Below are 144,179 nucleotides of genomic sequence, written 5' to 3' on the forward strand. Positions count from 1 at the left end.
TTAATCTATATTTCCCCTTTCTTTTTATTATTTCATTGTTTTGTTAGTATCTATTCCCTTTAGGTTGTAACCTCAAGACACTCACAAAAATATAACCCTTGATCCTGAATTATAATGTTATGCAAGACGCAAGGGGTTTTCATTTCATAATATACACAGTTTTAACAGTTTTATCAACAGTTATAACAGTTTAATTGGGGATATGGGCTGTATACTCAAACAGAAAAAGTATTAATATTGGAACTTAAATCAAAAACAGAAAAAAATGACTGTAATGTAATGTATGATGCCCTACAAGAGTGTAATGATTATTTTACCCATGTTGTTATGACAATATATTTGCTCAATAAAAACTTTTATTGGAAGAAAAAAAAATAGTGACACTCTGGTATAGAACCCCATTCCGTGCTGGCTAAGATATTTCCTCTACAAACTGATCGTTGTTGGCGCTACGGCCTACGCTTAGGCACCCCAGGGCCGGGACAAGGGGTGGGCAGGAGGGGCGGCTGCCCTGGGCACTGTGGTTTCATATAAGGTACGGGGGCACCACAAGGAGATTGGGGGGAGGGAATTTGTGTTGAGAAGGGAAATTTGGGGGTGACAGGAGGTAAGAATTGTACTAGGAAGGGAAATGCTTTTTTGGTAGGTGTGCTAGGAGTGGTGATTTGTGTTGAGAGAAGGGATGGGGAAGAGGATTTGTGCTGGGAGGGGGATTTAGGGGGGGGGGGTTGTGCTATAAAAGTTAATATGGTAGGGGGGGTGATTTGTGCTAGGAGTGGACATTTCTAGGGGGAGGGGGATTTGTGCTAGTAGGGATGTTTGGGGGCATTATTTTTTGCTAGGAGGGGAAATGTATGCTAGGATGGAGGATAGGGTGAGGGGAGTTTGTGCTGGGAGTAGGGATTTGAAGTGGGGGGAGAGGATTTGTGCTCAGTGGGGAAATTTGAGGGGTAGAGGATGATCTGTGCTATTAAGGGGGAATTTTTTTGATTTTTTTGGGGAGGGGGGAGGGATTGTGCTGGGAGCATACACGGGATGAAAGGATTTTAACTGGGGGGGATTTGTGCTGGGAGGGGGAATGTCAGCAGGGGGGTGGATTTGTACTGGTGGGAGGGGGAATTTTTGCTCAGGGGGTAAGCATGCAGATAAGTTTTCCACTTTTTTTTGGGGGGGGGGGATTTTTGCTGACATATAATGCTTGTACATCTTGGGTAGGGGGGGCCTTATCAAGGAAACGTTATCATAAATCCCTTCTCAAACATCTCCTTAATGCTGCACGGGTCAGCATCCCCCCTCTTTGGAAGCAACAGTCTGCGCCAACGGTGGCCCAATGGCTCGCAAGAGTGAATGACATTGAGCAAATGGAAGATCTGGCCTCTGCTTTGCGAGATAAGTCAGAGGAACACAAGTCCAGATGGTTCTACTGGAATCTCTTTCGCTTCTCTGACGAGTTCCACCAATATATGCTAGGATCCACCGTCTAGGATCTCTATCGCCTGTTCAGTGCTATGGATCTTGGCTCCCTGGGGGTGATTCCCCCTGCCACCCCCCCACTTTGCTTTTCTCTCTCTCTCTCTCTCTCTCTCTCTCTCTCTCTCTCTTCTTCCCCCTTTTCTCTTTCTCTCCCATTTCCATCTCTCCTGTTCAACTAAAAAATAAAAAGTGATGGGCACAGAAGCTTATATTTACTCTGTATTAGAGTTCAGCTAGTGGAGTGAGCCTGATTGAGTGGCTCCCTTCACTCACATGCAATTGTTTTGTATAGTTGTTGTGCTAGATGCGTTTGTCACAGTCTATATGCAATGCAAAGTTGTCTTTTTGTTTGTATCTGTGTCACATCTTTAAATAAAGAATTAAAAAAAAAAATCGAAAAATCACTGCTCATTTAAAAATGACGTTTTTTACAAACTTTTTTTTTATTGATACATGTCCCCCAGGGCAGGATCTGGACCCTTATAACCATTGTATGCCCAATTACTTACATATAAGTCTTCAAAATGGGCACTTTTGATTTTTGACATTCGGGTCCCATTGACTTTAATAGGGTTCGTTATTTGGGTCTGAACTTTCGCTGTGTTCGGAAGTTCTGGTGCGAACCGTACAGGGGTCTGTTCGGCCCATCCGTATTGGCCAGTCGGCACAATCAGGCCAATTACTTTTCTATATTGCAGGTAAGCATTTCAACTTGGTCACAGGACTGCTCTCACCTAGCTTAATGGATAATGAGGCATAACCATACTGATGAGGCCATCACTCATATTCCTGTTTCCTACATTCAGCCAGTTCCTGGTGTTAGATTGACAGCACATTGGCTTAAAGTGTTGATCATCTCTTTTCAAGTTTGGGTTCTGCTGTGCAGGAAATTAAGGAAGCAACATAAAGACCAATGTAAGTAGTTATACTGTCAAAGATGGTGTGCGCGGTGGTGCCCGGGCACACGTGCGCGTCAGTGCAGGTCCGCCTATGGGCATTGGAATGCGTGTGCCTGGTGGTGCTGGTGTGCGCGCCGGTGTCCAGGGGCGTGCTCAGGCGTGTGCGGGTGCGCGGGCGCCTGTGCGTAATGGCGCGCACATGTGCGCGGCGTTTTGCGCCAATCAGCCTATCTAGGCTTGTTGCAATCTCTGCTCAGTGCTGCCTGATCAACAGCTCCTGTGCTAAAGTTCCGATACTCTCTCTGTGTTCCCGTATTCCTGAGTTCTGATCTGTTACGACCCGGCTTGCCTATTGGACCTTCCTGACTGTTGCCTGAATCTGACCCTGGCTTGTTTGACCCCGCTTCTGCCTGCTCCTCTTGTACCTCTGCTGCCTGCCCGTTGCCAACCTCTGCCTGTGTGTGATCAGTCTAAACAGCTCCTGCTCAGCATCTGTTTCCGGTGTTCCTGATTACTACCTGCTGTTTGGAGGACCACTTCTCTTCCGGCATCCGGATCCCTGCACCAGGCTCTCATACCACTCCGCACTCGTGGGCTCCCTGTCTACTCTATCAGGGTTCCCGAGTCGGATACGTAAGGGAGCCTACCCTCTGCCCAAGAGGACTCACCGGTCTGGTAAGTGAGAGACCTGACAGTATCAGGCAGCCATGAACGAGTCCGGGCAGGGGGCCTCCCCCATGGATGAACTTTGTAGGCATCTAGCGGGCCTCACCCAAGCAGTCAAAAGCCTACAAGAAGGCTACACCAGATTAGAGGGACAGGTCCAGGCTCTCTCAGCATCTCCTCAGGGAACAGCATTTGCCGGACTTCCCGCAGCACCCTCGGTAGTAATGCTCCCTCCCTAGCCCAGGGTACCCACACCCGAAAACTTCTCTGGTGAACGTTGCAAATACCGGCATTCCGCAACGCTTGTGAGCTCTATTTTGCTTTACAACCCCACACGTTTTCCCTGGATGCCACAAAAGTGGGTTTTGTTATATCACTACTAACCGGCGAGCCTCAAACTTGGGCTCACCGTCTACTGGAGCAAAAATCCAGATCCCTGGATACCCTGGATGACTTCTTCCTAGCGATGTCTCAGTTATATGAGGACTCCCAACTAACGGCCACTGCTGAGGCCGCCCTGCACTCCCTGCAGCAAGGTCGCAGAGCGGCCGAAGATTACACTGTAGAAGTTAGACGTTGGAGCTCTGATACAGATTGGAACGACGCTGCCCTGCGTCACCAATTCTGGATGGGGTTATCCGACTCCCTCAAAGATGAACTGGCACGTGTTGGGATACCCCAGACTCTGGATGAGCTCATTAACTTGTCTATCCAGATTGACCGCCGCCTGAGAGAGAGACGTTCAGAAAGGTCCACTAGCCACCCTCGTCCTACTTGGATGCTGCCCAGGGTTCCCAGTACACCCAACCAATTTCCTCCTGCTTCTTCTGCTCCGGTCACAGAACCTCCAGAACCCATGCAGCTTGGTCTGCTCCATCCATCCCATACCCCGGAAGAAAAGATGCGCAGACGTACCCACAATTTATGTCTGTACTGCGGAGAACAAGGACATTTTGTGAGGGCTTGCCCCAACAAGAGACGTAAGTGCCTGCCGTCCTCTTCTTTATGTGCACCTGTCTTGCCCAGATCTGGTAATCTTTTGACACTCTCTGTTATGTTGCAGCTTCCTGGAAGGAACATCCCGGTGCTGGTTATCATTGATTCTGGAGCATGCAGTGGCTTCATAGACCAGACCTTGGTTAATAACCATGGCATTCCTCTCCAACCCAAGGCCCAGGGACTTGCAGTATTTCTAGCAGACGGCTCCACCCTCAGCTCCGGTCCTGTTACCCAGGAGACCGTTCCTTTACTGGCCACCATAGGCCCGGAACACCAGGAACTCTTACGCTTGGATGTCATCTCCTCTCCTCTCTTTCCAATCATTTCATTCCTGCAGTATCCTTGAAACCTTGGATTTCTTTTCAGCAAACAACAAGCTACTACAGGATACCATGGCCAAGGCCCAAGAATACTACAAGAGGATGTTTGACAGGAAGAGGCATGAAGAGCTTGTTTTGAAACCAGGCAACCCAGTAAGGTTGTCCACTGCTAATCTGAATTTAGCCTGTCCGTCCAAAAAACTAGGCCCTAAGTTCTTGGGTCCCTTCTTGGTAAGGAGGAAAATTAACAATGTGGCCTACGAACTTGACCTGCCTAACTCTCTGAAGGTACACCCAGTCTTCCACATGTCTCTCTTGAAACCGGTTACTCCCAATTCGTTTGTTGGCCGTAGTGTCGGTCCACCCAAGCCTATTCTAGTTAACAGCGAGGAGGAGTATGAAGTGGAAGCAATTTTAGATTGCAGAAGAAGACGCAATCAAACCCAATACCTCATTAAGTGGAAACGATATGAGCCTGAAGACAACTCGTGGGAGCCAGAAAGCAACTTGCATGCCAACGAACTCTTGCAAGCATTCAGGGATTCGCATGCCTCCAAGTTGGCCCTTGAGGAGGGGGCACTGTCAGAGAGGTTACCTGGTTGGGCGCCGGTGCGCGCCGGGTCGCGTTGGTGCGCGCGTTCCTGTGTGTGCTGGGGCGCGTGCTTCTGGGGGCACTGGTGTGTCTGATCCGGCTGGCCATGGTGTGCGTATAGGCGCGTGCACGTGCGCGGCGTTTGGCTCCAATCAGCCTATTTAGGCTTGCTGCAATCTCTGCTCAGTGCTGCCTGATCAACAGCTCCTGTGCCAAAGTTCCGTTACTCTCTCTGTGTTCCCGTATTCCTGAGTTCTGATCTGTTACGACCCGGCTTGCCTATTGGACCTTCCTGCCTGCTGCCTGAACCTGACCCCGGCTTGTTTGACCCTGCTTCTGCCTGCTCCTCTTGTACCTCTGCTGCCTGCCCGTTGCTGACCTCTGCCTGTGTGTGACCAATCTAAACAGCTCCTGCTCAGCATCTGTTTCCGGTGTTCCTGATTACTACCTGCTGTTCGGAGGACCACTTCTCTTCCGGCATCCGGATCCCTGCACCAAGCTCTCATACCACTCTGCACTCGTGGGCTCCCTGTCTACTCTATCAGGGGTCCCGAGTCGGATACGTAAGGGAGCCTACCCTCTGCCCAAGCGGACTCATCGGTCTGGTAAGTGAGAGACCTGACATATACAAATACATTTAATGTTTATTTAGGAAATACATACAGTCAGGTCCATAAATATTGGGACATCGACACAATTCTAATCTTTTTGGCTCTATACACCACCACAATGGATTTAAAATGAAACGAACAAGATGTGCTTTAACTGCAGACATTCAGCTTTAATTTAAGGGTATTTACATCCAAATCAGGTGAACGGTGTAGGAATTACAATAGTTTGTATATGTGCCTCCCACTTTTTAAGGGACCAAAAGTAATGGGACAATTGGCTGCTCAGCTGTTCCATAGCCAGGTGTGTGTTATTCCCTCATTATCCTATTTACAAGTTGCAGATAAAAGGTCCAGAGTTAATTTCAAGTGTGCTATTTGCATTTGGAATCTGTTGCTGTCAACTCTCAATATGAGATCCAAAGAGCTGTCACTATCAGTGAAGCAAACCATCATTAGGCTGAAAAAACAAAACAAACCCATCAGAGAGATAGCAAAAACATTAGATGTGTGAGGCTATCTGGCACCTTGGAATTACAGATAAAAGAGGTCAGTAGCGATCTTTCCGATGACAACCCATAAGGTTGTGATAGTTTGCGCAAAAGCCACCTAAGTTGAGGCATGGAGCCCAGCAAGCAATCGGGAGCTACCTCCGCATTCGCACTCCACAGTAGGTTATTCGGGTGTATCGGGGCTAGCCATATTTTTTAAATTTCTGTTTGTTGTATGACCTGTGGGTGAACCATGAGGCATCTGCTCGTAGCTGGGTTGCCTGGTAGTATTTGATAAGGTTGGAAAACGCGTGGCCCCCTTCACCACGTGCCGTCATCAGCACCGACCTAGGTATTTTGACGTATTGATCTTATATCCAGAGGGAGCTCGATAACAGTCTAGTTCTGCATGTGGGATCGGAAGGGATATGTGGGGTTGGGTCAGTGTGAGAATGATGTCATTGGCGAAAAGGGAGATTTTGAACTCTTTGCCCCTGACCAATATGCCCCGTATGTCTGGGTTGTCATGAATAGAGGTGGCTAGGGGTTATACGCAAACTGCAAATATCAGGGGTGAAAGTGGGCACCCCTGTCTTGTTCCGTTTGCCGCTGTGAAAGAGATGGAGAGAGCAAAGGGGGTCCTAACTTGAGAGGACGGGTTGGAGCAGAGATGTTTGTTCGCCTGCATGAAGGGCCCCCGGAATCCTATGTGGCGTAATGTGGCGAACAGGAAGGGCCACCCTAAACGGTCAAAGGCCTTTTCAGCATCCAGGCTGAGTAGCAAGGCTGCCAAATTCTCCCTGTTCGCCACGTCTACTAGATCTATCACCTTTCTGGTGTTGTCGCCCGCTTGTCTAAGTGGGACAAAGGAAGTGCTGCATGTCCGGTGGAATGGGGGTGTCCTGGAGGAAGGCGTTGAATAGTTTGCGCAGATGGGGGAGCAGTAGAGGGAGAAAGGTTTTCTAGTATTCATAGGGAAATCCGTCCAGACCTGGGGCTTTGTGAGATGGTAGGGATTTAATAGTCAGTTCTATTTCCTTGTCGGTAATCTGAGCGTTGAGTGACAATAGGAGGTTTGTAGGTGGGGGATTCTGCTTTGTTCCAAATATTGTCGCATGTGTTGGGAAAGGTCAGGAGAGGGGGGGTTACTGGGGATGTCCGGATTGTTATAGAGATCTTTGTAGAAATCTGCGAAGGTATGGTAGGCAATCTCTGTGGGGTTGGATAAAAGTAGGCCCGATTTGTTCTTAATTTGGTGTGGTGGTCTGCATGTGGAATTTTCGTGTAGCTTCTTAGCTAGGAGGGAGTGTGCTTTGTTCCCTTTGTCGTAAAACAATTGTTTTAGTCTGGTCAGCACTTTTTCAACGCGGCCTAGGTCTAGGGCACTGAGGGTTGCACGTAGGTTATTTATCTTTTTAAGGAGGGATATTGTGGGGGTGAGTTGGAGTTTACATTCAAGCATACGGAGTTCCCGTCCTGCTTGCACTTTCGTTGTCATTGCATATTTTTTCATTGCTGAGGACAGTGCCATGCACTTACCTTGGAGGGCTGCCTTGTGAGCTTCCCAGAGTGTGGGGAGAGAAACTTCTGGGGTGTTATTCTCCATGAAATAATGTTTGAGGGTGGTGTTTAATTCTACCCTAGGTGGTGTTGGAGAAGGAATGTATTTAGTTTCCAGCTATATGGTCTATGGTTGGGAGCACCTAGTTCTAAAGTGAGCAGGATAGGGGCATGATCTGACCAAGAGATAGGAAGTATCTGAGCTGTGCGTGTTATTCTGAGTGTGGTGCTATTAACAAAGAAGTAGTCAAAGCGGGAGTGTGTGCGATGGGGGGCTGAGTAAAAAGTATACTGCCGATCGCTTGGATGGAGAGCCCTCCAGGCTTTAAAGAGAGCATAACAGCTAGAGATTTGTCAGAATATCTTCGAGTCCCTAGAGGGCCCGAGTTGGGGATGCCCGGGGGCTCACCACATGGCCATTCACAGTTGCTGATTGAGTTAGGTTAAAGTCCCCCCCCATCACAAGAATCCTGTGATTTGATCGGAAAATGCGGGCGTATACCCTGGACAGAAAGCTGTGTTGTTTAGTGTTTGGGGCATATAAGGCACAAAAAGTGACCTCTTGTGTTTACCAGAGTCCCTGTAGTATGATAAAGTGACCATGAGGGTCGCAGTGCTGTGCCAAGCAGGTGAAGGGGGACCCGCGCTTAATAATTATGGCCACCCCAGCTTTTTTATGGGTACCCAATGAGAGGAAGATCTGGGGGTAGTATTTGGAGGCGAATGCAAAGGAGCCCCCTTTGTCAAAATTGGTCTCTTGGACCTGTATAACATCCGCTCCTGACTGTCTGAACTCCCTTAGTGCCAGATGCCTTTTTTTATTGGAGTTGAGGCCGTGTACATTTAGTGATAGGATCTTAGCCATGGTGTTGGGTATAGGCAAGGGGATGTGTGCTTACCTGATGCAGATGTGGAGGTTCTTGAGGCCAAGGACAGGGAGCGGGCACTCTTCGGAAAGAGACCAAGGTACTCTTTGCAGGCTAGATGATGACTAGAGAGGAGGGAGAAAAGGAGAGGCTGAAAAGAAAGGAATGCAGTTAGTGCAAGATAGATAGTGGGGGGGGAAAAGGAGCAAACATTAAACCTTGAGAGGCCAACGGGCCTAAGTTAAGACAGTTTCCCAGGTGCCTCCCCAATGCCATACCCAGTGGATGGGCCAAGAGGGGGCACAGGGGAGCCCTTAACTGGTCAAAGATAACAAGTGAATTTTGAATAGCTCTAAGCTTTAAACCGGGGGGGGGGGGGGGGGGGGGTTGGTAGGTATGTGAGAGAGAACCTTCACTCTCGTGTCTCATCCGAGACATGCCCTTGGAATAAACTGGGAGTTAACGCTGGGGCACTTTTGGGGACTATAGGCTGAAAAAAATATCAGTTAAAATTGTCCAGGGCAGATTCATCTGCAGAGTCTATGTGTCTGGGTCTTGTGGTGATTTGGAGTTGCAGTTAATGCGTCTCAGCTGCTTTTGTGCTTGGCGGATCTGCAGGGATTGTCCGGGTTTTGGGGACAGTTAGAGGGGGGTACTTTCTGACAGACTGTGGGTGGTGTTGGTGGCGTGGCCACTAAGTCCCAATCCGGTAGTTGGGTGTTTGTATCCCCAAAATATCACAGAAGGTGTGTAAGTCTTCTAGGTATCTTAAAATGGCAGATTTGCCTTGGTGTTTTGCAGTGAGACTGAAGGGGAACCCCCATCTGTAAGGAATGGTTTCTTCTTGCAATGTGTGCAGTAAAGGTTGGAGAAGTCTGCATTTTTGCAGGGTGATCCAGGATAGGTCGGGAAATAATTGTATCTAGATTCCGTCAAAAGTCACTTTGCATGCCAGGCGGGCCTGCCTCACTGAGGCATTTTTACTCCCACTGACCACCAATGCTGGGACATTCTTACTCCCACTTACCACCAATGCCATGGCAATACTACTCTCACTGACTACCAATGCTTAAACATTTCAATTCCCACTAATTTCCCATGATGGGGCAATCCTACCAATCTCCAATGCTAGAGCATTCCTACTGCTACTGGCCACTAATACTGGGGCATTCCTGCTTCCATTGACCACCATTTCTATGTCATTACTACTTCCATTGACCTGCAATGCTGGGGTGTTATTACTTTCACTTACCACCAGTATTAGGCCATTCTTGCTCCCACTGAGGACAAGTGCTGAACATTTCTACTCCCATTGACCAGCAATGCTAGGGCATTCCTACACACTGACTATGGATGATAATGCATTCCTACTCCCTAACCACCAATGCTGGGGCATCCCTATCAATGCCCCAGCAAACATATTCAAAACGGGAACAAACAAATTAGCTGAAGATGAGTTAAGCTTAAACATTGAAATTATTGCATAAACCTGTGATAGTTTTTTTTTTTATATATTTACCAGTCCTCTTAACACATCTTTTAAATTAACTTCCATTCAACAAGGATCTCAGAGAAAGAAACAATTGCTATATATAGCTTAGTGTTTCCATATCTGCGATTATAAGAAGTAAAAAATCTTTTTCTTAATGCATTTTCTGTCACAGTTGGGAGAACAAGAATTACTTTACATTAAAGCATACAGTACTGTGGATCAGCTGCTATTTTATACATTGTAGTTTAAATAATTGTCAAAGCTGTGTTATTATACATGGTGTTTTATGTGAAGTTCATACAGAAGCAAAGTGAATTTTGTCCTGAGGGCACAGCATTTTGTCAAGTTGAATGCCAAGTAGGTGAAGCGCTGTGATATTGAGGCACCCAGCGTTCAATGTTTTAGATGTTAATCCGAATGTATGGATCCCCTAGGGTAGCTGTGAAAAGACAAATTGGATTCCACTCACAATAAGACTGTTTGTAAAGGTGTGCACTCTGCTCTTTTAAACAAGCCTCTGCTATGTATGTCACTGCCATACCACAGCAGTTGAACTTCAAGGAAGTATATAATGGTTTAGATGTTTTTTTTTTAATTGTTTGCCTTTGTGATTAAAGAATGTTTGATTGTTAAAAAAAGGTAAAAAATAATGTAGCAAAGTCCAGGGCTTCTCTAGGCCTAATGGTGACCCCCAGAGTCAGGAACAGCGGGTTACGAGGCATGGTGGGTGCAATGTCATGTGGATTGATGGGCACCAGACACTTCTCGAATGCAAAGAGATTTATTGCCTCTTAAACAGAACTGTGAGAGAGAGGGTTAGGGCCAGGACACCCTTAAGTAGATGCAATGTTAATTGGAAGACTCTATAGACAGACAGCCATGCATGGAAAGGTATCCAGCCAGACACCACATCTGCATGAGTTGGAACGCTGTCTCCTATGGCAACAGTCTTGTAACAGTTTCTAACAAAGGTTGCAATGAACTCTTTCACTTGTTCTACAATCTCCTATTGTAGAACTTCACTCCACGGAGCTCTCAGTCTTTCACTAGACTTACTGATACACTGCCACTAGATGCCCTGAGCTCTTCTAATCTAGCACTCAGTATCTTCCTCAAGCATCACCCCCCGCTTCGACCATGACAGCTTCCCCGGCTGGTGGAACCGTTACTTCTGGTTGGACTACAAGCCCGCAGTCCCAACCCTGCACTACTTCTGGATAGGCTCTCAGATAGCCTAGCAGCCCGATGTCCCAGGGATAGGCCTTAGGTTTCTTGCCTAGCAGCCCAGGGCAATACAACACATGTCCACCCAGGCAGCCGTCCAGATGGCACAGAACCCTTATCACCTGACTCCACCCAAATAAATAGGCTCTCCAAGCAGGCCAAGGGACCCAAGAAAATCTCTGCCCATTGGCTGAGACACCCCATTCATTCCTAATCTGTCCTTGCAATGCCCTTGTCTTATCTAATGTCACCAGATACCCGGCCATCTAGTGATAGAAGAGTGACAGAAGAGAGAAGTGAAACAATTCTAGAATTAGGGTGAAATCAATTGACCACCTATCAATTGGCCAAGGCAACTAACACTTGGCAAATAAATTTAATAGCAACCCTGCCTAAACATCAGGGTGCTACATCCTCCCCCTGCCTAGAAAAACTACATCTCGGAGTTGCAGAAAAATAATTTGAACTCTCAAGCCTGAGAGCGAATGTCCTGGCAAAAAAAAACTGGGATGGGTGGGGAAATAAGAAACAGCATATCAGTACTGCATCTATGCAATATGGTGTTAGTGCAATGTTCGAACAATAAAAAGTTAAAAAATACAAAAAAACAGGGCCCGTGCCCCCCTCCATGACTTTTCCATGAAAATCAACAATGCAACTATCAGTCCCTCCCCTCACGCCAGGATACTGGGTGTAATCCTCGACTCTGACTTGTCATTTCAGCCTCAAGTCTACTCGTTGTCAAAAGTTTGTAGAATTCACCTCCGTAACATCTCTAAAATTCACCCATTTTTAACAAATTAAACCACCAAGCTCCTCATTCACTCCCTTGTAATCTCTCGACTTGACTATTGCAACTCCCTTCTCATTGGCCTGTCTCTCCATAGGCTATCCCCTCTTCAGTCTATCATGAATGCTGCTGCCAGGCTTATACACCTTACCAACTGCTCAGTGTTTGCCAACCCTCTCCTCCAATCCCTATAGTTGCTCCCAATCACCCAGCAAATTAAATTCAAAATACTAACCACAACATACAAAGCCATTCACAACTCTGCCCCGAGCTACATCACCAATCTTGTCTCCAAATATCACCCAAATCGTCCTCTCCGCTCTTCTCAAGACCTCCTACTCTCAAGCTCTCTTGTCTCCTCCTCCCATGCTCATCTCCAGGATTTCTCCAGAGCCTCTCCCATCCTCTGGAACTCGCTACCTCAACCTTGCCGGCTATCCCCTACTCTTGCTACTTTCAGGCGATCCCTGAAAACTCATCTCTTCAGGAAAGCCTATCACGTCTCCAACTAATCTTTTACCACTTCCATCAGCTCATTCCCCACAGTTACAACCTTTTGTACCACCTGCCCCACCCTATTAGATTGTAAACTCTTCTGAGAAGGGCCCTCTTAATCCTCTTGTATTTTATTGTATTATAATTGTATTGTCTCCCTTTTTATATTGTAAAGCGCTAAGTAAACTGTTGGCGCTATATAAATCCTGTATAATAATAATAATCCTTTGCTACTTTTCTGAAAGATGCACAATATTTACAGAGCCCAGTATCACAAGCTGTAATGTATACATGGAACTGAATGAGTCTAAGCAGTGATTCCTCCTCCTCACTGCCTCTTTCTCCTATACACCTCTGTTGAAAGTTTCAGTCAGAGACAGCATGTCAAACATAAGATAAAATCATCTGTGTTGTCTCTTAAGATAACCCATAATGCTGTGGGAATCCTGAGTTATGTATGAAATCTGGAAAAAAATTAAATGTGAGTATCCCCCCTTCCCCATATATACAAGATATAATGCTTGGTTGATTTAGAGGTCTCCATTAGAGATCATTATTTACAGGGCTTTTTTTTCTCAGAGAATAGGTGCAGGAACGGCCCCCTTCTGAGTCATTTCTTATCTCCACCCACTACCCACCTCTGAGCACCGTTCCTTGGTTTCATCCCCTATCCACCTCTCAGTACTGCCCCTTTTAGAGAGTACAGAGCCAAGTATAATTGTGTGGTGCTAAGTATTTGTATAAAATTTGTTAATGATAGCAAGAAAAGTAGTAAAATAGATTCCCCACAGCCAGCAGCAATAGACTCCCACAGCAACAATAGATCCACTCAGAGACAATAGACCCCACTAGCAATAATGGACCCCCACAACAAAATACCACCCAGCAGCAACAACAGATCTCCCAGCAGCCAGCATCAATAGACTATCCAGCAGCCAGCAACAATAGACACCCCCCCCCATCAATAGTAGATCTCTTCCAGCAATAATTGACCCACAAGCAACAATAGACTGCCACTCAAAAATAGATCCGCTCCAGCAACAATAGACTCATCAGCCCACCCCAGCACCCCTTCCCATTACATACATTCAGTGCTGGAGGTGCCCTGATTATTTACCTTACTGCATGGTTCTGTATGGTTTCTCTCCGCCGATTCTGGTACAGATGATCAGTCCCCCCTCTGGTCCTGCATTGTACTATATTACATCGAGGGTTGGCCCACATTCCAGCAAAGCAAAGAAGACTGAAGCACCGGCTGCCACGGGATTGCGAAAAAAAAAGTAAGTATTTCTTTCTTATGCCCCCCTTTGACTACAACATAAATGCATATATATTCTGAATATACACCTGGGAGAGGTGGGAGCACCCACATTACTTTTTTTTAAGCGAAAAGTTCAACTTTGAATGTTTATTAGTGAAAACAAAGATATAACTGTAGTGCTTACCCCTGAAGGAGCCACTCATATGTGACAACCCTTCTGAAAATGCCACGCTCTCTCACACCAAGGCTAAAGAAAGGACACATGCAACTGATAACATGTATTGAGATGGGTTTCTAAGAGTTAAATGATGTTTAGATAATGTGCATATTTGATCTTTCCATTGCATGACTGCTGAGGTGCAATAAGCCCAGGTCCCATACCATAACTTACCATGACAACTTATAACGCCTTACCCCTTCTTCCCATCCAATAAAGACCACATACAACCAATAATGTTGGAAAGGGCAAGACCACAGCCTTTATTAACTCAAACATAACATTAACAATTTAACCGTGCCAGTCACAGTTGCACTGTGAGCACACAATTCCAAATGTAAGAGGGAGATGAAGGAGGGGCCTGTCCTTACCATAAGTGCCGGACCGGCCGTTTATCTCCCAATTACCATCAAGGGCATGACTAATCATCCATGTTTGCTGGCAAGGTCACCAAAACCGCCACCCGCCACTCAGTAAGCTACTGACGGGCGCCCCACCACAGCCAGCACTTGTTCCACACCCCTCACCCCTCTGAAGTCCCAGATTAAAGATGTCCAAACCAATCTCATTGAGATGGACGCCATCCCTCCGCAGCAAGTCAGTGTTGTCCCCTTCTAGATCTCTGTGACGGACCACAACCCCCCCGATCCGACGGACGAACTTGGACAACTGTGCATTCACTTTCTGGCGAAAGTTCTCCAAGCAGGGGCCAGGGACATCTCGCGCCCATATTGAGCGAGGAACAATTTCAGACCAGACGAAAGTCATACTGGTGAATAATGCGAAACACTGAGCAATATCACTTTTAATTGCCAAAATGAGATCCACAGACCACGTGTAGCCAACATCGTTCCCACCAGCATGAACAACCAGGATAATGTGACCTGACACATGGGCTCAGAGCTGCCAACATTCCGTCAAGACCTGATACCAACGCAACTCGCGCAGCCCAAGCCAGCGAACTCTTGCCACGTTGGATGAGAAGCCCAGGTTTCTGCCGTAGTTACGGATCTCCGCACGGGGAGCGGCCCAGAAGACAAATGAATCACCCAGTATCCATATCTGAGCCGGTGGGGGGGACCTGAAAAATTAACACAAGAGATGTGGGCGGACATACAGTGAAAAACGAGATGACTCCCATCTCCCCAGTCGCTGAAGTTCTGTATCAGAAAACCCCAAACCAGAAGCGGCGGTTGCAGCGCCTATTCGAAATGAATTGGTAGAGAAATCACCCGCAGGTAAGCCTAATGCCGCGTACACACGGTCGGACTTTTCGTCTACAAAAGTCCAACGGACGCCGACGGACTAAAGCTGGCTGGTAATCCGTTCGTGTGTGGGCTTCTCCGGACTTTCAGCAGACTTTTTCAGCCTCAAATCCGACGGACTTTAGATTTGAAACATGCTTCAAATCTTTACGTCGTAACTACGACGGACCCGAAATCCGCTCGTCTGTGTGCTAGTCCGACGGACAAAAACCCATGCTAGGGCAGCTATTGGCTACTGGCTATGAACTTCCTTATTTTAGTCCGGTGTACGTCATCACGTACGAATCCGTCGGACTTTTGTGTGGTCGTGTGTAGGCAAGTCCGTTCGTTAGAAAGTCTGCTGCAAGTCCGCCGAAAGTCCGCCGGAAGTCTGTCGGACAGGCTGTCGGACTTTTGTAGACGAAAAGTCCGACCGTGTGTACGCGGCATAAGGCCTCGAGGCAAAGGCGAAAAACCCTTAAAAATTGGAACCGGCTCAGCGAGGAGGAGTCAGCGTGAACAAAAAACGTGGGGGACAGGGGGCGCGCAGAAACAAACGGGAAGGCCAGTGACACCGGGCAAAATGGGCCGCCGCAGTGGTGCATCACCACTCGGCGGCCCCTACCGAAGCTGTCGGTCTTGGATGTGCGCAACAAAACCATGCCGCTACGCTCCGTCAAAGAAACGTCGCCCGACTGAATACCCCCCGGGGACGACCTGGATTTAGCAACTAATTCACCGATGCGAAAAGCCCCAAAAAACGCCCACGAAAAAGCCACCCGGAAAAAAAGGGTCTCAAACTCAGATGAGCATACCTCCGGCAACAAGGACAAAATTCCCGAGAGGATCTGAAGGGATAAATGGAGGAGAAGATTTGGATGCCGCACACTGGATGTAGTCAAAAAACTTCACTTTATTGAAAAAATGGGATCATCAAAACAACAACACTGTCATGCAGAAAGTACAGGTAAGCTGACGCGTTTCGCACTCAGGACTGAGTGCTTACTCAGTAAGCACTCAGTCCTGAGCGCGAAACGCGTCAGTTTACCTGTACTTTCTGCATGACAGTCTTGTTGTTTTGATGATCCCATTTTTTCAATAAAGTGAAGTTTTTTGACTACATCCAGTGTGCAGCATCCAAATCTTCTCCTCCATTCAAGCCTGCTTTGCCTAGCATTCAGCCAGCACCTGGAGCTCTTCTGCTCTGAAACTTCTACTTACACCTGGGTCAGTGTCAGCCTGAGCGGTGGAAACACTTTCTTTGAGGATCTGAAGGGATATCGGGCGCCTGGAATCGGGAAGATATGTGATACGTTTCCAACCCCGCAATACCCGCCGAACCGGGAAAGCTTTAGTGACATCCTCCCACCCAAGGAGTTGGAACCAGAAGGACAGGGCCGACATGGCAGAAGAAACGGTCGAACCCGAGACACCCTTTTCCTGTAATTGGACAAGGTAGGCGAATAGAGCCAAACGTCTATCATCTGAGGAAGAAATGGAAAACTCACCGCCCGACGCTTGGGACCACTCGTGCCAGACCCGACAATACCACGCCCACGTCCGTAGAGAAAGTGATGACCGAAGAAGCTCTAGCAAGCCCCGGAAACGAGGTTCCATAAGTGGGCCGGACAGGGGAGGCCCTCCAGCGAAGCCGACGGAGCCCGGGAACGAAAACGAAGAAACTGTTGGCGGGAAAGAGCATCGGCAATATCGTTAGAAACTCCCGGAACATGTTTTGCCTTAATATAAATGTTAAAATGCAAACATTTCAGGACTAAAAAACGCAACAGCGAAACGACTGGAGGGGAACTGGCCGATTGTTTGTTCACTACCTGCACTATGTTCATATTATCCGACCAGAAGACTACCTGATGATTGTGCAACTGCTTACCCCAGAGCTCCACAGCTACGATGATCGGAAAAAGCTCCAAAAGGGTGAGGTTGCGCAACTAGTCCATGCAGGCCCATGAGGCCAGCCAACATTCCGCAGACCACTCCCCGCGAAAGAAAGCGCCGAAACCACAGGAGCCTGCAGCATCAGTGTATAACTCCAGCTGTGAGTTCGGTACCTCCTCCCGCAACCAACAAGACTATCCGTTGTAAGACTGCAAAAAGGTTAACCAAATCCCCAAGTCGGCCCGCATAGGCTTGGTGATCCGGACGTAGTGGTGAGGGGCTGTAACGCCCTTCGTGGCCCAGGACAGGCGCCTGCAAAAGGCTCTCCCCATGCGTATGACCCTACAGGCAAATACCAGGTGACCCAGCAACGATTGTAGCTGTTTCAACTGCAGTTTCTTTGCCCCTTTAGCCAACCGAACCAAGGAGAGAAGCCTGGTCAGCTTATCACTCGGCAGCCGAAAGACCATAGCCACTGTATCAATCTCAATCCCCAGAAAAGCCAATACCATTACAGGACCCTCGGTTTTGTCAGCGGACAGTGGGACGGCGAAAAGCCGGCAAGTATCCTGAAAAACCGAGAGAAGGCGTTGACACTGCCCACTGCCCGCAGGACCCACGATAAGAAAATCATCCAAGTAGTGCAGAAGGGACTGAAACCCAGCCTCCTGGATGACTACCCACTCAAGGAAGCTGCTAAATAACTCAAAGAAATAGCACGAAATAGCACAACCCATGGGCAGGCACATGTCGAAGAAATAGCTTCCTTGTAAGTAGCAACCCAGGAGATGGAAACAGTCTGGGTGGACCGGAAGAAGGCGAAAAGTGGACTCAATATCCGCCAAATATTTTGCCAAAAGAGCGGACCGCCCTGCTGTCCTAACGAGGTGAATTGCCTTATCAAAAGACGCGTAGTGAACCCTGGATTCCTCCCGATCAATGCCGTCGTTGACCGAGGAGCCAGAAGGGTAGGATAAGTGATGAATGAGACGGAATTTACCACTCGCCTTTTTTGGAACTACACCGAGTGGGGACACCCGCAGGTTGCGAAAAGGGGGAAGATCAAAGGGACCTGCCATGCGCCCCAGTTCCAACTCCTTCTGTAGCTTCTCGGCCACGACGGACTCGAATTCCGCAGCCGATTTTAAATTTGGAGACATAGTCGGGGCGTCCGACGGGGAAAAGGGGATCCAGAAACCGCGATCCAGGCCATCCTTTAGGATCAGGGCCTCCCTATGAAGGGGGTACCGGTCTAGCCAGGGAAGCATCTCTAAGATGTTCACCGGCGTCCTCCGGCTTAGGAAGGTCAGTCTTGGCTCCTGCTCTGAGAAGCGGCTGTCTACCCTTCCTAAAACACTGGCTGGCAGGGTGTGCACCCCCACAGCTGGAGCACTCGTGCCTGAAGCGACAGGCGGAGTACCACTTACAGTGGCTTTCATTGAAAAGCCAGCAGATACCCTTTTTTGAAGCGGCAGACGCTCCGGATTGAGGAGCGCCGACCGCGGACTGAAAGGACGATGGCCTGTGGGGGCACATAAGCAACAACCACAGGCTACCATCCTGACAGTCGAAGCGAAGCTCTTTCCGTGCCACCATTTTTTGGCGAAACTGGGTGTCATACTGGAACCAACACTGACCCCCATAAACTTTGTACGCCCCCCCAAATGAGATCTAAATAAAAGAACAACGAAATCGCCAACTCCGGGAAACGCTCGCAAAGCACTTCCGTGTAGGCGCAGAACCCCTGCAGCCAGTTCCCGAAAGTCCTAGGAAGCTGTTTAGGTTTTCGCCCTGCGCCGATACATCCACCCGACGAGATTTATCGATCGTCTCCCTATCCGGCGGCACGAGGGCGAGGAAATCAATGAATTCGCGTTGCCAAATCTTTTCCTTCGTCTCCTCCGGTAGGTGGATACCCATGGGCGCGACCGCCCACAAGGCACCACCAGGAGGGGGGGTGGGATTGGGCGCCACGCCCGAAACACCCATACTGGAAAGAACCGACTTGACGACCGACGCTATGCGGTCTTCAGGGCCCGATACGGAATCATCAGCTGACCTACCCCAAATCAGTTCACAGTGATACTCACTGATTCGCGTAGGCATCACCGATGATGGGCGACCAACCGGGGAATCGGTGTCCGAAACGACTCTGGAAGGCTGTAAACTGAGGCGGCCAGCACCGTGAAGACCAACGGGGCTGTGTTCCACAGGACCGTCCCGACCTACGGAGAGATCCAGGGGCAGGGGTCCCACCACTGACCCAGAAGGGCCGAGGGCAGCGGCTGAGCAAGTACAGGAACATCTAGTGGTTCTGGCTGGCTGACCCGGGGCGGGAGCTGCCGCCAGCCCGGGTCTGGAGCCAGATTCTCCTGCCCTGCCGGGCGCGGGGAGACGGGAACGGGTAACTGCTGCAGACGTCCGACCAGATCCTCCGGCCTGGCCAGGCACATAGGAGGTGGCAAGCCCCAGCGATGGGATGGAGGTCAAGGACAAGCGATTATCCTCCGCCCGGCTGGGCGCGGGAGGACGGCGGTGGGCACGGAGTGGAGGAGGAGGGGTGTCCGCGAGTGCCGACAGACCCTCACCTGCCCTTACAGGCGCAGAGGGGGCATACCCTGCCCGGGATGTGACGTTGGAGGGACAAGCCGGGGGATGGAACTGGTCCCCCACCCGTCCGGGCGCAGGGGGGGTCCTAGTCTGGGAGCCGACAGTGGAGGATGGCCCAGGGGCTGGCTGAGCCCCCGCCCAGGAGGGCGCAGGGGGAGACTGCACCTGCCTAGGAAAATTAGATGGGCTGCCTGGGAAACAATTACCCCCCGCCCATCCGGGGCGCTAAGGGGTGCTGTTCACATTGGCACTGTGGGGACAAACAAAAAGCCAAATCCGAAACTCTCGCCCAGCCTGGCGCAGGAAGTAAAATGGTCACCAGGGGGAGCCGATCCTGCTCCAGGCCCCCGTTAAATCCATCATCTGTGGGATTGGACGCAGCGGCCGTGACGGAAGCGACAGGCACGGGCGAACGGGTCCGACTCCTGCCTCTCGCTCTCCTGGAAGAAAGCCGGGCAGAGGAACGGAGCGATCGCTCACCCGCCGCCCCCTCCCGCTGGCCGCGGGGGCGGAAGCAGGTACCGCACGAAGCCGAGCCAGGGAGCGCTCCGGCTCCAGCCCGGCCTCGTGCTAAACTCTGGGCAGGAGGGGAGGAGAGGGGGGCCACCGAGCGGGGGCTACGCGAGTGCGGGCACTGGGGGGGAGGCCGCGAAGCAGCCCTGAAGCTAGGAGAGGGGGACCGCCGGGGGGGAAGCCAGGAGCGGGCGGCCAAACCCCGCTTACCCGCCGGGGAAGCCCTGGACACCACCCGAGCAGGGAAGGCGGGGAGGGAGGAGGGGGCAGTAAGGGGCCTGAGGAAGGACTGGGGCTGAGACGGGAAGGCGGGCGGGCACGTCTGCGGGCCCTGTGCCCAACAATCTCCGAGGGGGGATCAGGGGAAGGGGCAGGGGAAGGCACTCCAGGGAACAGGAGGGCAAAGAGCCAGTCAGCCTGACCCTGGAGAGCCAGCTCACGGACCTTAGCCAGGAGGCGATCCGTGTCCATGGTTGGAGCCGCAGGGTCAGGTCCGAGCTCTTCCATGCTTCCATCCGAAAAGGCCCAGAATCCCCTGGGTTGCCAAGTTCTTGAGCTCAACCCCTGTCCCGTCCTGCACCAATCCCAAGTGACCCCAATAGTCACCTTAACTCCTCCCTGGCCATGCCCCCATCAGTCAGGCCTCTCTTTCCTGAGGGGTTCAAGAGGCCTTCATTATTAAAAATATTGTTCGTTTTTTCTTTAAGGCTTACATTGGTGGTATAGCGCTACCCTGGCAGGACCGGCTTATACTAACTGGGTCTTTACCTCTACAGCACAGAGGCAGCCAGGCACACAGTAACAGTCCATTCCCCCCCGGCTCATTGATCAGTCTAGGAGTTTGTCTTTTCTGTGTTTTATTGCTTAGAGGAACTGGGGAGGGGATTTGGGGTGGTGTGGACAGTGGCGTATCTAAGGAATGGCAGTCATGGCAAGTGCCATGGGCGCCATGGGGGGAAGGGGCGGCAAAAAGCCGCCCCCTGCATGAAAAAAAAACCCCACCTGTCCTCCCAGACTAATATAGCCCCTGGCACCGCGGCCAGCCTGCAGGATCGCGGCGCTGGTGTTCTATCAGATGGCTGTCGGACTCGGTTTAGGCTGAGGGAGGCACTGTCAGCAGGGAGGGGTGGGGCAGGGAGCTCCACTGACGCTCTGACCCTGCCCTGCTCCGCCCCATGTACTCTGTATGTGCTCGGAGCACTGACATCGCCTCTCCTGGACCACGAATATTCCGGCCCCCTACCACCGTAAGCCCCGCCCCTACCGCCGTAAGCCCCACTCCTATCGCGGAAAGCTCCGCCTCCGGACCTCTGAGAGGTGAGCCCGGCTGGTCAGGTAGGTCTTTCTACCTATAGACTCAGTGTTACTAAACCCTCCCTGACAGTGCTCTTTATCCCCCTGTATAGCTGTGCATTGCTGAAAGCTTAAATTTTAAAACTGGCTACTTGGTCATCTGCTGTAGTCACATTCGCAGTCTGGTCATCTTCTGTAGTCACATTCGCAGTCTCTGGTCATCTGCTGTAGTTGCATTTGAAGTCTCTGGTCATCTCTTGTAGTCGCATTCGCAGTCTCTTGTCATCTCCTGTAGTATGTCGCATTCGCAGGCTGGTCATCTACTGTAGTCACATTCGCAATCTGGTCATCTGCTGTAGTCACATTCGCAATCTGGTCATCTGCTGTAGTCACATTCGCAATCTGGTCATCTGCTGTAGTCACATTCTCAATCTGGTCATCTGCTGTAGTCACATTCGCAATCTGGTCATCTGCTGTAGTCACATTCGCAATCTGGTCATCTGCTGTAGTCGCATTCGCATTCTGGTCATCTCCTGTAGTATGTCGCATTCGCAGTCTGGTCATCTGCTGTAGTGGCATTCGCAGTCTGGTCATCTCTTGTAGTCGCATTTGCAGTCTGGTCATCTCTTGTAGTCGCATTTGCAGTCTGGTCATCTCCTGTAGTATGTCACATTCGCAGTCTGGTCATCTCCTGTAGTATGTCACATTCGCAGTCTGGTCATCTCCTGTAGTATGTCGCATTCGCAGTCTGGCCATCTGCTGTAGTGGCATTTGCAGTCTGGTCATCTCCTGTAGTATGTCGCATTAGCAGTCTGGTCATCTCCTGTAGTATGTCACATTCGCAGTCTGGTCATCTCCTGTAGTATGTCGCATTTGCAGTCTGGTCATCTCCTGTAGTATGTCACATTCGCAGTCTGGCCATCTCCTGTATTCGCAGTCTGGTCATCTGCTGTAGTCGCATTCACAGTCTCTGGTCATCTCCTGTAGTCACATTCGCAGTCTATTTAAAAGTAGTACCTGCTGTTGCACAAATCACTTTATTACATATTTCTGATATTTATGGCTATGCATATTAATTTAATCCATATCGAGCACCATATTTGATTGGCTGCTTCTGCTTGGCATATACACACAATCAAATAGTGCTCAATATGGATTAAATAAATATATAATAATATAAGATATAATAAAGTTTAAGAAAGTGATTTGTGCAACAAGCTCCTTAAACAGTCCACATCCAGTGAAAGTTCATGCAGTGCAAACTTTTAAGTACATGAACTTTCACTGAATGTAGAATGTTTAATGACCAGGGGCGAACTGATCCATTGGGCAGTTTATGTAGTACTAATCCATAATTTGTTAATAGAAAGGTTAAAGAGCTTGACTTGTAGTTTTGTTAGCTGTTTTTTTTTTTTGACAGGGGACGCAGTTTCAGTGCTTGCCATAGGCGCCATTTTCACTAGATACGCCTCTGGATGTGGAATACTTCAAAACACTTGCACACAATTCTACAGAGGACAACTCTCTAAACAGCAGCACAGTTTATTTTCACTCACAGCTGGGAACCATGAGATATTTTGCTGACCAGGTGCAGCAGGACTGAAACAGTCTATAGATTTATGGCTGGGGACCTTAAAGTAGCTTGCAGAATTGATATGGCTAGACTGGACTGTAGGCAAGTGCAGTCCATTTTCTCCACCGCAGGTGGCGCTGGTGCAGCAGATGGGGAGGAAGTCCAGAGGAACCTAGCTCCTCTATTGTTTCCTTGGTCATTGGGAGGCAGCCATCTGATTGGATGCTGGCACCCAATGTGACTTTGGTGGCCATCTTGGGTCAGGCAGAGCCTGAGGAAGAAGGTTTACCTTCAAAACACGTTAGTCAGCAGGGATCCCTACATGGTCTCCCCTGTGATCTGGAGAGTACAGGTCCCAGGACTATATAACCACGGGATGGAAGCCCGTTTAAACGTATTTATTTTCACATGCTTGTGAGTAGTTTTTATCTTTTTTATACATAATAAAATTACTTGGGACAATGCACAAGGCTGGTGCACTCTCTCTTCCTTTATCTTTATAGCACAATAAGGACATCCCTGGCCCTAGAGAACAGCAAAGCCAGGAAACATTATCCATTATGGAGTGGACCAGTATTTATCATTGGACTAGCCACTATACTCTCGTTTTTCTGCTGTGTACCGAGAGTCTATTTAAGAACCTGACTCCTGGATTTGGCGTGGATTTTTGTGACTGGCAGTGTAGGGGCCAGGGATAGTGCTTCATGTCAGGGAAAGGATCCAGAGAAGTAGGAAAGCACAGGGATAAACCATCCTTCCTGGAAGCCTCCTCATTTGGGTACAGACCAGCCAGGCCGCATTGCACTCCTCAAGACTGACACTGTTGGCACCTCTGAGACTTCAATCTACTGCCTCCTCACTGTTACAACTTGTGAATGTTCCCAGATGGGTTGCCTTCCCTTCGGGTCTGTAGTGTATTGCTGGACTACAATACATTCTTGTTGCTGCACTTGAACTCTGTATGTTTTCTGCCCGCAGCATCGAGCTGCACCTACCCACAGGAACAGTCTGTAGCACCATCTAGTAGTGTGCTAGAGTTGATAGGTAAATTTAAGCAGGCCTAGCTGGTTGCTAGGCCTGTTTGTTTTCATTCTGGGCTGGGAGTGGCTCAAGGTAGGGCTGGGTGAACTTACAGGTGGTGTCATCAGCACCTATTTTTTTCAGAAGCCTCTAGTGCTTTCTGGAAGGAGAGGTGTGAGGGGAGGTGGAGCCACCTGGGGTGTTTAAGGAGCCCTGACTAATTCCCAATATGGATTGGCAGGGGGCAGGCCTCCTTAAATACCCAGGGTCAGCCCAGCTGGGGAGGAGTTGTCGGGTGGAAGAGCTGGAGCGAGAGAGTGCGGAGGCTATCAGGGCCCTTGAGGGAGCTTCCCAGTCTGGGGGGTGACCTTGGGCCTGGGTTCAGGAGCAGTCGGGACCACATTCAGGAACACATGAGTAGGTCCTGGACCGGAAGCACAAGAGAGAGCAAGGAAAGGACAGCGAGAGAGACCACTGCTAAGAGACTCCAGGGCGGACAACTGGTCGCAGCCAGGATGGCTGGTGAGTGAGGCACAGTCAAAAAGACTGGGGAGGCACTGGGAGTTTTCAGTCTGAGATGGGTGCAGAACCAGAAGAGTGGACTGTGGTGGAAGGAGGAATAGAAAGAGGCAGCTGCAGCCAGGAGGGCTGGCGGAGCCTGAAGAGGGTGAACTGGGATCAGTAGCTAAAGTTAGGGCAGCTAGCACAAGGACTTTTTTTGTCAGGCCTAACCAACAAACAATGCTAGCTATTCCTGGGGAACCAAGTGATGTGCTGGAGGTGACTAGGAGTAACAGTCTGCAGCAAGTAATGAGCTGGTGGAGTGAGGAGTATGAGCTTCAAGCAAGTGATGTGCAGGAGGAAGCTGAAAGAGTATGTACAGGGAGTGTACATAGTTGTCCCAAAATCAAGTGCTGTTTTCATTGATCTATGCTGGGTATCCCATATCTCCTATCCTCATCCAAGTTATACCCCTCAATAAAACAAAAAAAAACAAAGTTCACTGACTGCTTTATGTCTCGGAGTGCCTGAGAGTGAATGCAGGGCTGGGCAGGTGACAGACAAACCACTATTCTTAGCAGCCCCTACAGGGGTACTGCTACACGTTTATAGGTTTACGGCTGAAGTAGCTTGCAGAACAAATATGGCTAGACTGGAACAGCCTATAAGTTCACTGCTGGGGACCACGAAGTAGCTTGCAAAACAGATATGGCTAGACTGGAACAATCTATAGGTTCATGGCTAGGGACCATGAAGTAGCTTGCAGAACAGAATGAAGCTCTACTCACAGACTCCTGAACAGGATCAGTCTATAGGTTCAGCCTCTTGTAAGGAGGTCAGCATGCAGTCCAAGGGGTGCCAGGGGCAAGCAGCCCCTCCTCCCTTCAGCTCAGTCATCCATTCCCTCTGCAGGGAGAAAGACAATTTGTCAGCTTTCCCAGTCAGCAACTGGGCATACCTCCCCAGATATCGGCTGGGCCCTGCTCAATATTCAGGCTGATCATTAGCATTCCCCCTTCCTAAACTCCAGAAATGTCTTCTGGAGGCAGGGGGGAGCAATCAAACTCCCAGCCTGCACAGCCCTGAGGAAACATCGGTATAGAAAGAAGAGAAATTATGGAATTGAAGAAAATCAGAGGGAAAGAAGGCAGAGGGGACAGCAGAGGAGAAGAAACAACAGGGAAGAGAGCAGGGAAGGAGTTGAGAGAAGATAAGGGGGAGGTGCATAGAGAAAAGAAAATGAGAGGTAAGGAGTGGAGTGTTGGAGTGAAGTAGCGTAGAGAAGAGAGGGAAGAAGAAGAAAATACCAGTTGAGCTTTTGCCCCCCCCCCCCCCCCCCAAAAAAAAAATATAGCACCAGCCTCCACTGGAGCAGAGGTCAGAAGAGAAGAGTGAAGTGGACAACAATGGAAGAGTGAAAGAAGAGGAAAAGTAAGAGGATAGAGGAGAGCAGAGTCCAGAAGAGAGAAGAACAAAACAGGATATAAGAGGGAAAATTTTGGACAGCAGAAAGGACATGTGGGAGAAAAGGACAGAAGAGTGGAAGTAGATGATACAAGAGCAGAGGGTAGAGGACAAAAGAGAGGATATAGGAAATATGAGAGAACAGAAAAGAGGAGACAAGAGAACGGAAGACATGAGAGAAGAGGTCAGACAAGAGGAGAGATAAGGACAGAAGAGAGGCGATAGGAGAGAACACAAGAAAGGAGAGAAGAGAACAGAAGACAGGAGAGAGTAGGACAGAAGAGATAATATAGACAAGAAAAGAACATAAGAGATAAGATAGGAGAGAAGAGGACAGTAGAAAAAATATAGAGAGTAGAGAACAGAAGAGAAGAGGACAGAAGAAAGGAGGAAAGAGGAAAGAAGAGGTAAGATAGGAGAGAAGAGAACAAAGGAGAAGAGGACGGAAGTTAGGAGATAGGAAAGAGGACAGACAACAGAAGGCAGAGGATAAAAGAAAGGAGGGTAGAGAACGGAAGACAGGAGAACAGATAACAGAAGAGCACAGAAAAGGGGAAAGCAGAGGAGAGAGAGGACAGCATTTCTGGTTAGCACTGGTGGCTTGTCCATTGTTTGTTCTAATACTGCTAAAAACGCAAGCTATCATTTCTAGAAGCTGCTGAGCTTAACAGGGTATTTAACTACTGTGTGGTACACTAAAATTACCATAACAGTGTCCCTTTCCTGGTTTTAATCATCATTCGTCATTTAACGGATGGAGTCATTTGTATCTGAGAGAAAACTAGTGACATTCAACTTTTCACAAGGAGGGGACAACAGGAAGACAAATTGGTTTGTTGTGGTATCAGTGCAGGGAGATTCTCTACCCCATTACGGCAGCCAGGAGACAGATGAAAATAGGTTGAAATTCCCATCTTTACTCTCTGATCGTTATCTCAGGCTACAGTGTCATTATTTCTGCGCACTGAACTTTTGTGGGACTGCGGAGGCTTCATAAACTGCCCTCATTGTCCCTCTTTAATTTCTTTCTATAAACACAACAATAAACCTAAATACATTTATAACCAGCTGATCCGTTATGTATTATCTAGCCTACCCCTGTTACTCATTTCATCAACGCTCTAATGTTGGAAGGCAGTGCTTAGACCCAGATTTTAAAGATTTCTTCACATAAATATTTCTACCAAGAATTGCCCCTGTTTAAAGTGAAACTCATCAATCCCCTCCATACTGCATTTCATTGCAGATTCTTGGGAGAAAAGCAAGGTGCACCAAAAACTAAGTGCAGCAGAAGATGCAACGGATTGTATATTTAATTAAAATCAGCCAAATGGCCACTCACACTTACAGTGCCTTGAAAAAGTATTCATGCCCCTTGAAATTTTACACATTTTGTCATGTTACAACCAAAAAATCGTAAATGTATTTTATTGGAATTTTATGTGATAGACCAACACAAAGTGGAAGGAAAATGATAAATGGTTTTAAATTTGTTTACAAATAATGATCTGAAAAATGTGGCGTGCATTTATATTCAGCCCCCTTTACTGTGATATCCCTAAATAAAATCCAGTGGAACCAATGGCCTTCAGAAGTCATCTATTTAGTAAATAGAGTTCACCTGTGTGTAATGTAATCTCAGTATAAATATAGCTGTTCTGTGAAGCTAGAGAACATTAGTGAACAAACTGCATTATGAAGGCCAAGGAACACACTAGACAGGTCAGGGATAAAGTTCTGGAGAAGTTTAAAGCAGGGTTGGGTTATAAAAAAATAGGCCAAGCTTTGAACATCTCACAGAGCACTGTTCAATCCATCATCCAAAAATGGAAAGAGTATGGCACAACTGCAAACCTACCAAGACATGGCCGTCCATCTAAACTGACAGGTCGGGTAAAGAGAGCATTAATCAGAGAAGCAGCCAAAAGGCCCATGGTAACTCTGGAGGAGCTGCAGAGATCCACAGCTCAGGTGGGAGAATCTGTCCACAGGACAACTATTAGTCGTGCACTCCACAAATCTGGAAGAGTGGAAAGAAGAAATCTATTGTTGAAATAAAGCCATAAGAAGTCCTGTTTGCAGTTTGTGAGAAGCCATGTGGGGGACACAGCAAACATGTGGAAAAAGGTGCTCTGGTCAGATGAGACCAAAATTGAACTTTTTGGCCTAAAAGCAAAACGCTATGTGTGGTGGAAAACTACTACCGCGTGCACACGATCGGAATTTCGGCCCGCAAAAAAACGATGAGAGTTTTTCATCGGAAAATGCGACCATGTGTATGTCCAATCGGACTATTGCTGGCTGCAATCCAGCCAGCAAAAGATTGAGAGCATGCTCTCAATTTTTCGGTCGGAAAAAGTTCCTATCCGAAAATGCGATCGTCTGTGGCAATTCCGACGTGCAAAATTCCTATGCATGCACAGAAACAATTCGACGCATGCTCGGAAGCATTGAACTTCATTTTCTCGGCTCGTCGTAGTGTTGTACGTCACCGCATTCTTGACGGTCCTAAGTTCAGTGAACTTTTGCGTGACCATGTATATGCAAGGCAAACTTGAGCGGAATCCCGTCAGAAAAGCTGTCATACCTTTTTCCGACGAGAAGTCCGATCGTGTGTATGCGGCATAACACTGCACATAACCCTGAATACACCATCCCCACTGTGAAACATGGTGGTGGCAGCATCATGTTGTGTGGATGCTTTTCCTCAGCAGGGACAGGGAAGCTAGTCAGAGTTGATGGGAAGATGGATGGAGCCAAATACAAGCCAAACGTAGAAGAAAACCTGTAATGCCGCGTACACACGGTCGGACTTTCCGTCAGAAAAAGTCTGACGGAATCTTTTCAGCGGACTTTCCAATAGTTTTTTTCTAAAATTCTGATGGACCTAGAAATAGAACATGTTTCAAATCTTTCCAACGGAATCAGTTCCTATCTGGAAAACCGCTCTTCTGTATGCTGTTCCGACGGACCAAAAATGACGCATGCTCTGAAGCAAGTACGAGACGGAAGCTATTGGCTACTCGCTATTGAACTTCCTTTTTCTAGTCTTGTTGTACGTGTTGTACGTCACCGCGTTCTAGATGGTCGGACTTTGGTGTGACCGTGTGTAGGCAAGACAGTTTCAGCAGAACTCGGTCCTGTGTACGCGGCATTAGAGTCTGCAAAAGACTGGGGTGGAGGTTCACCTTCCAGCAGGACAATGACCCTAAACAAACAGCCAGAGCTACAATGGAATGGTTTAGATGAAAGCATATTCATGTGTTAGAATAGCCCAAAGTCCAGACCTAAATCCAATTGAGAATCTGTGGCAAGACTTGAAAATTGCTGTTCACAGAAGCTCTCCATCCAATCTGACAGAGCTTGAACTATTTTGCAAAGAAGAATGGGCAAAAATATCACTCTCTAGATGTACAAAATTGGTAGAGACATCCCCAAAAAGACTTGCAGCTGTATTTGCAGCAAAATGTGGTTCTATATTGACAAGGGGGCTGAATACAAATGCACGCCACACTTTTCACATATTTATTTGTAAAAAAATCTTTTGAAAAACATTTATCACTTTGCTTCCACTTCACAATTATGTGCCACTTTGTGTTGGTCTATCACATAAAGGTGTCCGTTCAAACACCACCAAATGAAAAAGCTCTATTTGTGGGAAAAAAAGGACATCAATTTTGTTTGGATACAACGTCGCACGACCGCGCAATTTTCAGTTAAAGTGACGCAGTACCGAATCGCAAAAAGTGCTCTGGTCAGGAAGGGGGTAAAATCCTCCGGGGCTGAAGTGGTTAACTGACCCCATCTGACCCCATACAGCAAAAGTGGCAGTTAGAGGGTTGGGAAGAATGACAAGCCAAAATTAGAGGCCTTGGGGAAAAAAACATTTAACATTGACAGGTGTGCTTACAATGGTAATCTTCTATTTTTGTATGTAAAACCTTTATTCCAAAGGGAACACTGTAACTGCTTAAAAGGTGTTACACCAGGTAAAAATAAAGGGAAAGGACTAAAAATAGAAAACGAATGCAGCCATCACATATGGGCATTGGTTAGCTGCACTATATTACATTTTTATTTTTGGGTTTAATACTACTTTAAAATCAACATGGACATCCAGGGATTAGTAGCAGCAGCAAAGTATCCCATCTCAGGAACACAACGTGCAAAAATCCACCCAGCAACTAGTGTGGCATCCTCTCAATGTGGGTTCACATTCTATTTCACAATTTGCTTCAAGATGCTCACATGCTACCTACTGTAAATCCATTTTTTTTGCACATTTGTGGAGTGCTGGTTCCATGATACACATCCTAGTGATTTCTTTTAATTTACAGAGGATTGTGCTGTTAAAGTGTTACTAAACCCAGGACCCTGCATTCACTGTAGCTGGTCTCTCACAATACACAGAACATGGAAATATAATTATTTTAGTTAATATAAACTGCTAAATACCTTTTCTCATCAGCAGTATATAGAAGTCTTGTGATTTTTATCGGTGTCTAATTAAAAATTGTAGGAGTTTTCATTCTACTCTGACTGTCCTATAAGGCTGCAGGATCCCCGACCCTCTGTCTGGACAGTGCAGAGGGTTAGGACAAACTATTTAAGGTGCTTACAATGGTCAGCTTTTATTCACACAGTAAACATTTTCCCAAAAAAGTAAATAAACTGTTATCATAACTGCCTAAAAAGTGTCAGCTTTAGCTGGGCTTTAGTTTGTGAGTCACTAAAATCCATCTAAATCTGCTAGTGCATCTACAATGGTACTTGTATATGGTGGCTAGGCTGTTCCTCCATTGATACAGTGGAGGAGTGAGTGTAGCCACCCTAACAGGAAGTATGTTACTGGCAAGTTGACCAGGTGAAAAAAAGTAAAAAAATCCTAAATAAGAAAAATGACACCATATCAAAGCACCGGAAAGTTGCAATATATTTAACCTATTTCCGTCCGCGCTATAGCTGAATGACGGCTACAGCGCAGACCTACTTTGCGGGGAGGGAATCAATAGACGTCCTCCCGTGCTCGAGCGGCCTGCGCGTCCCCTGCAGGGCGCGCGCGGTGCGCACTATGATCAGCGAGTCTCTGAGACTCAGCTGATCACAGATCGGAGTAAGGGGTCGATCCCGACCCCTTACCACATGATCAGCTGTCAGCCAATGACAGCTGATCATGTGATATAAACAGAGCCGGTAATCGGCTATTTAAAAATAGCCGATCACCGGCGGCTGTGAGAGGGACATCAGTACCGATCCTGGAGAGGCTCTGCAGAGTCATCTGTGCCCACCTGTGCATCCTGCCAGTGCCACCTACCAGTGCACAACCAGTGCACAACAGTGCCGCCTACCAGTGCCCACCAGTGCCACCTACCAGTGCCCACAGTGTCACCTATCAGTGCCCACAGTACCACCTTTCAGTGCCCACAGTGCCACCTATAAATGTCACCAATTAGTGCCTTATCACCAGTGCTGCCCATCAGTGCCACCTACCACTGCCCATCAGTGCCACCTACCAGTGCCCATCAGTGCCATCTATCAGTGCCATCTATCAGTGCCCTTCAGTGCCCATTAGTGCCACCCATCAGTGACACCCATCAGTGCCACCTATCAGGGTCCATCAGTACCGCCTCATCAGTGCCGTCTTATCAGTGTCTCCTTATCTGTGCCTATCAGTGCAGCCCATCAGTGCCCATCATTGCTCATCAGTGCAGCTTATCAGTGCCCATCAGTGAAGCCTCATCAGCGAATATCAATGAAGGAGAAAAATTACCTGTTTGCAAAATTTTATAACTAACTATGAAACTTTTTTTTTTCAAAAATTTCTCTCTTTTTTTGCTTATTTAGCAAAAAAATAAAAACCCAAGAGGTGATTAAATACCACCAAAAAAAGCTATCTTTGTGTGAAAAAAAATGATAAAAACTTCATTTGAGTACAGTGTTGCATGACCGCGCAATTGTCATTCTAAAGCCTCGTACACACGATTGGATTTTCTGATGGGAAATATGTGATGACAGGCTGTTGGCGGAAAATTTGACCGTTTGTACGCTCCTTCGGACAATTGTTGTCGGATTTTCCGTGGACAAATGTTGGATGGCAGGTTTTAAAATTTTCTGCGGACAACTGTCTGTTGTCGGATTTTCCGAGTGTGTGTACACAAGTCCGTCAGACAAAAGTCCAAAGTACAAACATGCATGCTCGGAAGCAAGGATGAGCCAGAAGCGGTCGGTCTTGTAAACTAGCGTTCGTAATGGAGAATTAACATTCATGACGTGGCAGATTATGAAGTCTTGATATGCAGCACACATTCTCTTGTTCTTTAATGGGATAGTAATGAAGCTGCTTTGCTGGTGATACTGATGGAGTTATTGCAAACAAATTTTCAAAGGCTTTTTTTTTCTAGTGATAGGATATCAAGAATAATATTATTATGGGTTTTTTGGATGGGAGTTTTGGGCAAGTTACCACATCACCATTATCCCGTAGGTTTTAAGATCAAAGATACAACTATGTTGGTGTCCCTTGTCAATTTTAAATTGTATTTTTTAAATGTAACTGCCTACTCCCAAACTGTCATTTGAAGTAAAACACATAGCCAAGTATTATTCTCTCCAATTTTTTTTATTGTGCATTAAAAGAAAACAAATGAAATTAGACATGCTATCTGCCAATAGAACTTAACCAAAAAGTACATTCTATGCAGCCAAAAATATAGAAAATATAACAAATTAAATCATTATAATTTAACCTAAAAAAAATGTGTGTACGAGGCTAAAGTGTGACAACGCTGAAAGATAAAAATTGGTCTGGGCAGGAGGGGGGGTTTAAGTGGCCAGTAAGCAAGTGGTTAATTTCTGTTCTTGAGTTTAGATACACTTTAATCATTACTAATGTGTTTTCCTGTTACATTGCTAATGGATTTTCTTGTAATACAATTGTGTCTTATTATGTGTAATGATTCTCAAACACATTAAACCCATTCATCAAATATAACTTCATGTCCTGGACGTGAAATTATTTTCTTAGAGGCAAACTTACATTGTGGTTTGGGATCAGTATATCTCCATGACTATGGTATTAACCATGGCTTGTTACCTGCTATACCAATAACCCCACCCCTTTCATTTAATGACCACACCACACATAACTGGAGTAAATTAGCCATGACAGCCGTTTTATTACCAAATATAAATACCAATAATTAACATGTCAATAACCTTTCAAAACATAACATACAGCTTTATTAAAGATAATGGAGCCCAAGGTCCCAATAAGCATAAAAACCAGAACCGTACCTGCTAGTCACTTCTCAGGCCTCCAGTCACAAAACCACTGACTCGGAGACAACTAGCAGGTACCCATACCAACTGGGAGCCGTACCTCAGACGGGTCCCTACACCATACCTTTTAAGTGCCCATATGACCTCAAAGGACCTTGCACCCCACCACCACCGCTCAAACCTGACACCTTAGGTTTTGACGGACCTCCACACCCTCAGGGCCCACCGGATACCCTCCTCTAGACCCAGTCACCACATGTCAAAACCAACAGCATTCAAATGAACACCGTCCCCACGCAAATATCGCCAGGGTTCCACTTCCAACTCATGATGACGTACTGCTAAACCCCCATTACTCATAAGAAAGGGTGCCACCTCCCAATTAACCTTTACCCTCGCCTAGTTAATGCCCGTAACTGACCTAGCCCACCTCCACTGTGAACGGGCCACCATGTCAGACATACTATTAACAAGTCCGCGTACTCTGCTCGGAGCCGAAGGAAGTCAAATTTAACTTCCCGTATCAGCTCCCTCATGGGCCGTGACCCCAAATCATTCTCCCCAGCATGAACACTAACACATCTAGGGCTCTGTCGAGCCAATCATAACGCTCAAACTCTGGAACAACTCTGCTTCCTAAAAGGAATGCCCAGTTGACATCCGTCAGGCCGGACATCAGTTCTCCTCGCTCCCCAATGGACATATGAGTGGGCCATTATCCAGACAAAACACCACACACATAGAAGCGGGAACACCAAAACCAGCCCCCCCAAAACAGAGGAGACAGACATGACATCATACAAGCACAAACCCCAAATTGACTAGCATAAATCATAACAAATGAGGACGTACATACAGGCGGTATCGCTGAGATTCCCCCTACCAATACGCCACAATGCCCCCTCACTCAACCCCCAACTCGCTGCCTCCGATGCGGCCCCAATAAGAAAGGAATGATAAGTAAAAGCAGACTGACAAAGTCCCCAGACCACCAAACATCTCCCAAACACCGCCTTGAACCGATACCGAGACAGCACAGAACCATCTGCATGCAATAAAAAAGGGTGGGCTGCGACCCAGGCAAAACCCATAAAATTCGTAAAACAACCAGCACCGGACAAGCCAGAGACCAGTTAACACTGAACAACTCCACCCACACACCACGCCCTGCTTGATCGGTCTTGAAACTTCTTATCCAAAAAGCCCACTGATTCATGACAACATTGCACGTCAGTCGACTGCAAGCCATAGTCCCCCTTCTGGATGAACAAACCAATTCCCCAATCCGCAGTGCCCCAAAAAATGCCAAAGAAAAATGCCATCCGGATGCCTCCTAATCCAACAAACCCACATCTGAAAGCACCCAAAACAATGAACCCGACAACTCAAAGGACACCGGACAACAGCCATCCACCGGCCGATGCCCCCCTGCGGTAGCCCTTAACTGCCTGCCATATTAAAAAATCTTTTGTGCAATCCCTACAACCCTACAATTTGAATAAAATTGACAACCCCGCCAGTGTAATATTCAAAGCTGACACTGACACTCCTTCCGTTTATGAACTACAACACCAAAAACCCCTCATAATTTTTTCCTGTCGCACCACCCAAGCCACGGACCAGGCCGAACTAAGGAATTAGTGCAACCCGAGGCATGAACAGCATATACAAAAGCATTGCAATGTAAACAAGCCAACACCAAATGCCGAAACAAACGCACCACCGGTGTAGACAAAGCTGACCCGCTATTAATTGCCTGCACACCTGCCATATTATTACAATTAAAACGTATCTTCTTATTGCAAAATTGAGAACCCCAAAGCTCCACTGCAAGCCCAATCGGAAACAGTTCAAAAAGTGCTAGTTACTGGTAAACCCACCCTTCCACCATTCCAACGGCCGAGGGCCCGCACTACACTGCCCCCAAATACGCCCCATAGCCCACCGATCCCGCGGCATCAGTGAACAGCTCCCAATCAAAACTGGACATAGCTTCAGACATCCCCACCGACCTGCCTTTATAGAAATCCAAAATGATTCCCAAACCAACAAGTCCCGCTTTGTTCCCGGATCAATGTGATGTCCAGGCACCTGCACCCCCGCAGTAGCCGCCACCAGCCTGTGATTAAAAACCCTACCCATCGGCATGATCCGACATGCCAAGTTTAGCTTCCCCAGAAGCGTATGAAGTGGGCACAAGGTCAACTTGCCAGCCACCCTCACTGAAACCCCGCCGCCCGCAAGTCCGTCAGCTTGTCTTCTGGGAGGTGGCATTCCATGGCCAAAGTGTCAACCAAAATACCCAGAAAACTCAGAACCGTAGCTGGACCTTCCGTTTTGTCTACCGCCAGCGGAATGTCAAATCCCTCTGCCATGTGCTGAACCATAGCCAACAAAAACCCTACACAGATTATAAGCGGCTGGTACAATACACTAAAATTATCCAAATCGTGGATGACAGGCGGAAGCTCAGACACCTCCCTGACCACCCACTCAAAGAATGAACTAAAAGTTGCGAACAGGGAACATGAAATGGAGCACCCCATGGGCAAACATTGATCAATGAAATAGGAACCCATACCACTTACAACCCAACAAGTGAAAACTGTCAGGATGCACAGGAAATAAGCGAAAAGCAGATTCAATATTCGTTTTGCCAATAAAGCCCCCCGACCATAGACACGACCCAACGCACCACCGCGTCAAAAGCGTGTATGAACGGAACACAAAACTGGGATCTATGAACTCATTCACCTAACCCCCTCTGGGATCCGACCAATGATGGATCAAACCTAAACTTGTTGATTTACTTTTTGGGAACTACCCCCCAAAGGAGAAACCACTGAATTATCTAGCAGCGAACCCATCATGCGGCCCAGTTCTACCTCTTTGCTAGCTTTGCCGACACCACCTCTGGGCGAGCCAACGCCGACCTCAAATTGTTCACAGCTCGGTGGGGGGTGGGGAAGCCTACACAGGATACGAAAGCCCTCGGTGAGTCCCAAGGCTAGCAGGTACGCCGCCTCCCGGTTTGGATACCTACCTAGAAACAGGCGCATCTTTGCAGTGCTCATCGGAGTCATCCCTTTTTTCCCGAACTTCCCCAAGTCTGCCCTTACCCCTTCGTGTGCCTCTATTAAGAGAGTGAGATCCCTCGCAGCCCTCGCACTCGTGTGTAAATTTGCAAGACGTTCCAAACTTGCAAGTCCCTTTATTAAACGCCCAGCAACCCCTTTCTCTTGTTGGCCGACTGTCCAGAGGAAGAAGATCCGCTGACCCCTGATGGCAAAACAAAGTCCCCAGCCCACACCAAGGTCATGAGCCGCATCCAAATACTAATGTCTTTGTGATCCCCTAATGCCCTGCACTGCCGGAAGTGCTCAACGTACCTGAGCCAATTGGTAAACGACTGGGGAATGAGCCTGTATTGACTCTTCTCCTCCTCCTCCCTCTTTTTATCATCCAACTTATCTCTATCCAGTCTAAATTTTTTAGTGGGAGAAGGAAAAAATTTTGACCTACTCACCCTTCCAAGTTTTTCCCTGAACCTTCTGCTTGAGGTGTGCTCCCAGCGCCCCCTCGAAACAAACGTACGCCTCACATTTAGCAGAGTTCGCCAAACGAAACTGATCTACCCCTTTATCTAGCACCTTACCTTGTCTGCCGTCCTTCGCGCCCTTGCCCCTTGTTGCAGGTACCTGTCCTGCCACTGGGAACCCAGGCTGCCGTAGGTAACCCAACACCTGGTAGAGGATCCAGCCTCTCCACAACGTCCCTCAATCCTGCCAATAACTGCACCAGTCCCTGCATTCCCAAAATCCCCTGACAACACAAACACCATGCCATCCCCCCAGCATCCAGTCCCCCAGAAACAGGCACACACACAGACACAGAGAGTCGGCCTAGAGGTCGCTTACCAAGCTGCTGCGGAATAGGACCTCCACCAGCCATCACTGCACTCTCCACTGCTGCAGGCACCACCACCGGCTCGTCCTCGCTCTCCTCTTCTAGCTCCCCAGCTGACAGGGGAGCATCCGCATGAACTGCTGTTCTGGCCCAGCCCGTCGCTCTCAGCATCTGCTCAGCACCATCTTGGCCGCCCCTGACGTCAGCTGCCGCCATCCACCATAAGGGCCCAGGCCGCTCACATCATTGACACACCGCACCCGCGCCCTGTCCGAGCAGGACACTCTTCTCGCGCCTCTCATTGTCCCCCCTGTGCCTGTGCACCGCCATCAGCCACGTTATTCTCGAGTCTCCGCCCCATCCTCGTCACTCCCGGAACAGGGACACCGGCCGCACCTGGTAACAGGCTGGTTCCTGAGTCTGCTGCACTCCCCGCCGAGCTGCCTGAGTGGCCCCCAGGGCCGTGACTGACTACCGCATGTCCGTCTGAACCCCCACTGAGGGAGGGGTCTGCCCCAGCCATCACCGCCCCATCCCGCGAGTCTCACTGAAGAATGGATTCCTCCTGGGCCGCACCGCCACCGCCTGTGACCGGCGCTTTGGTGTGGGGACCGGAGGGTCCCTGGAGGCAACTCCGTGGGGGTGTGTTGCGTTTGTTAAAATATGATTTTTTTATATTAATCAGACATAACATTACATAATAGTGGTTGGTCATAGAGATACTTTCAGGTCTTGGATTGAGTAGATTTCTCAAACAAATGCTGTTGCATACAATGGGTACATAGATACCATTGTTGTATTACAGTTTGAATAGGCTATTGTCTCTATAGCTACCATAAACAAGTAAGAGACTTACTTGTTTGATATTCTTTCAGCTCTCAAATTGAAAGAATGACTGTTATTCGGTTGTTAAGGAAACAAATTTGTAACCATTAACTTTTGATAACAAACTTGTACAAATAAAAAGGATGAGTAGACTGGGACACACACACACATCATCATGCTGTAAGATCAGAAGCCACTCATGATAGAAGAAAAGTGCCTGATTTCCAGAAGAATCGTTGCCAATGGAGATCACGAACACACAGTAACAGAAGATAAGTAACCTTTAAGTGTATTTGTACTGTTATAGACCATAGGCTGTTCATTTGCTAGGCATTTTTCTTGTTATAGATATCTGTCAGTCTTGTATTGTATTCCTAATATTGTAATCGTTTTGTATGTACAGCATCTTTGTATAGTAAAAGCACATTTACACACTGCAGAAGTCTCAGCTTCCTTGCTTATACCACAAAGTAACCTTGCTAGATGGACGCAAGCAAAACAGGGGGCTTCTAAGGCGGCGTTGTATTCTGGGAGAGCTGCATGACTGCAGTGCTCCAGAGGCCTAGGCCTCCGAGCACATGTCCCAGCCGGGGGGTGCAGGGTATAGTACCCCCTGCCCGGCTCCCACGAGCAATCCCCCGACCTGAGCCTGCAGCCAGGCTGTGCCATGCACAGCTGCTGCAGCCTGGATTAGTGACATCAGGGGGCTCCAATTCCCCCATAACGTCAGGGGCAAATGACAGAGCCTTACTTGTTTGAAGCTGATTCACCGGCTCTTCCCCTACAACTGAAACACCACCCCCTTTCCTTCCCAGCTCACTTCCCCCAAAGCTCTACCCATATCTCCTAAACCATTTAGCAAAGCCCTAACAAAACCTATCCATGTACTCCCCCATCTTACCATTACTCCCAGTCTACAAGCCCCGTTAATCCCTGTCATGCCAGCCCTTCGTTTATTGCTTTGGGGCGTGCTATGGGCTTCTCTTCCTCTTCATTCATCTAACCCTACCCAGCTGAAAGTAATTACTTAGCTGTCTTTGGAAAGTCATTTATGCTGTCTGTTTTAATGTACAGTTTAAATTTGTAATTGTTGTAACTGAAGGGCCAGGGGGCTATCTATTTTCATAAGATTATTCACTGTACTTAAGATTTCAAAACTTTTGTTTGATAACTTTAATAATTTGATAATAGCCAATAAAACTATTTCCAAACACCTCCGTCATGGGTTAAAGCAGCCCTCAAAATTTCCACTCGCCTGCTCACATTTGGCCAGTGGAAATAAGCTGAGGGCGAGTGTTAGGGCTAATAGACAATATATGGCTCAGGTGGGAATGCAGGCCAGTTTGGCTCGTGTGGGGGAGGGGTCCACTTGGCTCGGGCAGGGAGTGGGCAGTCTGGCTCAGGCAGAGAGGATCAGGTTACACACAAACAGATGAGCAGTGAATAATCTGATGCCTGCCAATATTAGATCGAAGGTCCCTCACCAAGTAGGTCCCCTCTGTTCTCTCCCCAGCTACAGAATTATTATGAAGTCCTCTTTGTGTCCCCCCCCAGCAGTAGATTTATTATGGGGTCCTCTCTGTCCCCTTTCCAGTTATAAACTTAATATAGGAACCCTCTGTTCTCTCAGCTATAGACTTAATGTTGGGTCCCCTCTGCCCCCCCCCCCAATCGTGGACCTAATATGAGTTCCCCATTGTCCCTCCCCCCCAATTCTAGACATAATATAGGGTCCCCTCTGTCTTCCACCACCTATAGACTTAATATAGGGTCCCATCTGTACTGACCCAGCTATGGACTTAATATGGTGTGCCCTCTGTCCTCCCCTCCCAGTTATAGCTCTGTTATGGGGTTCTCTCTCTCTCCCCCCCAATTCTAGACCTACTATGGGGTCTCCTTCACCCAGCCATATACCTATTATTGAGTTCCAATCTGTGGACCAATTATGGGGCCCCCCTTTGTAGAAATAACATGGGGTCCCACTTTGGCACTATGAGGAGCTCTGCCACATGGCCTCATTGTTTTCATTTGCTGCTGGACACACAAGTCTGGTGGCTGATATCCTGAAGATCTGACATTTCAGAAATCCTAGTGCACCTCTCAACCCTGCACTCGGTACATAGCGCACCTCTCAACCCTGCACTCGGTACATAGTGCACCTCTCAACCCTGCACTCGGTACATAGTGCACCTCTCAATCCTGCACTCTGTACTTAGCACATATTTACCTAACAAGGCAGTAATGATATGTACAGGGCTTATGGTAGCCAATATTATTTTATCTTTATTTTATTTACCACAGTCAGACAAATTAAATATGCTTTATGTTAATATTGTTAAAGTTGTTGTTGTTAATATTTATTTTGTAACTTAATTCTGCATAAAACATTTAACAGTGTAATGAATATCTCTTAGGGCTCTTTCACACGGGACGGATCCATGATGATCCGCCCCGTGAACATCCGTTTGCTCAGCAGGGATCACTCCGCCGATCCCCGCTGAGCAGGCAGATGACAGGTCCATCGCTGCACACTGTGCAGCGACGGACCTGTCAGAGCGCCGCTCTCCCCTATGGGGGATCGGATGACGACGGACCATAGAGTCCGTCGTCACCTGATCCGAAAATGGATGAAAAAGTAGGTTTTTCCTCCGTTACACTTTTTCGGATCGGAGCGGGTCGGATGTCAGCGGACATGTCACTGCTGACATCCGACGCTCCATAGAGGTCTATGGAGGGTCCGTTCAGGTCCGCCTAAAAAACTGACAGGCGGACCTGAACGGATCGTTCATCTGAAAGAGGCCTTAAACGTGCACTGTTCAGGATATAGTCACAAGTTATGCAGCCATTGACGTCACCGGAGGTGACAGCATGCCACTGGAGGGATCTGTTTTATGAGTAAGTCTGTCATAATGTGCTAGCATGTGGTGCATACTAACACATTATGCCATTAACCTGTAGGGGAGGGTGGACCCTTTTTTTAAAGTCTTCTCTACCACTTTAAAGTAGATCTAAACTCTAATTGTATGACATTCATCTTCCAAAAGCACTATTCATCATACATTATTTTTTACATTTTCTTTTATTGTTTTAGGAAAGAACTATAAAAATCAGCAAAGAAAAGTACATATATAAGCATTTGTCTGTGAACAGAGTACAAACAATTTACAATGTAATTTATAATAAATAAAGGTGGCTGAAGGGAGCACAAATATGGAATGAGTAATTTGTAACAGCAGTGATCTCTAGCAGTCTTATGTAGTTTGTCTCCGGTTGTCTGTTAGCTTTCTGTAGCATTATATTCACTGAATATTATGTGGGTCCCTTCGGTGATCTCCGGGGCTGCACCCTTATATCAAGCATGTTGTCCACCACTGGTCTACATGCACTACTTCAAGAGTTGGCTGCACACAGTTGTGATAGTGACAATGTCTACGCATGGCTGCTTATAGTCTCCAGTATGGGTGTCTCTGACAGGGTGACATAATTAGAAGACAGATATCACGCCATAACAGTAAGTGTCTATTAGCCCTAACACCTCTCAAGTCCCATTCTTCAGATCGATAACCCGTCTATTAACCTCATTTAAATCTGGAACTCTTATCTTAAGAGGCGACTTCAATGTCCCTCTGGACCCTCTTATTGACACCTCTACTGGAACCTCCCACCTACCATTCTGTGCCCTGCGACAAATTAAACTCTCCCTCCAAGAACTCTCCCTTCATGACACGTGGAGAACCCTTCACTCCCCCGACAAAGATTTTACATACTTTTCGGCCCCACACAACAAATATTCTCATCTGGACTACTTCTTCCTCAGCCAATAGGACCTACCTTTCCTATCCAAATCAATAATTGAACCAATGAACACCTCAGACCATCACCCAGTCACTCTTAACCTAACTTTCCCAGAACATAGCCACACCTCAAAAATTTGGAGACTTGACTCCAACTTACTGACTGATAAAGAAAGAATCCATAAACTCAGCATCATTATCACCAATTACTTCCAAAACAATGACACCCCTGACACTTCAACCCTCACTCAATGGGAAGCACATAAATGCGTGATATGTGGTGGACTCATATCTCTAGCTTCTGCACTAAAACGTGAAAAACAGAAACATATGTATGACCTACTAGAGAAATACAAACACTGGAAAGGGCACATAAACCTGACTTAGCCCAACACACCCACCTCAAACTTACTGAGACCCGCAAACTCCTTCTTGAGGAACTCGGACAAAAGATGAGGAGAAAATACACCCTGTCTCAGAAGCTCTTCTATGAGTACAGCAACAAAAGTAGCCACCTACTAGCACAAGCTCTACGCGCTAAAAAAACTAAAGCAACAGTCCACCAACTAAAGACCTCATCGGGAAACACGTTAAAAAGTAGTCTAGACATAGCACAAGAATTTGAACACTTCTACGCAGACCTTTACAACCTCTCCGCCTCTGGGACACAGATGCCCACACCTACACCCAGGTCGTCCCTTATACAGAACTTCCTAGAGAAACACTGCCCTAAATCACTCACTTTAGACACCACAGACAAATTTGACCTTCCAATAACAACAAAAGAATGAGACTTAGCGCCCAAACACCTGAAACCAGGGAAAAGTCCTGCTGTTTACTAGAAAACTTTATCAGGTATACTATCTACCCCCTTTCTCAAAGCATTCAATTTGCTCTCTACAGATAACACACTCACACCAAGTATGTTAGAAGCACACATCTCTGTGATCCCCAAACAATGAAAAGACCCCACCCACACAGCAAGTTATAGACCAATATCCCTACCTGTAGACATCAAAATGGACAACACAATTAAAGCAATAAACCTACATAATTTCTTGACCTCCTCCAATCAAGCAGGCTTTTTCTTTTCCCTAGACGCGGAGAAAGCGTTTGACAGGGTGACCTTGGACTACATGGAAGCAGTTCTCAGAACCATGGGCCTGGGTAACCGCCCTATTAAGCTTTATAATGGCTCTCTACTCTAACCCAATGGGGACGGTGCCAGTTAATGGACTCCTGTCAAACTCTTTCTACATCCATAATGGAACAAGGCAGGGTTGCCGCCTTTCACCCCTTACTATTCGTACCCACCTTAGAATCATTCCTACATAGCCTCAGACACAACCCAGACATTAGAGGCATGCATACCCCCACAAAGAGTACAAACATGCTGCTTTTGCGGATGACATCCTCCTCTTTCTTACAGAACCGCATATTTTACTTCTGAACCTCCTATCAGAATTTCAGCAATTTAGGCTAATCTCCAATCTCAAGATAAACTTTTCCAAATCCTACGCCCTGAATATATCTCTCCCAAATCAAATCGTCACTCATTGTCAAGGATACTTCCCCTTTCAATGGAAAGAGGATGCAATAACCTATCTAGGCATCCAACTCCCTAGATCTCTTAAAAACATATACCACAAAACTTATTTACCCATTCTACATAATCTTACCAATGATCTCAACCATCATAAAAATTAATGCTCTGCCTCGCCTCCTCTACATCTTACAAGCAGCCCCAAGCCATATCCCTCTAGCTTTTTTCCGAACCTACAAAAGCCTATGTGCTAGATTCTTATGGGGTAACCGAAGAGCGAGAATTAGCTATTCACATCTCTCTTTACCTAAGCAAAAAGGAGGGATAGGCCTGCCAGACCTAAGAAACTATTATCGGGCCTGTCATTTGTCCAGAATCCTGGACTGGAATATCCATGACAAACTCAAAGATTGGGTCAACCTCGAGGCCTCCTTCACCCTACCCCCTACACTCACTACCCTGGATGCTCCCAAAACACATTCCGACTGAAATCCGCACCCACCCCCTAATTGGCCCAACCCTTAGATGCTTCTATGAAACCTGCAAATTAATTTCCTTATCTTCCACTCCAGGCCCGCTTACCTCTCTTCGCCTCAACCCTGACTTTCCCCCTGGAATGCATGGCAACTTCCTAAAAGATACCTGGTCACACAGAAGTATACTAGCACATCACTTTTTTGCACAAGGTAAACCTTTACCATGCGAAAACCTCCCATCCAATGGGGAAGGCCCTTCTACCCCCTTACAGACTTACACCTTACTCTCGCACTATACCCGCACCCTAGATAGGAAGTTAAAGGTCTCCAGACCCCTTTCACCTTTTGAAACCTTATGTATAACACAATCACCCCAACGCCACTTAATCTCCACAATGCATTCTCTCTTATTCTCAAATGTTCCTTCCAATACAGGATGAGCTTGCACAACCTGGGAAAACGACCTCTCCTAATCTCTCTCACCGGAAGACTGGGAACTAATCTATCTGAACATAGACAAGGGATCTGTAAATGTATCCACACAAGAGAACAGATATAAAATTCAAGCCCTATGGTACCGCACCCCAACCCTTATCCACAAATTCTTGGATACATGTTGGAGATGTCAAATCGAAAAAGGGTCTCCCCTGCATATATGGTGGAGCTGTCCTACCATTCAAGCTTTTTGGTCTAAGGGGCACCGCCTAATCACAAAGATAACCACATACAAGCTTGATTTCTCCCCGGCACAATTCCTCCTACATCATTCCACTCTGTCACACAGAAACAATTTTAAGTCCCTAGCAATGCACATGATAAATGCTGCAAAGCAATGCATACCAGTCCACTGGGTACCACACATATCCCTTCAATCAAAGAATGGTTTGCTAGAATTGCCAAGGTAGCAGAAATGGAACGTCTCATTAGCATTGAACATGACACACCCTCTAAATTTTCAACTAAATGAGACTGTTGGACCCACTTCCAGACAACAGACTCCGCCCTAATACTTCAACCTATAACACCCCAGGATCAGCCCCAAAACTGAAAACAAATGTTAAATATACAATCTTCTCCTAACAAATCCAAGTTTTAAACACTCAGCAACCTATTTACCATCCCAAGCGAAGGGAGAGAGAGATGGACACCCACCCCCTCCGTATCTTTTGCCCACTCCTCTATAACCATTTCACCCTTCACCACCCCCTCTTCTCGCTAACCCCCCCACCCCCCCCCATTCTGTTTCTCTTTGTCTCTTTCCCCTCATTTCTCTTCTCTAACAACCACCCCCCCACCCCAGCCCTCTTATCCCCCCCCCCCTTTGGAGCCCAGCCTTGCTCTTCGTCACACAGAAACTCACCACCCTACTGAGACTTATACTAACTACATTAAACAAACCCCCAAGAAGACACTCCAACTCAGCTAGACAAAAATACGCTCTACCCGACAACTTCTTGGCCATAACCAACGACTTATCCCATAAGCTTAATACATACGCCCAGACAATTTGGACAATATCCACCAAGTAGCCTCTCAAACAACATACCTTAACCTAATAAGGACCTAAAATAATTTACATGACACATATATGGGACCACCTTGGCCCCTCTTGATATCCCACTCCGATGTTTTTACTTCAACATTTAGGACTCCTGGAAGTTCCTGACATATTTGAAATAAGCTCCACCCTATGCATCTCACCACTAGATCACATTGTTCTAGAGTTACAAATGTTAAAGTAACATGTTACATACCGTGTAGGTTTAGGAGATATTTCGAGCACCTACAGGTAAGCCTTAATCTAGGCTTACCTGTAGGTAAAAGTGGTTGTAACGGGTTTACAACCACTTTAAAGACATACATTAATGCAGCTCCGTTTTTATTAATTTATTATTATTATTTATAATGGGCACTATATGCGTACTTTAAATAAATAGGGACAATTGTAGACACGCACCCACACTCACTCAGGTTGAACTGGATGGACTGGTGTCTTTATTCAACCTTACTAACTATGTAACTATGTAACTATGATAACGACCCCAAACAGGGCCATCTTAAGAGCATTATAGGCCCCCGGGCAATACAGTGCACTGGGGCCCTGTCTACACAATCACGCACGAGAATAAAAATGCAAATTATCAATAAGGCTATATTTATTGGTACTTCCAACAAAATCAGTGTTTAAACATTAACACAACGTTTGGACAATATAACTTTTGATGGGCACAGTGGCTTTGTTTGATGGGCACAATGGCTGCGTTTGATGGGCACAGTGGCTGCGTTTGATGGGCACAGTGGCAGCTTTGATGGGCATAGTGGCTGTGTTTGATGGGCACAGTGGCAGCTTTTGAGGGGCACAGACAGTGGCTGTGTTTGATGCACAACTTGAACTTACTTAAGTAGACAGTGTTAGACTTACTTGAGGCTGCCAGCCTGGTGCAGTACAGTGTGTCACTCACAGCAGCAAGGCAGCGCCAGCTATCAGTCAGGGCCGTCTTTCCACTGTGCTCCCTCTCCATGCTGTCTGAAGAACATGGCAGAGGTGGGCGGAGCTTGTTCACTAGCCGCTAGGGGCGGCTGCGACGCGCTATGAATGCTGGGGCGGCCGCGACCTCTGACTGACGTCACTGGTTGCTATCTAGACACCGGGCGGCCGGCGATTCTATCAAGTGAGCAATCAGTGCAGTCAGTCAACTTAACCACTTCAGCCTCGGAAGGATTTACCCCCTTCCTGACCAGAGCACTTTTTACAATTTGGCACTGCGTCGCTTTAACTGCTAATTGCGCGGTAATGCAATGCTGTACCCAAACAAAATTTGCGTCCTTTTCTTCCCACAAATAGAGCTTTCTTTTGATGGTATTTGATCACCTCTGCCGTTTTTATTTTTTGCGCTATAAACGGAAAAAGACCGAAAATTTTGAAAAAAAAACGATATTTTCTACTTTTTGTTATAAAAAAAGTCCAATAAACTCAATTTTAGTCATACATTTAGGCCAAAATGTATTCGGCCACATGTCTTTGGTAAAAAAAAGTCAATAAGCGTATATTTATTGGTTTGCGCAAAAGTTATAGCGTCTACAAACTAGGGTACATTTTCTGGAATTTACACAGCTTTTAGTTTATGACTGCCTATGTCATTTCTTGAGGTACTAAAATGGCAGGGCAGTACAAAACCCCCCCAAATGACCCCATTTTGGAAAGTAGACACCCCAAGGAAATTGCTGAGAGGCATGTTGAGCCCATTGAATATTTATTTTTTTTGTCCCAAGTGATTGAATAATGACAAAAAAAAAATTTTACAAAAAGTTGTCACTAAATGATATATTGCTCACACAGGCCATGGGCATATGTGGAATTGCACCCCAAAATACATTCAGCTGCTTCTCCTGAGTACGGGATACCACATGTGTGGGACTTTTTGGGAGCCTAGCGGCGTACAGGGCCCTGAAAACCAATCACTGCCTTCAGGATTTCTAAGGGCGTACATTTTTGATTTCACTCCTCACTACCTATTACAGTTTTGAAGGCCATAAAATGCCCAGATGGCACAACCCCCCCCCCCCAAATGACCCCATTTTGGAAAGTAGACACCCCAAGCTATTTGCTGAGAGGCATGTTGAGTCCATGGAATATTTTATTTTTTGACACAAGTTGCGGGAAAGTGACAATTTTTTTTTTTTTAGCACAAAGTTGTCACTAAATGATATATTGCTCACACAGGCCATAGGCATATGTGGAATTGCACCCCAAAATACATTTAGCTGCTTCTCCTGAGTATGGGGATACCACATGTGTGGGACTTTTTGGGAGCCTAGCCGCGTACGGGGCCCCGAAAACCAAGCACCGCCTTCAGGATTTCTAAGGGCATACATTTTTGATTTCACTCCTCACTACCTATCACAGTTTTGAAGGCCATAAAATGCCAAGATGGCACAAAACCCCCCCAAATGACCCCATTTTGGAAAGTAGACACCCCAAGCTATTTGCTGAGAGGCATGTTGAGTCCATGGAATATTTTATTTTTTGACACAAGTTGCGGGAAAGTGACACATTTTTTTTTTTTTGCACAAAGTTGTCACTAAATGATATATTGCTCACACAGGCCATGGGCATATGTGGAATTGCACCCCAAAATACATTCTGCTAATTCTCCTGAGTACGGGGATACCACATGTGTGGGACTTTTTGGGAGCCTAGCGGCGTACAGGGCCCTGAAAACCAATCACTGCCTTCAGGATTTCTAAGGGCGTACATTTTTGATTTCACTCCTCACTACCTATTACAGTTTTGAAGGCACTTTTTGTTTACATGAAAAAATTATTTTTTTTTTGCAATAAAATTACTTTGAACCCCCAAACATTATATATTTTTTTAAAGCAAATGCCCTACAGATTAAAATGGTGGGTGTTTCATTTTTTTTTCACACAGTATTTGCGCAGCGATTTTTCAAACGCATTTTTGGGGGAAAAAACACACTTTTTTACATTTTAATGCACTAAAACACACTATATTGCCCAAATGTTTGATGTAATAAAAAAGATGATCGTAGGCCGAGTACATGGATACCAAACATGACATGCTTTAAAATTGCGCACAAACATGCAGTGGCGACAAACTAAATACATTTTTAAAAGCCTTTAAAAGCCTTTACAGGTTACTACTTTAGATTTACAGAGGAGGTCTACTGCTAAAATTACTGCCCTCGATCTGACCTTCACGGTGATAGCTCACATGCATGGTGCAATTGCTGTTTACATTTGACGCCAGACCGATGCTTGCGTTCGCCTTTGCGCGAGAGCAGGGGGGGACAGGGGTGCTTTTTTTCTTTTTTTTTTTTTTTTTTTTCTTTATTATTTTTTTGATTTTTTATCTTATTTTTAAACTGTTCCTTTCATTTTTATTTATTTTTTTATCATTTTTATTGTTATTTTAGGGAATGTAAATATCCCCTATGATAGCAATAGGTAGTGACAGGTACTCTTTTTTGAAAAAATTGGGGTCTATTAGACCCTAGATCTCTCCTCTGCCCTCAAAGCATCTGACCACACCAAGATTGGTGTGATAAAATGCTTTCCCAATTTCCCAATGGCGCTGTTTACATCTGGCTAAATCTAAGTCATGAAATGCTCGTAGCCTCCGGTTTCTTGGCCATAGAGATGTTTGGAGCCACTCTGGTCTCTGATCAGCTCTATGGTCAGCTGGCCGAATCACCGGTTGCATTCTCAGGTTCCCTGTTGGGACAGGAGAGCCAGAGAAAAACATGGAAGACGGTGGGGGTGGGGGCATTCCCTCCCACTGCTTGTAAAAGCAGTCTAGAGGCTAATTAGCCGCTAGGATTGCTTTTACATGAAAGCCGACCGCTGACTGAAAAGAATGATACCAAGATGATACCTAAACCTGCAGGCATCATTCTGGTATAACCACTCAAAGTCCAGCAACATACCAGTACGTTGCTGGTCCTTGTTGGGCATATATTGTAAACTTTTTTTTCATGCAGCCTGTGGGCTGAACGAAAAAAAGATATTGATCGGTGGGTATGCCCACCATTAGAATACCTCCCTTCATCCACCCACTTCTAATGATGGGCATACATGCACCGTATATATATGCCGAAGCATGGGGGCATCCTCCCGCAAAAGTTAGGAGCAAATCGCTCCTCCGCCCACTGCTGCCCCCACGCTTCGGCATATATGCTGAAGTATGTAACTGTGGTGGTATAATTACCTCCGACAGCGCTGGAGTCACGGCTTTATGTATCATGGGAGCAAACGCTGTTGCTGTCAAGATAAATAAATCCGCCCTGCAACTGAATGGCGTACCTGCTAAGCAAATGATGGTTAACAAAAAAACAAAGTAACATTACAGTATAACAGTAATACTTACCATACCTGCAAAGCAAATACAAAAAAAAACATAGTAAAAAATAAAACATTTAACGTAACCTGTGCCTACCTAAAATATATATATGCCGAAGCATGGGGGCATCCTCCCGCAAAAGGCAGGAGCAAATTGCTCCTCCACCCACTGCTGCCCCCAAGCTTCGGCATATATGCTGAAGTATGTAATTGTGGTGGTGAAATCACCTCCGACAGCGCTGGAGTCACGGCTTTATATATCGTGGGAGCAAACGCTGTTGCTGTCAAGATAAATGAATCCGCTCTGCAGCTGAATGGCGTACCTGAAAACAAAAAAGTGGTTAACAATAAAAAAACAAAGTATAAAAAAATTGCATACCTATAAAGCAAACATGATAAAAACATAACAATAAAACATTGCAGTATAGAATGCAGAACAATAGAGAGAGAATAGAGAGAGAACAATAAAACAACAACTATTTTTGTTTTTTTTATTTTATTTTTTTTTGTATTTTTATTTTTTTTATTTATTTATTTTTCTTTTTTTTACACTTTTTTTTTAACTGGTACCAGGTTTGGGTCTCTCAAAATGCGATGGCATATTGGGAGACCCTGTGAAAGTGTGTCCTAGTCTGTGCAGTGCTGTACCCTACGCTAATACTCAACTAGTGTATGGTAGCGTTCAAAACATTCACCAATGCATAGACCAGGATTGTCAGGACAGGAGGGACAACAATACCGGGTGTCACGCCTAAATCCGCGCTTGCTGCAGACACGACATCTTTTTTGGGGGGCTCGTTGGGTAGGGGTACTCTGGAGGACATAAGGAAAATGCCTCTCATGCAGCCGGCTTACTGCATTTGGTTGGGGAAGGTGAGGTGGAGCACTGTCTGGATACAGAAGGGCTCTGATGATCTCTTCCTGGAATTTAAGGAAGGATCCAGTCCGTCCTGAAGCTCTGTATAGCACATGAGCATTCAGCAAAGCCAATTGAAATAAACAGACACTTTTTTGTACCAGCGTCTGGCCTTACGGGCAACTAGGTACGGCGCCAACAACTGGTTGTTGAGGTCCACCCCTCGCATATTTTGGTTATATTCGTGGACACAGAGGGGTTTCTCCACAACACCAGTCGCCGTAGTAATTTGGGTCGTCGTGTCTGCATGAAGGGAGGTAAGAACGAAAACATTCTTATTTTCCCTCCACTTCATAGTGGGCAAATTATTACACTGCAAGCAGGCTCTCTCCCCCAGCCTAAGACGGGAATCTACAAGCCGCTGGGGAAAGCCCCGGCGATTAGGTCGCACGGTGCCACATGCTCCAATCTGTTGATCAAAAAGGTGACTAAAAAGTGGCACGCTTGTGTAATAATTGTCCACGTACAAGTGGTACCCCTTTCCGAATAAGGGTGACACCAAGTCCCACACTATCTTGCCAGCGCTTCCTATGTAGTTAGAGCAGTTTGTCGGCTCTACGTGACTATCTTTGCCCTCGTAAACCATAAATCTACATGTATAGCCTGTGGCCCTGTCACAGAGCTTATACATCTTGACCCCGTATCTGGCACGCTTGCTGGGAAGGTACTGTTTGAATGACAAGCGGCCAGAAAATTTAATCAGGGGCTCATCAACGCAGACAACTTGACGGGGAGTAAACAAGTCTGCAAAACGCTGGTTGAAGTGGTCTACGAGGGGCCCAATTTTGTAGAGCCGATCGTATCCAGGGTCTCCACGAGGACGACAGAGTTCATTGTCGTTGAAGTGCATGAACCGCAAAATCTGCTTGTATCGTGCCCTGGTCATGGAGGCAGAGAACACAGGCATATGGTGAATTGGGTCAGTGGACCAATATGACCGCAACTCACTCTTTTTAGTTATGCCCATGAGGAGGGAAAGGCCCAGAAAGGTATTAAATTCGGAAACCGTAATTGGTCTCCAATCTCTGGCAAGGGAGGACTGGGGAATAGTGGCGATTTGTTGACCAGCGTACAAATTGCTTTGGTCCACAATAGATCTATAGAGATCTTCGGTGAAAAACAGCGAATAAAAATCCAGTGGCGTAAAGTCAACTGTTTCCACCTGAATTCCAGGTTGGCCAGTGAAAGGGGGAAGTACGGGTGCTGCAGAAGTGGTGGGTTCCCAATTCAGATTGGCGAATGCAGCAGGAAGGGCACTATGGGCACGACGGGCCTGTGTTCGTCTTCTTGGTGGCACTACTTGTGCTTGCCACCTCGCCAGCTTGAACTGCACTTATGGGACTCACCAGGTCACCAAGTGTTACTGCAGTGCTGGATGTACGACCAGGGTGTACTAGGCCGCTGGTGCTTGCCAGTTCACCAGAAGGAATAGCGGCACTAGTACTTCTCTGCTCCATACGAGAGCCCTGCGGTTTTTGCACTTCAAGGACAGAAGAAGTTTGGGGTCTGGTACGCCTGACCTTAGCAGGGACCACAACTCCGTCGTCAGAGCTATCTGTCATGGAGCTGCTGTCCTCTACAGGATCGTATTCTGAGCCTGTATCTGACAGATGAGTGACTTCCTCTTCACTATCTGTCATGCTCAGAAACGTGTAGGCCTCTTCACTAGTGTACCTTTAATTTGCCATTTTGGGCTCTAAATTTAGGGGTACACTAGTGAGACTCACAGGCAAAAAAGCTCCTGACTGTTAGCGACTGATTCAAAACGCTACCAAAAAACTGTTAGCGATCGCAGGGATCAGGCCTGACTCTGCGAACGCTGCAGTTATGTGTGCTTAGTGTTTTGTAAGTGTCAGTGATCAATCGATACTGCACTTGGGTGGGCTGGGCTGGGCTGGGCCGAGGAGCAAAACGCAGGTGCTAGCAGGTATCTGGGCTGATCCCGCTAACACTGCGTTTATGGGAACCCTAAACTGCTGGGGAGCATAGATCAGATATCGATCCGTTCAGATACTATAGCACTAAGGGAGGTGTATGCTGCGTGCGTGGGTTTTAGCGGTACTGGCGCTAACCTGACGCTGCCTGGGGCGATGCAGACCTTATCTGATCCTAAAAACGTAACTTATATCACCGCCGGGCAATTAGGGGGTTAAACCTTTATAAGGTAATAAACGGCGGGTGCCCTAAAACTATAATAAACTATAATAAACTATAAAAAACTATAAAAAACAAACTAACTAACCAGCGTCACCCGTAACACTTATACAGTGATCGCTGGTGAAAGGGTTAACTAGGGGGCAATCAGGGGGTTAAAACCTTTAGTAGGTAGTATATGGGGGTCCCTGTCGCTATAAAACACTGACAGCGAACCTATATACTTACCTCCCTAACTAGCGTCACCTGTGTCACTAATACAGCGATCAGAAAAATGATCGCTTAGCGACACTGGCGACGGGGGGTGATCAAGGGGTTAACTTTTATTAGGTGGGGTTAGGGGGGTACCCTGGACCTAAAGGGGGTACCCCAGACCCAAAGGGGGCTAACCTAACTGCCCTAACACTTATAACTGTCACAAACTGACACCAATGCAAAAAAAAAAAAAACTGCTATTGGTGTCAGTGTGACAGGGGGTACAGGGGGGTGATCGGGGGGTGATCGGGGGGTGAAGGGGGGTGAAAAGTGTGCCTGGCATGTTCTACTGGAAGTGTAGTGTTGGTGCACTTACTTGGATGTCTTCTCTCCTCAGCGCCAGAACAAAAAGACCGGCTCGAGGAGGGATGACATCACTTCCTCTCCCTCTGTTTACATTACAGAGGGAGAGGAAGCATTTTCATTCGCCGGGAGTGATCGGGAGAGGGTGGCCAACAATGGATGGCCTTCCCCTCACCTCTCATCGCCCGCGAACTCGAGCCGACCGCCTCTGGCACCGGGGGGGGGGGTCCAATCGGACCACCCACCCGCGGAGGCAGATCACGTATGGGTACGTGATTCTGCCTGCCCGTGCCACTCTGCTGACGTATATCAGCGTGAGGCGGTCGGCAAGTGGTTAAGCAGCAGATTGCAGCGCTGAGGAACGGCCCTGGATGGGGCCCTCCAGGCAAGTGGGGCCCCCCGGGCAACCAGCGTGCCCAGTGGAAAAAACTGCCCTGACCCCAAACACACCTCCAAGATGACCACTGCCTTGCTAAAGAAGCTGAGGGTAATGGTGATGGACTGGCCAAGAATGTCTCCAAACCTAAACCCTATTGAGCATTTGTGGGGCATCCTCAAACAGAAGGTGGAGGAGCGCACGGTCTCTAACATCCACCAGCTCCGTGATGTTATCATGGAGGAGTGGAAGAGGACTCCAGTGGCAACCTGTGAAGCTGTTAGGTACCTGGTAGTTGAGCCTGACTGGTAGAAGGAGACCTCTCTTAAACGCTGGTTCAGGAGCCACTGGTAGTGGGAACAGTGGTCTCTTGAGCACAGTGGGTAGGAGGGCCTGATGCAGGTTCCTGCGGTAGCAAACACTGGAACTGGAAAGACGTCCCTCCGGGATGGCTGAGCTGCGGATGCAGGTAGGCTGAAGCGGATCAGTAGGCAGACAGGTGGATGATATGGCAGCAGCAGAACCTGGAGCTTGGCAGAGCAGGCTGGAAGCAGCGTCACAGGACACAGGCAAAGCAGAGTCAGACAGTCCGTTTGGCAGGAGATCAGGCAAGTATATGGCAGGAGGGATAATCAAAGAATAGTCAGGCAGGCAGGAGTTCGGCAACAGGTCACAAGATATGAGCGAGGTCAGGCAGGCCGGGTCGGATTGGAGACAGGAGAATGGTCAGACGGAGCCGGGTCACTAGCAATACAACAACAGGCAGGATACAGGAACTCAGGTGCAGAGCTGCAGACGAACAGCACCTGATGGAAGCATCTGACAGTCTTTTAAAGGGGCCTTGGCGCCAAACAGCGCTAGCGCGAATGGGTGTGCGCGCGCACGCGCGAACGGGAGCGCGCGGGAGCGCTCCGGCGCCCCCTCGTGGAGATTTCAGCACAACTGCCCTGGGAAGGCCCCTCGTGCACCTGCGCGCACGCATGTTCGCCCGACGGCCACTGATATGTCCCTGACAGAAGCTTTGGTGAACTCCATGCCCAAGAGGGTTAAGGCAGTGCTGGAAAATAATGGTGGCCACACAAAATATTGACACTTTGGGCCCAATTTGGACATTTTCACTTAGGGGTGTACTCGGTTTTGTTGCCAGCAGTTTAGACATTAATGGCTGTGTGTTGAGTTATTCTGAGGGGACAGCAAATTGACACTGTTATACAAGCTGTACACTCTCTACTTTACATTGCAGCAAAGTGTCATTTCTTCAGTGTTGTCACATGAAAAGATATAATAAAATATTTTTAAAAATGTGAGGGATGTACTCACTTTTGTGAGACAATGTACATACACTAGGGCCAATTTAGACAGTAGCCAATTAACCTACCAGTATGTCTTTGGAATGTGTCTAGTGTGACGGACCACCTGGCATCTAGCCTGGGTGCCTCTGCCAAGATACAGCTTCCTCCATTCTGGAGCAAGGAACAAGGTATTATAGCTGAGAATTTTACCCAAGAACTAGACGACATAAGCTTAGGTGCAAACTGGAACTAAGTTTATTTTAAATTCACCCAGAATAAATACCACACATAATCAGATAAGAGCTTGTTCACATTATCGTAAACAATGCAAACTTTAAACAGTAATATCAGTACATCTAACCGCACAGCTAATGAATAGTTAACATAAACATAAACAGTAAACTAATCAACAGCTAGCGACTAGCATCTGTCAGAGAGTTCCCTTGGGCAGATGCGCTGTTGGTGGGCATCGCGGCGCGTCGGCGCGCGTCGGCGGGCGCGCGCGCCCGGTGTTTGGCGCCAACCTGCCTATTTAGGCCATCTGCACAGGGGGCTCGGTGCTGTCCGATCTTCAGCTTCCTGTGTTCCTGCTTCCTGCTTCCTGCTTCCTGTTTCCTGTTGTTTCCGATCTCCTGACCACCGGCCTGTCTCTGTTCCTCCTTGTTTGCTGCCTGCCACTGATCCTGGACCGTCCTGACTACGAATCTGCCTGCTCCTCTGTACTGCGTTGCCCGCCTGCTGCCGACCTCTGCCTGTGACCCGACCAACCCGCTCCACTCCTGCTCTGCACCCACTGCCTGTGCTCCAGTTGACTGGTGATCTCCATAACCATCTTAACCGGGATCTTCCTGCAGCTACCCGCCAGGCTCTCATACCACTCTGTGCTCCCGTGCCTCCTGTCCATACTACCAGGGGCCGGTAACCAGATACGTAAGGGAGGCCTCCCCCTGCTACATCGGGCTCACCTGTCTGCTACGTACAAGTCTGACAGTATCTAACAGTGATCCAATCAAACAGTAATCTAATTAACAGCTAACAGTGATCTAATTAACCGTAAGCCAATCAACAGCCAAGCACCCAGACAATGATTTGATTAATCAGGGAGTCCACCACAGACAGTCTGGCAACAAGCCCACCCCTGAATACACAAAGTACATTACACATGCTGTATTTCAGGTACTTGTGTAATCTGTCCAATAGAAAAGTAATCAAAAGAAAAAGTGAAATTAATTTTCTTCATAGATTTCTTGAGGGAGATTGTTGATAAATATTTCTGTCCAGAGTGGAGGAGCTCCTCCACCCCAGTCTGCAGGAGGGCCACCATGTTTCCTTTGATCATGAATCTGTACAAGAATAATATTACATCTTTCCTCCCCCTCCGGAAGGAGTTTTTTAATGTCTTTATTCAGAGAGTTAATCCAAGCCTCACTCTCAGCGTTCCTCAAGTTGTCCATCATTAGAGAATGATCTGCCTTCTCCATGGGATCAGAGGTTTAACTGAGCTTTTTTCCATGCTCTGACTGGGAGAAGCAGAAAAAATCCCTGGTCTCCTCCATGGGCTATAATCAGTGGGTGGATAGAAGGCTAGCCTTTAGTCTCCTCCAAAAGCCCCTGTCCTGGTTGAATCTGGCACAGGAGGAAACTGGAGTACCCGGAGGAAACCCACGCAGGGAGAACATGCAAACTCCAGGCAGGTAGTGTTTTGGTTGGGATTCAAACTGATGCTTCTAGTGCTGTCAGGCAGAAGCGATAACCACTAAGCCACTGCGATGCCCATTATTTTTGTTTAATTTTTTGTATTTATTGTGAGCAGTGTGAGAACCTGAATTTGAGAGATCAGATTGCGGGAGGCTGAAGCAGCACAGGGAGCCAGTTAGTAGTACTGTGGTGCTCATGTGTTAACAAGAAACACTCTGACAGGAGGTGAGGGAAGAGTGAAAGACAGGGGAGCTCATCATTCTGCTGGTTCTCCTTTCACTGTCCAGTCACAGACTGGGGGAGGATAAGACCTGTAATGTACAAGATTTTTCGACAGAAAATGTTGATGGGAGCTTTTTGTCGGAAATTCCGACCGTGTGTAGGCTCCATCAGACAATTTCCATTGGAATTTCCGTCACACAAAATTTGAGATCTGGATCTCAAATTTTCCAACAACAAAATCCGTTCTCGTAAATTCCAATGGTGTGTGCACAATTCCGATGCACACAGTGCCACGCATGCTCAGAATAAATTATGAGACGAAAGCGTTCGATCTGGTAAAACTAGCGTTCGTAATGGAGATAGCACATTCGTCACGCTGCAATTTTTTAAATAGTTTAATGCAGCGCATTCTCTTCTTCTTCATAATGCTAGAATAATGAAGTTGTTTTGCTGCTCATATTTACACAGAGTTCTGACAAACTGATTTCTTTATTATTTCTCGTGATCTCCTGAATAATATTTTTTTTTTTTTCGTCAGATGTCCATAATAATGTTTCTAATTTTTGCTTACATTTTTTTTTTTTTTTATCAAGATCTACGTTTTTTTTTTGTTTTTTTATAGTGCTCTCCATAATATTATTTCTCGTTTCGTGTGTCAAGGTACCACAACACCATTATTATCTTGTATTTTTTAACCTCAAGGAGGTTGGTTTGTATTGGTGTCCCTTGTTAATTTGACATTGTATTTAGGAAATGTACCTGCCTACTCACAAACTGTCCTTTTTGAAGTAAAAAACACATAGGCAAGTATTTGTGAAAAATAAATAGCCATTTATTCTGGGTCATAACAAAAGAAAGAGGAAGGCGACGCTGGAGAAACTGGTGAAATTTGCGAAGCCTTTGTACCCCAGGGCACACATCAATTATTTTACAGTCAAAATTGGTGGCCTGAGAAGTCCTTATAATAGTGAGCACGATCCGGTCCAGGACTACAAGAGATCAGGAACAGCAGCAGATGACATATCTATTCCCAGGATGTGGTCATACCACAGCTTGCGTCTTTTGTCAGACCAGACAGAACCCAGGCCATCACTCTCTTGTCTTCCTTACACGCTTCCTTCCAGGCTGTGGCTCTGGTGTTGGAGTTGTGGCAGGAGGTGGAGAAGGAGGACCATGGTTCAACTCACAAATGTGGCTTTGGCTTGTAAGTTCGCCCCTCAACCCTTTATTTAGGGATTGTAACAAAACTTCCTCACGTAAGAGGCGTTGGCCCTCCATTTTCAGCATTTTGCAGGCTGACATGTAGGCATAGTCCTCTTGAAGACTAGAGGGGGGGTTCTGAGGGCCACGGTAGCCTTCATAAATAGACTAAGTGCTGCTTCCTCCAGGTTACTCCTCTTCCTGGCACTTTTTTGTGGAAGGCCGAGGGGAGGGACCTGGGATTCGGGCAGGCTACTGGGCCCGGCCACCTCATGGCTGCCACTTACCCCCGCCACCTCCTGGCTGCCACTTTCAACAGCCTGGCTGAGGCTTTCCTGTGTATGAATAAGGGACATAGTTTTAGTTTTTGGTTCATCAATCACACACAATTTTCAGCTCATGACTGTTGCAAATTGAATGTTAATAAATAGAAAAGACTATCATTCAGACCCTAGCATTTTTCATTCTTGTCCCAATCATTTGTGGCCACTACTATCTACTGATATGTAAAACACTTTGTGAAATCATAAATTAGTGATCAAAACTAACATCTATTTAACATCATTAATTTGACAGCCAGAAATATTTTTAAGAATGCTATACCTGACACAAGCTGGGCTCCTCCACATGTTGCTGCCGGGAAAGCCCAAGTTGGTCGTCGGAAACCTCAGCTGGGGGGGGGAGAAGCCTTGAAGGAAGACTGGAGAATGCTGGCCTGGGTTCTCTCTGGTCTGACAGAAAATGCAGTCTGTCATAGTACCACAGCCAGGGTACATAAATGTCATGTGCTGCTCCTGATCTCAGGATATCCTGGACCTTCTTGCTGTCATGGTTATGCAACAGAGTTTGTCTGCCAGCTTACCTCTCACCATGTGTTCATCTCTGGAGACCAGCCACTCTCATCTGACTTTTATAATCTCTCCTCTAAGCATGGCTCCACCGCAGCTCCTATCAGAGAACTCTACATTAACCTGTGCACTGCAGGCCAGCCCTGCTGATCAACATTGTGTGTTTGGCTTCCTGTTTCCTGCTTGCCGTGTGCTCTACGTTTTTGTTTTTGTTTTTGTTTTTGGAGAGCCTTTTGCAAATCCCTCAACATTACCTTGGATTTTACCTCTTCTTACCATCCCCAATCCAATGGCCAGACTGAGAGGGTTAATCAGGAATTGGAAGTCTTTCTCCGTACCTTGGTCTCTGCTCATCACGATGATTGGGCATCACTACTCCTGTGGGCAGAGTTCTCCCACAATAATCATGTCAACGTCAGTTCTCAGAAAACACCCTTTGTCACTGTTTATGGAAGACATCCTCAACTCCCTCTTCCTATGACCTGTTCTTCCGACGTTCCAGCTTTGGCTACTGTTCAGGAATCATTCAATTTCATGTGGGTTGACGTTCATGATTCCCTCCAGAAAGCTGCCAACAAATAGTTTTGCTGACCGTCGCAGGCATAAGCCGCCTTTGCTACAGCCACGAGACAAAGTCTGGCTCTCCACCAGGAACATCAAACTCCTGGTTCCTTCTCTCAAATTTGCCCCAAGATTCATTGGTTGGTACACCATAACTTCTAAACTGAATCCGGTTTGTTTCAAGCTCCAGAATCCCAAAAGCCTCAAAATCTCTAACTCCTTCTATGTTGCCCTTCTGAAGCCTTTAGTCCTCAATAAGTTCTCTCGTCCTCTCTCTACCGCAGCGCCGTTCTCTGAGGATAATCAGGAGTACGGGGTTAGCCAAAGTTTGGATTCCCGACTCTGTAGAGGCATTCTCCAGTACCTCGTGCATTAGAAAGGGTTTGGTCCTGAGGAGAGGTCGTGGATCACGGCTTCTGAGGTCTTTGCACCTCATCTGTTGAGGAAGTTTCATTTGAAGTTCCTCTCTAAACCTGGTCCCAGGCAGGGAAGGGGGAGGCCTTGCAAGAGGGGGGTACTGTCATGGTTACGCATTAGAGTTTGTCTGTCAGCTTACCTCTCACCATGTGTTCATCTCTAGAGACCAGCCACTCTCACCTGACTCCTTTATTAATCTCTCCTCTAAGCATGGCTCCACCCCAGCTCCTATCAGAGAACTCTATATTAACCTGTGCACTGCAGGTCAGCCCTGCTGATCAACATTGTGTGTTTGGCTTCCTGTTTCCTGCTTGCCGTGTGCTCTACGTTTGTCTCTGTTACTGACCTTGGCGTGTTCTCGACTATTCCTGTCTGCTCGTGACCCTGACCTTTTGGCGTGTCCCCTACTATCCCTGTTTGCCTGTGACCCTGAACCTTTGGCGTGTACTCTGTTGTCCTTGTCTGGTAGTGGCCCCGACCTTGGCTTATTCCCTTACTATCTCTATCCTCCTGTTGCCTACTGTGGGCGTGAGCTAAGGGACCCTTGGGGTCGCCACCTGGAGCCAGTTGCAGCCCAGTCCATCCTCACCACTAGAGGCTCTGGCGAACACCTTCTGGCTCTTAGACTGCCTTCCTTTACCACCCTGACTCCTGTCCGCAGAAGTCAGCTGTAGGGTCCACTACCTTGCGGTGCACTCCTGATCCCAATGGTGTGCATCTGTCCCCTGACCTCAAGTGGCCTGACACTTGCACTCCCTATTATAAGTGCTCCTCATGCCACCAATTTTGGACGTTAAATACTTGATGTCTGCCGTGGGGATCATCAGCTTCACAAATTCAAGCAGTTTCTCCAGGGCTGCCTGCCTCTTTGTTTGATTATTAAAAAATGGGTGGTTCAGCTGCCACAGACAGGGCAGCTCCCTGAACATATCAATGAATATTTCTAGAAATTCCCTATCATTGAAGGGATCCATTTTCTCTGCAAGACACAACACAAGACAAACCCTAATGTCAGGTGAAACTCGTTATAACGATCGTCGATTCCGTTACTCTGTCCTCTGCTCACAGATTGTACGTATGACGCTCGAGTGTTACACTTTATATACACTGCGCATGCGTGAAACTCTGCCTGCCCCTGACGTTCTTTCTAGTATATTCCCCGCCCCTTCACTTTCGGTGCAGTGGGAGAGCACATGGAGAGACAACAGGTGCATGCAGAGTAGAGCAGCAATGACGAAAGGCCGGAGCCACAAATGTCCCCATCCCAGAGGAGATTTAAGGTCTCAAATATGTCCTTTATAGAGATGGTGGACATCTTGAAGAGGGCCGACTATGACGGGAAGCATAGACCTTACCCAAACCCAAATGTGAGAAAGGCCAAGATCATGACTAAAGTTGTGAAGAGTCTGCACAGGAATTTTGGGGTACGGCGATCCAAGGAGCAATTGAGGAAACGATGGTCAGACCTCAAATTGAGGTAGCACGATCAATACAGAAAGATCAGGAAACTGCTTCTAAAAAGTAAGTACTTTTCATGTGTTCCTATTATTATTATTACTTGCATGCTGCTCATGTGCTTTTCTTTACTGTTGTACAGTTTAAAATGGCAACCTTCATGTTCATGGGCTCAGTAATTGGTCGCAGGAAACCTCTTTCATTCGCCCACTTATAAGATGTTTTGGACAGATGCATGTTAACTACATTTGTTCATGCCTGTTTGTATTAAAAGAAGTTTGTCTAGATGGGGGTCACGTACCTGGTAGGTGGAGCCCGGAATGCAGAGAACGGCCTCTCGTATGCCTCCGACTTAAGAACCCCTGAAGGTGTGAACAGGGACTCAAAAGTACAGAGGGGCACAAGTGCCTGACTGGAACACTGAAGTAGAAGGCAGGATTCTGTAGTCAGCAGGGAGGTGCACCGTAGTTCTGTAGCAGGTTGCAGACAGCAGGGAGGTGCACTGTAGTACTGTAGCAGGGTGCAGGTAACAGGGAGGTGCACTGTAGTCCCGTAGCCGGATGAAGACAGCAGGGAGGTGCACTGTAGTCCTGTAGCAGGATGCGGATAGCAGGGAGGTGCACTGTAGTCCTGTAGCAGGTTGCAGATAGCAGGGAGGTGCACTGTAGTCCTGTAGCAGGTTGCGGATAGCAGGGAGGTGCACTGTAGTCCTGTAGCAGGTTGCAGACAGCAGGGAGGTGCACTGTAGTACTGTAGCAGGATGCGGATAGCAGGGAGGTGCACTGTAGTCCTGTAGCAGGTTGCAGACAGCAGGGAGGTGCACTGTAGTACTGTAGCAGGATGCAGATAGCAGGGAGGAGCACTGTAGTCCTGTAGCAGGTTGCAGACAGCAGGGAGGTGCAGACAAGCCGGGTCAAGGTACTGGCGGGCAGATCAGGTACAGAAGGGCAAACCAAGAGAATAGTCAGAGTCCAAGCCAAGATCGGGGTGGGCAGCAAGCAGGTAAGTCAGGAACAAGCCAAGTAAGTACTGGATACAGGAAAACTGGTAACAAGGTAGCAGGGGTCTCAGGAAACGCTATAGACCGGACAGCAAGGCAGCATTGAAACAGTCTTCTTTAAATAGCCTATCTTTGGCGCCAAGTGGTGCTATTGCGCATGCGCCCGTTAGCGCTATTGGCGCTATTGCGCATGCGCGTACGTTTGTTAGCACCATTAGCGCTATTGGCGCTATTGCGCGTGCGCGAGCGCCGGATGGCACTTCTGTGCACAGGCATTCGTTTAACCCTCAATCTGCTGGGATAACTGCAAGAGGGCTTTTCCTGACATTGCCCCCCTCCAATGGGCAGCCTAAGGATGCCCAACTGAGCCATTTTACTCGGATGAGTTCTCTTAAAGGCTAGGATTAACCTTTTGGCATGGATGTTAGTCTCTGGTTCCCAGGAGTTCTCCTCAGGGCCGTAACCCTTCCATTTCACCAGGTAATGAACCTGATTACGTCTCCTTCGGCAATCTATGATGGACTCAACCTCGAATTCTTCTTCGCCGTTAATAAGTACAGGCTCAGGAGGACCGGTGTTCCGGTTAAGGAAGGGATCCGGGACTGCTGGTTTAGGTAGAGCTACGTGAAAGACTGGATGTATACGGAAGGACTCCGGTAACTTCAATTCATATGCCACACTGTTAATTTTCCTCAACACTGGGAAGGGACCCACAAACTTAGGGCCCAATTTCTTAGATGGGCATGCCAGTTTCAGGTTTAGAGTGGACAACCAAACTTGATCTCCAGGTTTTAGGTCAAGCCCCCCTCTTCTCTTCCTGTCAAACGTTTCCTTGTTATGGTCTTGGGTCTTTGCCATTGCCTCTTGAAGTAGCTTGTTGTTTGTGCTGAAGAAGTTCAAGGTTTCTTGAGCCGCCGGTACAGTACACTCTGGCATGTTATTGGACAGAAACAAGGGGTGGAACCCATAGTTCGCAAAAAATGGAGATTGGTTGGTTGCAGAATGCACAGAATTATTATAGGCGAACTCAGCAAGAGGTAGCAGAGGCACCCAGTCATCCTGAGAAAAACAAGAATAGCATCGCAAATACTGTTCAAGGGTCTGGTTAGTTTGTTCGGTTTGTCTATTCATCTGGGGGGTGGTAGGCAGACGAGAAGGAGAGGTCAAACTTCAGTGCTTCACACAGGGCTTTCCAGAATTTGGATGTAAATTGTACCCCCTGATCAGATACAATATTAGCAGGTATACCATGGAGCCTTACAATGTCTTTAATAAAAATCTTCGCAGTTTCGGAGGCAGATGGGGTACCCTTCATAGGCAGGAAGTGAGCCATTTTAGAGAGTCTGTCAACCACTACGAAGATGGTGGTAAAATCTTCTGAAGGTGGTAATTCCACAATGAAATCCATGGAGATCATCCTCCATGGTCTTTCTGGTACGGGTAGAGGCCTCAACAGTCCCCAAGCCTTGGTCTTGCTGCCCTTGTTCTGGATGCAAGTAGTACATGCTTCGATATAACGTTTGCAATCCTTTTGTAGCTGAGGCCACCAAAACATGCGCTGCAGGAGTTCGGACGTCTTATGTACCCCGAAGTGGCCAGCTAGTTCGTGGTCATGGCAAGACTTGAGGATGGCAACCCGTGTCTGTTGTGGCACAAAAATTCTGTCCTTCTACCAAAGTAGATCATCTTTCCACTGTAAAGTGACATCTGTTGGATGGGGAGCCAATGAGGAGGCTTGTTTAACTTGAGAGAGCAGATCTCCCTGAAGCATGAGAAAGTTTCCAGGAGCAAGGATGGTATCAGGGGGTGAAGGAACTTCAGGTTCGCTGAACATCCGGGAAAGCGCGTCTGGTTTAGTGTTTTTAGATCCCGGCCTGTAAGTAATGTAAAAGGCAAATCTGGTGAAGAAGAGTGCCCATCTGGCCTGTCGTGGTTTTAATCTCTTGGCAACTTTCAAGTACTCTAAGTTCTTGTGATCAGTGTACACCAGAATAGGATGGGCCGCTCCTTCCAAGAGGTAACGCCATTCTTCTAGCGCAGCCTTGATTGCAAGTAGCTCTCTGTCCCCGACATCGTAATTTCTTTCAGCTTCGGTTAGCCTGCGAGAGAAGAATGCCACTGGGTGTAACAGAGCCTTGGATCCTTGTCTCTGTGAAAGAACTGCCCCTACTGCTACCTCGGAAGCATCTACTTCCAGTATGTAAGGTAAGGCTGGGTCAGGATGCTTTAAGACGGAGGCTGAAACAAACTGTTCTTTTAAGGAAGTAAAGGCTGCTTGAGCTTTAGAAGACCATTGGAAACGGGTGCCTTGCCGAGTAAGACTTGTGATGGGGGAAATGATAGAAGAGAATCCCTTGATGAATTTGCGATAAAAATTCGCAAACCCCACAAATCGCTGAACTCCCTTCTTATCAGTCGGAGCTGGCCAATCCAAGATGGCAGAGACCTTCTGTGGATCCATCTTGACACCGTGAATCGAAATGATTAGGCCCAGAAACTGGATGCTTTGGAGCTCAAACTCGCACTTCTCAGGTGTTGCATACAAGCCATGCTGGCGAAGGCGGGTTAGAACTTTCCCGACATGTTCCCGATGAGTAGTCAGTGAGGAGGAAAAGATCAGGATGTCATCTAGGTATACTATGATGAACAAGTCAAGGTAGTCTCTAAAAATATCATTAACAAAATGCTGGAAGGTGGCAGGAGCATTACATAAACCAAAAGGCATGACAAGGTACTCAAAATGTCCGAAGCGGGTGCGGAAGGCCGTTTTCCATTCATCTCCGCTTCGGACTAAATTGTAGGCTCCACGAAGGTCTAATTTGGTAAAGATGGATGCAGTTCCGAGTCGCTGAAAAAGTTCGGGTACCAAGGGTAGAGGGTACCGATTCTTAATTGTGATCTTATTAAGGTCCCGATAATCTACGCAGGGGCGTAGAGAGTGGTCCTTCTTTTCTACGAAGAAAATCCCTGCTCCTGCTGGGGAGGTAGAAGGGCGTATGAACCCTTTCCTCAAATTATCATCTATGTATTCTTTAAGAGTTCCGAGTTCAAGTTCAGTTAAGGGAAAAATTCTCCCAAAGGGAATTTCTGCTCCGGGAAGCAACTCAATCAGACAATCGTAAGGTCTATGGGGTGGCAGAGTCTCTGCCCCTTTTTTACTGAACAAGTCCAGAAAGTTATGGTAAGCCTTGGGAACTGCTTGGCAGGTTTCAGCATCGGTCTCCAGACATAGCAAAGAAGACGGGGTTTTGGTAGTGTCCTGTAGACAATGTTGCTGGCAATATGAGGAATGAAAACTGATTTTTCCAGTAGACCAGTCTATTTGCGGATTGTGTGCCTTGAGCCAGGGCATTCCCAGTATGATGGGAAACAAGGGAGATTCGATGATGTCAAGACAGAGTAGTTCTTGGTGGTTGCCGGAAATGCTGGTCCTGAGAGGAACTGTTTCTTGTGTTACGGGCCCAGATTTTATAGCCAATCCGTCGGCCAGATGTACAGACAGTCCCTGTGCTCTGGGTCGTAGAGGAATGTGGAATTTACAGGCAAAAGACAAGTCCATGAACCCGCTGCAGGCTCCGGAGTCAATGATGGCGGTTGCTTGCATATTCCCTTCTGGAAGCTGTAGAGAGATGGGAATAGCCAAATGAGTAGCATGATCAAACACAGCAGATGAAGAGGTAGAGGAGAGAGTAAAGTGCTTACGGGTCTTTGCGGGACAAGTCCTCACATAGTGTCCAGATTCTCCGCAATAGAGGCAAAGGTTATTAGCTCGCCGGCGTTGACGTTCCTCCGGAGTCAGAGAGGGACAGATCAGGCCTAACTGCATTGGCTCAGTGGAATCAGCAGGAGCGTGGGCAGAAGGCTGTGGTACACGTGGAAGCATCCAGACTGGGCGAGCGGACCCGGCAGTTCGTTCAGCTCTTCGCTCTCTTAGACGCCTGTCGATCTGGATGGCGAGATTGATAAGGGCTTCAAGTGTCTCCGGGATGCCAACCCGGGCCAACTTATCCTTTAGTGGCTCGGAGAGTCCCATGCGGAACTGGTGACGTAGGGCGGCGTCGTTCCAATTTGTGTCGGAACTCCAACGCCTGAACTCAGACGCATAGTCCTCCGCCGCCCTACGGCCTTGCTGGAGAGAGAACAGAGCTGCTTCTGCAGTAGCAACTTGTTGCGGGTCCTCATAGAGAAGGGCCATGGCTTGGAAGAAAGTGTCCAGTAGGTTAAGGCAGCTGTTCTTTTGTACCAGAAGTTGATGGGCCCATGCCTGGGGTTCCCCCAGCAAGAGGGAAATGACGAACCCCAGCTTAGTGGTTTCTAATGAAAAAGTTCTGGGTTGTAGTGCAAAGAAAAGTTCACAGGCATTACGGAATGCTCTAAACCTGCTGCGGTCCCCGGAGAACTTTTCTGGCGTGGGAACTTTAGGTTCTGGAGGCAACATTACTACAGAAGGGCCCGAGGACGGACCTGGAGCTGAAGTAGAGAGCACTTGAACACGCTCTTCCAGACGTTTGTAACCGTCTTGCAGGTCTTTAACAGCTTGTGTGAGTCCAGCCAAATGATGGCATAAGTCCTCCATAGGCGACGTTCCCTGCGTGGGCTCGGACATGGCTGTCCGGTACTGTCACGTACCTGGTAGGTGGAGCCCGGAATGCAGAGAACGGCCTCTCGTATGCCTCCGACTTAAGAACCCCTGAAGGTGTGAACAGGGACTCAAAAGTACAGAGGGGCACAAGTGCCTGACTGGAACACTGAAGTAGAAGGCAGGATCCTGTAGTCAGCAGGGAGGTGCACCGTAGTTCTGTAGCAGGTTGCAGACAGCAGGGAGGTGCACTGTAGTACTGTAGCAGGGTGCAGGTAACAGGGAGGTGCACTGTAGTCCCGTAGCCGGATGAAGACAGCAGGGAGGTGCACTGTAGTCCTGTAGCAGGATGCAGACAGCAGGGAGGTGCACTGTAGTACTGTAGCAGGATGCGGATAGCAGGGAGGTGCACTGTAGTCCTGTAGCAGGTGGCAGATAGCAGGGAGGTGCACTGTAGTCCTGTAGCAGGTTGCGGATAGCAGGGAGGTGCACTGTAGTCCTGTAGCAGGTTGCAGACAGCAGGGAGGTGCACTGTAGTACTGTAGCAGGATGCGGATAGCAGGGAGGTGCACTGTAGTCCTGTACGACACTTTCAAGCAATGTTTCATATTCCTATTTCTGCCCTCAAGTATCTGTGTGCTAAGTATACCTATTTTTTATTCACATAGGGGAGAAAAGACTTGGGACATCTAAGGACACCATGAACCCCACACCTCCTAAAGAAGGGGAAATTCCAAAACCACAAGCAGAGGATGAGGAGGGAGAGGTTTATGAAGTGGGCTAAATTGTCACCACAACAGGTGAGTGTCTGAGACCACAGCTTCAGGTAATAGATGGATGCCTGCATATTTATAATACATGGTGTGTTTTTTTTTATTTTAGGTGATGTGGATGTTGTGGAAGAAGAATCTCATTTCACAAGTGAAAGTGCCCAGATCCTCATCGGGGAGAGAATGGGGTGCAATCGTGATTTAGAAAATATAAATGAAAACATCATTGATGTTTTAGGCAGAATATAAAACACACAAAAATTGTACTGTTTTATCGTGTATTTTTGTTTTTAAAAACAAGTTTTAAAGTATTTTAAAAGCCAAATTTTGAAGATGCACACGGTGTGTCAATATGTGCTATCTGCCATCATGGGATATCAATGTACGCATTTTGTGGGTGCAACCCTTTGCTCGCAACTCAAGTAGGTGAGAGGAAGGGGTTGCACCCCCCAAAATACGTCCATTGATCCCCCATGATGGGAGCTAGCATATGTTGACATTAGGCATGGGATCAGGAGGCAAATCCCCAGTTTGAATCACAATTTGTGTGCATCTTTAAAATTTGGCTTTTACAGGGGTGACATCACCCCATCTGATGAAGGCAATATCAACACAGTTTGGACATACTCATGTGTGATATTGCCTTCACTTTATCAAAGTTGAACTTTGTAGGTTCCTGAGTTATGTATGTTATGGTTTGAAACATGCCTGTTTAACCAAAAAAAGGATATTTATAATGTGAAAAAAAATAGTTATACACCAAAGATGTTGGTTTGTTCAAAAACCCTTTTCTAACGCACATGTGAATGTGCTTTGAGTAAAATTTTTTCTACTCAACAATGTGTGGCTTCTTCTTTCAATGCTCAATAGCAATGTTTGTAGTAAATTGGTGTTTACAGTGACAATGAAGGTTATTTACTAAAGGCAAATCCACTTTGCACTACAAGTGCAGTTTCAGTGCAGTTTCAAGTGCACTTTTGCAGTGCACTTAGAGTGCAAAGTGGAATTCCCTTTAGTAAATAACACCCACAGTGTTTTATAATTTGCCACAATCACACCATTTTCGCGACTCCCCAAAATTCATTCATGGTGCTGAAAATGATGAATATTTTTCTCAGTAATGCATTACATACATTAACAACAAAAACAAGGTGTGTGTAGCAGACCCACAACATAATAATATTTCGCTGAAGAAGAGATTGTCACCTCATGTATCAAATAAATTACATTTGCACTATTGAAGAAAATGGCTAAAAAGAAAAGCCCATTGGAGAACCTAGGAGCTAAAAGAAACCCATGCAGTAAATCAAAGGAAATCTTCTTTCAGTTTAAGTTCAAAATTTTTGATACAATTTTTCTTAAACAATTTCAAGCATATCAATGGCACCCCTACCCGCAAAGTACTCGACATACTTCTGTCTTACTTCGCAGGCGCTTTGGGGGGGCAAGCCAGGACGGTCAGCTTCAAGCGCCGTCAGGGTTTCTTCTTGAAGTCTGGCCTCAGGCCCAACTGAGGCCACATAGTTAATTGAATTTCATGCAAGGATTATATGGTTAAGTTTATATTCCGCCATGTTGATTGGCGTAAGGAATAGGCAGAACCAGCTGGCCATTATCCCGAAAGCATTCTCCACCACTCTTCTGGTTCTGGCCAGATGGTAGTTATAAACCCTCTGGTCCGGGGTGAGGGTCCTCATGGCTTCAAAACGGTCGGCTGGTCAGAACGAACGAACAGAAAGCACTGAAAAACAGAAAGGCCAGAGCTGAAAATCAGAAACGAGCGGACAAGAACGCAATGATAATCAAATACGTAATAGAAAAACGAACCTACAAGCACAAACTGAAGAGCAGTAACGATCGGAAAAGCACGAGGCTGAAAAGCGCGAATCGTCTGTCACCAAACTTCTACTAACACAAGATTAGCAGAAGGAGCCCAAAGGGTGGCGCACTTGGTATTGAACTTCCTCTTTCTAGTGCCATCATACATGTTGTACGTCACCGCGTTCTTGACGTTTGCAAATTCCGACCAACTTTGTGTGACCATGTGTATGCAAGACAAGTTTGAGCCAACATCCGTCGGAAAAAAAACATGGATTTTGTTGTCGGAATGTGTGATCGTGTGTACGGGGCATAAGAGTTACTTATTTGTAGCAGAGAAAGTTCCGGTCTCTTGCCCTGCCATCCAGGACTGTGCTTTGTGGCAAAGCTGTGTAAATCTCAGGACTGGCTGGACAAAATTGTAAATCATTTGGCAGTTAAAGCAGGGCCAGTCCCAAAAATGTATTTCATCTTTGTATTTAGCTGTTAGCCTGAAGTTCAGCTTAAGGGCACTTTCACACTGGGGCATGCGGGCGTCGGCGGTAAAGCTATTTTTAGCAGCGCTTTACCGTCTTTTTTGCGGTGCTGTAGCGGTGGTTCGGCAGAGCTGCCTATTGATTTCAATAGGCAGGGGCGCTTTAGGAGTAGTGTATACACCACTCATACAGCGCATCAAAGATGCTGCTTACAGGCCTTTTTTGAGCGTCCTGCCAGCGCACTGCTCCAGTGTGAAAGGCCTCAAGTTTTTACACTGAAGTGAGAGGAGAGGCGTTTTACAGGTGCTTTGCAGGCGCTATTTTAAGCGCTATATCGCCTGTAAAGCGCCTCAGTATGAAAGTAGCTATAGTTATATTTGTTTTAACGTCAATTTCTATCTAGGGCTTTAGTAGTAACATTACATTGTAAGCAACTTGTGGGATCAGGGACTGGTGTTAACAGTACAGTATACAATTGTCATAAAAGTACGTGGGCTAAATAAATACTGAGTTTGATACAGTATCATGGAAGGAAAAACATAAATTTACCATCATTATTATTATTAATTTTAGTAGCAGCCTGTGTAAAGCTGGACTCCTGCAGCTAATGTTCTATTAAACAAGAAGTATGAACACAGAACAAATTGTAAATTATAGTTATTTGTCATGCAAGCCAGAGGGAAGCATATGAAACAATTACATCTCAGCACAAGAAGTAGTGTACAGATAGGGAGAATAAATTAGAATGCCAGGCGTATGTTCCTGGAAAAATACATGTTATTATTATTATTATAACAGGCGCGTATATTTATTGCAAGTAGGATTTCTTTACTCACTTATCTCAGTGTTGCTCTGAAGTCAGGGAAACTGCAAAAAGGAGAGACAGTAGGTGTATTAATTCCATCCCAGCTTAACCTGTAAACCTGGGGGGTGTTGCTATAGCAACAAAGGTGCACGATACTATTTTGCTTACATATTTGTTATATACATATACAGTGTATAAAAAAAGCATTTATATTTTCCACATATTAATTGTTTTTTTTCTAGGCTAACCATCCATTTTAAAATCTGAATTTATACAAGCTATGTAGGTGATCTGCTTTACATAGGATTATCATCTTGTGAGCTTAGTAAAAATTAAACATTTCTCTTACTTCTGCATTAAAGCATAACTAAACTTTCTCAATCAACATTAACTATTTTTAATCCTTATGCTGCTAGCGTTAGTAACGAGATATAAAGGTACATTTTCATGTTTTGACCTTTTTTTGTAGATTTTTTTTTTTTTTACTTGTATGCTGGTTTCTGGCCTAGGCCAAAATTATGTAATACATCCCAGGAGTCTTCAATCAGGCATCTCGGTGAATCCCAACATTATTGTTGGGATCCTTTCAGAGCCGGGACTGGCTCTGTGACGTCAGCCGACAGCAGGCTTTAGGCCGTTGAATCTGAGTCATAGGAGCTTTGGCCGTATTTCTCTTAAGTTATCTATTCCAGACTTTACTTCTACATACTTTTAACTATTTAGCACCCTGTAAGATTAAAATGAAAAAAGATGGATAGCATACGACATGGTGCTATTTATGAATCATTTTAAAGTGTACCTAAATTATATATACATATATATATATATATATATATATATATATATATATGTGTGTGTGTGTGTACAGGCAGCCCCCGAGTTACGAATGGGTTAGGGACTGTAGGTTTGTTCTTATGTCGAAAATGTTCGTAAGTCGGGAGCGCATGCGCAGAACGGCAGAGACGTCGCTTTCCGATGTTTTCCAATGTTCTGTCAAGTAGCCGCACATGCGCAGATGTCGTTTTCTGATGTTTTCCCATGCGAACAGTGGCTGCGCATGCGCAGAACGGCAGCATAAGTAGGAGTCGTTCGCAATTCGGATGTTCGTAACTCGGGGACTGCCTGTATATATAGGTATATAATAAAAGAATTGTCAAAGGATCTGCGGGAAAAGGTAGTTGAACTGTATAAAACAGGAAAAAAAGATATCCAAGGAATTGAGAATGCCAATCAGGAGTGTTCAAACTCTAATCAAGAAGTGGAAAATGAGGGGTTCTGTTAAAACCAAAACTAAAATGTCAGCCACAACTGCCAGGAAAATTGTTTGGGATGCAAAGAAAAACCCACAAATAACTTCAGGTGAAATACAGGACTCTCTGAAAACATGTGGTGTGGCTGTTTCAAGATGCACAATAAGGAGGCACTTGAAGAAAGATGGGCTGCATGGTCAGGTCACCAGAAGAAAGCCATTACTACGCAAATGCCACAAAATATCCCGCTTACAATACGCCAAACAGCACAGAAACAAGCCTCAAACCTGTCACAAACTCAGTTGGAGTGATAAGACCAAAATTGAGCTTTTTGGCCACAACCATAAACGCTTCATTTGGAGAGGAGTCAACAAGGCCTATGATGAAAGGTACACCATTCCTACTGTAGCATAATCTCTAACCTATTCCAGTCTAATGAGAACCTTTGAGGCCACAGACCACTGACATCCTTCAATATGTAGTGGGTTGTGAGGCATAGTGAGTGCAAAGATGGTGAAAGTCATTGGTGCTACACACTTCTTGGATGCAAAAGAGGTTTTATTTCTTTTAACAGTCCTTTTTATATTTTGCAAGGGAAAGAGGGTTAGGGCCAGAACACCCTTAAGTAGTTGCAATTTCAATAGGCAGACACCGAGACTTCAGTAGGAAGACAGTCGTCCAGGGAAAGGCTCCAGCAAGGTGCAACTTCCGTACATGCAGTTTTGCTGTCTCCTATGGCAACAGTATTTAACAGTTCCAAATGCAAAGTTCTCTCAGCTTCACTACAATGTCCACTTGTAGCTCTTCAGCCCCTTGAGCTCCTAGTCTCTCACTGGACTCTCTGATTAACTGACTCTGAATCCCATGAGCTCCTCAAGGCTTTTGCGGTGGTATCTCCCTCAGGCGTCACCCAGGCTTCCCTGCTGGGTCCCTAGCTTGGCACTCCAGATACCTCCCAATCTTCACCCCTGCTAACTGGCTTGGTCCCTGGCTTGACACACAAGGCTGCTTTGCAAGCGTCACCTCAGCTGGTTGGGTCCCTGACTTCATCACCGCCTGAAGTTTCCCAATTCTTCATTGTGCTCGTTCAGTGAGAATGTTGTTCGGTACTTGCTTCAGTTACTTACTGTGGTCCCTGGTAAAGGTGGTTTGTCCCTTAGTGGCGACAGCTTCCCTTGCACCTCTGATTACGACAGGTTCTCCGACTGGAAGAACTGTCACTTTTGGTTGGACTGCAAGCCGCAGTCTCAACCCTGTGATGCCCTTTTGCTTCTGGATAGGCCCTCACACAGCCTGGCAGCCATATGCCCCCAGGATAGGCCCAATCTCTAGCCTAGCCCAGGGAAGATGACACACGTCCACCCAGATGGCAGTCCGGGTGGCACAGAACAGAGATCACCTGACCTCACCTGCATATATAGGCTCTCCCAGCAAGATAAGGTATTCAAGAAAACCCCTGCCCATTGGCTGAGATATCTCATATACCCATAACTTGACCTTGAAATGTCCTTCTCACATGTAATGCCACCAAGTGCCCGGCCACCTAGTGGCAGAAGAGAAAAGTACAACAAGGCCAAACTTAGGGAGAAATCAATGGATTTCTAACTACTATCTACAGTAGCTTCCCCTGACAAGGAATTTGGTGAGGAGCTCCCTGACTAAACCCCAGGGCGCTACATTACTGTGAAACACAGAGGTGGATCACTAATGTTTTGGGGATGTGTGAGCTACAAAGGCACAGGAAATTTGGTCAAAATTGATGGCAAGATGATTGCAGTATGTTATCAAAAAATACTGGAGGGACATTTGCATTCATGAGCCAGGAAGCTGCGCATGGGACGTACTTGGACATTCCAACATGACAATGATCCAAAACACAAGGCCAAGTCGACCTGTCATTGGCTACAGCAGAATAAATTGAAGGTTCTGGAGTGGCCATCTCAGTCTCCTGACCTCAATATCATTGAGCCACTCTGGGGAGATCTAAAACCTGCAGTTCATGCAAGACAGCCCAAGAATTTACAGGAACTGGAAGCTTTTTGCCAAGATGAATGGGCAGCTTTACCATCGGAGAAGATAAAGAGCCTCATCCACTAATACCGCAAAATACTTCAAGCTTTCATTGATGTTAAAGGGGGCAATACACGGTATTAAGAACTGGGGTATGTAGATTTTTGATCAGGGTAATTTGGGTAGTTCCTGTTGTCATTATGATTTAAAAAGAGTAAACACAGTTGATTGATAATAAATTACTTCAGCCAAACACTAACCATAAGTGAAAGAAAAGTTTTTGTGTTATCATTCATATTCTCTGAAAAATGGCCAAGAAATCATAAATTCTGCCAGGGTATGTAAACTTATGAGCACAACTGTACACACACAAATTAATTGAAATTAAAATGTTATGTTTTTAATTAATTAAGAATGCTTTCAGAAATAGAAGTGTTAATAGTTTATTTTTATCAAAGAACAAAATGTAAAGTAAAGCAAAATCCAAATCAAATTAATATATGGTGTGACCACCCTTTGCCTTCAAAACAGCATCAGTTCTTCTAGGTACACTTGCACACAGTTTTTGAAGGAACTCAGCAGATAGGTTGTGGTGGTCGATCGAGCGACAGGGGGGGGGGTGGGAGAGGGGTTTTGGTGTTGGTCGGATGGATAGCTGGCTGGGAGGGGGGGTTGGCTGGCTGGCTGGCTAGGTGGGGGCCGCAGGTGAGCCCCCCCACAATAAATTTGAGCACCAGCTGCAACTGTTCAGACATCTTGCAGAACTAACGACAGATCATCTGTGGATGTAGGTTGCCTCAGATCCTTCTGTCTCTTCATGTAGTCCCAGACAGACTCGATGATATTGAGATCAGGGCACTGGGGGGCGGACAGATCATCACTTCCAGGACTCCTTGTTGTTCTTTACACTAAAGATAGTTCTTAAAGTGGTTGTAAACCCTTACAGACCACTTTGACCTACAGGTAAGCCTAGATTAAGGCTTACCTGTAGGTCCAACACGATGCATAGTAGCCCATTATGCTTTACCTTTGCAGGAAAACAAAAAGGAAGTAAACCCATCAGGGTTTACTTCCTCTTTAATGACATTGGCTTTATATTTGGGCCTGTTGTCCTGCTGCAGAATACCTTTGGGGACAGTCACATGCCTCCCCAATGGTATGGCATGATGGATAATTATCTACCTATATTTCTGAGCATTTAGGACACCAGTGATACTGACCAAATCTCCAGCTCCTTTTGCAGAAATGTAGCCCCAAACTTGCAGGGAATCTCCACTATGCTTCACTGTTGCATGCAGACACTCATTATTGTACTGCTCTCAGCCCTTCACAAACTGCCTCTTGCTACAGCCAAATATTTCACATTTTGACTCATTCGTCCAGAACACCTGCTGTCATTTTTCTGCACTTCAGTTCCTATGTTTTTTGGGCATAGTTGGGTCTCTAAGCAATCTTTCCACGTCGGAGGTATGGCTTTTTGGCTGCAATTCCTTCATGAAGACCACTTCTGGCTATACTTCTCTGGACTTCTTCAAAAGAGCTTGAACGGCACAAGCTGGACCTTTAACATGTCTGCCTCATTTTATTTCCATTACATGGAGGGGCAGAGAGATTAGTAGTTTTACAGAAGGGAGACAACATTGTTTGTGCTTATCCTTGTACCCCTAGACTAGCCTAGCCCCTAGATTAAACAAGCCTTCAACCATTGTAGTGCAGAGGGGCCCACTTCAAGGGTAGATATTGCCTGAGTTCCACAGTTCAGCAATGGCACAAAATATCAAAACATAATGCAGACCTCAGCACACACATTATTCTGAAAGCTGACAATTTACCTTGCAGCCAAATAGATGAATCTTTATTTTTCACAAGCACAAAAAAAAAAAGCAAAGCGGAGATATTAGAAGATATTTTCCGTATGAATTCTCCAGTTTCAGTGAAAGTTCAGGACTGTCATAATTCAATTAACATCTCAGAGCTGACTGAGCAACCTAGCCAGGGGGCGACAGAGTTCAGGGTTCAGTATAAATGTCAATTTACTTCTGACAACGTTATCAGAGCCTGTAGCTGCGATTCCCCAGACATTCAACCGGCAAAGAAACCAGGGCGGCTGGATGAGACTGTACTGCTTGGCACAAGAGGAATATGCCTCAATGCTCCCTTTTGTCCCTTACTACTGACTGTACTCTAAAGTACAATGAAAATTGAATTGTTATTTTCTGTTATATTAATCCAAGAAGCATCTTAATAATGCAGTGAATGTGACATTCATCAACTATTAAAGTATAATTAAAGGCAAAACCTTTTTAGTTTTGGATAGAGTGGAGAGGGTTTAGAAGACCTATTAGGTTTTTAATATTACCTCTGACCCCATTAGGGACATTCACGCTCTCTATTGGTCATGTTCACAGATACCATTAAAAGTGAGCATAAAAGAAAATTCCAAATTTTGGGTTGTCCCCAGAAAAAAAAAATGGAGGGGAAATCTTCCAATGGGGACACTAGATCTGGTGACCTGGGGGTCCCCAAGGAATTCCCTTAACCACTTGACCTCCGGAAGACTTACCCCCCTTCATGACCAGGCCATTTTTTGCGATACAGCACTGTGTTACTTTAACTGACAATTGTGCGGTCATGCAACACTGTACTCAAATAAAATCTCTGTCCTTTTTTTCCCACAAATAGAGCTTTCTTTTGGTGGTATTTGATCACCACTGTATTTTTTATTTTTTGTGCTTTAAACAAAAAAAAAGACAATTTTGAAAAATATAACAACATTTATTACTTTCTGCTAAAAAACATATAATTTTAGGCCAATATGTATTCTGCTACATATTTTTAGTAAAAAAGAAATCAATACGCGTATATTGTCTGGTTATAGTGTCTACAAACTATGGGATATTTTTATTTATTTTTGTTTTCATTTTTTATTTCTTACGAATAATGGCGGTGATCAGCGACTTATAACGGGACTGCAATATTGGGGCGAACAATCAGACACTAACTGACACTTTTTACACTTTTTGGGGACCGGTGACATTAATAGAGTGATCAGTGCTAAAAATATGCACTGTCACTGTACTAATGACACTGGCTGCAAAGGGGTTAAACATCAGGGGTGATCGAACGGTTAACTGTGTTCCTAGCTAGTGTGCTTGTGTATTGTGGGAGGTACTTTTACAAGGGGAAGGCATAGATCCATGTTCCTGCTTACAGGAACACAGGACTCATGCCTTCCCTAATAACAGAATGGCAAGCTCCCGCTTTGTATAATAATCTTTTTTTTTTTTCAGAAAAAAGTTTATTAAAGAACAAAGATTACAATCATGTCATAGATTTCAGTTTCAACAATTCACAGTGTACATACAATTTTTCTTATCATCTCTACACCTCAGCCTAGGTCGTGGTAACTCCAACATGCAATTCTCACCCAACATCCTATATGACCTGCTGCGCTGGCCATCATCTATCAGTGAAACCCGGTGTTAATCCTCATGCGGTTGACTCAACACAGTAGCCTGTCAAGTATAAGATCCACTGGGGGGATGGGTCCGGGGAGCTCAGCCAGGGTGATCATTGTGCTTCAAATTTGCTAGAGCGTCCCCCGTGTTGAAAGATAAACTTTTCTAGCGTGTCCCCCACCTGGTTATCCATTCCCTGAGCCAGGGGGGGGGGGGGGTCGGTCACCTTCCATCGCCGAAGGATAAGCAGGCCTGCCTGAAATAGGGCTCTTGCAATGGGCGGTTTAAAATTATCCTCCAGGAGGAGGTCGTCTAGGATGCAAAGAATGCATGGTCTGGGGTCAGTCGGGATATTAACTGAGAAGGCTTTGTTAATGGTATTCAGGACCCCTGTCCAATACAGGTGGAGCTTGGGGCAGCGCCACAGCATATGGATTAATTCTCCATGGTCTCTCGCACATCTTGGAAATCAAAGTTTGGTCTCGCCCCCATCCTAGCCCGCCTGGCGGGCGTATAGTGTACCCTTAGGATGATATACAACTGTGACAGGCGCTGTGCTACATTGAGGGATGACATTTGTACCACCTGAAGCGCCTCCTCCCACTGTTCCCCCTCGAGGGCACCCATGTCATTCTCCCACTTGGTCACTGTCCTTAAAGGGAACCCCGTCAGGAATACCCTGAATAACATCGAATAACAGTTAGAGATAAAGCCGTTAAAACTGATCACCTCCTCCATATAGTGAAATATGGGGGTCGGGGATAGAATCCACGGAGTCCCGCTGGATTGAGCCCTGATAGCGTGTTGCAACTGGAGAAAGTAAAAGAGCATTGTCTGTGGCAGCCGAAATCGATACCACAGATCTGAAAAGGTGCTCACTTTACCTGCCGTAAAAATGTGGCGCAGGTGTGTGACTCCATGTTCCCTCCATCGAGCCCCACACGTCAGTGATTGCAGTTCCGGGTAGTACCCATTGTCCCATATTGGGCTGTATTTAGCAAAACTATCCACTGCCTGTAACTGTCTGGCCTTGTTCCATATTTTCTGGACCAGAGCAAATGTGGGGAATCTCTTATTAGATTTCGCATAGGCCAAAACCTCCAAACCCTCCGCTGTATCTGGAACCTCCTTTACGTGGCACATGAGGGCTTTGATGGGGTCTGTTGCAGGGTGGCCCTCCTCCTCCCCGCCCAGCAGGGTCAGGGCTTGGGCCACATGCTGTAGCTGGGCAGTGATATAGTAAAGCCACGGGTTGGGCAAAGCCAGCCCTCTCGCGTCTTTGGGTTTCTGTAGTTGTTCCAGCTTGACTCTGGGGGGGTTTGTCCTGCCACAAGAAGGACCTAAAAATAGAGTTGATTATGCAAAATATTTTAAGGGGGATCACCATGGGGGTGTTATGTAATATATAGAGGAGCTGGGGCATGAAAATCATTTTTATAAGGTTTACTTTACCCACCAGGGACATTTTTAGTCTCGACCACACTTTTATTCCATTATGAATGAAACCTAACAGGGGTGACAGATTGAGGGGGATATATTCTCGTATTTTCAGGGTGACCTGTACTCCTAAATATTTAAAGCTTGAGGTTACTGGTACTTGGAGTGCCGCGGGGCCCTGGGCATCAGAATCTGCATCTCGTAACATTAGTGATGATTTAGTCCAATAGATCACCAAGCCGGAGTACATTCCGAATTGTACTATGATCGACATTACTGCTCCCAAGGAGTCAGAAGTGTCTCCCAACAGCAGCATGGTGTCATCCGCGTATAACATGATTTTTTCGTGAAGTTCCCCATACTTGAAGCCTTGGACCTTTGGATTAGACCTGATCAGGGTGGCCATTGGCTCGATCGCAACCGCGAACAAGAGCATGGACAATCGGCAGCCCTGTCGGGTCCATCTGTGGAGTCTGAAGGCTGCCTCTCTTATAACCGCCTGTGGGGAGTTATAAAGCAGTCTGAACAAGGACAGAAACATGTCCCTGAATCCGAACTTGCCCATAACTGTCCAGAGGTATTGCCACTCTATGCTGTTGAAAAGCCTTGTAGGCATCCAATGACAGCAGTGCCCTGTCTCCCGTATTATCTGGCCGGGCTTAGAGATTAAGAAAAAGTCTGTGGAGGTTTATGGCGGTGGATTTTTGTGGGATAAATCCGGATTGGTCTGGATGAATGATGGAGGAAATAACCTTATTGAGTCTAAGGGGCAGTACCTTGGCTAGGATTTTAATGTCGCTTTGCAAAAGGGATATTGGCCTATATGAACCTGGGTCCAAAGGATCCTTACTTACCCGGCTTCAATATAAGTACAATATTTGTAGAAAAGGGATTCCGCACCCTGCACAGCCAGGCACACCGCATTTTCACAGCACACCCGAGGCAAGGAACAGTCCAGTGCTTTGCTTTGTATTTTTATTAGAGGGTTCAACTTAATTAGGGAGAATGGAAATATGGGATTTCCACTTGACTTTAGCAGAACTTTCAGGGACAAACTTCTTCTGTACAGTTATTTACACTGCTCAGCTTTCTCCACAGTTCCGGGACGAGGTAATCTAGGCCCAGGGCGAATAAGCCAAACTGCACCCCCCCACCCCTAAAATTTACCCTCCTAGTACACATCTTCTCCCCCCAACTCCATATCCCCCTCCCAGCACACACTCCCCCCCAAATCCCCCCTCCTAGCACAAATCTTCTTCCCCCCTCCTAACACAAATCCCCCTAAATCTTTACTGTTAGCACCCCCCCCCCAAATTTCTCCTCCTATGACAATACTTACCCCCTACCTCCCCCAAAATCCCCTGTTTCAACACAAATCTCTCCCCCCAATCTCCTTGTGGCACCCCCCACCTCACATGATACCACAGTGTCAAGGGCAACAGTCCATCCTGCCCACCCCTTGTCCCAGCCCTGTTTCTCCAGCAAAACACTTGCTTGAAGCACTACAACTCCCAGAACCAGCTGGCTCACTGTTAAAGGATCTGACAATTTGAGCTCAGTCAGATTAGTAGCAAATGCCCTTTACAGGCAGGGACCGCAGGCCCCTTTGGTAGTGTAGCAAAGTCTTAGTGCCCAGTTGTCCTCCTGTGGCTATTGATCCCAGCACCACCTTTTCCGGCACTGCCAGCCCACCTGGTTGTAGCTGCCCCTTTCACTAGCCCTCTTGGCTACTCTTCCCCAGTCCTCCCAGACTGATTCTGCATTCATCCCAGACTGCTTCCACCCAGTCCTCTCAGACAGGCCTCTTAGTCCTGTAACACCCACCAGCCCACCTGGCTGTCTTCCTCCCTGGAGATTTTCCCGGCAGTGTTCTCCTGCTGTCCTCTCCTTGCTCCCGTGCCACCAGTCAGGACACCTCTGTGTGTCATTAAAAGGGTCCCTTTCGCACCCGAACTCATGCCCGAGGCCTGCCCCCCCCCCAAGACTAGGGGCGCCCTGAAGAGCCACCGACAGCCTAAAACTCCATCTCCATCTTTCACGCAAACTCCACTGCCCCAGCTGGGCTGACCCAGAGTATTTGAGAGGGCCTTCCCCCTGCCAACCCATCTGTTGGGGATTGGTCACGACCCTCATGAATACCCCAGGCAGATCCTCCTAACCTCCCTCCCATTCTTCTGGAATCTTCTCCAAGTTTCTAGAAGTAGCAGAAGGTATAAGAGATTCTGCCTGTGAGTCATACCAGCCTCTCTCTGAGTCACTCCCCTGACTCAGATAAAAATGCCCCCCCCCCCCGCCCCTCACACAAAATTTAGCCCCTTTCCCTCTTCTCACACCTAATACAGCCCCTGACCTTTCCCCTCACACCTAATACAGCCCTCTACCCCCTCCTCACACATTATACAGCCCCCCGCACCCCTCCTCACAGATAGGACAGCCCCATGACCTCTCCCCTCACGCCTAATCCATCCCCCAGCCCCACTCCTTATACATAGCACAGCCCCCCTGACCCTTTTTCACACACCTAATACATCCCCCTGCCCTCTCCTCACACATAGGACAGCCAATTGACCTCTCCTTCACACCTAATACAACCCCATGCCCCCCTCCTCAGTCCTCACACCTAATACATCCCTCTGCCCCCCTCTTCACACATAGGACAGCCCCCCTGACCTCTCGCCCCTGCCCCCCTGCTAACACCTAATACAGCCCTCTGCTCTCCTCACACCTAAGACAGGCCCCTGACCTCTCCCTCTCCCACATTATACAGCCCCCTGTCCCTTATCCTCACATATAATAAACCCCCAACCCCTTCACAGATGAGGGTCAGGTTTGGATTTTGAACAGGAAGTGTGTATAGGTCTCCAGAAGGGAATGCATGGCTAGGGGCCAGACTAACATGACAGACTGAAGATGGGGGGCGCCGCTCGGCTAGTCCCAGACATTCTTGCTCTATGACACTGCAAGCTCCTGGGTGAGAAGATATGGTCAGGGCCAGGCAGTGTGAGACTGATAGACTGCACCCCAGCCAATCAGACTCACCCTGCTTCTAAGGTGAACATGGCCCCCTGTCCCTGTGGCCCTAAACCCAGGACACAAGCAGGGATACAGAGTAGCAAGTATGTAAAACCCCTATCAGGCTCTCCCTGTTATCTGTGACTGGTGGGTAATATTCAAAAAGCACCAGGAAAGGTGCAGAAAACATACAGTAGATTCACAAAATGAATGAAGCAGAAGCAGGGAGATCCTTGCACTGTATGTCCTTAGGTACAGCTTTCTCTCCGGCAAGGAGAACAGTGAGCAGCACTGTAGTGGCATCATTAAATCTCACTTGATTTCTTATAAGACCGGTAGTCAGAGGCATAGTGCCTTACATGATTTCACACTGCAAATTTACACCTATGAGACTACATGACCTAGGTACATGGGGTGTCCTGTTATTTTTAAGGAGAAAATTGTGGAAGGCAAATCTTTCAGAATACTGCTTAGACTGGTCATACATGAGTCATTTTTTTACATTCAACCAGCTGGCTGAACGAAAGACAATGACTCGATTCCCCCACCCACACACTCAATGTGGATGGGGGAATCCCTCCCACTGAGTTAATTTGTTCTGACAGTGGGGAGACTTCCCTGCCATCAGAATACATGACCAGTGTAGATAAGATGTCCCACCTTGTTTTGTGTCTGCCCGGCCATCAGTGCTCACCATCCCCCTTGCTATTAACTAAGGGGAGGGAGGGGGACCCCTATCTGCAGAGAGGGAGTGCTCAGAAGACCTCAGAGAAAGGGAAAAGAGTCTAATTTATATTTATGCTGGAGCTAAATTTGGTGACGTATAACGTCAAGGGACTGAATTCCCCAGTAAAAAGACATAAAATTCTCAAGGAACTCCAACATTATAGAGCAGATGTAGTATTCCTCCAGGAGACACACTTGACCCAGGAAGCAAACATAAAATTATATTCTCCACGTTTGCCCCTTTGGTACTATAGTGATACACCAATTAGGAGATCAAAGGGAGTGGCAATCGGGTTTTCTAAATACGTGAAATTCTCAGCAGTAGAAAGGTTGACGGATCCAGAGGGCCGATTTCTATTCCTTAAGGGTATCTTGGGGGGAAAAAAGCTCACTTTAGTGAATATTTACTGTCCCAATAAAAATCCGATCGGGTATTTGAAAGGGGTGCTTGCTAGATTATCGGAATTCAGGGAAGGTGAGGTGGTAATGGCAGGGGATTTTAACTTCTGTCTGGACCCTACTCAGGATAGTACGTCCCGGGCACAGGGGACAAGTAAGGCTCAATTAAGCATGATTAAGCGGCGGTTGCACCAATACCATCTAATAGATGTGTGGAGGATGCAACATGTAAAAACACTAGATTATACCTTTTTCTCCCCTGTGCACGGGACGTACTCGAGACTGGATTATATATTGATGGATCATAGCTTACTGGATCTTGTCAAGGAATCCAGAATCAAGGTTACCTCCTTATCAGATCATGCGCCAGTTACACTGAGGATCAGGATTTTGGAACCACAAAGACAGTCCTATTCATGGAAGTTGAATGAAAATCTACTCAGGGACCCAAAAGTGTTAGAAAAGATCCAGGAAGAAATTGAATTTTTTTTTAGAGTTAATGATACAGATGGAATCTCCCCATCGGTGCTCTGGGAGGTACATAAAGCGTATATAAGAGGGGTACTGATATCCATAGGGGCTGGGCTACAAAAAACAAGAAGAGAGGAGAGGGAAAAGCTCATTGAGGAAATCTTTGTATTAGAACAGGACCACAAAAAATCAAAAGGCCATAGCCAGGATAGCTTCCATAAATTAGTGGCAAAGAGGGAAGAGTTAAGAGACAGTATAGAGCAAGATTCTAAAAGGGACCTCAGTAAATTAACAAAAGAGAGATATATATGGGGGAATAAATCTAGTAAACATCTGGCGAGAATACTGAGAAAGAAAAGGGACAGGAATTACATAGAGAAAATAGAAAATAAAAAAGGCGAAGCAGTAGGTACAAGCAAAGGAATAGCGGAAGAGTTTAAAAAATACTTTGAGGCCTTATACTCTATGAGACAAAAAGGATTAGGAGAAAGCTCTAAGGAGGGGAGGGTGGAAGAATTCCTAAAGGAGGCAGGAGTAGTGGAGCTTTCTGAAGAGGAGAGAGATTTATTGGATAGACCCATAGAGGAGGAGGAAATTCTTGCAGCTTTAAAGAATACCCCCAAGGGGAAAAGTCCCGGCCCCGACGGCTTCACTTCATTATATCTAGAAAAATGTAAACATAATTTGGTTCCAAGATTAAGCCACTACTGGAATGAACTGGGACCCAATTGCGCAATGGAGGGGGAGGCCCTGGCAGCATCCATTACATTAATCTACAAAGAAGGCAAAAATAGGGAACTTTGCTCTAGCTGTAGGCCCATTTCATTACTGAACGCAGACGTGAAGTTATATGCAAAAGTCTTGGCAGGTAGACTAAGGGACAGGATGACCAATTTGGTGCATCCTGATCAGGTGGGATTTGTGCCAGGAAGGCAGAGTAGGGACAATGGAGTGCGTTCAGTACTCCTGGTGGAGTCCACCAAACGAGGGGGACCCCCAGTTCTATTCTGGTCAATGGACGCAGAAAAAGCATTTGACAGGGTAAACTGGGGGTGTATGATCAAAACTCTAGAAACAATGGGGATAGGCCCAAGATTCATCTCCTGGGTTAAAACACTTTATACCAGTCCCTCGGCATTCGTGAGGGTGAATGGAGTTTCCTCCGATCCCTTCCGGATGTATAATGGCACTAGGCAGGGGTGCCCACTGTCCCCCCTCTTATTCGTCCTGACCTTGGAACCCCTGCTGTCTGTCATACGTAATAGTCCAGACTGTAGTGGGGTCAGGATAGGATTAGAGGAACATAAACTAGCGGCGTTTGCCGATGATGTGATATTCTACATCACAAACCCCAAGATTACCATCCCGAACATCCTGAGGGTCCTTAAAAGATTTGGGGAGATCTCAAATTTTAAAATCAACCTCGGCAAGTCTGAGGTTCTAAACGTAAATGTAGGCATACAAGAAGAAAGAAGCCTTGTAGGGTCGTTTCCCTTCCCCTGGAGAAAAGCGATCAGCTATTTGGGGATCAAGCTATCAAATAACCTGAAGGAAATGTATCTAAATAATTATATCCCACTGCTTGATGAAATTAGATGAGAAGTAAGGGGTTTGAGCTCACGGCCCCTTTCCTGGATTGGCCGTATCAATGCAGTAAAAATGGTAATAACGCCAAAAATATTGTATAAGTTACAGATGCTCCCTATACCGCTCCCTCAGTGGTATTTTAGGGCCTTAAGGGGCCTGATATTAAGGTTTGTCTGGGGTGGCAAAAAACTACGAATTGCTCGATCAGTCCTGAGTAGGAGCAAAGAAAAAGGGGGGCTTGCACTTCCAGATTTCTACAAATATTCCAAATCGGTGGTACTTGCACGAGTAATAGAATGGTCAAAGGGGGTTTTGGGTAGGAGTTGGGTAAATATAGAACACAGTTTGAGCAGTAGAGATTTAAGTCACATTATTTGGAACCCTCCTAAGTTTAGAACACTGAGCACAGAGACGGCGGCACTAACACATAATGCTTTAAAGTTTTGGGACCAGGTCCACACTCAGAATAAGTGGACTTATAATTCACCATTGATATATTTGAAAGGGAATATTTTTTTGAACCGGGAAGGAGGGAGGTGGGAGTGAATTGGATTAAAAGGGATAATACACAATTAAAAGATGTAATTAAAGAAGGGAAAATATGCACTTATTTAGATTTAAAAGATAGGTCTGATAATTTCTATATTGATCCATGGAGGTACCTCCAGCTGTCTTTTTTCATCGGGAAATTGCCGAAACCTCTCAGAAGTAAGAAAGAGTACAGACCACTTGAGCAACTCTGTGAGAGAGAGCAATCGAGGGGCCTTATCTCCCAAATCTATAAGATTCTGAGCGAGGGGGAGGAGCTGGAGGTGCCCCCGTACATTAAGATATGGGAAAGGGAGTTAGGCTCACGGTGTAGTAATTCCACATTAGGAAAGATTCTGAAGATGTTACATAAATCAGCAGTAGACAGTAAGAGGACAGAAATAAATTTTAAATGCTTAGCAAGGTGGTATGCCACCCCGGACAAAATAAGCAAGTTTGACTCGACAAGATCTGATAAATGTTGGAGGGGGTGCGGGGCGGTGGGAACGATGGCGCATATCTGGTGGGAGTGTGCCATCATCAAAACTATCTGGGAAAAAATTATAAAATTGACTAAAGGTATTACGGGCAAAACCTTGGTAGAAGATCCATGGGTTTGTTTGTTCCACGGTACGGAAGAGCCTATCAAGCAATATCAAAAATCTATAGTACCCATCTTGCTGGATGCGGCTAAAAGGCAGATTGCGAGGAATTGGCTGGAGTCAGACAGCCCAAACATTCGAGATTGGCTCTTCTGTATAAATGAAATATACAACATGGAGGGGGTGGATAGCGAGGGAGATGATCTAGATGATGGGGAGGTGAGGGCGGATAAATGGGCTGTACGGCGGAAGTATAAAAGCTCTTGGAGTTATTTGGAGGAGATTACAAGGAGGGATTAAGGGGGAGTGGATCTCTGTTAACCTAGCTATGAATAAGAGTACCCTACTCAGCACTATGATGTCCATCTGCAGAAGGGGGACTGGGGAGGGATAGAGGGGGGGGGGATGTAAGAGGGTATATAATGAAATAATTTTGTAAGAAATGTCGATGTAGACTCTCTGTTAGAGGAGAGCTATTTATTGTTTTGTATATGAAAATTTAATAAATAAATAATTTAAAAAAAAAAAAAGGACAGGTGGCAACCCTACACTTACCTGTCAAGGGATTCTCACCTGGGCAAATTCTTCATTAGTCCCTGAGTTCCCGGCACTGGCATCTTTAGTGTAGGAAACAGACTGTGACAGCTTGTGTCTTCACAGTCAGCTTCCTACTGTGCATGCGCAAGCTGCATTTTGTGAATGGTCCCACAGTCTTCTGGAACCTGTGATGTGTCCAAAAAGCTGAGGGGAAAGAGAGGGAGGCCTAGACGATCCAAGGAGAAGTAGGAACGGGTACCTGTCAAAACTAGGTAACTGCTTCCCAAAGAAAAAAAAAGTGTCCAAAAGTGGTAGAGATGGGGGGGAGGGGGCGGAAAAGCAAAACTTCCCCTTTTGGGTGAAGTTTCACTTTAACTTTAATTTCTAAGGACTACATCTCCAATGGTGCCTTGCTGCCTGCAAGCAGTGATTCCTGTACTGATTCCTCCTCCTGAAACTCCTTCTCTTAGCACCTCTGTAGTTCAGAAGGCAGATTCTGTGAATGTGTGACACTGCTTACCCGGCATAGATGAATATGACAGAATTCAAGGAAGTAAAAGTGTGGGGATCTTCACAAGTAAGTTTACAAACTTCAAGATCTCTCAGATTAATAGGAAGGAGTAGGCTAGAGAAATTTGAAACACTGTGTGGAAATGAATATAAGATTTTTATATTTTGACCATAGATATATTTTAACTTCTCTGCTTAAAATGCTTTCTGAGCCTCTTACCCTGGTATGCTATGAAATGAAATATGAATTTCTGATGCACATTTTTGTTCTAGGGGAGTAAATTGCAAAGTACTACAGCCAGAAGAACTAAAAGGCAGCCAGGAAACTGGTATTTTCAGAAGGGGATATCAACATCACGAACCACATTATTGTTTCATTACAGATTTCCTTTTAGGAGGAAGACTTTCAAAATGGAAAAGCCTATAAAATGGAACCTAAATAAATATACAAACAACAAAACTAATCAGCATTACCAACAAACCTCTGTTCCTCACTCTTTCTCTAATGTCTCTTTTATTCCTTCACAGATGGGATCCAAACAACGCAAAAGTGGATTAAACACCAAAAAACAAGTTTGGACACTCCACATAAAATTCCTCACTCCTCCACTTCAGCACCTGGGTGTAACTCTATCTCTTCTACGGTACAAGGTAATGTACCAAATTTGGTGACGGGTAATTCTCTCTTACAGTATACACTTGATGGAGGTCTTTCTGTTTTATCTAATCCTTTATCTTCTAACCAGCAAAATCTGGATTTCACTGACTCATCTTTTTTGGAACTAATTTTAGCAAAAACCAGATCTCTGTCCCCCAGTCTCGACACAGGCATACTGATCACACTATAAACTCACAGGAAAAATGTTCCCTATCTGATAATGGCCTTAATGTAATCAATCTTTCTTTGTATATCCTGGCTGAAGATGAAATTGCAGTCCTAAGGAAAGGACTGAGTTTCTGCCCAAGTAATGACCTTGATAAATTTGAAATATATAAAGGTCTTCAACTTTTCATTCGTAAACTGCTCTTGAAAAGTTTGTACCAAAACAGCAAGCCAATACTGATCACACTCCACAGGAAAATCAAGCTCGTGACCAACTAATTTCTTTGCTAGATGAGGATGATACAGCGGATCTGATTGATCGGATTGATCAATCACAAGTATTAAAAACAATCAATGAATCAGGATCCACCAGTAGCAATCAAAAATCACAACTTAAAAAGAAGTCAGATCAATGTCCAGCCCATAAAGCTGGTAAACAGAGACCTGGAAAAAAATGAAAACACAGACTAAAACACATACTAATCTTAACAATAAGGAAGCCCAAGCATTAGAAAAACGTTCTCAAAATAATCTTATCACAATAAAATCTGCTGATAAGGGAGGCAACATTGTCGTATTCAACAATGAGAAATATATCACTATGTGTTATAAAATTCTTAGAAACCAGGATTGGTAAAGGTGGATCACGGCAGACATAGTGGAGAAATACAACAGAGAATATTACTTACACGTTGATACAGCATACTTGAATGGTACCATCACAAAAAGCACATAGGATTTCATTAGACCCAACTTTCCCATAATATCAACCTTTTATGCACTATCCAAGATCCAAAAAAGATGTAAACAACCCACCAGGGAGACCCATAATTTCGGGGAAAGGCGTGTTGAGTGAAAACGGTAGTAAATTAGTGGACGAATATCTCAGACCTTACGTTACTGCCTTACCCTCTTATGTAAGAGACACCATACATTTTCTGCAAATATTAGACAGCTTTATAACCCTGAACACTCCCTTTTAGTTACATTAGATGTCAAAGCCCTATATAGTTCAATCCTACATTCTAAAGGCCTTGCAGCCATAAAACACATTATGCGTTTGGGAGGAGAGAGGGACCCAGCTTACAACGAGTTCATTCTCTCACTTCTCAAATTTATTTTAGGACATGTTTTTTCCTTCCATGGATCCCATTACCTCTAGATACAGGGGGTGGCAATGGGGACTTGCTGTGCCCCATCCTATGCCAACCTGTATCTGGGGGAGTGGGAAAAAAATTTTCATGGACGAGTCACTGTTGATGTACATGGACCATATGTTAGTATGGTACCGGTACATCGACAATGTTTTCGTCATTTGGGATGGACCCATTTATACACTTCAGCAATGCTTTATTAGGATGAACAAAAACTAGTTAATTTAAATTTTACCATGGCGTATGACAACAAGCGCATAGCATTTTTGGATGTGGAAGTGTGTATCAAGGCATTGAGGGTACCCTTAGTAGCAACCTCTATAGGAAACCCACGGCAGGAAATAACATCCTGCATGCATCCAGCTTTCACCCCCAAACATTGGTCAACTCTGTACTCTACAGCCAGTACCTGCGGACTAGGCGGAATTGCTCTGATGATGCAAGTTTTAAAATTGAGGCTCAAAAACTCTGTGACAGGCTCTTACTGAGAGCCTATTCGCATGCCTCCCTTAAAAGAGCATACCAACGGGCATCAACACAAGACAGAAAAAATCTAACATATACACAAAAACCTAAAAATCACACAAATCCTCTACTTATTATCACGAAATATACAAACCAACAAGCCAAAGTTAACAACATTGTCAACAAGTACTTGCATATACTGTCCATTAAAGAGGGTGCCGTCAATCAGAGACAAACTCATTACTAGCGAATATAAGGGGGAAGCTAGAAAAGACCCGTGCATATACAAAGGCACATTTATGTGCGGAGCTTGCAATTATTGAAAATACAAGCTTACTCAAAGGAACCCTATCCTCCCTAATAGTCAAACATTCCGTTCTAGGCACTTTGCCAATTATAGAACCATTGGAGTCGTTTACATGCTATGTTGCGATTTTTATATTGGCAAGACAAAAACTTGAATTCTGGAGATTAGCTTATAGACACATAAGAAGTATGCAAATTAATAACACTGATTTACCTTTGGGCAGACATACTAAAACTGTACATGGAGGTAAATTTCCAAAAATTAAGTTCCTTATACTAGATCATATCCACCCCTGCTCCAGAGGAGGAGATTGGAACAAGATTCTACTCTAAATGGAGCTGTGCTGGATACACAATCTCAAAGCTACATTTTCACCAGGCCTCAATGAGGCCACATGCTTCAAACCCTTTCTTGAGGGTTTTTCCTCAGGGGGAATGGAGAAATAGGATATATTGTATCTATTCGCATCCCCAGGTCCGTTATATGCATCCCCATTTAAGTAATTTGAGTTCATTTACATGTGATTAATAAACAATAATTGAGCACCAATATTATAATGGAATTGTATGTATATTCATAATGTCAATCCTGTTGATTACTTCAAAAACTTTATTATATATATCTTTGTAAATTAATTCTGTCCTGTTATTTTTGGTTCATTCTGATCAGTGTTTTCCTGTGTCTTCTCTACCTTTTGCAATTAATCTTATTTTCAGTTCTGCTACCTACCACTGGAGTGCTGGGGCTGTTTTGTTTCATGCCCCCCTATGGTTGGCTCTATTTACAGTGACTGAATATAACTAATGCATGAAATTTATTGATTTATGCCAGCTGACCCTCTGGAGATGGACTGCAGAACGCCTGTGAACACAAGCCGCCCAGATTTTCAAACCGTGGCGGCTTTTTATGGGGACCATAGATGTTTCAGCATCTTATTTTATCATTTTTTTCCCACAAATAGAGCTTTCTTTTGGTGGTATTTGATCATTTCTGTTTTTTTTATTTTTTGTTAAAAAAATTTTAAAAGACCGAAATTAAAAGAAAAATAGGAAACCATTTTATTTTTTGTTAATACATTTTGCAAACAGGTAATTTTTCTCCTTCATTGATGTACGCTGATGAGGCTGCACTGATGGGCACCGATGGGCTGCATTGATGGACACTGATAAGGCGGCACTGATGGGCACTGATGGGTACTAATAGGGGCACTGGTGGGCACTGATGAGGTGGTACTGGTGGGCACTGATAGGTGGCATTGGTCGGCACTGAGAGGTGGCACTGATGGGTGGTACTGATGGGTGGCACTGATGGGCGGCACTGAAGGGCATTGATAGGTGGCACTGAAGGGCACTAATAGGTGGCACTGATAGGTTGCATTGATAGCTGGCACTGATGGGCACTCATAGGTGGCAGTGATGGGCACTGATGGGTGGCAGTGATGGGCACTGATCGGCACTGGTAGGTGACACTAATAGGCAGCACTTCTAGGTGGCACTGATAAGGCAATGAGTGGCACCACTGGTGGGCATTGATAGGTGGCACTCATGGGCATTGATAGGGGGCACTGATTGCTGGCACTGTTATGCACTGGTGGGTACTGATTCGTGGCACTGTTGGAACTGGCAGGTGGTACTGCAGGCGGTACTGGTTGGCATAGATGAGGCGGCTTAGCCTCTTCCTCTTCAAGACCGATGTCCCTTGCACAGAAGCCGGTGACCGGCTTTTTTTTCTCCTCATGCTGTCGGCGTGAGGAGAAAAAAAAATGATTACCGATCTTCTGTTTACATCAGGTAATCAGCTGTCATTGGCTGACAGGTGATCATGTGGTAAGGGGCCGGGATCGATTCCGATCTGTGAATACCCGAGTCGCGTTGACCCTGTGATCTCAGCGCGCACCATGCGCACCCTGCAGGGGGAGCGTGCAAAGGGGAGGACGTCTACTGAAGGCTTCCCGGCAAAGTAGGTCCGCGCTGTAGCCGTCATTTGGCTATAGCGCGGATCTGAAGGGGTTAATAAATTATATACTTTTTTCAACAATTTATTACGTCAGTGCCTTTAAAGTCCATTTAGGCGTTTTTCTTTCTGTGTTTAACTAGTTTGGATGTTGGTACTCCATAAGAATATGATCACCGATGCAATTTATTTAGGAGGAAGACAAGAACACGGAGCTGATATTAGACCATCTAGGGAACCGCTGATTTCAGGCTATAATAAAAGGACATTGCTAATTTGGTAGTTTAATATGTGTACAGCTTTGAAACTAAGTACATGACAAGCTCAGCATGTATTTAAAGAGTAATAAACTCCCAGAGGAGTATGCCCAACACTAAGCATAGCTGTAATTGGGCTTATAATTATTATCTCGCAGAGATGTATCAGCTAAGTTCACACGCTGCTGTACCAGCGGCACAGATCAAAAGCCGTGTCTGTAGAATATCGGTTGATTAGTGCAAAGGTGGGTGTAGGGAATGTTCACCTGTGTTACTCTGCTGGAGAGATGTGTATGGTCAGCGATGACGGCCTGTGGGGGATTTAGGCATGTGGGATGAAAAGATTCTACTGGCAGCTTTGCTCTGCAAGAAAGTGAAGATTTTTCAGCAAAATTAATGTTATATTCCATTGAAGTACAACTAAATTTAAGAACAAAATTACATTCTGTTGCAGGTTGCCAGTCCTTAAAGTGGTTAAGAGACTCTCAAAACTATAGAGTTAGGACTGCAATAAACTAGGGTGCCTTGACATGGCCACTGTGGCTTTTTTAAATTATTATTATTATTATACAGAATTTATATAGCGCCAACAGTTTGCGCAGCGCTTAACAAATGAAGGCAGACATTACAGTTAGATTACAATTTGGTACAAGAGGAATCAGGGGGCCCTGCTTATTAGAGCTTACAATCTAAAAGGGAGAACCAATTGATACAAAAGGTAATAGCTGTGGGGGGTGAGCTGATGGAGGAAGTAAAACAGTTTATAAGACCCCTTTCCCACTGGGGCGCTTTTCAGGCGTTTTAGCGCTAAAAATAGCGCCTCTCAAGCCACCCCAGTGTGAAAGCACAAGTGCTTTTTCACTGGGGCTTTGCGCTTGCAGGACAGGAAAAAAGTCCTGCAAGCAGCATCTTTGGGGCGGTGCGGGAGTGGTGTATACACATTGAAATGAATGGGCGCCGCTTTCAAAGCGTCGTAAAAACGCTTAGAAAGTAGCGCTAAGCAGGTGCTTTTAACCCCTTCTGGGGGGGTTAAAAGCGCCATCTAGCTGTGCCAAAGCGCCCCTTTAACAATGGTAAAGCGTTGTGGTGCTTTACCGCTAATGCCCACACCACCCCAGTAGGAAAGAGGTCTTAGTTAGAAGCAGGATAGGTTTCTTTAAAGAGAAGGGTTCTCAGGGATTGTCTAAAGATGGATAGATTAGGGGACAGTTGGACAGAATGGGGTAGGGAGTTCCAAAGGATGGAAGCTTTGGAGAAATCCTAGAGGCGATCATGGGAGGAGGTGACAAGGGAGCTAGAGAGGTCTTGGGAGGACCGAAGAGAGCGGCTTGGTTGGTAATTTGAGACTAGGTTAGTGATGTAGCTTGGGGCAGAGTTATGGATGGCTTTGTAAATTCTTGTTAGTACCTTAAATTTTATTCGTTGGGTGAGTGGAAGCTAGTGGAGGGATTGGCAGAGAGGGGTGGAGGACACTGAATGGTTGGTAAGGTGGAAGAGTCTTGCAGCGGCATTCATTATGGACTGAAGGAGGGGTAAGTCTATGTGTTTGCAAATGTGTACAATTAAACCCCTTGTTTTTTACGTGAACTGTTAGAGCCAATTTGGGTTTTTTTTGCAGGCTATTGTAGCTGGTAAGTGAGCTGGGAATTTTTGTTTGTCTTTGATGTGCATTGCCCTTCCATGTGCTACTTACTGCAAAGCAGTGGCAGCCCGTCCATAGGGGGGGCCCGGGCGCCGCCCCCCCCTCCTGTAGTCACCAAATAAATAAATAAAGAAATAAAAAATAAAAAAAATAACATTTTAAAACAGTCCCTTTAAGAAAAAAAAATTTGAAAAAATGTCCTTTAACTAAGTGCACTGTGTTCGGGCGCTGGACACAGTGCACTATGGGAAGCGCCACGTCAATGCAATCAGGAGATTGCAGACGCGGCGCTTCATTGGCGGGGTTTGGAGCTGCTTTGCGGCGCAATCGATCTCGCCAAGCAGCATCCGCCCGGCGCCTGGCCAGGTGCTTTGTTCTTAATGTGAGAACAAAGTGGGCTTTTTGGCGGACTACAAAAAGATGGCCGCCGTGAGAACTAATCACTTTGTGTTCAGTGGGCCTCTCCCCTCTCCACCGAACACATGGAGAAACAGTCCCTTTAAGAAAAAAAAATTTGAAAAAATGTCCTTTAACTAAGTGCACTGTGTTCAGGCGCTGGTCATAGTGCACTATGGGAAGTGCCACGTCAATGCAATCAGGAGATTGCAGACGCGGCGCTTCATTGGCGGGGTTTGGAGCTGCTTTGCGGCGCAATCGATAGTGCCAAGCAGCATCCGCCCGGCGCCCGGCCAGGTGCTTTGTTCTCAGTGTGAGAACAAAGTGGGCTTTTTGGCAGGCTACAAAAAGATGGCCGCCGTGAGAACTAATCACCTTGTGTTCAGTGGGCCCCTCCCCTCTCCACCGAACACATGGAGAAACCAGGAACTAGCTACAGACGCAGCTTGAAGGAGTGCTATGCACTCCTTACATAGATGTAAGGAGGGGCTTCGCTGGGAACACAGATGTAAGGAGGGGCTCCGCTGGGGACACAGATGTAAGGAGGGGCTCCGCTGGGGACACAGATGTAAGGAGGGACTCCGCTAGGGACACAGATGTATGGAGGGGCTCCGCTGGGGACACAGATGTAAGGAGCGGCACCTGATGTAAGGAGGGACAATTCAAAAACATGTAAATGTAAATTTTAAAAAAATGTCCTTTAACTAAGTGCACTGTGTTTGGGTGCTGGACACAGTGCACTACGGGAAGCACCACATCAATGCAATCACGAGATTGCAGACACGGCGCTTCATTGGTGGGGTTTGGAGCTGCTTTGCAGCGCAATCGATCACACCGAGCAGCATCCGCCCGGCCGGGTGCTTTGTTCTCAGTGTGAGAACAAAGTCACTTCTGGCGGGCTCCAAAAAGATGGCCACCGTGAGGACTAATCCCCTTGTGTTCAGTGGAGAGGGGAGGCCTCTCCCCTCTCCACTGAACACATAGAGAAACCAGGAACTAGCTACAGACACGGCTTGAAGGAGTGCTGTGCACTCCTTATACAGATTACAGCTTACACAGATATAAGAAGGGGCTCTGCTGGGGACACTGATGTAAGGAGGGGCTCTGCTGGGGACACAGATGTATGGAGGGGCTCCGCTGGGGACACAGATGTAAGGAGGGGCTCCGCTGGGGACACAGATATAAGGAGGGGCTCCGCTGGGGATACAGATGTAAGGAGGGGCTCTGCTGGGGACACAGATGTAAGGAGGGACTCTGCTGGGGACACAGATGTAAGGAGGGACTCCGCTGGGGACACAGATGTATAGAGGGGCTCCGCTGGGGACACAGATGTAAGGAGAGACGCCGTTGGGAACACAGATGTAAGGAGGGGCTCCGCTGGGGACACAGATGTAAGGAGGGGCTCCGCTGGGAACACAGATGTAAGGGGGGGCTCCACTGGGGACACAGATGTAAGGAGGAGCTCAACTGATGGGGACACAGATGTAAGGAGGGACTCCGCTGGGGGCACCTGATGTAAGGAGGGACTCTGCTGGGGCCACCTGATGTAAGGAGGGACAGTTTGAAAAAATGTAATAGTAAATGTAAATTTGAAAAAAATGTCCTTTAACTAAGTGCACTGTGTTCGGGCGCTGGACACAGTTCACTATGGGAAGCGCCACATCAATGCAATCATGAGATTTCAGACGCGGCGCTTCATTCAGATGTAAGGAGGGACTCCGCTGACGGGGACACAGATGTAAGGAGGGTCTCCGCTGGGAACACAGATGTAAGGAAGGGCTCCGCTGGGGACACAGATGTAAGGAGGGGCTCCGCTGGGGACACAGATGTAAGGTGGGACTCCGCTGGGGACATAGATGTGAGGAGGGACTCCGCTGGGGACACAGATTTAAGGAGGGGCTCCGCTGGGGACACAGATGTAAAGAGGGGCTCCGCTGGGGACACTGATGTAAGGAGGGGCACCTGATGTAAGGAGAAACAATTCAAAAACATGTAAATGTAAATTCGAAAAAAATGTCTTTTAACTAAGTGCACTGTGTTCGGACTCTGGACACAGTGCACTATGGGATGCGCCATGTCAATGCAATCACAAATTTGCAGACGCGGCACTTCATTGGCAGGGTTTAGAGCTGCTTTGCGGCGCAATCGAACGCGCCGAGCAGCATCCGGCCGGGTGCATTGTTCTCAGTGTGAGAACAAAGTCACTTCTGGCAGGCTACAAAAAGATGGCCGCCGTGAGAACTAATCACATTGTGTTCAGTGGGCCCCTCCCCTCTCCACTGAACACACAGAGAAACCAGGAACTAGCTACAGACGCAGCTTGAAGGAGTGCTGTGCCCTCCTTACACAGATGTAAGGAGGGGCTCCTCTGGGAACACAGATGTAAGGAGGGACTCCGCTGGGGATACAGATGTAAGGAGGAGCTCTGCTGGGAACACAGATGTAAGGAAGAGCTCCGCTGGGGACACAGATGTAAGGAGGGGCTCCGCTGGGGACACATATGTAAGGAGGGACTCCGCTGGGGACACTGATGTAAGGAGGGGCTCCACTGGGGACACAGATGTATGGAGGGGCTCCGCTGAGGACACATGTAAGAAGGGGCTCCATTGGGGACACAGATGTAAGGAGAGACTCTACTGGGGACACAGATGTAAGGAGGGACTCTGCTGGGGACACAGATGTAAGGAGGGGCTCCAATGGGGACACAGATGTAGGGAGGGACTCTGCTGGGGACACAGATGTAAGGAAGGTCTCCACTGGGGACACAGATGTAAGCAGGGGCTCCGCTAGGGACACAGATGTATAGAGGGGCTCTGCTGGGGACACAGATGTAAGGAGGGACACCGCTGGGAAAACAGATGTAAGGAAGGGCTCCGCTGGGGACACAAATGTAAGGAGGGGCTCTGCTGGGGACACAGATGTTAGGAGGGGCTCCGCTGGGGACACAGATGTAAGGAGGGACTCCACTGGGGACACAGATGTAAGGAGGGACTCCACTGGGGACACAGATGTATGGAGGGGCTCCGCTGGGGACACAGATGTAAGGAGGAACTCTGCTGGGGACACAGATGTAAGGAGGGGCTCCACTGATGGGGACACAAATGTAAGGAGGGACTCCGCTGACGGGGACAGAGATGTAAGGAGGGACTCTGCTGGGGGCACCTGATGTAAGGAGGGACTCTGCTGGGGGCACCTGATGTAAGAACGGACTCCACTGGGGACACCTGATGGCATCTGGTGGCAGGCGACGTGGCAAGCGACATGCTCAGGGCTCCCACTGATTCTGCATTATGGTGAGTTGAATGATTTCATTTTATTTTACAATGTAATGATAGAAATAATGCGCTTCAATCATCCTGACAACATAACAACCATGGTGCCGGGATGATTGAAGTGCTAACACCAGGTGTTTGGAGTATCTTTATCCACTGATTGTTACACTTTCTAGAATACACATATTTCTATTGTTGTGTAGAATCTGGGCCTGCTGTCCCTCCCTCTCTCCCTCCCTCTCCCTCCATCCCTCGTTCATCTCAGATGCTAACCTTAGATTGTAAGCTCCTTGAGGGTAGGGACTGATGTGAATGTACAATGTATATGTAAAGCGCTGCGTAAATTGACGGTGCTATATAAGTACCTGAAATTAAAAAAATAAATAAATAACCACACCACCTTAGAGCCACGCCCACTATTTAGCTGAAACCACACCCATTTTCACCACGTGGGAGGGGTCAAAAAGGAAGGGTGGGGTCTGGCGCCCCACATCCTAAAACTTCACCAGCCGCCACTTCTGCAAAGGCTAGCTATAGGTTGGAGTTGTTGCCATTTGTTTGCACAGTTTGCGGATTGGTGCAGGCACGCATGGGATACCGTCAGCTATCATTGTGCCCTTGCTGGATGTTCCCTGCATTCCTATATTTTTAAGTAGGGGTGGGCTCTCTCCAGGCACACCTACCCTTAATCTATCCAACTGCTATATGTGCATCAATTTGGGAGACTCTCAAGATTATAGATTTAGGACCGCAGTAAACTAGGGTGCCTTTTGATGTGGATACTGCGGCTTACACATATGTTTGTAAATGTGTGTGACTAAACCCCTTGTTTTTGATGTGAACTGCTAGACAGGGTCAATTTGGTTTTATTGCAGGCTGGCTTGTAAGTGATCTGGGAATTTTTGTTTGTTTTCCAGATGCTGGATGTCCTCCTGACATGCTGCAACCTCTACTGCAAACTGTGAGGGTCATTCTCCCTCCTCCAAATTAAAATCCAGCCTGTTGCCTCTCCTTGTGATTTTTTTTTTTTTTTTTACATTACAGATGTCTTCAAACTGGTCATGTGATGCCACAGTTGCTTCTTCTATATTGCCACTTTTCTGGGCTGGGTAGTTCTCACTGATGTCAGCAGTGTGCAATTTAATCGTGAACAAGGGGTACCGTGGTGCTGACCCTTCAAGGGGTGGGCCCATGACGTCCTGACCTCAAAATTTGTTCTCAATCTTCCTGGTTGAGTGATCATTCAACCCTGAAGGCTGAGGACAACTTTTGGCAGAGAAAAGGTACTGCAGTTGACAGGTCCATAAAGGCAAGTATTTATTACAGCTTGAGCTGCTTTATGTTTTTAATATTGCTTAGAGGATATTTTTAAAAAACATAAAATTGTCCCAGATACCTTTTGTACCCTAATATATATAATGCAACGTGTTTTGTAAAGCCGCTTGATAATTTAAAAGTAATACCTTTTGATCTTGTTAGGAAACTTGTGAGCTGATAACTTCCTATGCTCTTTGCCTGTGCTGACTGTTATCAATTACAGGACTACAGAACTGCACCCCTCTATGTTATGAACAATAGGAGAGGGCGAGTTTCCATAGTTCTCTGCTGTTAAAGTGATTCTAAAGTAAAGAATTAAAAATAAATAAATAAATAACATACATGCTATATTTATGCACAGAGCAGCCCTGATCCTCTTCATTTTGGGTCCCCCTTCCAGCAGTCCTGGCTTCTCCCCCCCTGCCAAGTTCTCATGATAGTAAGTCTCCTGCTATGGGGTACTGGAGCATGCTCACTCCCTAGCTGCACTCTGTGTGTCCATTCACATACAAACTGAGGCTCGGCCCTGCCCCTGCTCTCTCCTCATTGGCTCACTGGCTGTAAATGACAGCAACAGGAGCCAATGGAGCCTGCTGCTGGGTGAGCCAATGAGGAGAGAGAGACTGCTGCTCTCATGCACATCACTGGCTCGAGATAGGGTTCAGGTAAGTACAAGGGGGGGTTGAGGGGGTGGTGCACCCATAAGGTTTTTTACGTTAATGTACAGAATGCATTAAGATATGAAACCTTGAGCCTTTAGAAACACTTTAATATCCTGATACAGTGTCAGGGCTGGGCTCTCAGTGGACATGTGCACACTGAAATATTTTGTTTCGGAATGTCGTTTTCGTCCGAAAAATACATTTATTTAGTTACTCCTGAAATTCATTTTTATTCATTTCGTTTTTCGTTAAAAATTGCATTCATCCGAAAATCCAAATTAATTAAGGTTGAATCTGTCATTGAAGGCTTATGGTGTCTGTCGAATGTTTCGCTGCTTTGTCAAATCTTCGTCGTTCATGTATATAGTTCAAACAGAAAATGGACGGGTGATAGTGATCACTGATCAGACAGGTAACAAGATAGGGTATTTAGAATCTATATAGAATCTCAATCTATAATATAGAATCTATAATAATAACCCCCCCCCCCACAACACGGGCAGCCTCTGAGGTTATCACAACACTAGCAACACTAGTATCACTATCAAGTTCACAACACTAACACAATAGCAGCAGATTATTATGAAAAAGTTAAGTTGAACTGTAGCTTGCTTCGCTATTGTTCTGCTGCTGTGCTTATGCTTAATTGCTAAATAATTCAGGTTCTCTGACAAACGGACCAGCTAAGATTGACTGTCTTCTGAAATGATTCAGTGTGTGTGTCTCTCTCTGCTAGCAAATCATAAGTGACAGTAAGTTGGCTGTACGTGTGTATTTAGTTCTAGCTATTTTACTGCTCCTCCTCTTTGGTTATAATTAGCCAATAACATTCATCATTATCATTATTTTTATTTTACTTCCCCCACCCAATTCCAGCAGCGATCTTTTCTCTCTATGTCGAATCTTTTCTCCCTATGTCGAATCTTTTCTCTCTATGTCGAATCTTTTCTCTCTATGTAGAATACTCTTGGACTAATAGGGCTAAGGTTAGGCACATTCAACCACAGGTTCGATGGACACAGATTGTTATTGTTAGCATCATGTCGAATCTCCTATCTATATCGAACTGTTGTCACAACGAATACGAACAAAAAGCATTTGTTTATGTCGGATCTTTAGTTTTTCGGATTCTGCACTTACCTTATTTCCTTATGTTATACCATGACAATGGTTTTTGTTCTTTCCTTGTATGATGTGCTATATTCTCCTTTAATAAAGCAATTCTAATGGTTAAAAAAAAAAAAAAAAAAAAAGGTGGAGCTGACAATCATTGGAAGTCATAGTATTACAGAAAATATGAAAAAAATTTGTGCAGCCTGGACAAATGCTTGTGACTTCCATCCAACAACTGTTTTCTAAATAGGCCCCCAAATATTAAAGCCAGAGAGTTGCAGCCAGACCCCTGCCTGGAGTCATGACCCAATAAAAATGGCCAGGCTAGGGCTTCTGACTTTCCTATTAGTTCCAGGTCAGCAGTTCAAAGTCAAAAGAACATCATAACAGCCAAGCAACTGTCATTTTCAGAAGGTTGGCAATGGCAGTCTCCAAGTTTCACTTTGGAAAAGGTTATTATACTTCCTACTGCTTGGAAGGGCTTTCCGTCCTTTGCCGTTGTTTTTCTTTGCACTGAAAAAAAATATGTCTCTGTGCAGAAAGAAAAACCTTCACCGAACACAAAATCCAAAAGCAGAATATCCCCACGAAGCTTGCAAAGTCAAGTATCGCCAAATAGTCTCTGTGGGGCACAAGTGACATTTTACCCACCCGCTATCCATTTGAAGTTGCTTCCCGCTGAGGAAACTAATTGAGCCTTAAATGATCTCTCTGAAACAAAGTAATTAATGAGCAAATCACATTAGTTTTGTAGATATTAAAATTTTAGCCAAGCTCATTGAGATCATCATTGTGAAATCGAAATGCAAATTTTATTCAGGAAGCTAGATTTGTAAGTCATGAGTGATGGGGGCAGCATAAGGATAATTGAATCATCTCTATGGATTACAAAAAATGACTTTGTCAGCTCAAAACTATTACATTTATAAAGGGAACCTGTCATAGTAGCAATAGGGGGCTGCAATTGCTGACTTGTTGTAAAGCTTAAGATTTTTTATTTTATTTGGGGGGGGGGGATACAGCTTAACACATATTAGGTATGTTTAATGGTGTGTATTCCATTGCCTGCAGACACCTTCTTCTGCTTAAAATTCTCTGTGCTGTTTCCCCTTCACAGCAGCTGGATACTGCTCTGAGTGACTGTCCTCGAGTGCTCTGAAGTCTGAAGCTAACAGCAGCAGCTTCTAATCAGGAAGGTTGTGACACTCGCCCGCCCCCTCTTGCCTTTCCGCCATTCATTGAACTTATCTTACTACACTTCCATGATGCATTGAGTTCTGTGAATGGTCAGAGGAGATGCTGTCATTCAACTCTCCCTCTACTATTCACAGAACTCTGGGGGGGTTATTTACGAAAGGCAAGTCCACTTTGCACTACAAGTGCACTTTCAAGTGCAGTCGCGATAGATCTGGGGGGGACATGCAAGGAAAATAAAAAAACAGTATTTTAGCTTGCACATGATTGGATGATAAAATCAGCAAAGTTTCCCCTCATTTCAGATCTTCCCCTCAGATCTACAGCGACTGCACTTCCAAGTGCACTTTCAGTGCAAAGTGGATTTGCCTTACGTAAATAACACCCTATGTGTGACTGTGCATGATGCTGAATCTCAAAATATTTTTTACTAAACTTTGGCTTTAAAAGTGCAGGCAGCAGGGCTTCACTTATCCTGGCTCCACTACTCAGCGGGTTTAGTTTACTTAACCACTTGCCTACTGGGCACTTTTTCCCCCTTCCTGCCCTGGCCCAATTTTCAGCTTTCAGCGCTGTTGCACTTTGAATGACAATTGCACGGTCATGCAACACTGTACCCAAACAAAATGTTTATCTCTTTTTTTTTCACATAAATAGAGCTTTTATATTGGTGGTGTTTAATTAGCACTGGGTTATATATTTTTTGCTAAATAAACAAACATTTTGAAAAAAAAACCTTTTCCATAGTTTGTTATAACATTTTGCAAACAGTTAACTTTTCTCCTTTACTGATGTGCGCTGATGGGGCTCCACTGATAGACACTGATAGGCTGCACTGATGGGCATAGGGTTGCCACATCATCCCTTTAATCCAGGACACACATTAATTACACAGGTTCTGTGGCTAATTAAGGTGATAATTAAACTCACTTGGTGCCTTATCTGTATTAAATCAGCCTCAGAACATGTGGAATTCATATGTGTCCTGAATTAAAGGGATGATGTGGCCTCCCTAGATGGGCATTGATGAGGCGGCACTGATGGGCATTGATGGGCACTGATAGGCTGCACTAAAGAGGCGGCACTGATGGGCACTGATGAGGCTGCACTGATGGGCACTGATAGGTGGCACTGATAGGCAACACTGTTGCACACTGATAGGCAGCACTGATGAGCACTGATAGGCATCAATGATGGACACTGATAGGTGGCACTGATGGGCACTGGTAGGCAGCACTGATGGGCACTGAAAGGGGGCACTGATGGGCACTAATTTGTAGCACTGTTGGACACTGATTTGTAGCACTGATGGGGACTGATTGGCAGCACTGGTGGGCGCTGTTGGGACTGCACTGATAATCAGAACACTGATCATCGGTGCCCTGGTTATAAGTGTAGATGCCCCTTATAGAGAAGCATGTTATCGGTTCTCTTCTCCTCATGCTGTTAGCATGAGGAAAGGAGTGCCGATAATCAGCTTCTGTTGACATCCGTGATCAACTGTGATTGGACACAGCTGATCATGTGGTAAAGAGCCACTGACTTGCTCCTTACCTCAATATGTGATCAGCAGTGTGCTCTGGACACTGCAATCACAGAGCGCACCGCCCGCAGCGGGCGAGCGGCAGGCACAATAATGGCACACCGTCATATGACAGCGTTCCAGGACTAGCCGGCCGCTCTGTAGCCGTCATTCGGCAAGTTGGCAAGTGGTTAAAGTAGAAGTCCAGTCAAAAACTATAAGTGGCCTATAGATGTGGTTAAGAAATGGATTTTTGCCTGCTCATGATTAGCTAATTATTGTAAACACAATTTCACCTTATTCACTAAGTGAAGTAAGTGTTAGTGAACATTCTTTACTCCTTAAAGTAGAAGTCCAGTCAAAATCTAAACTTTGACCTGCTCCCAATTCTACGCCCTATACTAACTACCCTGTAGAAGAAAGATGTCTATACTTACCTATTCCCTGGGCGCTCTGGGCTGGTCTACCCAGTGGCAGGCTTCAAATGAGAGAAGAGATTGCCTACAATGGCTGCAATGCCTATACAATGACATCACCCATAAGCTTACTATGGGGCATCTGTTTTCGGCTGTCCCTCCTCTACCCTGAGGCCGGCGCTTGGAGCCAATCATGTGACCAGACCAGAGCGCCAAGGGTATAGGTAGGTATACACATCTTTCCTCTATAGGGTAGTTAGTATAGGATAGTTTTCATAGTTAGAAGGGGGAGGGAGCAGGTTTAAGCTTAGATAGTTTTTGACTGGACCTCTAATTTAAGGAGTAAAGAATGTCCACAAAGATTTGTAAGGCCACAACAAGGATGACAGTCCACGAGGTCTAATCCTTTAAGAACAAAATAGTCAAGACTTATGTGTTTGAATCAGACTGGCTGTGAAAGGGGAGCACAGACAGTTTCTATTTAAAAATACACTGATAAATCATGCTTACAACATGGTGCTTGATAAAAGCTAACATCACTTGCAGTTGGGCCATTTATAATATTCAAATGGAGACAATGGGTGCTTCAAGCGCCAGTTTTCACAGATGACTTTCCTAGTTCCCAGCAAAGGTACCACTTTCAGTGTATTCAAAGTATTTTGTATTAATGTATGAAGTATTATGTGACTTATCCAAAGAGGGATGGGGCAGGGAGATATCTCCCTGTTGGCTTATCTTGGGAAGAAATCTGCCCATCTATGGGAAGCCTCAAACAGATCACTCATTACCCCAGGGAGAACAATCCCAGGACAAACGTACATTTAGGCTCCATGCACACTGGGCTTAAAAAACTGTCTGTTCTCTTGGGAGTAAAAAACGCTCATATAGAGCATTTTTTGTACAAAGTTTAGATAAGTTTAGGAGAGTTTTAAGTTTTTTCTGCCAGTGAGCTCCAATCAGAAACACAAATGGAAAGGGGTTTTTTTCCTGCCTCTAAACATGGATCTCAAAATATGCCTGTAAACGTTCTAATGTGCATGGACACATAGGAGAACATTGAGTTGCTTCTACAGGCAGAACACAAAACTCCTGTAGAAGCAACGTTTTTTACACCAGTGTGGATGGAGCCTCAAACAAAGATACCCGACTCATGAATCCAGTTAAGCAGAAATAAAGCCATCAACTAATTGCCTCTGGCTGTAGTGTGTTAGCAAGATTTAAGTCATCTCAATCTTGTCCATGCAGCTAAATGCCATTGTTCATCTCATGTGAAAATGAGAGTGAACATATCAGCTCTCTGCAATATGAATAAGAAAAAAAAAAAAAATATATATATATATATATACTGAGCAAAATTATAAAATGCAACGCTTTTGTGTTTGCCCCTATTTATCATGAGCTGAACTTAAAGATCTATGACTTTTTCTATATACACAAAAGGCCTATTTCTCTCAAATATTGTTCACAAATCTATCTAACTCTGTGTTAGTGAGCACTTCTCCTTTGCCAAGCTAATCCATCCACCTCACAGGTGTGGCATATCAAGATGCTGATTAGACAGCATGATTATTGCACAGGTGTGCCTTAGGCTGGCCACAATTGAAGGCCACTCTAAAATGTGCAGTTTTATCACACAGCACAATGTCACAGATGTCACTAGTTTTGAGGAAGCGTGCAATTGGCATGCTGACTGCAGGAATGTCCACCAGAGCGGTTGCCCTTGAATTGAATGTGCATTTCTAAGCCTTCTCCAAAGGCGTTTCAGAGAATTTGGCAGTACATCCAACCAGCCTCACAACCGCAGACCACGTGTAACCACACCAGCCCAGGACCTCCACACCCATCATCTTCACCTCCAAGATCGTCTGAGACCAGCCACCCGGACAGCTGCTGCAACAATCGGTTTGCATAACCAAAGAATTTCTGCACAAACTGTCAGAAACTGTCTCAGGGAAACTCATCTGCATGCTTGTTGTCCTCATCGGGGTCTCGACCTGATTGCAGTTCGTCGTCGTAACCGACTTGAGTTGGCAAATGCTCACATTCGATGGTGTGAGGCACTTTGGAGAGGTGTTCTCTTCATGGAAGAATCCCGGTTTTCACTTTACAGGGCAGATGGCAGACAGCGTGTATGGCGTTGTGAGGGTGAGCGGTTTGCTCATGTCAACGCTGTGGATTGAGTGGCCCATGGTGGCAGTGGGGTTATGGTATGGGCAGGCGTATGCTTGGAACAACGAACACAAGTGCATTGATGGCATTTTGAATGCACACAGATACTGTGATGAGATCCTGAGGCCCATTGTTGTGCCATTCATCCACAGCCATCACCTCATATTCCAGCATGATAATGCACGGCCCCATGTTGCAAGGATCTGTACACAATTCCTGGAAGCTGAAAAGTTCTCGCATGGCCAGCATACTCACTGGACATGTCACCCATTGAGCATGTTTGAAGTGCTCTGGATCCGCTTATACGACAGCCTGTTCCAGTTCCTGACAATATCCAGCAACTTCGCACAGCCATTAAAGAGGAATGGACCAACATTCCACAGGCCACAATCAACAACCTGATCAACTCTTTGCAAAGGAGATGTGCTGCACTGCGTGAGGCAAATGGTGGTCACACCAGATACTAACTGGTCTTCGGATCCCCCCAATACAGTAAAACTGCACATTATAGAGTGGCCTTTTATTGTGGCCAGCCTAAGGCACACCTGCAATAACCTGCAGATTAGGCAGCAATAATCATGCTGCCAATCTGCATCTTGATATGCCACACCTGTGAGGTGGATGGAATATCTCGGCAAAGGAGAAATGCTCACTATCACAGAGTTATATACAATACATACAGTAAATACATACAGTAGAGATATATATATATATATATATATATATATATATATATATATATATATATATATATATATATAAACTCCAGCTACCAGGTTCCGGGCATGCCACTTCTGGCACCTATTATGATTATGATTATGATTATTATCATGGCTATGTGATTATAATTCCAGTTACCGTTGTACCATTAGTATTTCAATTACCATCTACCTAATATGATTTTATATCTACTGTATGTATTTTTACATACTATATGCTTCATTTTTATGCAAAAACATATATGTGTGTTGATATATGTGAAATCCTTGTATTCTATTTACTATGACTATTAAATTACCATTTTTCAACCCTCCGCATTCCAACCGCTTAAAGTCCCAACTCCCCTTTTTGTATATACCTGATTCCGGGATGGAGGCGACAAGTGCGCCTCATTTAAAGTCCCAAACTCCCCTCTTTATGCCAAATATAGTACCGGGATGGAAGCGTTTGGATAGTTGGATCAGCAGTGTTCCCCTGCTATCTACGCGAGAGGGTCTATGCAGACCCTACATAGGGCTGTATTTTTGGAACAGTCGTATACTTTACACATATTGTTATGCTTATATTTAGTTCCTTTATGTTACCACGGATGGCATGTCCTGTACTGGTTGCTGCTATATACATTGACATTAGTTTTTTGCTATACATTAAACCCCCACAGCTCTGTCACTGTTTTGCGTCAGCGTGGCTCTTGCCGCGGTTTTGTGCTGGGGCTTTCTTCCTCGGCGCGGGAGCTGCGATGCGCTCCTTGGACCCTCCCCCTCCTCCCCTTTGGGAGGTTCGGGCGGTTACCATTCTGCGCATCGGCGCCACGGTCCCTGCGTCATGCGCGGGACGCTGTAACTGACGTCACCGCGCTGACACTTGGAGCGTCACCTGCGTGACTCACCTCTGGGAGGAGGACGGTTTTGGCGCCAAACACTGAGCGATTACTCAGCTCAGGTGCGGACGCCGCCCCCTCCTCCCGCTAGGCTCACGCACGTGGCGTTGGCGGCATATACTTATATGTCCCCCAATCTGAGTGGGCTGTTCACATGGCCTGTCTCCGATTGGGGTTTCAACACACCAGCTGTCCTCCTCCTGCTGTTTGTGCTTGACCTATAGCATCGGGTAAGTCTTTGGATAATGGGCTCACTTTCCCTGTTATACCTCTGCTTTGTTTCACTGCACACCCTGTTTTATACATTAGCCACTATCTATTTTTAACACTCCCTTTCTAACAAACCACACCATTTAGATCTGCACTAGTTACTATTTTAATTGTTTCACCATGACATCCACAATACTATCTATCAATATCATATTTAAAGGTATCTATTACTATTACTTCCATATTATTATCTATCAACATCATATACAAGGGTATCTTTGGATACATTATCTATACATTACTCAATATTACTAATTTGATTACTTCCATAATATTATTTATCAACATCATATACAAGGGTGTCTTTGGGTACATTGTCTACACATTATTTAATATTACTAATTTTATTTCAGATTACAAATATTTACCATCTACAAATTTACATTTTGTTTCCCAGATATCCCTTCATTCTGACAAGCTCTCCATTATCATTTCTGTCACATGGACACCACCCCATTATCCGGACACTGCCATTCCATCACCCTTTGCCATTTAGACATATTATGCTGCCTCAGCTCCCGTGCTGGGGTTTGTTGCCTCTGGCTCACTCCGTGCCATTTGCCGTGCATCGCACTCAGTGCCAGGGTTGGTAAGTGTATGTCTTCTGACCAACCATTTTGTGAATAGATCTATTTTATTCCTCTCTACTAAGATGGAGGTTTATTATATGTATATATCCTACAGGTTTGCACTGCATCAGCTCCTGATGAGTGGAGAATATCATCCACGAAACGCGTCGAGCTACACTTGATGCTTCAACCTTAACTATTTGTACTCTGATGTCATCATTATTTTTAATATTTTTATATTATTACCAGTATTATGTCCTTTCCATACCAGGTCCCGGGCACACCACTTCGGGCACCCACTATGACCATTATTATTATCATGCGATTTAAACTCCAGCTACCAGGTTCCGGGCATGCCACTTCTGGCACCTATTATGATTATGATTATGATTATTATCATGGCTATGTGATTATAATTCCAGTTACCGTTGTACCATTAGTATTTCAATTACTATCTACCTAATATGATTTTATATCTACTGTATGTATTTTTCCATACTATATGCTTCATTTTTATGCAAAAACATATATGTCTGTTGATATATGTGAAATCCTTGTATTCTATTTACTATGACTATTAAATTACCATTTTTCAACCCTCCGCATTCCAACCGCTTCATTTAAAGTCCCAACTCCCCTTTTTGTATATACCTGATTCCGGGATGGAGGCGACAAGTGCGCCTCATTTAAAGTCCCAAACTCCCCTCTTTATGCCAACTATCACAGAGTTAGATAGATTTGTGAACAATATTTGAGAGAAATAGGCCTCTTGTGTATATAGAAAAGGTCATAGATCTTTAAGTTCAGCTCATGATAAATAGGGGCGAACACAAAAGTGTTGCGTTTTTAATTTTGCTCAGTGTATGTTTATATATATATATATATATATATATATATATATATATATATATATATATAAACTTTTTTTTTTTTCCTTATTCATATTGCAGAGAGCTGATATGTTCACTCTAGTTACTCACTAACACAGATTTAGCCCAGGCTCACACTGAGCTGCGGGAATGTATACGTGCGAGTTCAGCTGAACTAGCACGATTTCACTCCCTCAAGTCAGTCCCGATTTCGGCCACAATTTCAGAGGCATCTATGCAGGTTTCTGCACAGATGTCAATGTAAATCGCAACCTGAAATTGAAAAAAGTAGTAAAGAACCTACTTTTTGAAATCAGTGCAGCGCCGCAGATGTGGCATCACACTGATTAGGACAGTGCCATTGATGGCAATAGCCACCGATTTGACATGCGATTTGACATGTCAAATCACATGTAAAAATGCTCCAATGTGAACCAGGGCTTAGACAGATTTGTGAACAATATTTGAGAGAAATGGGCATTTTGTGTACATAGAAAAAGTCGTAGCTTTAAAGTTCAGCTCATGATAAATAGGGGCAAACACAAAAGTGTTGCAATTATAATTTTGCTCAGTGTATATATATATATATATATATATATATATATATATATATATACAATATATTACTGAAAGTAGACAAAGGGGACAATGGAGACAATAAAATAGCAAAAAGAAGATTGACAGAGTGATGCCCCATACACATGGTCGGATTTTCCGACGGAAAATGTGTGATAGGACCTTGTTGTCGGAAATTCCGACCGTGTGTAGGCTCCATCACACATTTTCCATCAGATTTTCCGACACACAAAGTTTGAGAGCAGGATATAAAATTTTCCGACAACAAAATCCGTTGTCGGAAATTCCGATCGTGTGTACACAAATCCGACGGACAAAGTGTCACACATGCTCAGAATAAATAAAGAGATGAAAGCTATTGGCCACTGCCCCGTTTATAGTCCCGACGTACGTGTTTTATGTCATCGCGTTTAGAACGATCGGATTTTCCGACAACTTTGTGTGACCGTGTGTATGCAAGACAAGTTTGAGCCAACATCCGTCGGAAAAAATCCTAGGATTTTGTTGTCGGAATGTCCGAACAAAGACCGACCGTGTGTACGGGGCATGACAGCCTGATTACTGTTGGTGTTAGTGTTTAGGTGCAGCTAAGGGGGAAATCACCAGTAGAAAGGCCCTGTTAATCCAGCAGCCCCTGAAGGAGTCAGTGCTACAACGGCTAACCTTTTTTTTCTTACATTTTAGATAGAGTAGGCAAGCATTCAAACCCTTGTTAGACTGTAAGGTATCTGTCTCCCTAATGCCTCGTACACACGATCGGACATTCCGACAAAAAAATTAATGTATTTTTTCCGACGGATGTTGGCTCAAACTTGTCTTGCATACACACGGTCACACAAAGTTGGTCGGAAATTCCGAACGTCAAGAACACGGTGACGTACTACACGTACGACGGCACTAGAAAGAGGAAGTCCAATACCAAGTGCGCCACCCTTTGGGCTCCTACCGCTAATCTCGTGTTAGTAGAAATTTGGTGACAGACGATTCGCGCTTTTCAGCCTCCAGCTTTTCCGATCGTTACTGCTCTTCGGTTTGTGCTTGTGGGTTTGTATTTCTATTACGTATTTGTTTTTCAGTGCGTTCTTGTTCGCTCGTTTCTAATTTTCATCTCCGACCTTTCTGTTTTTCAGTGCTTTCTGTTAGTTCGTTCTGACCAGCCGACCATTTTGAAGCCATGAGGACCCTCAGCCCGGACCAGAGGGTTTATAACTACCGTCTGGCCAGAGCCAGAAGAGTGGTGGAGAACGTTTTCGGGATAATGGCTTGCCGGTTCCGCCTATTCCTTACGCCAATCAACATGGTGGAATATAAACTTAACCATATAATCCTTGCATGCTGCATTCTACACAACTGTTTAAAGTGGAGTTCCACCCACTTTTACAACTCTTCAACATCCCTCACTAAACTCTGCACTGTAAACGAATTGGATATTTTTTTTCTCCGCACCTACTGTATATCTGCTGTATTCATTTTTGGGCTTGCTTTTAGTAAACAAATTGGATATTTTTTTATTTTTTTTCTCAGCACCTACTGTATATCTGCTGTATTCATTTTTCACTTTCTCCTCCCTGGCCGGGGCCCATCTCATCATTTCCTGTTTGCAATGCCTTCTGGGAAGGGGCGGCAACTTCCTCTGACACTGCTGTTGCTATGGAAACCTGACCTAAAACCTATTACACTGCTTGTGCTGCACTGAGCATGTGCGAGATCTGCAAGGATGAGATCCAGGAAGAAATACAGTCTGGCTTCAGATGCCCACACTTAAGATGGCCACGGCCTGCTGTAAGTTTATAAAATAACAAACTACTGCTATAAAATAACAAAACAGACCTTAGTTTACAGACTAACTTTACTAGAATACATTAAGCTTGTGTATTATAGGGGTATTTTTATTTAAAAAGTATAATTTTGGGCTGAACACCACTTTAAGTAGAAATTCAATGAACTATGTGGCCTCAGTTGGGCCTGAGGCCGGACTTCAAGAAGAAACCCTGACAGCGATTGAAGCTGACCATCCTGGCTTGACCCCCCCCAAAGCGCCCGCGAAGTAAGACAGAAGTATGTCGAGTACTTTGTGGGTGGGGGCCATTGATATGCCAGAAAATGTTTAAGAAACATTTTATCAACAATTTTTGAACTTAAACTGAAAGATTTCCTTTGATTTACTGCCTGGGTTTTTTTAGCTGTCTCCTAGGTTCTCCAATGGACTTTTCTTTTTGGACATTTTCTTCAATATTGCAAATGTAATTTTTTTGATACATGAGGTGCCAATCTCTTCTTCAGCGAACTATTATTATGTTGTGGGTCTGCTACACACACACACCTTGTTTTTGTTGTTAATGTATGTAATGCATTAATGACAAAAATATTCATAATTTTCAGCACCATGAATGAATTTTGTGCAGTCATGAAAATGGCGTGATTGTGGCAAATTAGAAAGCACTGTGGGAGTTATTTACTAAAGGCAAATACACTTTGCACTCCAACACTTAAAAGTGCACATGAAACTGCACTGGAAGTGCACTTGTAGTGCAAAGTGGGCTTGCCTTTAGTAAATAACCCCCATTGTCACTGTAAACATCAACTTACTGCAAAAATTGCTATTGAGCATTGAAAGAAGAATCCACACATTGTTGAATAGAAAACATATTACTCAAAGCACATTCACATGTGCGTTTGAAAAGGGTTTTTGAACAAACCAACATTTTTGGTGTATATTTTTTTTTCACATTGTAAAGATCCCTTTTTTGGTTAAACAGGCATGTTTCAAAGCATAACATACACAACTCAGGAACTTACAAAGTTCAACTTTGATAAAGTGAAGGCAATATTAGACATTAGTATGTCCAAAATGTGTTGATATTGCCTTCATCAGATGGGGCGATGTCACCTCTGTAAAAGACAAATTTTAAAGATGCACACAGATTGAGAGTAAAAATGGTGATTTCCCTCCTGATCCCATGCCTAATGTCAACATGTGCTAGCTCCCATCATGGGGGATCAATGGACGTGTTTTGGGGGTGCAACCCCTTCCTCTCACCTAATTGAGTTGGGAGGAAGGGGTTTCACCCACAAAACACGTACATCGATATCCCCTCTTGGCAGATAGCACATGTTGACACACTGTGTGCATCTTTAAAATTTGGCTTTTATAATACTTTAAAACTTTTTTTAAATTCAAAAATACACAATAAAACGGTACAATTTTGTTAATTTTTATATTCCACCTAAAACATCAATGATGTTCTTCATTTTTTGTTGAACATCATTGATGTTTTCCTTTATATTTTCTAAATCCCTATTGCACCCCATTCTCTCCCCGATGAGGATCTGGGCACTTTCACTTGTGAAATGAGATTCTTCTTCCACAACATCCACATCACCTAAAAGAAAAAAACACACCATGTATTATAAATATGCAGGCATAGATCTCTTACCTGAAGCTGTGGTCTCAGACACTCACCTGTTGTGGTGACAATTTTGCCAACTTCATAAACCTCTCGCTCCTCATCCTCTGCTTGTGTTTTGGTGACTTCCCCTTCTTCATGAGGTGGGGGGTCCCTGGTGTCCTCAGATGTCCCAAGTCTTTTCTCCCCTATGTGAATAAAAAATAGGTATACTTAGCACACAGATATTTGATGGCAGAAATAGGAATATGAAACATTGCTTGGAAGTGTCGTACAATTGTCTGTTTTGGCAGAGTTCCAAGCTGAAGAACATTTTATTTCCTTTCTCAAGCTGGAATAATTCCCTTTTTTGTCAAAGTATCACACATGGAGTCACCCCTAGTATCCACTGGAGCACCTGCTAGGACACCCAAACATTTTGTTCTGATGTCCCACACTAGTGATCCAGATGGGTGTCCTCTCCTTACACTGAATCAAGTTTACATTTCATTGTAGTTACAAACCCATCTAGACAACAAACTTCTTTAAATACAAATAGGCCTGAACAAATGTAGTTAACCTGTATCTGCCAAAATCATCTTAAAGTGGGCAAACGAACGATGTTTCCTAAGACCGATTACTGTGCCCATGAACATCAAAGTAGCCATTTTAAAATGTACAACAGTAAAGAAAAGCACATGGGGCAGCACGAACGTTAAGAAGAATAGGAACACACAACAAAATACTTACTTTTTTCAGCACTCTCTTGATTGTTCTGTATTGATCCAGCTCCCTCAATTTGAGGTCTGACCTTCGTTTCCTCAGTTGATCTTTGGTTTGCCGTACACCAAAATTCCTCTTCAGACTCTTCATAACTTAGGCATGATCTTGGCCTTTCTCACATTTGGGTTTGGGTAAGGTCCATGCTTCCTGTCTTAGTCGACCTTCTTCAAGATGTCCACCATCTCCACCATCTCTACAAAGAACATATTTGAGGCCTTCAATCTCCTCCGGGATCGTGAGGTTCAGGGCTCTGGCCTTTCGTCGTTGCTGCTCTCCTCTGCATGCACATGTTGTCTCTCCGCTATGTTCTCTCCCACTTCACCTAAAGAGAAGGTGTGGGGAATAGATTACAAAGAATGTCAGGGGCGGGCGCAGTTTCATGCATGCGCAGTGTATACAAAGCGTAACACGCGTGCGTCGTACCCACGATCTGTGAGAGGAGGATGAAGTAACGGAATCGACGATCGTTATAACGAAGGTACAATTTTAAGTTTGTGCATCAGTGGCCAATACTGCTTATAGATTGAGGCCTATATTGGGTCAAGATTAGGAGAGTCTCGCCTGACATTAGGGTTTGTCTTGTGTTGTGTCCTGCATAGAAAATGGATCTATTCAACAATGAGGACTTTAATCCCAAATTCATTGATAAGTACAGGGAGCTGCCCTGTCTGTGGCAGGTAAACCACCCGTTTTATAACAATAAACCAAAGAGGAAGGCAGCGCTGGATCAGTTGCTGGAATTAGTGAAGCCGGTGATCCCTACGGCAGACACCCCCGCGGCACCCTGTTTGAAGGCCCTAATTGGTGGCATGAGGAGCACTTATAATAGGGAGCGCAAGAAGGTCCAGGATTCCCAGAGATTAGGAGCTTCAGCAGATGACATTTATGTACCCAGGATGTAGTACTATGAAAGACTGCATTTTCTGGCATGCCAGACTGAACCCAGGCTAGCACTCTCCAGTCTTCCTTCAAGGCTTCCTTCCCCCCCAGCTGAGGCTTCCGACAACCAACCTGGGCCTTCCAGGCAGCAACATGTGGAGGAGCCCAGCTTCAGTCAGGTAAAGCATTCTTCTAAATATTTCTGTTTGTCAAATTAATGAGGTTAAACATGTTAGTTTTGATAACTAATTTCTGATTTCACAAAGTGTTTTACATATCAATAGACAGTAGTGGCCACAAATGATTGGGGCAAGAATGAAAAATGCTAGGGTCAGAATCATAGTCTTTTCTATTTATTAATATTCAATTTGTAACAGTCATGAGCTCAAAATTGTGTGTGATTGATGAACAAAAAACTAAAACTATGTCCCATTTTCATACACAGGAAATTCTCAGCCAGGAGGAGGCTGTGGAAAGTGGCAGCCAGGAGGTGGTGGGGGTAAGTGGCAGCCAGTAGCCTGCCAGAATCCCAGGTCGTCGTCCCCCCCCCCCCTTGGCCTTCCACAAAAAAGTGCCAGGAAGAGGAGTAACCTGAAGGAGGCAGCAATTGGTCAATTTCTGGAGGAGGGCCAACGCCTCTTATGTGAGGAAGTGATGTTACAAGCCCAAACTAAGGGCAAACTCACAAGCCAAAGCCATGTTTGTGAGTTAAACCATGATCCTCCTCCTCCAGGTCCTCCTCCTCCTCTTCCACCTCCTGCCACAACTTCAACACCAGAGCCACAGCCTGGAAGGAAGCATCTAAGGAAGACAAGAGTGTGATGGACTGGGTTCAGTCTGGTCTGGGAAAAGATGCAGGCTGTTGCATGACCACAGCCTGGGGACATACATGTCATCTGCTGCTGTTCCTGATCTCTTGTAGTCCTGGACTGGATTGTGCTCACTATTATAAGGACTCCCCAGGCCACCAATTTTGACTGTAAAATTTTTGATGTGTGCCCTGGGGTACAAAGGCTTCACAAATTCCAGCAGTTTCTCCAGCGTTGTCTTCCTCTTTATTTTGTTATGACCCAGAATAAATGGCTATTTCTATTTTTCACAAATACTTGCCTATGTGTTTTACTTCAAAAAGGATAGTTTGTTTGTGAGTAACCAGGTACATTTAAAAAATACAAGGACAAATTAACAAGGGACACCAACCAACCTCCTTAAGGTAAAAAAAATACAAGATAATAATGGTGTTGTGGTAACTTGACACACAAAACGAGAAATAATATTATGGAGAGCACTAGAAAAATCAAAAAATGCAGATCTTGATTAAAAAAAAAGCAACAAAAAAAACAATTAAAAAAAATACATTATTATGGAGATGTGACGAAAAACAAAATGAATATTATTCATGAGATCACGAGACATACTAAAGAAATCAGTTTGTGAGAACTCTGTGTGAATATGAGCAGCAAAACAACTTCATCCTTCTAGCATTCTAAAGAAGAAGAGAATGCGCTGCATTAAACTATTTTAAAAATTGCAGCATGACGAATGTGCTATCTCCATTACCAGACCAAACACTTCCATGTCGTAATTTATTCTGATCATGCGTGGCACTTTGTGCATCGGAATTGTGTACACACGATCGGAATTTATGCGAACGGATTTTGTTGTCGGAAAATTTGAGAACCAGATCTCAAATTTTGTACGACGGAAATTTAGATGGAAACTGTCCAATGGAGGCTACGCACGGTCGGAACTTCCGACAAAAGGCTCCCATCGAACATTTTCCGTCTGAAAATCTGACTGTGTGTACAAGGCATTAGGCTACATGCACACTGGCCACTCCTAAACATAACTCTCCTGGCAGCAGAAAAACGCATTTGTGTTTTTTTGCGAAAACGTTCCTCTCCTGAATGTGCAGTCTACTGCATTCAGAAGAAGACATTTTACTGCCCCCAAATTCTGTTGCTCCTAAACTCTGATAAAAGCCTATGTGTACATGGACACATAGGCTTGAATTGAGTTTGGGGGCTTTGGCAAAAAAACGCCTAAAGCCAGCTGTGTACATTAGGCTTTAGGCTGGCTATATATTATACAATCCTCTTATACAATTTTCCTTTAGATTAACCAAAACCATATATTATGAGGTCAAACCTAAACACTTTCAATTTGTATGCAATCAGCCAGGCCCTTGCACTACAATGTTGAAGGTAAATCTAAAGGAAATTCAATAAGAAAATTGTATAATGTATGGCCAGCTTTACAGAAATTTTCCCATTACTTCCTGTCCTAGTGAGAATGGTTTCAACAGACAGGAAATTAGAGAAAATCTCCAAAAGCAATACAAAGATGGTAATAAACTCTATGATCGATCTGTTACATATCATGGTCTAAATTAGGATGCTCGCATGAATTAAAGTGGAAGTCAACCTTAACACTAAAATCTGTAAATCTACAAGCATCCACAATGTAAGATTAACCCCTATCTAGCCCTGTAAAGAAGAAATCAGTATACATACCTTTTTTGAAGCCGGTCCGGTCTCCAGCTGCGGATGCTCTGCAGAGGAGAAAGCCGACAAAGACTGGTAAATGAATGGGAAGTGACGTCACCCATAGAGGTACTATGGGGCTTCCGTTGTCGGCTGCCTCTCCTGCAACCGCCTCCACAGTGAAGCCGCAGCTGACAGCTCAGCGTGGGACCGGACTCGAGCGGCTTTAAAATAGGTATGTATAATGATTTCTTCTTTACAGGGCTAGATAGGTTAGCGTTAGATCAAGGATGCCTGTAGATTTAGAGATTTTAGTGTTAAGGTGGACTTCTACTTTAAGGCTAGAAAATGTATTTCAGAGCTGTGTCTGTTCTAGCAATCATTTGTATGGAATAAAAATGTAGCATTTGAAATGTAGGAGGTCTTCTAGTCTCTTTGCTAATGTTACACTTTGTATAAGCTCTCCTTCAGTTCCTTAATTTCAAGTTCATTCTCTGCTGTTATGCTGCTGCAGAAAGTCATTGGTAGGAGTGAAGTCATTAGGAATTAGCATTTCATTGTTATTCATAGTTTCCTGAGGCCTTCTGTTCAATGTACGTGAATTACTGTACATAGAAGAATGTTTAATCCATGTTCAGGGTCCTCTGCTGGAGTGTTTCCTGAGCTTCCTGTATGCATTGAATGAAAAGGGATTGACTGGGACAACACCGATCATTGTAGACCGATCCAACACTGGACCCAGTGAACTCATAATTCAGATAGTAGCTCAGTATGAGTAACATATTGATATACAGTATTTAGCAAAAAAAGAAAAAATCTGCACACAGAAAAATATTGAGACAGCTGTATTCTGACATTCTCTTGGAAATGCAAATTTCCTGGCTGGCTTGAGTACATTTTGAAATGCTGATTCTTAACAAGATTGTGGTTCTGGGAAGTCTGGGTTAGGTCATACTTTTTTGTGGCCATGTGTTTTATGATCGAGTAAATGGAGAGAAGACAGGACACCAGCATTCTCATGTGTCCAGAATGGGCTGGAAGTACAGCAGGAGCTGTATTATCTGATGGAACTAAAAGGAGAGTACTGTAAATCAGAGCATCGGATACAACTTCAATGAAGTGAAATATGACTTCCACAGCTAAACATAGGAAACTCTTGGTGCTGGGAGTTGAACGTTAGGCCCAGTCACTTATGCCTGCACTGTCTGAAGCTAACAGCTAAAAGGCGGCACAATGCAACCTAAAGTTACACTGTCTCTTTAAACATAAAAATTATAAAGTTTGCTCCTGCAATAGAAGACACTTAGCACTTTGGTGGGTGAGGAGTCTGAACATAGCTGTCTTCAAGCAGTACAGCTTTAGCAGAATAGCAAAGTTTTAAGGATCCATCTACCCACCGCTGTTTTCAATGGTTCCTTCCACCAGCTGCTACTTTACTACTGAGTCCTATAGTGACGTACAAGCTGATGGGATCAACCATAGCATGCAGCAGGAGATGTATGCATTCTATACTCATGAAAGTGTTGAATTCCAAAGACTTTGCCTGAGGCTGAACTGGTGGGGTAAGTATCCAGTGTACTCTATTTTAGAAGTAATGCTTTGAATTATTTTTGGAAAGCATCAGAGTCACTTTAAAATTAATAAGTCACGAGAGGGGTATAAAAGCTGCCATTATTAAGGTCTCCTTCTGAAAATTCTAATTGCCTTGCTGCTGTCATGCCATCTCTCTTGCTTCCTTACTTTAAACCAGTGATCCAGGACATGTACGGAGATAAGAACTTCTGATATCTATATTCTTTATTGTAAGCTGGAGTATCTGTGAAAAAGCAGGCTTCAGCAGCTGATTCAAGCAGTCTTTTTACAGATAATCTCATTCTTTTTTTGAACCTTATAACATTCTCAGTGTATCACTCTAATCCAGTTATCACCAGTACATTGAGCCCCATTAGAACCTCTGAAAAACATTGGCTTGTTTCTTTCAGGTATGCTATGGGGCAGTGGTGTATTTAGGTTTTGTGCTGCCCTAGGCCTGACTAAACTTGTGCACCCCCTACTTTAAATATGACCCACCCCTTCCTGTGAAGACCACACCCCTTCCTGTTTAAGACCTGTCCCGAAATTTTACAGTGGAGACACTAGTTCTGAAGGGGGGAGGCAAACGATTCCCTTAATTAGCAGATATTTTCTCTCACTTCCCGTTTGGCTATGAGGCAGGAAATGAAGGGACATCAATGCAATGGGACAGGGATGGCAAAAAATAAACTGAGAGGGGCTATAACCCTCTTTTACTCTATACAAAATTAAAAATTAAGTGTTGCCTATAGTTCTAATTTAAGCACAGATTTCTGCTAAATTTATGGAGAGGACTAAGAGGATATAACCATGCCAGTGGTGCAGCAGAAAACATATAGTGCAGTGATGAAGGTATGGTTACCAGTAGCTGATGTCTTTGGTAAGGCACTATAATATATAGCAACTCCTCTGCCAAAGCCAAATAAATAAGAAGATGCCCTAATATTTAACTGCCATATGCATCATTGCAAGCTCGAAAGCCCTCAGGGCTTTCTAGTATATACACAATACAGCTGCACAATTAATCTTTAAAAAATCACAATCTCGATTCAACCCCCTCACAATCTTAAAGAGATGGGTTTTAATTCCTCTTTATTTACCTGCAAAGGTAAAGCATAATGGGCTACTATGCATCGCATAGTAGCCCGTTATGTGTCACTTACCTGAAAACGAAGCCCGCAATGTCACCACTGTCCCTGCTGGCTAGAAGCGTCCATCTTCAGCCCTCTTCCTTCCGGGGCCACGGACTCCAGCTCTGTGACTGGCCGGAGTTGCGTGACGTCACTTCTGCGCATGCACCGCCAGTCACAGCACGATCCCTTTAGAAATGGCCCTTGACGTCGGCATATGACATTGGCGCAATATTGTAAATATCTCCTAAACCGTGCAGGGTTAGGAGATATTTCCAGCACCTATAGGTAAGCCTTAATATAGGCTTACCTGTAGGTAAAAGTGGTTGTACAGGGTTTACAACCACTTTAATCCGGCATTTCCAGGATTCAGTGCAGATCCCTTCCCTGCTCACAGCAGAGAGCTGTTAAAAAAAAAAAAAAAGGCAGCCTTTCACGTTTATCACAACATTGCTCAGCGCTGAGATTCTACAAATGAGGGCAGTTTAACCACTTAAAGACTAAACCTTTTTCTGACACTTGGGGTTCTCATTTTATCCAGAATCGTGCAGCTCTAATATACAGTATATATATTAGTTTGTGATCAACCCAAGGTGTGCAGGAAAGTCTTACTACCTGCCTCCTTAGTGTAGCTGACCATCTCAGTCTCCCACCATCTCTACTACCCAGATTAGAAGCCCCGTGGCAGCTAGGTAGCTGTCCTGCAAATTCCACTTAACTGGTGTGGTTTTCCTTTCAGCCTGCCTGGCTCCCTTCACGTGTCTCCACTGCACCTCTCCCGACATGGGGTCTCCTCACACAGTGGAGAGCTCCTCCCCTTTCACTCTACTGCCTGGCCTGTCAGCTGGTTCTCTCCTCCAGACAGTTTCAGCCTCCCGACATGGCATCTGTCTCTGTGTAGTACCTCAGCTACAGCATTCAGGTGAGAGGTTTGCTGTGATGATAGGACAGTCAAAATTACCCCCCCACAGTTGCGGAACGGCAGGCACCTGCATACCGGCAGCACAGTGCGACTGCTTTATGGGTGCGCTACACCAATTTGCCTCCCAGCCCAGTCTGCCCCATAAGACTGTCACTACACTTTTAGGGACTCTTTTCGTGCTGCCTCCCTGCAAAGTGCCGCTCTAGGCCTGGGCCTTGTTGGCCTAGGCCAAGATACAGCGTTGGTATGGGGCATATTTATAAAGCATGGAATATGAAATTCAGTTGTTAGTGTGTGTTGGAGCTGACAGTTTTTTTTTGTTTTGTTTTTTACAAATTTTGGTCTTGGAAAATATCCCGCATGCCCTTTGACTATAGATTTGTTATTATTCCTATTAAGACCCATACACACGGGCTGAATGCTGGGCGACATCAGCTGGTGCAATAAAAAACAACCGATGCTCAGCCAGTGTGTATGGCAGCCGGTCTGACAGAAGCCAGCTGTCTGGCTGGCTTCTGATGGACATGCATGCTGGAAAACCAGCAGCCGACCAACTCCCGATCAGCTCTCTCAGCCAATGGCAGAGAGCGCTGATCGGAGTGTTCTGGCGTGTGGGGGGGGTTGCTGTACTAACTTCAGATCGTTAGTACGGCTCCATAATTGACACTGATGATGAGGTACTGATGGGCACTGATTAGCAGCACAGGAGGGCACTGATTAGCAGCACTGGTGGGCACTAAGACTACCGATGTCCCTCTAACAGAAGCCAGGTAACGGCTTTCTTCTTTTCTTCACGCTGACAGCGTGAGGGAAAAAAAAGATGACAACCGACTTCTGTTTACTTCCGTGATCAGCTGTCATTGGTTGACAGCTGATCACGTGGTAAAGGGCTAGCTGCAATTGGCCCTTTACCCTGATCTGTAATCAGCCGAGTCTCAAGGACTGGGGTGCGCGGGCATCATGAAAACTGGAGGACATCCATGTATGCCCTTCCGGCATTTTAAGCCAAGTGGTTAATAACATCTACAGAACTATCTAAAAGAATGCCAAAAACTTTTCAAATCGGGGTGCCTTTAGATTTCTTCAGGGGTGCCTTGGCAAAATGCCTAAAAATTACCCACAAATTGTATACAAGCCAGCGAGAGGTTTAAGCCTGCCTTTTAGTTACATAAAGCCACGGGTTTTCATTGTGCACCATTACAACCTTCTAGCCGCTGGTGTCCTAACAACCAGTGATGTTATCAGTTGATAAGGAGGACGTTGGACGCCTGCATACTAGGGATTGACCAATATCGTTTTTCCGGTGCCGATACAATACCGATATTTGGGCCACCTATCCTGCCGATAGCCGATATTTTTTGCCGATATTTTGTACATTTAAACATTTTATTTTACACTGTCATTTTACATTTTTGGGGGTTTTTATCACTGTTATTGCTGTCACAAGGAATGTAAACATCCCTTGTGACAGTAATAAGCATTGACAGGTACTCTTTATGGAGGGATCGCAGGTCTATAAGACCCCAAACCCCTCCACTGCACTTCAAAGTATTCAAAATGTCAAAATCGCATTTTTGAATACTTTATTTTTTAAAACTGGTGCCTTTAAGATGCCAGTAATCCAGGGAGGAATGTCATGACATCGCTTTCAGATTACTAGATCCGAGACCCGAACGAAGCATCGACTCTGTTCGGGTCTTTGGCCAGCAGGTGGACACGCTGGCTGGTTGCTCGGGCCTCCCGGCGAGACGGGAGAGCCAGGGCGAGTAGCGGAAGACGGCGGGAGGGGGGGAACGTTCCCTCCCGCTGTTTGCAATAACAGTGGCTGCTGAGCCACATTGGTTGTTATTACAATAAAGCTGACCATCTGCTTTAAAGAACAGTACCGGGGTGATGCATGCAGCTGCATGCATCACCCTGGTAAAAGCCCTTGAAGCAATATTGGTAATATCGGTCAGTTATTTGACCGATGTTTCTAAAAAAGCGAAAATCGGCCTCACCGATAATCGGCCGATCCCTACAGCATACCATCCTTGTTTGCCCCTCCACTGCCCCACCCCGTCAGCACTGGTGTCACATTAGCTGACTGAGGGAAAGAAACTGAGAAGACAAACATTGGAGTACTAGTCGGTACCAGTGTGCAAAGGTGTATTTGCTTTGAAAGAATAAATCATCTCTGTTGTTGGGTGTGCTGCATGTGTGGATGCTGCTGAATTATGTATAACTATTACCGTATTTATCGGCGTATAACACGCGCCGGCGTATAACACGCACCCCAAGTTTAGGAGGGAATTTTAAGGAAAAAAACTTTTAGGAGGGAAGTTTAAGGAAAAAAAACTTACATTTAAATGCCCATCACTGCAGCCTCATCAGTGTTCATCTGCAGCCTTGTTAGTGCAGCCTTGCCCCAGTGTCCAGTGCAGCCTTGTCAGTGCAGCTTTGCCCCAGTGCAGCCTTGTCAGTGCAGCTTTGCCCCATTTCCGTAATTGTCAGTGCAGCTTTGCCCCAGTGCAGCCTTGTCCCCAGTGGTCAGTGCAGCCTTGTCCCCAGTGGTCAGTGCAGCCTTGTCCCCAGTGGTCAGTGCAGCCTTGTCCCCAGTGCCACCGACATACACAAGTTTAGTGTGTATTTTTAAATATGGTGCCGCAGAGTTCGGGGGGACTCGGCAACGCTCGTTCAGCTGAACGAGCGCCGCCGAGAACACAGTGACTGGGCGGAGCCGAGATACACATAGCCGAGGGTTCTCGGCTCTTCTCGGCGCCATTCACAGTCACGCCCAGTCCCTATGATGGACATAACAGAGGTCCAATGGCGGGACTGGGCGGGACTGTGAACGGCGCCGAGAAGAGCCGAGCACCCTCAGCTATGTGTATCTCGGCTCCGCCCAGTCACTGTGTTCTCGGCGGCACTCGTTCAGCTGAACGAGCGCCGCCGAGTCCCTCCGAACTCCGCGGCGCCATATTTAAAAATACACGCTATGTGAATGTCGGCGGCGTTCGCGGCGATCGCTCTGATAGATCACAAAAATAGCGGGGATCGGCGTATAACAAGCACCCACGATTTTCCCCTAATTATAAGGGGAAAAAAGTGTGTGTTATACGCAGATAAATATGGTAGTTTAGTTTTTTACTGTAGCACTACCCCTGTAGGAGCTGCTGGAGCTAGCTGGTTCTTACCTAAAAGTGTAGCGGGTGCCTGTCCATCCAAGCACCAGTCCACTTGTTCTGGCTTGTCTTTTTAATATAAAGTATCTCACAAAAGTGAGTACACCCCTCACATTTTTGTAAATATTTTATTATATCTTTTCATATGACAACATTGAAGAAATTACACTTTGTGCAATGTAAAGTAGTGAGTGTACAGATTGTATAACAGTGTAAATTTGCTGTCCCCTCAAAATAACTCAACACACAGCCATTAATGTCTATACCGCTGGCAACAAAAGTGAGTACACCCCTAACTGAAAATGTCCAAATTGGGCTCAAAGTGTCAATATTTTGTGTGGCCACCATTATTTTCCAGCACTGCCTTAACCCTCTTGGGCACGGCGTTCACCAGAGCTTCACAGGTTGCCACTGGAGTCCTCTTCCACTCCTCCATGACGACTTTATGGAGCTGGTGGATGTTAGAGACCTTGTGCTCCTCCACCTTCCCTTTGAGGATGCCCCACAGATGCTTAATAGGGTTTAGGTCTGGAGACATGCTTGGCCAGTCCATCACCTTTACCCTCAACATCTTTAGCAAGGCAGTGGTTGTCATGCAGGTGTGTTTGGGGTCGTTATCGTGTTGAAATACTGCCCTGCAGCCCAGTCTCCAAAGGGAGGGGATCATGCTCTGCTTCAGTATGTCACAGTACATGTTGGCATTCATGGTTCCCTCAATGAACTGTAGCTCCCCAGTGCCAGCAGCACTCATGCAGCCCCAGACCATGACACTCCCACCATCATGCTTGACTGTAGGCAAGACACACTTGTCTTTGTACTCCTCACCTGGTTGAAGCCAAAAAAGCTTGACACCATCTGAACCAAATAAGGTTTATCTTGGTTTCATCGGACCACAGGAAATGATTCCAGTAATCCATGTCCTTAGTCTGCTTGTCTTCAGAAAACTGCTCTCTTTCTTGTGCATCATATTTAGAAGAGGCTTCCTTCTGGGAAGACAGCCATGCAGACCAAGTTGATGCAGTGTGCGACATATGGTCTGAGCACTGAAAGGCTGACCCCCCACCCCTTCAACTTCTGCAACAATGCTGGCAGCACTCATACGTCTATTTTCCAAAGACAACATCTGGATATGACACTGAGCACGTATACTCAACTTCTTTGGTCGACCATGGCGAGGTCTGTTCTGAGTGGAACCTGTCTTGTTAAACCGCTGTATGGTCTTGGCCACCATGCTGCAGCTCAGTTTCAGGGTCTTGGCAATCTTCTTATAGCCTAGGCCATCTTTATGTAGAGCAACAATTCTTTTTTTCAAATCCTCAGAGAGTTCTTTGCCATGAGGTGCCATGTTGAACTTCCAGTGACCAGTATGAGAGACTGAGAGCGATAACACCAAATTTAACACACCTGCTCCCCAATCAGACCTGAGACCTTGTAACACTAATGAGTCACATGACACCAGGGAGGTAAAATGGCTAATTGGGCCCAATTTGTGCATTTTCACTTAGGGGTGTACTCACTTTTGTTGCCCAGCGGTTTAGACAATAATGGCTGTGTGTTGAGTTATTTTGAGGGGTGTCAAAAGCCATGAATCAGACCGAGACAGAAGTACAGTTAATCACTCTTGTTTAATAATAATAATAATAATAAGTTAAACAGAGTAAGCGTAGTCAATACATAGCCAGAGTTCAGAAACCAGATTGGGTAGTCAGCCAATGCCAATGTCAGAGAGCCAGAGATCAACATAGTAGTACAGCAAGCAGGATCAGGAGCCAGAAGGGATGTCAGCCGAGCAAGTCTTCAACAGGAACGCAGGAGAAAGTCTCTGAGATGTGACCAAAGGCGAAGGCAGAGATGAAGTGAGCTGGATGGCTTTAAGTAGGCAGGACTGACAAGCAGATCATCAACAGCTGAGTCACTGTGGAGAGAAAGGAGCTGGCAAGTAGCTGACAGCTGAGCGGCCAGCTCAGAGAAGGAAGGGCTGAGCCTAGCCCTGACAAGGGGACAGAAAATTTACACTGTTATACAAGCTGTACACTCACTACTTTACATTGTAGCAAAGTGTCATTTGTTCAGTGTTGTCACATGAAAAGATATAGTAAAATATTTACAAAATGTGAGGGGTGTACTCACTTTTGTGATATACTGTATATTGCTTGAAGTAATTTTGACAGGAGAGGGGTTAGGTCATGGAATACTCCAAAATGATTGATATTCAGGAATGAGAGGTCAATCTTCTCCTTGAGAAGGGTGCAGGACACTCTAATGTTTCACAGCTGAGGCATGCCTTTGTCAACTGGTTACTTTGTGCATCTGCACAACTGCTGGTACCCAGTGCAATCTCCAGAACACTGCATAGTTACAGGGATCAGTTTTTTTTCCCAATTGAACAGGGATCAGTTTAGTGTCTTTACTCACAAGTCCCCAGGACAACTGCCACCTTCCAGCTTCCTCCAAACATGATCCACTGAGTAAGATAGTTCCTCTCTAGACAATATCCCCTGTGGTGAGTTTGTACAATCAGCTCCAAGCAAATTCCACCCAGGCCCTTAGCCTTGGCACTTCTGAGGCCTTTAGAGCAGCTGTACCATCCATGGGCTGCCTGAGGGCTACAACACCCCTGACTCTGGAACCTTCCTAGGGAGAAGGAACCCAACTCTCAAGTGCTTCAGACTATTTATCACCTTTCTAGCCCCCTTCTGGACACTCCTCTCCAGGGATTGGCTGAAGCGTGATAAATATTCAGGCTGGTTATTTTAACCTCCTGCCCTAAGCTCTGGAAGCCTCTTCCAGAGGCAGAGGGAAGCAATCAAATTCCCAGCCTGTGAAAATCTGAACAGACTAGGGCAAATATTCACTGCTCCCTTGACTACAGAGGAAGCCAAAAGCTAATTTACCTAGAGTCCTACGCTAATGCCGCGTACACACGGTCGGACTTTTCGTCTACAAAAGTCCGACGGACGCCGACGGACTAAAGCTGGCTGACAATCCGATCGTGTGTGGGCTTCCCCGTACTTTCAGCGGACTTTCAGCAGACTTTTCCAGCCTCAAATCTGACAGACTTTAGATTTGAAACATGCTTCAAATCTTTACGTCGTAACTACGCCGGACCCAGAAATCCGCTCATCTGTGTGCTAGTCCGACGGACAAAAACCCACGCTAGGGCAGCTATTGGCTACTGGCTATCAACTTCCTTATTTTAGTCCGGTGTACGTCATCACGTACGAATCCGTCGGACTTTTGTGTGATCGTATGTAGGCAAGTCCGTTCGTAAGAAAGTCTGCCGCAAGTCCACCGCAAGTCCGCCAAAAGTCCGTCGAAAGTCTGTCGGACAGGCTGTCGGACTTTTGTAGACGAAAAGTCCGACCGTGTGTACGTGGCATAAGAGGTTGCTACATTACATTTTAGAATGGAATTCCTAAAGAAGAATTTTAATGGGTGCCTTAACTGAAAAAAAAGCATCCCAGTAAATTTGTGCAATGCAGGTAAATTAAACTCAATCAGGGAACCCAAAAGTAATGGACCGATTAGCTATGTCTGCTGTCTCTGTTGCTGTTTTTTTTGGAATTGTTTCTGCTATTTTAAAGGGGTTGTAAAGGTAAAAGTTTTTTCACCTTAATGCATTCTATGCATTAAGGTGAAAAAACTTCTGACAGAACCGCCGCCCCCAGCCCCCCCGTTTTACTTACCTGACGCCTCGAAAGTCAGCTTCGCGTTCCCGACATCTGTTCCTCCGCTCACCCTGGCCGCTGATTGGCTGCAGTGGATGGATTGAAAGCAGCGCAGCCATTGGCTCGCGCTGCTGTCAATCACATCCGATGACGCGGCGCGCCGGGGGGCGGGGCCGAGTGATACAGCGAGCGGCTATAGCCGCCGGCTGTATCACGGGAGCGCGCCCGCAAGCACTCACCACCGTGCGAGAGAGCTCGCATGAAGGTGGTAAATGCTTGCGGGGAGGAGCTGAGACAGCCGCCGAGGGACCCCAGAAGACCAGGTTCGGGGCCACTCTGTGCAGAACGAGCTGCACAGTGAAGGTAAGTATGACATGTTTGTTATTTTAAAAAAAAAAAAAAAACACCTTTACAACCCCTTTAACTGATCATTTGCTTTAAAAAAAATCCTTTCTTAGTCCGTGGCCTAGTTTCAGTATGTAACATGCTCCCTGTGGACTTCTTCAGTTGTTATTTATTAAAAAAAACCTGTCAGGAGAAATATGTAGCTTACCATTGATGACATCCTTCAGAAAATACTTGTTTCCTAGCTCTAATGCTGATCCTTTGGCGTCAACACCTTCTTCGTCAAAGAACCTAGGCATGCAGCTGCTCGGGGCTGTACACATGCTGCAGTGCTGTATTTCTTGGCTGTGTGCAATGCATGCATTTGCAGCACAGTAGTGCAGCATTTAAAGAGTTAAATCAAGTGGTGAGGAGGCGACATAACGACTGCTCACTGCCTGTCAAATGCCCTCTGAACAATGATCAAATGTGGAGTGCTCTTCAGTGTTCTGCACTTGTGAACGACACCTAACTGCTAGGGTGCCAGCGCTGTTTGTTCTGTAGTGAAATCAAACAGCTGCATTGTCATAGCATAGTCATTGGCATAGTCTAAACCTGGCCATACACCATACAATTTTCTTATTCAATTTCCTTTAGATTTACCTTTAACTTTGTAGTGCAAGGGCCTGCCTGATTGCACACACATTGAAAGTGTTTAGGTTTGAGCTCATATTATATGGTTTTGATCAATCTAAAGGAAAGTTGTACAAGAAAATTGTATAATGTATGGCCAGCCTTACGCTAGCCATACACTATACGAAAAATCGTCCGAAAATCGTCATTTAAACCATTAGTTCGTTTTTTTGGCCAGTTAATGGGCACAAAATCGATAATCATTTGGACGTTTTTGAGCCGAAAAAACGATGGACAAGGTTGGAAATTTTATGCCGAACGAACGATAAATTGAAAGGTTAATGTGTTTCCCGTCTGAACTGTCTGCACTAGGTATATGTAAAAAAACGAACAAAAAATTTATTTATTTATGTCCACTGAACGATTTAACGGTCATTACATGATGGCACAATCGTTTGCGGTCATGGCCGATCGTTTGTTTTTCGAAAATGGGTTCGGCCGATTTTTCGCATAGTGTATGGCCAACATTAGATAAGTATGTAGTTTAAATGCACTTTATGTGAGAGTCAAACTGAAGCTTAACTTTGGTTACATTTTTTTAAGCAGTTATACCAACATTATTTTTCTTTTGGACAAAGGTTTAAAATGGGTGTAAAGGCAGAAGGTTTTTTACCTTTATGTATTCTATGCATGAAGGTAAAAAGCCTTTAATGTGCAGCTCCCCCCTCAGCTCCTCCTAACACTTACCTAAGCCCGATCTTGATCCAGCGATGTCCACTAGAGTCGAGCTCCCCTGGGTCTCTCCCTCCTGATTGGCTGAGATGAAGCAGCAGAAGCTATTGGCTCCCACTGCTGTCAATCACAGCCAGTGAGGCGGGAGCAGAGGTCAGAGCTGAGCCAAGTTTTGTGTGCCTTGTGGACACAGAGAGCCAGCTCGGAAGTGAGCATGTATGAGTGCCCCCATAGCGAGCGCCGGCGGGGGAACCTGACAGGAGGATCGGGGCTGCTCTGTGCAAAACAATTGCACAGAGCAGGAAAGTATGACATGTTTGTTTTTTTAAAAAATTTTTTTAACCCCTTGGCGCTGACGTAACACAAATATGCAACCCCACTGGACTGGGCTTTTTGCCGTGGGGCTGCATATTTGCGTATCTCCCTTTGTGCTGGGAGTTTGTCCCAGCACAGTGACCAGGGTCTTAACTAGAGCCCCGGGTCCCCTTCTAATGATCGAGACCCGGAAAGTCAGATTCTGGGTCACCTAATAACTGTGATAGAATGGGCTGAAAACTGACCAAAGTTGGACTAAAGTAGTGCGGGAACCTTTTTTTTAAGTCGGACCAACACAAGTCGCACTAGTTAAGACGGCTCTTATAGGAAATCATTGATTTATACATGTCATGTGACAAGTGCTCTCAAAGTCGAAGCGAGTGTCATACCAGTGTGAACTGGGCCTGATCAGTCACTGTGAAGCTCGCCCCCGTATTTTCTGTCTCTGTGAATGGACGAGAAAGATATGTGGTATCTTTCTCTGTCCTTGCCGAGATAAAAAAAAAAACTGTGTGTAGAAAAAAAAAAAAAATTATAAAAATAAGATAATTAAAAAAAATAATAATACCTAGATCAAGGTTTGAGCTAGGTCAGTGCCAGGGTTAGTGTTTGGGTCAAGGTCAAGGTCAAAGGTCAGGGTCAGTATTTTTTGGACAGGATTTTTTTTTAATTAACAGTAGTGTGATTTAGGTAAGACAAAAAAAAGTGCAAAATGCACACTATTGTTTCTGGCCTATACCAAATAAAAGCCCAATTTGTCCTGAAAAAAACAAGGTATAATCCACCTGGATTCACAAAGTAGTTGTGATGATATGTACGGTTTTACTAACACATGTGAAAGTTGCAAAGTTGGGCTTAGGCATTAAGATTTGTTTTACTCTAATGCCCCGTACACACGGTCGGACTTTGTTCGGACATTCCGACAACAAAATCCTAGGATTTTTTTCGACGGATGTTGGCTCAAATTTGTTTTGCGTACACACGGTCGCACAAAGTTGTCGGAATTTCCGATCGCCAACCACGCGGTCACGTACACCACGTACAACGAGACTAGAAAAGGCCAGTTCAGAACCAAGCGCGGCACCCTTTGGGCTCCTTTTGCTAATCTCGTGTTAATAAAAGTTTGGTGAGAGACGATTCGCGCTTTTTCAGACTCGTGGCTTTCAGATCGTTTTCTGCCGTTCAGTTTGTGCTTTTGGGTTTGTATCTGCTCTTCAGTGCGTGCAAGCAAGTACCATTGACTTGTCAGTGTGTTCTTGTGCGTTCGTTACTGTTTTTCAGGTCGCTCTTCACAGGCCTTGCTGTTCTTCAGTGCGTTCTGTTACTTCGTTCTGAGCAGCCGACCGTTTTCTAGCCATGTTGTATATGCGTACTCCTCGTAGAGTTCGTGCTGTGCGGGGGCTTGGTGTTGGGGTCCTGACCTTGACACAAGTCCAGTCCATGAACAGGGTGGGGAGGAGTTCATGGACCAAGAATTGGTTGCTTCAGCGTGATAATAATAGGATCTAAAAAGTTTAAACAGTACCATTTGAAAGTATACAGGCAGGCCCTTGCACTACATGCTTTGGGGAATTCATCTATAAATCTGACCACTAAAGAGATGGGTGTAGTGTGTATGGGTTTGGCAAAGTCATCAGATAGATGATTGAGGATAGATAGAGAATTGGGATCAGCTGACTTAGCAGTTGGGGGAGGGAGGGTTACTAAAAATGCCTTTGCTCCGTGAGATCCGTGAGAATAATCCTGATGAGTTCAGGAACTTTCTCAGGATGATGGACCCCGTATTTCACCGTCTGCTGGCTTCGCTGACCCCCTATATCAGCAGGCAGGATACCTGCATGAGGCAAGCCATCACTCCGGAGCAGAGGCTCGTCGCTACCCTGCGGTACTTGGCAACAGGGAGAAGTCTGCAGGACTTGAAGTTCTCGACAGGCATCTCCCCCCAGGCTCTGGGGATCATTATCCCAGAGACCTGTTCTGCCATCATCCAGGTCCTGCAGAAGGAGTACGTATATGAAGGTAAGATTTTTATCCTTTAATATCACATTTTATTGTATTTAATGTTTGCTAATATATTGTATTTCTTTCCTCATTCCCTAATTACCATGATTGGAATATGCTGTGAATGTCCCCTTTGTCCTCATTCATGCTGGATTTTTATGTAATAATTTTTTTAGGTCCTTCATACAGATTGTCCTTCACTAACCTCCCTAGCATGGTCTACGGGCCCTATATTCACCTCATGTAGTCACTTAAAACAATGTATTTTATCAGCTCCATAGTAGTGCTTTACCCCAAACACCCCCTAAAATGTTTTGAAATGTTATTTTAGCTTTAAATTCAGGCAGAGTGCCAGAGGCATTTTTTTTGTGGTGTCCCCAAATCATTTTTAGTAACCCTCCCTCCCCCAACTGCTAAGTCAGCTGATCCCAATTCTCTATCTATCCTCAATCATCTATCTGATGACTTTGCCAAACCCATACACACTACACCCATCTCTTTAGTGGTCAGATTTATAGATGAATTCCCCAAAGCATGTAGTGCAAGGGCCTGCCTGTATACTTTCAAATGGTACTGTTTAAACTTTTTAGATCCTATTATTATCTTGATAGTTAATAGCAGAATGTCCAAATGTGCTCAAATGTGTACAATGTGTATTTATATCTTTGTATTATGACACTTCTTACCTGTCCAGTGGGCTGCCAATAGTGTAACTAAGGAGGGGCTGTTCCAAGTAATACCCTGTATTTAGGCATTCATCTCTCAATGAAGTGGAGAGGGTTACCTGTCCAAGATTTCCCCACCCCCCATAATGTTAGAAATGGCCCAGAGGGGGGGGGAGGGGGAATATGATAGATGTACCTTATACTTTGGTGTTGTTAAATTCCCCTTAATAAATGCTATCTGGAGGTTGCCCCAGAATGTTTGTGCCTAATCTGCTTACCATGTTTCTGAGCAAAAATATTAATTTTTATTTTTTTTCCTCAACAGTTTCCTTCCACGCCACAGGAATGGCAGACTGTGGCCTCCCACTTTGCCCAGCGGTGGGACTTTCCTAACTGCGGAGGGGCAATTGATGGGAAACATGTCCACATCATCCCACCACCCAACTCGGGGTCGTACTATTTCAACTATAAGGGGTTCAATAGTATTGTGATGTTGGCGGTGGTGTCGGCTAATTACGACTTCTTGTATGTGGAGGTGGGGAAGAATGGCCGGACGTCCGATGGTGGAGTCATCGCCCAGACGGAGTTCTACAGGCGTCTCCAGAATGGCAGCTTGGACTTGCCAGCTCCAGAGGACAATGTGGAAGGACTCCCATTCGTGTTCGTTGCTGATGAAGCGTCTGCGCTGGGGGACCATCTTATGCGGCCATTCCCGATGAGGACCCTCTCCCCGGAACAGAGGGTTTTTAATTACCGGCTGGCCAGAGCCCGAAGAGTGGTGGAGAACACATTTGGAATCCTGGCCAGCCGGTTCCGCCTATTTCTGACACCTATCCATATGGCGGAGTATAAACTTAATCATATAATCATGGCGTGCTGTATTCTCCATAACTTTTTACGGAAACATTCGGCCAACTATGCTGGCTCAGTTGGGCCTGAGGCCGGAGTGATACCTGAAACAACACTGACGGCGCTTGAAAGCGGCCGTCCTGGCTTGCCCTCCCTGAGTGCCCGTGATGTCCGGTTACGATACCTGGAGTTCTTTGTGGGTAGGGGGGCCATCAATATGCCTGCAAATTTGTGAAGCCTTTTTCAAATAAAAAAGCAAAAAAAAGAAATTCTTTGTGGACATTTACTGCTTGTGTTTGTTTTAGCTGACCCTGACAGAAATGCGTTGAGTCCAGAAAATGGCGTGATTGTGTAACCTTATACAAAGCACTGTTGGCTGTTATTTACTAAAGGCGTATACACTTTTTATACTACAAGTGCTCTTGAAACTGCAATGAAAATGCTCTTGTAGTGCAAAGAGGATTTGCCCTTAGGAAATAACCACCATTTTCTCAGAAAACAGCAATTACATCACCACAAAAGTGTTGTAGCGTTGAGACAATAATCCACACATTCTTAATTAACAAACTTTTTAATACCTGCACAATCACATGTGCATTTAGAAACGGTTTTTAAAACAAACCAACATGTTTGTTGTATAGCAATTTTTGGGGTGGCATTATCAAAAATAGAAATGTCCATTTACGATAAAACAGGCCTGTGTAAAACCAACAAGAAAGACGAAAAACTTGAACTTACAAAGTTCACATTTGTTAAAACTTGAAGGCAATATCAGACATCAGTATTTAGGAACTGTGTTTGATATTGCGTTCAGATGGGGTCAAATCACTCCTTGAAAAGCCAAATTTGGAAGATGCACACCAATTTACGAATGTCAACATGTGCTAGCTGCCATCACGGGGGATCAAGGGACGTGTTTTGTGGGAGCAAGCCCTTCCTCACCGCTACTTTATTATTGAGGAAGGGGTTGCACCCCCAAAACGCGTCCATTGATCTCCAGTGATGGCAGATAGCACATGTTGGCACACTGTGTGCATCCTCCAAATTTGTTTTTTCGAAACATTGCTAAAAAATTTAAAACATTGTACCACACAAAAACAAAAGTGATTTTGTGGGGTTTTAAATTCGCCCCAAAACATCAATGATGTTATTATTTTTTTGAATCACATCATTGATTTTTTCTTGATGTTTTCCAATTCTAAATTACACCCCATGATCTCCCCGATCAGGATCTGGGCACTTTCTGATGTGAAAGGATCTTGATCCCTAACCTCACGATCACCGAAAAAGAGAGAAACCAAACAAAAACAGGTATCAAAAATCTGCCAGCATCCATCTCTTACCGGAGTCTGTGGTCGCAGACACTCACCTGTTGTGGTGTCAGTTTCCACCACATCTTCTTCCTCCTCCTGCTCAGCTTGGGTTGGGGGTATTTCACCTTCTTCCAGAGGTGGGGGGTCTCTGGTCTCCTCGGATGAGGGGTGTCCTCCGAGTCTTTTCTCCCCTATGTAAAACAAAAATGGTATAATTAGCACACAGATATTTGATGGCAGAACTATAAATAGGAAACATTGCTTGGAAGTGGGGTACAATTGTCAATTTTAGCAGAGTTCCAAGATGTCGCTTTTTTATTGTCCTTTGTCAACCTGCAATACTTTACCTGTTTAGTACAAGCTTCACAGATGGAGACCCCCCTGTAGTATACACTGGAGCACCTGTGTGGGCCCCCTAATAAAAAGGGTGTTCTTGTATCCCACACTAGTGCTCCAGCGTCCAGATGTGAAAACAGCTGGTGAGTGTCCTCTCCTTACACAGAATCTAGTTTGTATTTCATTCTAGTAACAAACCCATCTACACAACCAAATATTTTGCATCCAAGTAGGCCCTAAAAAATGTAGGAAAATGCATATGGCCTAAACAATGGTGTTTTAGAGGGCGAAAAAAAAAATGTTTGATACGAACGAATAATGGGCCCATGAACATTAAAATTGACATTTTAAACTGTACAATTAAGAAAAGCATATGGAGCAGCACGAACGTAATAAAGACAAAAAGAATAGGAACACAGCACAACTACTTACTTTTTTGCAGCACTCTCCGGATCTTTCGGTACTGCTCGGGCTCTCTTAATTTGAGGTCCGACCACCGCTTCCTGAGCTGATCTTTCGATCGTCGTACCCTGAAATTCCTGTGCAGACTTTTGACCACTTTTGCCATGATCTTGGCCTTTCTGATATTGGGGTTGGGGTAAGGCCCATACTTTCCATCATATTCAGGATGTCCACCATCTCCAACATCTACCCAAAAGACATATTTGTGGCCTTAAATCTTCTCCTTCTGGATCGGGACGTTTCTGTCTCCGGGCTTTCCTCCTCCTCCTCCTCGTTGCTATAATTAGCACGCACCTGCTGTGACTCTGCCATGTGCTCTTCACCCACTGCGCCGAACGAAAAGGGGCGGAGAATAGACTAGAAAGAATGTCAGGGGCGGGCGGAGTTACACGCATGCGCAGTGTGTATAAAGCGTAACACACGTGCGTATTACATACGATCTGTGAGCGGAGGAAGGAGCATTGGATGCGCCGATCGTAAGAACGAAGGTAAGAGACAAACTTGTGCCTATACTGCTTCTAGATTGAGGCCTATATTGTAACAAGATTAGGAGAGTTTTGTCTGACATTAGGCTTTGTCTTCTGTTGTGTCTTGCAGTGAACATGGATATCTTATTACAAGATAATGACTTCATGTCAATAATCATTGACATGTTCAGGGAGCTGCCCTGTTTGTGGGAGATCAACCACCCACATTACAGGAACCAAACAAAGAGGAAGGCAGCACTGGATCAATTGTTGGAAATTGTGAAGCAGGTGATCCCCACGGCAGACATCACATATTTGAAGATCTTAATTGGTGGCCTGAGGAGCACATATGTAAGGGAGCGCCAGAAAGTCCAGGACTCGCAGAGATCCGGAGCAGCAGATGACATCTATGTCCCCAGGATGTGGTACTATGACAGGCTGCATTTTCTGGCAGGTCAGATTGAACCCAGGTTATCACTCTCCAGTCTTCCTTCCACGCTTCCTTCCCCCCCCCCAGCTGAGGCTTCTGACGCCCAACCTGGGCCTTCCAGGCAGCAACATGTGGAGGAGCCCAGCTTGAGCCAGGTATAGCATTCTTCTAAATATTTCTGCTTGTCCAAACAATGATGTTAACTAGATGTTAGTTTGGAGTACTAATTTATGATTGTGATTAATGAAGCAAAAACTAAAACCATGTCCCTTTTTCATACACAGGGAAGTCTCAGCCAGGAGGTGGCCGGGCTGAGCCGGCTGCCTGATATGCCGGTCCCTCCCCAACACCTGGAAAGAGAAAGTGGCAGGAGGAGGAGTGCCCTAGAGGAGGCTGCCATAGGCCTCTTTTGGAGGGCTACAGAGGCCCTGGGAGCACTACACACCGTGGAGGAGGACATTGCTGCCATCATTGCCTCTAAAATGCAGAGGATGGAGGAGGGACAACAACTCATGTGTGAGTCGCTCATATTGGAGGCTCTTAATAAAGGTATGAGGGGCCAAATTACATCTCAGACACACCTTTGCGAACTCACAGATGGTCCTCCTCCTCCTCCTCCTGCAGGTCCTCCTCCTCCTTCTCCTCCAGGTCCTCCCAGTCCTCCTCCAGGTCCTACTCCTCCTCCTGCCACATCTCCAACAGCACAGCCACAGCCCAGAATGAAGCGTGGAAGGAAGACCAGAAAGTGAGGACCCTGGATCCAGTCTGGTCGGCCAAAAGATGCAGCCTCTTGTGGTACCACAGCCTGGGGACACAGATGTCATCTGCTGCTTTCCGGATCTCTGGGACTTCTGGACCAGACTGGCCTCCCTTACATATGGACTCCTCAGGCCACCAATTTTGATGTTCAAGAATTGATGTCTGCCCTGGGGGTCCAAGGCTTCGCTAATTTCTCCTGTTTCTCCAGTGTTGCCTCCCTCTTTGTTTGGTTCTGAGCCCTTAATAAAGGAATTTTGTTTTGAATTATACTTGCCTATGTGTGTTTTACTTCAAAAAGGACAGTTGGTTTGTGAGGATTCAGGTACATTTCAAAAATACAATGTGAAATTAACAAGGGACACCAACACCAAACAATCTCCTTGAGATTAAATAATAAAAGATATCAATGGTATTGTGGTAACTTGACACACAAAACACACACAAAAATAGTCTGGAGTAAAACTAAAAATAACATTAAACAAAGATCAGCCTTGGAAAAAATACAAACATAAAATATAAACCAAAAATGGCTTTAAATAAAAAAAAAAAGAAAACAAAAAAAAAAAAAATTCTGTCAGATGTGACAAATAACAATATATTGAGGGAATCCCAAGAAAAAAACAAAAAAATAAGTTTGTGAGAAGTGTGTGTGAATATGAGCAGCAAAACGACTTAATTCTTGTCACATTATAAAGAAGAAGAGAGTGCGCTGTATTAAACCATTTTTAACATTGCAGCGTGACGAAAGTGCTGTATCCATTGCGAACGCTAATTTTACATGACCGAGCCGTTCTGTGTCGAAATTTCTTCTGAGCATGCGTGGCACTTTGTGCATCGGAACAGGCCACACACGGTCGGAATTGACGCGATCGGATTTTTTTGTTGGAAAATTTTATCTCCTGCTCTCAAACTTTGTGTGTCGGAAAATCCGATGGAAAATGTCCGATGGAGCCCACACACGGTCGGAATTTCCGACAACACGCTCCGATCGGACATTTTCCATCGGAAAATCCGACCGTGTGTACGGGGCATTAGGCATGAAGTGGTTAAACTTAACCCAACTTGGCCTATTATATAAAGTGCAAAAATAATGATTCCCCTGGCAGGATTAACAGGTAATAAAAATATTTATAAATTAAAGGGGGCTTTGGGAAAAAAATGCTGCTGTACAGAGTTTAAAATATCTTTCACACAGGATTAACAGGTATATATAGGACTTTGAATGGGGACTAAGGGAAAACTGTAATGCAGGTGCACTTATAATTAGGTGCTTCAGCACTTTTTCTTTTAATGGAAGGCCATAGTTCTGCTATATTGTTAGTGACAGACTGCATCATAAAAGTGAGGCCCGGAACGAAAGGACTGCAAGGAGGGATAGTGTAGGGCCGGGCATGACAGTGTGTCTAAGGGAGACACATATGGGGTTAATGTGGAAAGGAGTAATGGGAGTGGCAAGAAAGGGGAAGGTAAGAAAGAAGTTTTTGCCAAAGGGGAGTGGTTATATTTATAGAGGGGGCGGTGCAAAGGGTCAGTGTGAAGATGAACTTACAGGAGGAGGCAGTTTTTCTCACTGCTCCTCCACGATGGCAGAGATTGAAGCAATACCAGAGTGGCTGCAGAGACAGGCGCGGAGCTCATGGAGGATGAGGCAGACGGATCCCCGTCAGGTGAGGTGTCCCATCGCGGAGGTCGCGGCCTCCAGCGTGCTTTTCACCAGGGCCTGCATCTAGACCCATTCACCTCCCCAGAAGCCCGACAGAGGAGCGATCGCTTCCCCCGGCACAACAGCATCAGCCACAGCTTTCAGCAGGCCCTGGGTGGTCCACACGCTGCCTGCCTAATCCAGTGGGTGGGGCCACGGGCCAACATGGCGCCGGTTCCCCGCAAGGACATCGTGGGTCAGGAAGCAGGGCGGCATCCCCATCCGCACACAGCGATCAGAGGGGGGAGATGATGAGGGACGGAGAGCCGAGCAGAGACACGGAGGTGGTGGAGCGGGAGATCGGGAAGTCGGTGAGGGGGCGGAGCCTACCGGGACAGCGCTTGGTGGGACAAGATGGCGGAGGAAGAACAACACATGACAGCCAGGACATCGCCAGGTCAGGTCAGTGACGCCGGTCTGGAGAAGGAGGAATTTCGGGGGTGAAGCGGGCCCCACAACTGCCAAGCACCACGGCCTTAGGGATTTCATCTCCCGGGGGGCTTGCTATGCCACCCATCCTGGAACAGGACGAGAGGTCAGAAGGGAAAGCATCAGGGGAGGAGGAACCACTAGTACCAGCGATGGAGAGCAACGCGGCGGCTGTTGGGGGAGCTCCTGGTCAGCCCGGTAAGTCAATGGTTAATTTGTCTTTGTCTGATGCATTGCAGGATGTGTTAGGGGTGGTAGCTGCGGGTACGGTTAGGCCAGCAGTTCCTTTGATACAGTCAGGGGGGGACACGCTGGGCCAGCAGGGGGCAGGGCACAGGCCTGCCAGTGCGGGGTCCGGTACGCAGCTGACGGATTTATTGGAGGGCCTGCGGGCGTTGTTAGGTAGATTTGAGGCAGTGGTTGGAGGAACTGGGGGATCTGGGGTGGAGATGCCCCCGGCAGCTCCGATACCCGTGCAGTCAGGGGTAGGAGTGGTCACCGAGAAGGCAGGGGAAAAAGGGGATACGGAGAAGGCGGAGAGGACCAATATGGTCAGGACTGCGAACGCGGCAAAGTGCGAAGTATACCTCTACTTCGAGGGCCTGCTGGGAGCTCATCTAAAACAGGAAGTCCGGGATAAGATTTACAAGGGCGAGTATGTGGAGATTTTTCGCTACTGCCATTGGAAAAAATTAACTTGGACAGGGTGAAACCTGATGATTCCAAGAAGGAGAACGAGGAAAGAAGGAGGTACAGGCTTATACCGTGTACATTTGTTAACTGGCTGCAAGCGTTTGCCATTATGGTGAGCGTTATTGGTGAGAAGAACCCCGAGCATTGCTCGGCTTTGTTCTGTTACATGGACGCTATAGGAGAGGCACATAGGGTGTACGGTGGTACTGCTTGGCTTAGATACAACGAGCAGTTCAGACAGCGCAGAGCAGTCCGCCCGTCTCTGCATTGGGATCATAAAGATATTAGCCTCTGGATGAGGCTTATGTCTTCAGCGAGGGCCCCGCCTCAGTTTTTTCAGGGGGAGGCCGGGGGTACACATTCCTCAGGACTGCCGGCCGGAAAGAAGTGGGGAGTATGCTGGCAGTGCAATGAGGGCTCCTGTAAATTTGGAGCAGCATACAAGTTCAAGCACGAGTGCTCTGGGTGAGGGGGAGCCCATATATTGTCCAGGTGTTTTAAGAGAGGGAAGCATGCCGGTGACTCTGCTCAAAAGAGGGACGACGCCGGTGAGGGTGGAAAGGATGCTTCCTTTTCTAAGTAAGTATCCAGACAGGGAAGCGGCAAAGTTATTGGCTTCGGGGTTTCAGGACGGTTTTAAGAACCCGTGTTCGTTGGCGATGGTTCTGCCAAAGGCAAGGAATCTGACATCTGCTTTACAGCATCCGGGGGTGGTGGAGGACAAATTGGGAAGAGAAGTGGCCATGGGGTGCATGGGGGGGCCCTTTGCCAACAAACCCTGGCAGGATTTGGTGGTGTCACCATTGGGGGTGGTGCCCAAGAAGGAACCGAACAAGTTCCGCGTGATACACCACTTATCTTTTCCAAAAGCCATGTTCGCGGCTTTCAGCTCGTTTTTGGAGTGGGTGATTAGGGAGGTTTCCGGCTTAGGTTCAGTCATACATTATTTGGATGACTTTTTGTGTATAGGCCCCCCTGCTTCCTCTGTGTGTGCGATTCTACTTTCCACGTTGCAGCACATCGCAGGCAGGTTTGGTATACCATTGGCCGCAGAAAGAACGGAAGGCCCAACGGCTGAACTTAGCTTTTGGGGATAGTAATAGACTCAATGGCGATGGAGTGCCGATTGCCCAGAGGTAAGTTGGAGGACTTGCAGAAGGAAATTCGGGAAATCCACGGACTGCGGAAAGTTCAGTTGAGGACTCTGCAGTCGTTGCTGGGTAAGTTGAATTTTGCCTGCAGGATCATCCCCATGGGGCAGGTATTGCCGACGGCTGTCGGCAGCCACCGCGGGGGTAAAGGCCCCGACTCATTTTATTCGCCTGACCGGGAAACACAGGGAGGATTTAAAGGTGTGGTATGAGTTTTTAGCCTCATACAATGGCAGGGCGGTGTGGATGTCTGGCCCGGTGAGTAATTTCGATGTAGAGCTGGTTACAGATGCTGCAGGCTCCACGGGCTATGGTGCATTTTTCCAAGGGCAGTGGAGCGTGGACCCCTGGCCGCAGTCTTGGGAGAGGGCGGAGTTCCTTAAGAATTTAGTGCGACTGGAACTTTTCCAGTGGTGCTGGCTTTGGAACTGTGGGGGGAGGCATGCCAGATTCTAAAGTTGAGAATAAATTGTGACAACATGGGAGTAGTGCAGGTAGTCAATCGCATGTCTGCGTCACCACAACCAGTTATACGGCTTTTGCGGAAACTGGTGTTGAGGTGTTTGAGATTAAATATTTTATTTATGTGGTGCACATCCCGGGTGTCGACAATTTGCTAGCTGACTCCTTGTCTCGATTTCAATGGAACAAGTTCAGGGAGCTGGCTCCGGGTGCACAAAAAGAAGGAGTTCCTTGCCCGGACTGGATTTGGGAGCTGCCCTTGGAGTCACCGCGGGATGGATTCGGCAGTCTAAGTGAGTCCACTTGGTCAGCCTACGCGAAGGTATGGAAAGAATGGTCAGGGTTGGTACCGGAGGCAGGGGCTGGGAAAATGGGGTCTGACGGGCGGTTACTGGTATTGTATTTTGTAGCTAGGAACATTGAAAAATGTTTTTCGGTCTCTTCCATCGATAAAAAAATGGCGGGCTTATCGTTTCTTTTCAAATTAATGGGAGGGGAGGACTGGAAAAAAGATTTTGGGTGAAGCAGGCCATAAAGGGTTATCGAAAACAGCATATGTGGAAGGATGTGAGACAGCCTGTCACTTTTGCGAACCTGGGGTCCGTATGTGCGATGTTGGGTTCAATATGTAAATCGCGGTATGAAGCGTTGCTGTTTACAGCAGTGTTCTCGCTAGCATTTTTGGGGATTTTCGGACAGGGGAGTTGGTCAGCCCATCGAAGTGTTTGGCAGTGGGCCTGTTGGGAGCAAGATGTGCAGGTGGAGGTGGATAGAGTGTGTTTGCGGCTGCGCAGGTCAAAAACTGATCACCAGGGTAAGGGTGTGGATGTGTCGCTGTTCGCATTACCTGGGTCTAGGGTGTGCCCTGTTGAGGCAGTGCGTGAATTTCCGAAGATTAGAACAGATGGGGCAGGGCCATTCCTGAGGCATGAGGATGGGTACTACTTGTCAAAGTTTCAGTTCATATCAATTTTTAGGAAATGTCGTAAAGCAGCTGGGTTGGACGGGGCAGGGTACGCTTCACACTCCTTCCGCATAGGGGCGGCTACAGAAGCTGCCAGATGTGGGTTGGATGAGGCGGCTGTGCGCAGAATTGGAAGATGGGATTTGTGAGATTTCGGTCTTATATTAGGCCTCATTTGGCCGTGGAATAGATATAAAAAAAAAAAAAAAAAAAAAAAAAAAACTATCTTGGATGTTTACAGGAAAAGGAGGGTGCATGTGGGATTCGCATGTTGTGATATGGTTGTGTTAAGTTGACAGGTGTGTTGCTGCCTTTATGTTATTTGTTTGTCGTTTCAGATGGAGGTTCAGTACGCCTTGTCTGGATCATAGGGCACTCCTAGGTGTGTTGGGGGGCCAGGAGAGGAGACGTAAGACCGGATGGCAGGCAATTGGGTATTTTCCAGGAGGGAGGCTTATCGGAGATGGTTGGGGATACCCGGGATGAGGTGGGGTAGAGTGATGGTGGAGGTGGAGAGGTACGTAAGGCTGGATAGACCACCTGACGTGTTAGTGATACATGAGGAATGATTTGGGGATCCGGACAGTCAGGGACCTGATCGCGGATATTAAATCCGATTTCACGCACTTGCGCACTAAATTCCCGGGTACCCCTTTTTGCTGTGGTCTGACATTGTGGCTAGAACGACATGGCGTTGGGCTAGATCTGTGGTGAGCATCAGTAAGACTCGTATCAACAAAGTAGTGGGTAGGTTCGTGGCACAGAATGGGGGTATTGTGATTAGGCACAGAGAGCTTGGAAAAAATGTGGGGCTCTACTTGAGGAGTGATGGAGTTCGTCTCTCTGAAGTGGGGATTGACTTATGGCTATGGGTTTACAGGAAGGGATAGAACGGGCCCTGAGGGTGTGGAGGTGCCCTCAAGGGTAAGGTTGTCACCCTTTCGGGCTGTGGCGGTGTTCTTCTGGTGGTCTTTGACGGTGGCAGTAAACGGAGGGATCAAAAAGGGGTGGGGGGCTCATCGTTTGTATGTGCCCCTCCGGTGTATTCCTGAACGGTGGATGGAATACTGGAATGGTTGCACTGTGGGAAGGGGTTGTCTCCGAGCGGTCACAGCTGGAGGCCTATCAGTTTGGAAAAGGTCCCACAGTGCATTGGTGTGGTATGTGGTTATACGTGGTTAAAAGGTGGGTCACCGTCAGAGACCATCAGACTGGGGTTAACAGGTTATGTTATTGTTTATTATATTTATATATACAGTATATATAATATATATATATATAGTGGTTTGGAGTTATTTAGTTGGTTTGTTTTAATAAAATAGGCTGTTATGGCCATTTTACTCCATAAAATATAAGTGTGGTCTCATTATTTGAGGTGGGTAAGGTAAGGGTTGGAGATAAGTGGGTAACAGCGATAAGAATGAAGGGGACATTTAGACTACACTGGTCAAGTGAGGCCCGGAACGAAAGGACTGCAAGGAGGGATAGTGTAGGGCCGGGCATGACAGTGTGTCTAAGGGAGACACATATGGGGTTAAT

Source organism: Aquarana catesbeiana, linkage group LG04 (genome assembly GCF_042186555.1).
Source record: "Aquarana catesbeiana isolate 2022-GZ linkage group LG04, ASM4218655v1, whole genome shotgun sequence".
Taxonomy (NCBI): domain Eukaryota; kingdom Metazoa; phylum Chordata; class Amphibia; order Anura; family Ranidae; genus Aquarana; species Aquarana catesbeiana.